This window comes from Pezoporus wallicus, unplaced genomic scaffold (genome assembly GCF_028554395.1).
Source record: "Pezoporus wallicus isolate ANWC-B61680 ecotype Strahan unplaced genomic scaffold, APGP_CSIRO_Pwel_v1 contig_8006, whole genome shotgun sequence".
NCBI lineage: Eukaryota > Metazoa > Chordata > Aves > Psittaciformes > Psittacidae > Pezoporus > Pezoporus wallicus.
The window spans coordinates 758,169-900,350 of NW_026635487.1; the positions used below are offsets into that span (position 1 = coordinate 758,169).

Genomic DNA, 142,182 nt, shown 5'->3' on the forward strand with positions numbered 1-142,182 from the left:
TTCAAGGACATCAGTCCAATAAGTTTTCAGCTGTAACGGAAAACATGTTCTGCCAGGAGCCATTTGTTCCAGTTTTGTTGCTTACCAATAAACTACAAATCAATGGTGGTTTTTTTTTTTTTGTTGGGATTTTTTTGTGCTTGAGAAGCAGGTCAGAGAGTAGGAGGGAGATAAGTGGGAAAAATGAAGGTGCTGAAGTTGGTTCTCTGGGTTTCTCTGCAATAATGGCATGTGGCATTTCATATAAAGCGAGTATCTCTGTCAACCTGTGAAATACAGTTACCTTTGGCAAACAGGATAGCTGTTGTTTAACAGCAAACAGCACTGGTGCATAGCAGGTCTCACACTGGGCTGTTTAAATTAGATTTAGCTTTGTGAAACAAACGGTACTTGAGAGGATGTTGTATTTGCCATACTTTTAGAGTAAATGCCAATGGAGCATCAGTATGATACGGATCAGAACTGCATTTTGATATCTCCACCACAGGTGGAGTACCCATAATATCTGTATCCTCAACTACGAAACTGCCCGTTCAAACCACTTAGTCATCTAACTAAACAAAATCATGCAACTGATCTTAAAATACAGGCTAATTCTTGGCTTTACTGAATCAGTGCCTTAGTCACAACTGAGTCGGAGGAGTTTGCTTAGAAGGTGAAATGCAATCAGTGCTTTTTCCTTCCTTGGAAATTTCTCGGTTTCATCATGACTGATTCAGCTGATTAGTTCATCTGAGCTGGTAGTGTGGTTGTGCAATAAATAAGGTTTACCTGGACCTAGCACTTCTTCATTTAAGAATGTCTCTCCTTCCTGATTCTTCAGATTCAGACTCATTTAAAGGAGTTGTGATGGTATCACTGAAGACCCCTTCTTAATGAGTCGATGGTAGCGTGCTTTCCCCTTCTGCAATGCATGACACAGCCCAAGTGGACTGCAGAGCAGATTTTGCTCTTTAAACTGTCTTTTCAGCAACACTTCATGAACCCAGATTATTCTTCAGTTTAAAGGTAATAATTTATTTTGCAGATAGTGTTTTAGAGTATGCATGAATATATTTGCATGTGAGCTGGCCACTGACTTACAAGCCCTCTTCAGATACTTTTATATTACGTTCAAGCTCTGTACATAGTTATATTCATAATCAAAATCCAGTATTTGGGCAAATAAATTTGTATTGCATCATGTATTCATCAATGGGCAATCTTCTTTCAACTGATGATATATTGCCTTGCAAATCTTTATTAACGGGCTGGTTCTTACTCATGTATTAAGTTAGTTTGAGAGTCATCATGAGCTGGACAGCCCTACTACTCTCCATACAAAAGAAAAATACCTAATGTAGCATACTGTCAGCTGAAGCTAAGTTGGCAGAATGTAAAGACTCAGCTAGCTGGCAACAGATGGGCTACAGGCTTCTTCTGACATGATCTGCCATCCAGCATATGTTAGACAGCCTGAAAAATCAAGGGGGTTTAGGCTGAGGCTTTGTTTAAAAAAAGAAATACGTCTTAGCTTTTGATAGAGGTGGCCTACAGCACAGTCAGAGGAGTAAATGTGGAGTAACTTGGTTAGGGTTACCCACAGCACAGGATAACAACTGCGGTGTTGTTCATTGCGTTGGTTCTCTTCAAATTCCTTCTTTTATTTGCTCTGCAAACACTCGTATTAACAAATGTGCTTAAGAAACAGCAAGTAAAGCTGGTTGGGCTTGAGGATGGGTGGGCAGAACAGCTTGCCTTTGGATATCCAAATGCCATAGACCAGTTTCTGCCAACTGAGACCTCAGTGCCTCATCAAGAGCAGTGAATGGACTGGTTTCTTGCCTTGGGTAGGGGCAAACAGGTAGTGAGCAGGCAAAGTCAGGTAACAGCACTGGGCTTGCCTTGGTCAGGAGGGAGGAGGAGGCTTTACCAGAACAGATCCATCTCAGCATTTAAATTGCATAGTGTTTTAAAATAAAGAAATAACACAGCTCCGGGATCTTGAACATTCTGGACTTTATTTTTGTTTCCCTGTGGGAGGGGAATGGCTAATAGGTACAAAGCATGAGTAGTCATATCTAATTATAAAACAAGTTGGTTGCATTTTAGTTGTCAAAACTCTGATCATCTTCTATCGAAGCATTTTCTAATGGAAGTTTTTGACCAAAGAGCAAGTTAAGTTTTTGTTATAGGATAGGTTCTGCGCAACTTAATTATTCATATGAAACTTATTGATTTAGGTCGGACTTGTGAGATTTTTCCAAGCAGAACTAATAGACTTTTGCCTTGATAAAAGTCAGTAAAACTACACTAAAAAAGGTTTCTCACTGCAGAGTATTTGCCTGAACTGTGAGCACTGCTATTCCTCCTTTTGGGCAGGGTTAATGCTGCATCCCAGGATTTCCTCTGCAGCAAGGAAACCCTTTGGGTCTACAGGCACCAGCTGGGAGGGCCATGAAGGCGCTCTAAGGTGCGTGCATCTTCGAAGCAGACACATCTGCAGAACATTACCGTTTTAGAGCTTTGAAAACACTGCAAGAAAGCGGGGATGTGTTTCATAGCGTGCTGCACGCAGGTGTTGGCAGTTTGACCTGTCCTGGAGGGGGTCAGAGCCCAGCAGATGACCCGGGGCTGCGCGTCCCACTATGGTGGACTTGGCATCAGTGTTGGATGGGGTTAAAAACCAGCCTTTTGCCGGAGAGATCTGTGAATGTTGAGGTGAAAGCACTGAAATAGCTCTGTGAGATCTGAACTTTCTGAAACGTCGGGGGTTCAATCAACCTCTCATTAACCAGCTGGGTCCGGTTCCAGCGGGCAGCACCTCAGCCCTGCTTCCCAAGTGCCCGCAGCTGCAGCGGGAGGTTCAGCTGCTGCAAATAAACCCAGAAACCCATGAAACCACCCCAAAACCGCCGGCCGGAGGCGAAGGCGGCGGGGCCGGACCACGGCCGCCAGTAGGCGGCGCTCTCCGCCGCCCCTCCCCGCCGCGCACATGGGCTCTCCCGCATCCCCCGCGCGCGTTGGTTCGCTCCCTCCCCCGCCTGGGAACGGGCGCGGGGGGACCGGCCGCGCTCGCCGCCGCCGCCGCCATTTTAGGTGCCGCTGGCGGGGGAGGGAGGGAGGGGAGGACCGGTGAGCGGAGCGGGGCAGCGCTTCTCCTCCCTCCTCTTCCTCCTCCTCCTCGTCGGGGCCGAGCCGTGCCCTCCGCCCGGCGCAGAGCGGAGCGCGGACCAGCGGGGGCGCCACAGCCGCCCCGGCAGCCGGGGGTGCGCGCTGCCCTGCACCGCTCCGCGCTGCCATGCCGCCGCGCCGCCCGGGCATGCCGCGCTCGCTGCTGCCGGCCCCTGCCGCCTGCCTGCTGCTCGCCGGGCTGCTCTGCGGGGGAGCGGCGGCCGCTCGAGGTAAACAGAGCCGGGGCGCGGATGTGGGAGGATGCTCGGTACCGGCAGGGGGGAATGGGGGGGGGGGTGGCAGGTCGGGTTCACCCTCGCCGCCTTGCGCCTCCGCTCCCCGGGCGCCCTGTGGGGCTGTGCCGCAGGTGGACCCGGCGGGCGGGGGGCCGGTGCCCTTGGCTCTGTTCGCCCTTTGAGGCTGGGGGGGAGCGCGGAGGAGGACATCGCGGCGGTGCGGTCGGGAAGGAGGGCGCTGGCCGCACCTCCCCGGGGCTCGCTGGGGACCCGCGGCTGTTGCACCTGCAGCGCCGCGGGGAGGGCAGGTGGGATGCGGGCGGTGCTCACCTCTGCCCCCCCCTCTCCCGAAGCCCCTTCCGACCGCGAAGGTCAGGCCTCGGCCGCGGGGCCCGGCCCGGCTGCGGCGGGATGCGCGGCGGCGCTGGGTGCCGGCCGCCTGTTACATAACGGCTCCCTCAGGCGGGGTCCGCACTTGTTGAGGGGGGGGGGGGGGCTCCGCTGGGGAAGGGCACCGGGAGCCGCCGCTGCCCGGTACGGAGCGGCCCGGGCGCTGCAATCCGGGAGGCAGCGCTTGGAAAGGCGCCACAGCAGAGCCGTGACGGACTTGGGCTTGGGGGAGAGCAGCGGTGGCCGGCGGGGTGGGAAGGGGGAATCAAACCCCCTCGGGGAGCCGAGCCTTGGGGCTGAGGTGCAGAGCACCCGGCTGCGGTGAGCGAGAGGAGGGAGCACGGAGCGGTACGGCGGTGCTAAACGTTGGCCTGGTGGCTATTGATTGATCTTGTGGAGTAAAAGTATACGCATTGCAGGTCTCCTCCTGAGCAGATTTCCATGAGAGGCTTGCAAACGTTTCCTTACCTGAAGGTTACCCCTCGAACTGAGAGTGCCGTTTCTGCAAGATTTACTTGATTGTACGGTGGGATTTGAGATCCTGTGTTTAATTTGAACGTAGATTGGAAGTGCGGCTGTAAAATGGCTTGCAAATACGTTGAAGGGATGCTCTTGAGCAGAAACAAGTCATTAAGGGCACATCTTGCTGCAGTTTCCCTACATAGGGCCAAGAAGCTGCTGCTGTAAGTCAGCAGCCTGCTGTTTAGGTAGGAGCTGTGATTTACCTGTGTGAGATCTCTTTAAGTTCAATCTATTCACTAGCATACTTGCAACCGTGACATTTAGTGCTCAACCCACCAATACAGCAGGATGGCTTTTCCATCATTCTAAGTCATGAATAAATCCAAGACCAAAACCCGTTTTCAAAGTAGCTAATGCGTACTTGGAAACAAATGGCAAATTTAGGCAGCTCTCTCGGCTCTTGTGCAGTTTGTGAAAGGCTGTGCTTGTCTCCGATCTAACCTGCAGAGCTGTTGGACTGCAGGTCCTGATCTGTTAAACTTCATCACACATAACTGAGTTACAGATCTGCTTTGGCTCAGTATGTGCATTGGTCCTCAAGGCGCTTTGGCTACTCCAGCTACGCCTGTTAATAGTGTTACATGAGGGTGCATTTAACAAGTAAGCTCTGGAGAGCACCTGGAAAGCTGCTCAGGTAACTCATTTCCCTGTTGTTAGGAGAAACAATTGTTTGGAGGCGTTTATGGTAAACTTCCAGGTTTGGGCTGTGTTTTCAGTGCCGTTCTTCTTTCAGGTTCACCTGAGATATTTTTCACCTGTGACTTTCAGGCTGGTTGGGCTCAGGTTCTAAAGAGGTGAATTCCTGTTCAGCTGATGTACAGCTCTCAATTTCACTGGATTTATCGTGCGATTGGTCAAGTTGACCTCAATATTTCTAAGCTTGCTGGACTAACGTTGCAGAGGAAGAGCAGTAGCTAGTGGTGCATTCACATAGAGCTTGTCAGAGTGAAGCAATTGGATGTTTATCGACAGAGCTGAATGGGGAGTGGAAGGGAATGACTTTTCTGACGAGAAGACAGTGCAGTTAATGGCTGCTGCTTCTGTGGTTAGTGACCAGGTAGAGGGATATACCTCTGTTGCCTTGAGTCCCTTCCAAATTATGGTCATTTAGGGAAGGGTATTGATCAGAATAATGCTATCTTGATGAAGCTTTGCTGATCTGTGATTATTTCAGGAAGTTATCTGGTGCTGTGAATGTATTAAATCTAAACCACAAACCACTTTCTCACTACCACGGTCTTACTGCAGATGTTTCTTTGACACAGGAGCAACCTTCATTATATGGGGCTGGTGGTTAGTTTCCATCTCCTTTCTAGAGGCAAGGCAATTTAAGACTATCTAAAAGATAATTTGGCTATTTCTGGTGGGTTTTTTCCCTTTAAGGATTTATAAAAGTAAGAGAGCACTGAGAAAAGACAGAATTAACCAGTGCTAGACCTTTCTATGATGCATAATGCATGGAAAAGCATAATGCATGGAAAAGCATAATATACAGCCATCTGTTTAGGGAAACTATTTTAATCTCTTTTCCTGTACATATTATATAAAATAATACACTGCTGAGGAAATGGAGGGCAAGCATGGTTTACTTTGTGTGTTTGGAATACTCGTGTGCCAGTTGACTTCTCTCATGTTATTAGACTGCAGGTTGAGCTGCCTGTGCCAAGTTATCAGGGAAATGTATCAACAGAAGCATTTCTAGACTTGCAGATAGATAACGTTTCTGCATATTTCAAATCACCAGTTTCAAATTGCAAAGACAATTGGGGTTTTTTTTTTAGGAGCAGGACAGAAGCTGGGCTCGTGGCTTTCTGTTTCTCATGGCTTGGAGTTAAACCCAGACCAAGCCATAGGACGGCATAATGTCAACACCTCATCTCAAACAGATTGAATTAGAATTCGGTAAAGCAGCATTTTCTGCTGTGAAAATCTGTGTATCTGATAGCTCCGTGGCTATGAAACTGTTCTTCAGAGGAGAAAAAGCTTGTGTAGTCACTGATGTTCTCTGAACAAAAGCGCTTTACCATTTTCCTGAGCCATATCTCATTGTCTGTAGCAGCATTCAGAGAATGTCTCTCAAATTTTGTGATGTTAAGGGGAATAGCCATACCTCAAAACATAGGCGCATTCAGGAAGCCAGAAGCCTTGGTCTTAAATCTTATTTTGCCCTCTCTTTCATTTGGTTCGTACTGATTGACTCACGGTGGCTTCAGCAGGGACTAAACCTCCTTAGGAGCCTTTAGAAAGGATTATTAGAAACCCGAGCGCCTTTGAAGAACTGTCTGTCTGTCTTTTGTTTATAGTGTTAGGTCTCATCTCACTTGCTTTGTATTCAGGCTGAAAACAAGTTGCTGCTGCAGCTCCCAGTTGGTTTCCTTGTTTTTAAATGGGATCAACAAATAGAGGCAGAAGTGCCAGCTAGACTGAGATGATGGTTGCTGTATTCGTAAATAAGATTCCCTTTCAAGGAGTGAAGTTTATAAATATGAGAGCAGTTAGAAAGTGATTTCCATTCTTGCACTACAGTTAGCCACATTTAAAAGGGAATTTATTAAATGTTCAGTTTTCTATTTCAGTGTTCTGGTTTAGCTTAAAACATGTTAAATTTCCCTTAAAAAAAAAAAATAGGGCTTTGATGGCCTAATCCTGCTTAGGCTGTTCTGTGCTGGAATATTTCTGGTTTGCTGTTTTCCCTGCCAGACTTTTATCCCAGTAGAAATTTGGTCAGTAGGTCCTCTATGTGTGATATTTGGTGCTCTGAGCATTTCTTCTGCTGCAGTGGTGGGTGCTAAAAGCTGTGACTAGTTTGTGTGTGGTTTGCATGTAGCTTAGTTTCAGGCTCATTGCAAAGCTTCCATGTATCTCTGTAGAAATAAACTCAGATTTAGGCCACTGGTTCAGTGTACAACGTGAAGCTCTGTAAGTGGTGATAAACCAGAGAGTGTTCCTTAGGCAAACTATAATTTAATAAAACCCGTTAAATTTCTACAGCCATTAGTTTGAATATGGTGGATGGAGAACTACTGTTAACTGTGCCGGCTGACCCTGACAATTTATAAGCATTACCTTGTGCTCCTGGTGTATGACAGTTGAACTTCCAGAGCAGACATTGCAAGTGCTCCTTACCTGTGTCAAAGAATCCAAGACAGAGATCTGAAATTGTGGGATGAATTTCAACCACCTGATTTTCCTTCAACTAGGAACTGTAGAGGTTAATGCTGTGGATGCCTGTGCCCTTACCTAATCCCTTTCCTCGTGCAGATTCATCTCTGTATAATCTATTACTGCCTACCACTTTCGTGTCCCAGTAATGGAAATTACAGTTTGTCTTGGAAGCCCATACTGGAGAAAAGTGCCATGCTATCAAGAAACTCTGCCTTTGAGCAAAACTTGTGTTCAGTTTTAGCCCTTGGTTTGTACCTGGTTGCAAGACAATGGGTTTTGGTAAAATTTGAGGTACGAGAAGAGCCCATTTAATAAACAAATACAATAGATCTTTTCAGAACCACTGAGATAGTTCAAGTTGGTTATATACAAAGTTAATCCTCACCCTTTTCTCACAAGAGGCACAGTTCTGCATTGCAGATTGGCTGAGCCTAGGGCAGGAACAGAACACACATTATAATCAGGCTGTGCTACACCCTTTCTTATTAAACTGTACTTTCAGGGTGGAGGAGGAGGCATTATTTTGTTGTGTAGAACTTTACACCTTGGTTGAGCTATATTTTTCTGCGGTTCTGTATTATACAGACTTGTTGCTTTAATGATATTGTATGGGATTTCATCAGAACAGAACTAAACTATGAATGGTCAGGGTAGGACATACTTTAGAGTTTATTGTCTCTCTGAAAGGCACGCTTGCCTCTTTTACATCAAGAGAAACACAATCAAAAGGATGTACAGTGAACAATTATTGTCAGACCTTCAGGACAGGAGTAAAGAACTGCTCCACTTAGTTTATTGAGCGCAGTTCATTTGGATTGACAGAGAATATAATCTTGGTATGCAATCTCTGGGTTTTTTGTGAAGTCTCAAAGGTGGATTTTACAAATGAGTGTCTTGTCACTGGGTTGAACGCCTAGCTTTCAAACTCTAGTACTTGTTACATCATCTTCATCTGTTTCTAAAGATAGCATGGCTAAACAATGCTGTACATTAAAGTAGTTACCCAGAAGAAGTGTATTCCGTTACAGCCCTTTCTGGTTGAGGTGTGTCCAAATCTTCACTTATGTAGGTGCCAGGTCCCATTTAAGTCAAATTAGTGTTCTGACCACTTGTAAGAAGATAAAGGAAGTCCTTGGAAAGGACTCTGATAAGTACATTTAACTTTAATATGTTCACATTCAAATAATAGAACAGGATTAATTCTGATTTAAGATCATAGCTTTTGATTAACATTTCCATACTATCCCTAAACCCCCCTGCTCTGCCTATATATTCATTTACATTCATTCACTGTTTTAAGCAGCAAGGGAAAGTTGCTGCTGGTTGATCTGATGTGTATTCTTGCATTACTTTGGTGAAGCATCCTTTCCTTGAGGTACTTTCCTTTTTCTGCAGTTCCAGTCATTGTGAGTAAAAGCTGGTCTGTTCATTCATGGGAAACTGAACGCATTTACCTAAAGTAAAGAGTACTTTAAAAAGCTGTGTTCAAGGCGCACATCACATCAGGTACCAGTTTCCTTTCTTCCTATATAGTTTAGCAGCAGTTACCTTTAGATAACCCTGCTTAAGTGGCTTGTGCTCACCTTGCAGATGTGTTCAGCCATTGCTTGGCAGCAGTAAAGGCTCTAGCATGAGCTGTTACAATTCAGGTGGCAACCTGGAAAAAGAGGGATGCTCAGCTGGCTTTAAAGTATTTTTTGGCCACTGAAAGCTAAGTAGAACTCAGTTGGCTGTGTTGAGCCAGGGTAGCTTCCCCCACTTGACTAGATTAAATGCTAGTTGGGATTTACAACAGATTCCAGTTGAGGCGCTTACAAATAGTGTGAATATTGTGTTTCAAGGAAACCAGTGTAGTTTATCCCAGTTAAATGGCAAGAGATTAACAGCTCAGGGCACTTTGTTAGTGTCAAGCTTGGAATGGGCGGACTTTTGGTTTGAAATTAACAGTGTGAACAGTTTATTTGAACGACTTCCTCTAGATTTCAGGAGTTCGGGGACAATTAAAGGGGTAAAAAATGTGAAAGGATGGTTTTCAATCCAACGTTTAGCAATATTTAAGCCAACTGGTTCACTTTCGTGGTAGGTTCAGGGGCAGTGGTAATGTATCGCTCATAAGCTGTGCCTCATATTTCAAATGCTAGCTGGAGAATTTCTTACAGTGTGTAGTTACGCTGGAGTCAGGAGATCCCAATATGGATAACGGGCCTTTCCTGGATATTCAGCAGTAAGTTTGGTGTTCTCAAATCCGGTGATGTTTAGCCTTCATAAACACAAAGGGATTTAAGCTTTATGTTTTAAAATCTGGTGATGTTTTAGCCTTCCTAAACACAAAGGGGTTTAAGCTTTATGATTTTATTGTCTGCAGCACAATAAAAGGACATGACTTTGCTTTTAACTGAGCCTGTTGTTTGAAGGTTCACTAGACTCTGCAGATGCTTAACATACTCATAATTCTGTTCATATGTGGTTGCAGTGCTTCAAGCTTTTATACTACTTCCTTACCCTTCAGTAGTGGGATTTACTGTGGGCTGCTAAATCAGGAGAAGGTTTCTCAATGCTTAAAACCAATTAATTTGTCATCTGCCTTGAGAAGCATTAGAATGGAGATGGAGAGGGGTTTGGCAGAGATCTTTTTTAGGATTTTATACTAGGTCCTTGCAAAGAAGATGAATGGGTGAAGGGGGTCTGAGCTGTTTGATTGAGGTGTAACCACCCCAGATGCACTGACAAAAAAGTACACAACTGTATCCTCCTTATGCTCCTAACAACTGTAGCTGTATTAGTGAAACACTTGTGTTTAGACCAGATTTGAATTGAGAGATGTTGTTTCCATTAGCAACTCAAATGTTAACAGTTATCGGTGCCTTCCTTCCGAGGGAGGAACGCTGCGTTAGACCCTCTGAGCATGACAGAGTTCCTTTTAAAGCACCACGTTCCTTGGAGGGTGCTGCAGCCCTGTACTTCTCTGGGTAAATAGAACCATGTGGTTGACATTGAGCTGGCTGTTTGGTATGCTGGATATTGAAAGCATGCCCATGTGAGGCTATTGAGGCAATAAAGATAGTGTTGCCATACTGAGTAAAACCACACGGTGGTAATTAAGCACTATTTGCATTAAAATAGTTTGTTGTGAGTTCTCTCTTGCTGCATTATTATGTATGAAGATATTATATCCTGTCTAGCAGTTTGTTGCTAGTAACAAGTAAAAAATCGCAGATGAAAGCGTATTGGGGAATATTATGGTTTCCTGTGAGAGTTCTATGATTTTTAATCATTTGCTTAAGTGTCCTTTTGTCACCGTTTAGTTTAACTCCCTGAAGAACAGTCCACCAGCTGCATCCCAGGTTTTCCTTGCTGGAGAGCAGTAAACAAGTCCTTGTGTTTCATGTTGGCCAGTCATTTTTCATCTGGTGCCGAGTATAGGTTTTCCTGGTGTCGCACTTGGCACTGATGGCTGTGGCTCCCCATCACTGTTAGAAGGTTTTTGAGTTGCATTTCAGGGACAACTTAAATCCCAGCATAGTTAAGGGACTAATTTAGAATCTCTGAGTTACTTTTGGGAAGCCTGCAGGACACTGAACTCTTCTGAACATACTTGGCCAGGATTTTGTCTCAAAGTTTTTAATTTAGTAAGATACAAATTCAGATTTAGAAAAATGAAAGAGGAAAATACTGAAATCAGCATTGTAAAACATCTTCTAAAGAAGTTTTCAGACGTTTTGACTTTGTACTTTGTTTTCCTTTCAGTTAACAAGCATAAGCCATGGATTGAAACAACCTATCATGGTATAGTTACAGAAAATGACAACACAGTGCTCCTGGACCCACCTTTGATAGCCCTGGACAAAGATGCACCTCTGCGTTTTGCAGGTAAAGAATTCATCTGCATTTCTTTCCTAAGAACTGGAAATGCTTTCTTGGGGACAAATGCTGTGTGTTACTTCTGTGTTTTCCCTAACAGCAGCCTAATGCCTCAGAGCTTTTAAACCCTAGGAAATGTTTGTGCATGGACCAGAGTTTTGTTTCATATTTACAGCTGTAGCTAAATATCCAAACCAGAGAGCATTCTGTATTGCAGGTGTTCCGTGTTTCTTTCAATGTCATGTGCTTGTGTGACTTCTGCTTTTGGGGGAGTTACATTGTTTTGGGGTTTTGGTTTTCAGGGTTTTTTTGCATTAGTGTCTTTTCCTCCATCGCCTGGATTCCACATTTCACAGCATTCAGTCTAGGAGTTCTGAAACAATTCTTTTCTTACTATTCTGAAGAGAGTTTTTGCTTTTCTTAGTGGTTTTGATTTGTGTCTTAATAGATTGAAGACAATAATGAACAGAATTAAGGTTGCGTTTCTATGGTCAGTTGGCTTAGCAGTTTGGAGTACTTTTACATGTGGGACAGCCTCTTCTACTGAAGAAAAGGGTTTTTTTTTCTCCTCTAGCAAAGAATATAGAGAATGATACATGAGAGATTTGCAAAATGTAGGGCGATTCTTCCGTTTCAACATATGACTGACAAATGAGAGTTTTCTTACAGACTTATGCAGTAGTTTTGTCTTGTGGAAATGCAGTCTTATGGAAGACACTCTTTTGGTTGACCAAGTATTAGAAAACTCTAAAGAATACCATTGGGAATCTGCAGGTATTAGCAGTACTGGACAACACAAGCTTAAGTTAGATACTTGCAGAAGCTTAGTTGTTAAGTAGAGTTTTAGAGTTGAGAATCCCAGTAAAATACTTAGAGGATGTGACAGTAGCTGTTTTGGGGACCATTGCTTAGCCTGGCTTCAAGGAGGAAGTGACAGAACAAGAGGATGATTGGGTGAACAGCCATTTAACATGTTCAGCATGCTGACTGCATGGTGTGCTACACTATTATGGCAGCTCAGTCACAAGTTGTTGAAGTGGTACTTAAAGTAACAGTTTTGAGGCTGTAATTATCTCCAAGGCTGCTTTGCAAATTCAGAAAGCTAATGGTAAAGCTCTGAAAATCAGACTTTCTCAGGTGTTGGGTACACATAGCAGAGGTTAAGTAATTCTAACTAGAAATAAAACTGCTCTCTAGGAAATGTGAAGTTTCAAAATGAAGACGCTTGTGCTGGGAAATGCGTTTGTAAAAAGAGGTCCAAGAAGTTGACTTGTGTCCTTGGAGATTAGGGGAATGTGAATCATCGCTCACAGTTCCCAAGTGCTTTAAATGTAGGCACTGGGAATTTGGCAGCATGGATCAGATTTTGAAAATGGCTGGTTTATACCTCTTGGTGGATAGCAGAGACTTACTGAGTGCTGGATATTGTGAAGCTTTGAGGAAGTACTGGCAGACTATCCCCGAATATACTGAGGAAGTTGGGGCTGTTCAGCCTGGAGAAGAGAAGGCTGCTTGGAGACCTCATAGCAGCCTTCCAGTATCTGAAGGGGGCCTATAGGGATGCTGGGGAAGGACTCTTCATTAGGGACTGTAGTGACAGGACAAGGCATGATGGGTTCAAACTGAAACAGGGGAAGTTTAGATTGGATCTAAGGAGGAAATTCTTTCCTGTGAGGGTGGTGAGGCACTGGAATGGGTTGCCCAGGGAGGTTGTGAATGCTCCATCCCTAGTGGTGTTCAAGGCCAGGTTGGACAAGGCCTTGGGTGATATGGTTTAGTGTGAGGTGTCCCTGCCCATGGCAGGGGGGTTGGAACTAGATGATCTTAAGGTCCTTTCCAATCCTAACTATTCTGTGATTCTATGATACTGTCAAATTTGCAGAGGAAAATCCAATATCAAAACATCCCTTCAAATGAGAGATGCTTTTCCATCATGTTGATGTAAATTATATCAACCTGCTTTATTTAATGATGGACACATATTTAATGATGAACATAAAAATGAGCACTTTTACCAACTGGAAGTTGGTTTTGTTAAACGTTTCTATGAAGATTATGTGGTTTGGCTTTCGGAAAGTAACAATTCTGAGGCAGCAGCAGCAGAACAATGGCTTTAAAATAGTGAAGTTCTAAGTCCAGAACTGTGACTTTGTGAAGAAGTTTTCTCAATATGACTGTTGGATTTGAACTTTGTCAGTTTTGAATGACTGTGCTGTGGGAATCTATAAAAGTGTTTGTCTCCCATTAAATGGAACAATACTTGAATCTGTCTTTAAGGAGACCAGATGTGGGAGAAGCCTTGAATCAGCGTTATCAGTTCTGGCTGGTGGTGCTGTAGTCATGGCCTGGAGCGGAGAATAGCATTGTTCTTGTCCAGCAGCATCTATGTGGGTGTGGAGGTGTGAGAAGCCCATTAGATCAGTGACATGTTTTCACAGCAAAACAAAGCAGGTTGGAGATTAAGTGGCTGTTTCAGCCCTAACTGGTATATTCCTGCTTATAAATCAAATTTATTCAGGCTTCAAAAGGTTGGTATTTAATTAACTGTACCCCCCAGCTGAGCTGTGAAGCTTCTGAGCTGTCTGGAGGTTTCAGATACTTTAAATAGAGCTTTTTGCTTTATTTCAGTTTTGAGATGTTGAAACATCCTGAAACTAGTCCATTTAAATGCTTTGTAGTAGATGAACTGTGGGGCAAGCAAAAGTAGTATTTTATTGCTTTGCTCACTGTGCTATGGGTAGGATCCTAAAATTCAGGCATACAAAAATAAGCAGGGTTATAAAGACATTTCTAGGGTAATATGGATGGGTTTAAATGTGGAATGACACTTCTGAAAAGGGAATTTGAATATAGTCATGGCAGGATGCCTCACCATACTGCCCAACGTGTAGAGACCCTATGGAGCCAGTCTTTTGTACCATCAGCGTTACAGATCTGCTTGAGAAGACAATGACTGTTCTCATTCCTCAGTGAAACTTTTCTACATTCCAAATTGAGTCATGTTTGAATTTGATCCTAAATGGTTTTGCTGAAAACATAAAGGACAGCTACATTTCCTATTGTATATTAGAGTAGTTTATATCTAAAATCAGCTTGATGTCTGAAGCTCTCAGTATGGATTTCCCCTTTACTATGCAAAAAGGAACTGAATTTGTATTGCATTCTGGATGCCTTCACATAAAAGAATGTTACAAGAGCGTAACACAGGGTCTCACTAGTAAGGTGTTTGAAATGTTTCCCTGGTGGTTTGATGTGCCTATAATAGGGTTTGAATTCCTCTTCCCTCAGCTCACCCCTAGAGAAAACCACTTCTCAGCCACAATACTTCATTTTCCACTTACGAATCTGGGATGCAAGAAGTATTTTTGTGGGGGTTAGGAATTTTTTGACTTAGGGCATGAATATGCATAGAGCTTTGCAAGTGATCTTGCAGACTCTCTATTCATTCTTTAAAATGAGCCCCCAAAATCCACCCAGAGGCATGTGGGGCTCACATGTGTAGTGGGCAAGCACTGATGCTGTGTCTCTGCTGTACCCCCAGCCCCTGTTTGCTCAGGGCAGGGACTGTGCTGATGTCCTGTCTGCAGTCAGCCTCTGTGTAACGCAGCGCTCAGCTGGGTGGTGGCTATGAAGAAATGATACGTAGAGAGATGAATGAGACCGTGTCATCAAACGGATACAGATTTTGATCTCATCCCATCCAGTGAGGGATCCAGTTGCGCAGCTGGTTGGCAAAGCTCAGAGGAAATTAGTTGCAATAGTATTTCAGCCGGTTTTGCACCAAATTGAAGGCATGCGTGAAGTGGCATTTTGTTCTGTAGCTGTCGTGGTACGCAGACTGAAATGGAGTTACCACTGACTGTTACCACTGAAATTGCTTTGCTTTTTAACAGTTTTGTACGGTACTAAGAAAAGTAGTTTTTTAGGAGACATTCTACACATAGTGGAATAGGAGGCTTTCCTGAAGGCTCTCCATGACCCTCATGCAGACTGCTGCTTGGTTAGGGCTGGCAGAATACCCTTCCTCTCCTTCTGTGGCGTGGAGATGCAGCGATGTAGCCGACTCCAGAGTTTAAAGAGTATCTAGTCAAACACTGTACATCCAGTTTAATAGCTTATGTACCTTCTTTATATAATACAATTCAGGATTTTACATCATTATATTGTAACAGTACAGAGAAAGATAAAACAGTAAAAGTGACTGAAACCTTAAAATTCTACCAAATCTTCACTGTCATTTGACTGTGCTACACTAGAAAGGAGAAATACTGAATATCTTTAGGAGAGAGGATTACTGTATGTTTTCTGGCTAATGTAAGTTCCACAAACCTGTGTTACCTATAAAATGAAATGTGTTTTTCAACTGCAGTTACAGGTGAGCGAAGCACTGTGAAGTGCTTTCCTAGTCGCAGTATATTCAGCTGAACGGTTCCCAATATATCAAGCATAAAATAATTTATAGATTGATCATTATCCTGCTCTAAGATCAGGACAGATAAAAATTTATTTCAGTAACATATCTCGAGTTCAGAATGAAATGAGGAAAAGCATTAAGCACATATGACGTAGCGTGAAACCTTAGGGAGCATGGTATGGGACTAAGCTTACTTAATGGCAGCAAAAGTTCAGTGCCAAGAATTCTGTAGTCACAGAAGAGCCTTACCTGTACTATATCAAAATCTGCATTTCATAAGTGAGATGAAAATGAATACCCATGTATGGGAATATTAGTCTGTAGATTGTCATCTTTGTCTTGAAGGAGCTCTCTAACAGTCTGTAATGTATTTTTGAGAAAGGAAGGGAGCTTTAATTCTGGAATTATTTTGTACTTCAGAGAATTATTCCATTTTGCTTCTTTTCACTGCAGAGAAACTTTGAAGAAGGGAGCTCAAAAAGCCTGTTAGTTTGGGAGCTCTGCATTTGCTTATTTAGAGCACTTGCAAGTAACACCAAAGTTTTCATGCATGCTAACTTTTCCAGTCACGAGAACCTTGTCAGTGTAGTCCTAAAAGGACTTTTGTTAATCTTGCTTGTGTATGAAGTAGAAAATACGATTGTTGGGTCAGTTATTATTCTGAGAAACATCTGGCAGGAGTTGAGCTGTACAGTACAGGGCAAGCCAAAGCTTTACCCCTTATAAAGCATCTGGAGACAGATCCTTACCAGAGAGCTTCTTTATGTCTTACGCTTAGAAGCCAAAACTGTAATGCCTGAACTTCCTAGCAGCCACATTGGGGTTGATGCCAGAGTTAAAGGTCACTTCAGATGATAAAGAACTGACCAGTTTTTAACAGCCTTCCCTTCTTCAAAGAGGTAATTGCTGCATTCTTCTACTTCTCCCTCTTCCCCCCATTATCAGGCTTTCTGCTTTAATGTTCCCTTACATTATTTTTCTTCTTGCAATCTTCAAGTTCACACACAGTGCTTGACTCCCAGAGTTACTGGAAGGTAGCAGGGAGGTGGGTGTAGAGGAGTCAGAGATGTGCAGTATTTAAAAGCCTGCAGTTGGAATGTCAGTTCTGGCTGATCAGTGGTGTCAGCCGTGAATTTAAACAGTGTAAAACTTACTTGGGTGATCCTGTTGCCAAAACACATTAAAATCTGGGATTATATTTATATCCTGTGTAAGAATAGACTGAAATAAATTATGTGGGTGCCACAAGAGTGCGTTAAAATCAAGGGCTGATTATAAATCTAGGGATTACCTGAAGGGACTTTCGGGGAGAACCTTCTGAGAGCTATTTAGACACTGGCTCCTTTTAAAATGAAGGCCATCGTGCATTGTAAGGTGACTTGCCTTAATTATGTTTCTGCTTCACTTTTAAGCTGTAAATCTGTCTAAGAAAAATGCTTCTCTGTGACTATAGTGCCTCGTCTCTTTCGTAAGGCCACTCTAGAATGGAGACTTGAATTGATTGTGTTACTGCAAGCTGAAAGGTGAAAGAATTACCAGGAGATCTGGGAGAAGAGATTTTAAGGGTACAGGTCTGCTCTCTTGTACTGGAATTCAGGTCAAAGATGTTGATGATACTTGATATGCTGAGTGATACATAAAAGGTGGTAGTTTGGGGGTTTAACATGATTTCCAGGGGAGTGAAGAGCAGGGATAACTGATCATTAAGTCTGTGAAACCATTCCAGGTGCCTGTCAGTCATCTAATACTGTTGTAAAACTCAGTTATATCTGAGATCTCCTCGTAAGTGTGGAAGATCCAGGACACTGCAAGGCTGTACTTTCCTGGAATGGCTGGAAGGGCAAAGCCAGACTACTTTGGGGCATCCTCAGTACTAATAGTTGAATATATTTGAGTACCTGAATCTCTTCTGTCCAGCATTAAATTGTTTCAGCAGTAGACTAAAACTATAAAAGCTTGGGTTGCTTGTTTAACCTGGAAAAGTGATGTGCTGCTAGGAAAATATATAGCTTCCCCCTCTACCTCCCCGTTTCTTACATTAAAGCTTTTATGTTCAGCAGGCTGACAATTTAGTGTGTATATTTTTAAATCATGAATTATGTCAATACTGTCAAGTTTGGTGTTGAATTTACATTTGGCAAATGTGAAGCGTTATACAACCTAAACTGCTAAAAATGTATGTGGAAACCCAAAAATCTCATGACTGCTTAATTTATTAGTGTTTTTCCTGGAGCTCAAAAGGGGGATATGAAGGTTTTATTTGTAGAAACATGGTGGTTTCAGTAGAATAGATAAAAGCTTGTGTAAGTTATTTAGTGTGTCGTCTTTACGTAGAATAGTGTAATACATTCCGATAACTTCTGCTTTCTAGTTCTTCATCAATATGGAATTTGGAAAGTATCTTTAGCAGTTGGTATTTTTTAAAAAAGGGAAAAAGAAAAAAGCCTTTTGATAAATCCTTCAAAATTGCACAAATGGCAACCTGGAGTTAAAAGATTGAATCTTGTTTAACAAAACTAAAACTCTAAAATTGTAACAGTTACAGCAAATCTCCACTGGAATTTGAAAAGACAATTTTTCCAAAGCTTTTCTGTGTAATGTGTGCATCTTTGCCTTTTCCTTATTTGCTCCCTTTCAACTTTTCCTGTGACTGACTTGGGTTTATCTTTTCTCCCTTTAGAGAGTTTTGAGGTGACAGTCACCAAAGAAGGTGATGAAGGGTTCTTTCTATGCCTTTTATGAATATTAACCTACTAACTTTGGTTATGAAATGGGGAATCAGCACTTAAACAGAAGATCCTGTCATGTTCTTTTGTCCCATTTATTCTCCCAGTTTTTTTCTATTTTCAAATATATTGATAAAATCTGTATGTAACCGAACCCTTGGTTAGAAATATCTGTAAATCAGACATCCATTTGAACCACTTGGGATTATTGAACACTATATGGACACTGAAGAAGTTGTTTTGGGGCTAAATAGTGTTTTCTGATATTTCCACTGATAGCTTACTTCTTTGGGACATCTTTTTTCATATGCTTTGGAAAGTAATATATAACTGCTGAAGCGTTGTAACACCTTCCCTGCAGTGTACTTCAGCAGCTTAAAATATGAAATCAAATACATTTTACTGAATACCTCTAGCCATGTTTGCAGCAGGAGTGCATCCTTGGTACTGAGATACCACTGCAACTAGAATAGCAAAATAGTGGTTTATGTTGGTGTAAGAAAATCACCTTCAAGACAGAAGTTACACAGGTAAAAACAAAATACAGGTGATCAAAATGTTTGTTGAGTGCCTTTTGTCAGCACAGCTAGGTGTGCTAAGCTCACTCCCCATAACGGGCTGACAGATGGACCTAGTGGTGCAAGCAAGAGGTTTTGTAGTATCATATTAGGTTTAGATAGGGTTTAAAATGATGTATTAGGGACTTCTCTTGCAAGTTTATTAGGATGAAGAGTCTGAATAGAAGGGAAAGCCTACTAAATCATCCCATGTGAGCGCTTCCTTGACTAACAGATTTTGTCTGTGTTAGCAGATAGCTGTTGAAATGGATGCCTGAGAAGTTGGTATTTCTACCTTTCTCATTCAGTAGTTTATTTTGATTCCCTAATTTTAGCCAGGTACATTGCACAGGAAGACTTTGTTCCTTGATCTGTTGACAGAATTTCTGTAATTACGGTGCTGAACCTGTACTTGAAGCTTTTTCATCCCTTGACTTGTAACTGTGCATTTTAACCTTTTGCTCTGGTCAAAATGAACAAGCTGCCCAGCTATTCCCAGTAGCTTGGCATGGAAGATATTACCAGTGGCCTTGGCTGTATGCTCTCGTAAGATCTCTTACCCTAGAGCTATATCAAGTACTCCTGTGAAATGCCTGTCTACATTTCTCTTTTTCTCTTTTGTATTCCTGCATGAATGGATGCAAAGTAAACCAGTTGCTTGGAAGGCAGACGTATGCTTCTTTTTACTAAAGTTCCCAGATATCACCCATTTTAAAGCACAGTGCTCTTGCTTTGTCCACAGACCCTCACAAACCCTTGGCTGCAAAATATTTGGTCATTTATTTAAGAAACAAAATGAAAGTGTAATGGTTTTGACCAGTTCTAACCTCTCTTACTTTGAATCTGTAGGTGAGATTTGTGGATTTAAAATTCACGGGCAAAATGTTCCCTTTGAAGCAGTGGTAGTGGATAAATCCACTGGGGAGGGAATAATACGCTCTAAGGAAAAGCTTGACTGTGAGCTACAGAAGGACTACACATTCACCATACAGGCCTATGACTGTGGCAAGGGACCAGATGGAGCAAATGCAAAGAAATCCCACAAGTAAGTAAATCTGTGGTAGGCTGAGGGGAAGTTTGGTTTCAAGTGGTCTCCTGCTCATGGTGATTTATGGTCTGTGTATTTAGAGTAAATGTAAACCAAGTGTTACTACTGGAAGGCTTTAAGGGTATTACAAATAGCAGCAAAATGAGCATGAGCTGTTTTGACACCTCTTTAGCTGTGTTCTCAATGATCATACAGAATGGTTAGGGTTGGACCATAAAGCTCATTTGGCTCCTGGTAACTGCTTTATCCTTTGATGTCTCCGAATTTGCATTAGAAAGTAGTGTGGGGATAGAAGCAGGAAAACTCCTGATACAGTTAAAATCCATCTAGAATTGATACAGAGAGTTTGCATGGGATTCCAAGCCATTCATTGTTCCAGAGTTCAGTTTGTAAAACAAAAAACTGGTTTGAGAGGTCAATCTCTATTAAACTTAACCAAAATGGAAATGGAAACATGTTGCTGTCGTTTCCAGACAGCCTTGCTGAAAAAAGCCGGATCAATAGCATAAGTTTCTCTCTGCCTAGATTAAAGAACGAGAACAAAGCAATCTTCAGCTAGTCTTTATCTAAAGAAAAAACCACAATCTAAAATGCTCTTTAGAAAATCCCCTTGACAATAACAGTTTTAACACCCTGGTGTAAACATCTGCAGAGCATGTGGAAGATTACCATCTGTGTGAAGAAAAGGGCATAAATAAGATGAGGAATAGACAGCAGCAGTCATCTTGGTGACAAATATGACCTTGTTACTCTATAGCTGTATGCTTCAAATAGCAGAAAGTTATCTCCTTAAGAATTACACTTACAGAGAACTATGTGATATTCAATTTGACTTTTGAAGAAAGATTTCAAAGAGAAATAAGGCGCCGCGTGTTTTATTGGGTTGGCTGGAATTATATCCTTTGGTTTGAGAGCGTACAGTTCCTTCTCTGCACTGTAGAACTTAACCTGTATTTTTCTGCCTGTGCTGGTTGAGATGGTTATCCAAATTCATGGCTGCGTAATGAAGCAGTGCAGATCTGGCAGCATGCTCTGCAGCTCTTCTTTACCCACAGCAGGAATGTTGGGTTTCTGAGACCTGCACCTACTGTGGAAATTTCCCTTGCCCAGTGCTGTCTGTGTGGTGGTTTTTTTGTGGCTTTTAACCATCTTGGGGTTCATAGGGTCACAGGCTGGTTTGAGTTGGAAGGGACCTTAAAGCTCATCCGGTTCCAAGCCTGGCCTTGAAAGTTCAGCTTGAATTTAGCTTTTAAGTCAGGAGTTTAAAGCTGTTTTATACAGAAGGCTGGGTTTTTTCATGACATTTATTGAGCACACAGGATAAAATAAAACCTTAAAGACTTTTGCTTTAATGGAAGGGCTGTAGCAGTCAAATTGTGTATTAGTTTACATTCCATCATTCACCTTTTCTTCTTGGGCATTGACAGAAACTGCATTATTTTCCTGTTCTATATATACCAGCAATCAATGACAAGTGTGAAATGATGTAATTCAAGCTGCTATGTGTTTAGGATAATCTGGCTTGGCTATATGATGTGTTAAAGTGTTTCTTCCACTTACGTGATTCTTCCATTTAAATTTCATTCCTACATCCAAGAAATAAGCCAGTTTTCACTGTCTTAGCCAGCTCAGTGCTTCATTAGCCAAAGCAAGCTAATTAAATGCACTTGACTGAGCTCTGAGTCTAAGACCAGTCTTAACTGTCATTCTTGTTCACATGAAATAAGAACTGGGTGTTTATATCAAGTACTCTGACAGCAGGAAAGAACTAGAAAGATGTTTTAACAGAAGTAAGAGCCTGTTTTGTCACAGCTGGGGTTTGTTGTATTTCTGTAAGACTGCGACAACTTAATGGTTGCAATACAAAAATTTGGATTTTATTTGCAAATAAACAACAGTAAGCAATAACCTGGAACTACACTGAATTCTGTAGCAGCACACTAGGAAAACATCCACTGCTTTCCTAGTTGGAGTGGTGGAGACTGGTTGTTTTATTAGTCATTGGTCAGTTTGTTCTGGGAACTGAAATCGTGAAGGACAGCTTCATCTGTACAAGAGGGAGCTTGTGCAGGTTGTGAAGGTCTGTCAGATTCCTTGCATGAATAGGAGCTGAGGCTATATAGGAACTGACCTTTCTGTTTTATTTCCAGAGCAACAGTACACATTCAGGTGAACGATGTTAATGAGTACGCCCCTGTGTTCAAGGAGAAGTCATACAAGGCAACGGTTATTGAAGGGAAGAGGTATGACAACATCCTCAGAGTGGAAGCAGTGGATGCAGACTGCTCCCCCCAGTTCAGCCAGATTTGCAGTTATGAAATTGTAACTCCGGATGTACCTTTTGCTATTGACAAAGACGGTAAGAAAATCGTGTGAAATGGAGTGGAAATTACTGTAATTTGCCACTCTAAGAATAGGACTTCAGACAGTTCAGCTTAAAACTACAGCAGGCCTGGTTTAACCCTTTCCTACAACATAGTTAAATGGAGGTGTTCAGCAGTTTGATAATGAGAAATGAGATGTCTTTCAGTGCCAACACCATGTGCTGCTGTCTGCTGATGTCAGGAGCAGATGGTGTGTTGCATGTTTGTTGTTTCTTGGTAAATGCTTTTCAAAATAAAGGTAGCTGTATTATGTTTCAAACCAGCTCCTAATAGGCATTTTTCCCCCCCAGCCCTATAGTTTTCTATTCCATTTTAGTATAGCTTTTAAAAACAGGATTCCCTGTGTGTGCTTTTAACATTTGAGATGCTCATGATGTGGCTCTGGAGATTACAGTTACTGGTTTTGAAGTGCAGTGATTTGTTTAGGTTGTTCCTTTCCACTGGTAATCTGTGGACCCTTCAAGATCTATAGAACTACTTCTAGGTGTTCAAGCAAGCTGATTAATCACAGCAAACCAGTTTTTAGTGGGCTTTAGTTTGAGTTTTTGGGGATCCAATGGATAATTTTGGGGAATTGCCAATGGGTAATTGTCACAGGTGTGCAGATTGGTAATTTATGTATCAGTTACCACCTCTGAACAGTTTCATTTTGGGTAATATGCTATTCAGAGTCTGATAAGTATCTACCTGCTGTTCTATGTATGTGTGCTCATCTCTGGATTTATGTAGTTTTTAAGGATCTGCGCCTGATGTCAGGCATTGAAAACTCAAATAGTGAAGGGCTAATTCACTCCAGTTGTGTCTGTTAAAGTCTTGGGACCTGTATGAAGTACAGAGGTGGTATCTGGGTGTATTTAATGTGGCAGTGACCTTGAGAAATGAATAGAAATTGATGTCTTGATTATTGCTCTTTTTTTTTCTTTTATCAGGTTATATAAAAAACACAGAAAAGTTAAACTATGGTAAAGAACATCAGTATAAACTGACAGTAACAGCATATGACTGTGGGAAGAAGAGAGCTGCTGAGGATGTGTTGGTTAAAATTAGCATTAAGCCTACATGCAAGCCTGGCTGGCAAGGTTAGTTTCATCTTCTCCCTGTCTGCTTTTAGCATTTGCTGGTACATTCAGTTAAACATGAGAGACTGTTAATATTGTTCTTTGTATAAATATGCAGGCTGGAGCAAAAGAATAGAATACGAGCCTGGTACTGGTGCATTAGCTCTATTCCCTGGTATGCATTTGGAGACATGTGATGAGCCAGTAACCTCAATTCAAGCAACGGTTGAACTAGAAACCAACCATATTGGTAAAGGCTGTGACAGAGACACCTACTCTGAGAAATCCATTCACAGACTTTGTGGTAAGAATGCTTTTGTTCAGATCAAGTCACCTCTCTGTCTTAGTAGTTTTTCTTTGACTATTCAGTTTGACCACAAATCAGTTGAGTAGATATGGTCTTCATTGGCATGTAGTTTTCTAGCATGCAGTGAAAAGCATGGAATTGGCTGGAGGTGACAAAGTGATTCTCAAATGCAGTAAAGAATCACTTTCTTCTGCCTCTCCACTAGCTTATATAGACTAATAATTTCTTTCACTTGAGATTCATGTTCCAAGAGCTGAAATACTTTTAAGTATAAGGAAGGGTTTATCCATTAAAACCTCTCTGTTTTTCCTGGAGCATAATGATGGAATCTTACAAGGGTTTGAGTCGGAAGGGACCTTAAAGGTTATCTAGTTCCAGGCCCCCTGGCCTGGCCAGGGACAATGATGGATGTGAATGATGCAGTTAAAAAATACATGGTGAAAAAGCAGATGGAAAACCAGGGAAGTGTGCTTTGGAAAGAAGAGTTTACTTGCATCGGTTACATCCATGCTGTGCTCATCCTGGGAATTAAGGGCACCTTGGTATCCGCATACCCTGCAGTTAAAGATCCTGTGAAAAGTTTATGAATCCTTTTTAGCCAATATGGAAGAATGGAGATGAGATGAATTATCATTAATGATTTGCATCTTCAAATTCATTTGAAGTTAGTTGAAGGTATGAATAGATACCCAGGCTATTCCCTAATGATGTCACTGTGACATTAATGATTTAGGCTTGAAAAAACAGCAGTCTGAGTACCTGCTGGGTATCATTGCTCCTGCCTGTGATATTATTGGACAGTGATCTGGGATGGAATGCTTATACAGCCTTCTTCAACTGGATGGATACTAGTCTTGCCACTGGTGCACTGTTAAGAGAAAGGCATCATGTTCATGGGCCTGAGGGACAAGTGGTATTCATGTAATGGTTCTTGTGAGAGAGTCAAAATAAGGCTCTACAGCTGCAGAGATAGTAAGCAAAACAATTCTAATGAGATGAGTTGTCTACCCAGAGGTTAAATTTATAGAAGTCATTGTGATTATTACATGTTTCTTATTAATGCCACCTTATTTAAAGGGAGAATTGCCTGGTGGGTGGTGGTAGTGCATAATCCTGACGGTGCTCAGCAAACCAGTTTGGTTTGAAAGTAGCAGTGACTACTTTAGTTTCTACCTTTTTTTCATTTGAGTGTTTTTGTTGTAGGTGCTGCTTCTGGCACAGCTGAGCTACTTCCACCTCCAAGTAGTGCTGCTAACTGGACGATAGGACTTCCTACAGATAATGGTCATGACAGTGACCAAGTCTTTGAATTCAATGGCACTCAAGCTGTGAAGATTCCAGATGGCGTTGTCACAATCAATCTAAAAGAGCCCTTCATGATTTCAGTATGGATGAGGCATGGGCCCGGAACCAAAGAGAAAGAAACAATTCTGTGCAATTCAGACAAGACAGGTTTGTCAATACTTCAACTGTAAATGATCTCACTGTTGGGTTTGCTTGGATTTATATGCTGGGGCAGCATCTGTGAGATCCTTTATTTTTTTTCTCTAGTTTAGATTTTTCTTGGAAGTGAAATGAATTGTGAAAGTCACTTTTTCTTGTGCTTACCTGTAGTCATGGCCTTAGATTGTCTAGCTTCAGATTAGGCAGACTTGTTTTTCTAGTTCTATTTCAGTTTACATCATGCATTTCTTTGCTGTGGTAGATGACTTATCCTTGCAGTGCAGTCTTGATTTGCATCTCCAAAAATAGCCTTTTTCTTGATACTGCCTAAAATCATTCAAATACATATTTCAGGTTTAGTGACAGCATTTGTTGCTGTATCTTTCTTTATAAGAGGAGATAATTTCTCTCCCTCCAGTGATGAAATTTTTCACCCTGTGCATAATCTCTGTCTCTGTGAATGCTGCAGACACAATCATTTTAGAGATGCTATTAGTAAGAAGCAAATCTGATAACCCTGTTTCCCTAATTGCTGTCTAATGGGGGTAAAAGAACTCTTGGTTTTGTTAGCTGGCGCAGTGGATTTGTTCAGTGTATTAGAAAGATACTTCATTTAAAATGCTGCTGGGTTTTTCAAAGGAAACTACATTGAATAGATTTTAAGTTTTATTTGAAAATAAGAAAGATCTAACAGTATTTGTAATATCCTAAAAGCATTTCTTTGAACAGGAGAAAAGTGACTGTCATGCAGAAGTAGGTACAGGTATTCTCCTCTTCTGCCTGCCTTCACCTATTCTTGTTAACCAAAACCCATACTTTTGAATTCATGGAAGTGAATGAACGGGAGAAAAAAGGCAAATGTAAATACAGCTTTTCCTGTTTCAAAGTACACGGGAAGCAGACCTTCAAAACAAGTTTTCCTTTCCTATTCCTTGGTTTGCCCTTACCATATAATTTTGGTCACAGGTAGTTTCTGGTAGTACAGATACTTGCCTTCGTTTCAATGGTGTATGATGCCATATTGAAAGACTAGAACTAGGCTTGTTACAGGGAGGCAATTTTGACTAAATTGCACTGAACAGCACAGTCAGATTTAATGCGGTCAGGCTGAAAGATTGACATGATTTTGGTGTGTTTTTCATTCCCTCCTATCTTGACTCCCCCATGCCATGGAATGGATGGTGTAGCCAAAATGTTTCTTTTCCTTTTTCTTACCTGTTTCTCTAGCATTTCACCTTTGTATTCATTTGAAATGATCAATCCTTCCCAGCTACAACTACATAGTTTTCTCTTAGGAAAGCACGTCTACCTGCCATCATGTGTACATGTTTCAAAACAGTAACTAGATATGATAGAAGCTACTCACTTGGAACAAAAAAGCTCTTCTGTTTGCAAACAGAGCTGTTTCTCTTTTCCTCCCGCTGGCAGGCTCATCTGTGACGCGTCTGTTTGTTGTACAGTGGATTACTCATAGGTTCTTTAAAGGTGCTCACCCTAACTACCGTTACAGATGTTTTGTGTTCCTTTTAAAAGGTCTGATTTACTTCCACATTTGTTTCTTCCAATCAGCTACATGGGAATTTACGTATGAAATTGCAGAACAGGTGAATTTTGTGGGGTCCTGAAGCTTTACAGAAAATAATGATGTTTACTTGAACCCCTCATGCAGATATGAACCGGCACCATTACACGCTCTATGTGCACAACTGCCGACTTGTTTTCCTTTTCCGCCAAGATCCTTCAGAGGAAAAAACATACAAACCTGCCGAGTTTCACTGGAAACTGAACCAAGTAAGTTTGGAAGAAGACTTGGTAGGATGTTAGAATGCAGTGAAAGCCATTGGAGACCAAACTACCTGACAGTATAATATTAATAAGTGCTTTTAGCAGCTCCAGACTCCTGGTGTCATGTTTTATAGGACACAACAGTACTTATTTTATTGGTGATCGGGTGTCAGATATGCAGCTTCACCTTTTCATCTTGAACATAAAACGCTACTGTAGTGGTTTTGCTAAACCCAGTGAAACTCACGAATCAAAGTACAAGTCATTGTCTTGAAAGGTAGGGAAATGTGGGTTTGTATGTGAAAATACAATGTTAGTCTCTTAGCTGTGATGGCAGTTCTCTTCGCCAAATACATAAGGTAGTGTGCATGAGAAGGCAGGAAGTATTCCAGTTTATAGCATTAAAATAGGATAACAGAAGAACTTAATCCCTTTACACACTGAAATAAAATTTGTGACTCTTTACACATTGTGAGCAGTAGCTACAAATCAGGCTTCTTAATTAAGTTTTACTCCACAAAGAGTTAATAGGCCTCTAGGGATGCAGGTACTTTCTGCTTCCTGTTCACAAAGAGGTTGTCTGTTTTCTTTCAGTCATATATATACTTAATCATTTTAGATGCGAGTATGAAGGGTTTAATAACTAATCTTCACTTTGGTCCTGTTAAATACTGCAGAACTTAGTTCTATAAACTCATTATGTTTATGATCATGAAGAGTGAGACAGATGGAGCTGTGTGCTTTTCTAGCCCTCTGGATCTGAGTGATAAAATAACACTGTATATCTGTAAATTGATAAAGGCTCTTGTAATTGCTGTAGGTTACTGTTACAGGTCCGTTTTGCAAGTTACCTAAGTGATGAGTTACTTTCTAATGTCTAAGGCTCTTCTATTTTCTGTGCAGGGCAATGTTTCCTGTTTCAATGGTAAAATGCCCATATATGCCCTTATGGGAAGATTGTTACTTTCCAAAACTAGTCGGCTCTCACTGTAATTCTATTATGGAAGGCTTTTTTTCTATTCAAAACAGTCACATTTTTCTCTCAACAGTCCCTCATAGCCGACACAGATCCTTTATCAAATAAAGTTGTATTATAACTATTTCAGAAGGTTCTTGCTTGTAGATACATATTTTTACATTGAAATATGCTGTTATTAAAGGAACAGAACTACACACAGCTTCCAACATTGGCAATAGAAGAAAAGAAATAATTTGTAGATACTTGACAGCTGGTTTGCTTGTCAGATGCATGCCATGTGTGTGAGACAATGTGTGTCTGTACAGGCTTAGAGGTCATTGGTGCGTATGCAAAATGAGTACCAGGTCAGTTCCTCAGGTGTGATTAAAACCCAAAATAAAAGTAGAATGTTTAAAATTGTCTTCACTCAGGTGTGTGACAAGGAGTGGCATCATTATGTTGTCAGCGTGGAATTCCCAGTGGTAACTCTCTACGTGGATGGGGTTTCCTATGATCCTTTCCCAGTGACTGAGGATTACCCACTTCATCCCTCAAAGATAGAGACGCAGCTAGTAGTTGGAGCGTGTTGGCAAGGTAACTCTTCACAACAGTTCATACTTTTAGCTTTGTGAAAATGCAGGCTTTGTGGTCAGCCTGGGAGTACTTGTTTCATCTTTTGCAGATTATTTTTCTGACTAGTTATTGTGACATATTTCCTGTTTTAGTCATTTTTCCTTGAGTGGGTTCTTGCTCGTTGGCCACAGGTGCATGTGAAATAGGAAGCTATTCACCAAGCACATCCCATCAAAGTGATTTTTGTGGTAACCATGGGAATAGAGATGGCTTATTTTTAATAACAGTTGTAAAAGTACATCACAATACTTCAGATTACTAAGCAGAACACTTGATTTCAAGTAGGTTGAAAAACGTACGGTGGAAAGCGTTCTTGTAAATGGAGGCATGACCTGCAGACAATTCAGCCAAGCAGCACAGTGATGCTGTCTCTTGGATATTTTGCCATTTCTGCTTATAAAAACAAACATAGAAAGCATCTGCTTTATTGTATGCAGACTATAGCTTAAAACACAATATTCTGCAGACTGTAGAATGCCGATTCATGTGCCCTGATCCTTGTGAAACCTACTCTTCAAAGCTTGAGAAAAAGGAGGAGAATGCATCTGAACTTGGATGCTGATTATCAGAGATCTTTGTAACAAAGGTCTTGTGTCACAGTCCTGAACCGAAGTGTTTGCTTACTGATTAAATTACACCCTAGCTGGTATAAAGCTGATCTTTTTGGTCAGAGATAAAGCAGTGTTAAATCATTCATGATTTACTGTAGTTCAGAATACAGGCTGTAGTTACAGTCTGCAGTAATTCATAGAAGTAGCTTGTGAATGAATGAGAAATGGAAAGCTTTTGAGATATTTTAATTAAGTCTTCAGTATTATGTCTGTTTTCTCTTTTAAGAGTTTTAAGCCTTTCAAGAGTGAATGAAGCTTAAATTACCAAAATAAGCTCTCCATCAAATTTACTGTTTTGTGACAAGTTCACTGTCTTCCAGTATTAATGTTATCTTGGTGCTAAACTCGTTCTGTTGTCCCTTCCTCTGAGTCAGTTATTTTCCCCATCATTCATCTCATTCTGTTTGTGACTTTCCAACTCTTTCTTCTAACTCAAAGGGAAGCTATAGTGGCTGGTTTTCAAGAAACTGGAGCTTGGACTCTCTGTTCCAGCTAAGTGTGTGGATTGTGTAATGGCTTCCATGTATGTTCTGCGCCCTAACAAAGGCATATACATTTACTTTAAACCCTGTGCTTTCATATTGGCACAATTATATGATTCTTTAATTTCTTCTGACATGAATTTTCTCTTTAATGACAGCAGACTGAAGTAATTCTGGAATACAAGAACTTGAGGTGCTATCTTTTAAAAATTCCACTAAAAACCTGACTTTTAGGGATTAGAACGCAAAGGGGTGGGGAAAAGAAGGCCAAAGGAGTGAAGTTACTGCTTAAGGCCATCGTCTTTGTCTTACCAAGATCTGAAAATAGCTCGGGCTGCTCTAAGTTACAAACACAGCTCACCTCTAAGGAGAGAGATTTTATGCTTTTGAAAAAGTTCTTTTGACATTTCTTTTAAAAGATTAAAAGCTGTTTTCCACTTTGTGTTTCTCCCCTGAGACTCTTCCATCTGACAAATTGACTGCTTAATACCGGTAATACTATTATTATGATAAAAATTCTGTGTTGGTAATGGCTGGTTTTGATCAGCATTTAATACCTTGTGGTGATTTGCTGATTACAGGCAGGATTTCACCTTACATTCCCCTTTAGTAGCTGGGAGAGAAGGAAATCAATTGACCAGTTGATCGGCCTCTGTCTCATCACTGATAGTGGCTTGTGTGAGATTGGGTATCTGTGGGTAAAGTGTTCTCCAATGGGACTGCTTCCCTGCAGCTTGTGTATGGGGCTCTTCAGGTTGTCTTGTCATGAATGTTATGGTCTTGTAACGACATAGCTGCAACGCAGGGAAGAAGCATTACTATTCATGTTGCAAACAGCTTGTAATCCTTGAGAAGCTGGGTCAAGTATGAGCAGGCTTTGGGGAGGGAAGTGCTGCTTTGTATTTCTGTGATAAGAGAGTTTGCCGAATTATAACTACTTGGACTTTTCCCTGTTGTCCTATTCTTTGTCTTGCTTTTCTACAGAATATACAGGAAATGAAAATGACAATGAAACTGTGCCTGAGACCTCTGCAGGTTGCTGGAGTTTTTTCCCTACTGTTTTGTTTCATTTTTAAGCCAAGACATTGCTTCATCTCGCACACAGCATGAAATGCAGGCATTGCATTTGGGCCATTGACCTTCACATAATCCTCTCCTAGGCTTGTTTCTTCATCGTGCTTCTATTTCCAGAGCTTCATCAGCTGATTTTATTTTTTTTTTGCTTTCTTTTTATTGGTTTGGTTGTTTTTTTGGTTGCACCCAAATGCACATCCATGTACAAATCTGCGACCACTGTGATTGCAGTGAAGTGGTGTAAAAAGAAGTCATTGATGTAAAATAGCAGCTATAATGTCTTTCAGGCAGTTCTGTTAAAACATATCTGCACCTCATCCTGTTATAGATATAGATACAGATACATGTAGGTATGTGTGATCATAGAATTATTCAGTAGGTTGGGAAAACCCTGTGGAAGTCAGGTAACTGCTCCCCACTTAGAGCAATACCAATTTCATATTTAGATCAGGTTGCTCCTATATAACTCAAAGACCTAGAATTTAAAGTGGATACTCATTTGATAATAAATTGATACAAAGTTCTAATGACAGTGAATGGGCGTAAAAGCTTTGGCTCCCAGGTGTTTCAGGTTGGCTGCAGAACTGTGTTTTCTTGGAAGGTTTTACTGATAGCTCAGTGGATTTTGTGCCTTGTGTTCAGACACTTAAAATGAGCGTGTGTTTCTCAAAGTGTATTTGAAATCCTACTTGTTCTGTGAAGTTGAATGGTCCAGATGTAGTTGAGAACAGGTTTCTGGCTATGCATCACGTTTTAATTTGACAAGGAGGCAACAGAAGCTGGAGCTCTGTAAATCTAAACTGGAAAATACATCATGTGTAACAGCACAGTTCACTGCTGAAAATTGTATTGAATTGTGCCAGGGATCTTCTATCACTTGGAATCTTAAAAGGAGCTCAGACATCTTTCTGAAACTCTGGTAGCTTAGCAAGTGATGACCTTGAAATCCAGTTCCTGGGTGGTGTTCTGTGGCCCCCGTTGTTTAGCAGGATGGACTCAGTGGCCATTGGGATGTCATCCTCAAAAAGTCTGAGCAGTGAGGAGCTTATTGAGTTGTAGCTCATTTAGACTTAAATACCTAAAAATGAGTTGCCTGAGCTTAGACTGCTTGCTTTAGTCCATAGAGAGAAGGTGGCACCTTTACTGGGGAGCAGACACCTTTTTGAGAATGAGCTGTGTCACTTTGTGAAGTGTGTTTCTATCCTTCGAGTCTAAAGAGAGTCTGTGTTGGTCAGTTTAGATGTAGATAACATCTACAGGAAGGATGCTCTTGTTTTTTATCCCAATGGGATTGCCCTTCTTGTAGAGAACCAAGTAGCAGGAAGCATTACCTCAACGTGAAGATCCAGGTTTCATGGTCCATCTCATTGGTTGTCTGTCCTTTCTGAAGAACACCACCTCGCTGTACGGGCGATGTCGTTTGAAGTGTTTGTTACAGAAATACGAGCCTGAGTTTCACAGTTCGAGATGGCCCCACGTGTTTTGAAGGCCATATGCATGGGGAACTGTTGAATTCTTTCTTTATGCTTGAACATAATCACAAGGTTAACACCCAGTGTGGATAAAAACTAACCTGCATGTGTATAATGCTTCTGTGGTACCAGAAGGCATTTTTGTTGTATTGCAAAAGAAGAAACTGAAAGAATCGAACCATGTAAGGATTTTTCCTTCCTTCCTCCCTCTCTGAAGGTGGTGAACTCCGCATGGCTCAGTTTTTCCGAGGCAACCTGGCAGGTCTGATGATCCGTTCTGGTAAACTGGAGAACAAGAAGGTGATCGATTGCCTGTACACGTGCAAGGAGGGACTGGATTTGCAGATGGCTGATGGTGTTGGCAAAGGCGTGAAGGTAAAATTGCATGTGAATAAGGGAGTGTGTGTGTTGCTTTGCTGGTAATAGTTAGGAGTTTTGCTGGCAGAGCTGGTAGGGGTGTCCCAAAGAAAACAAGCTAATCCGTTGTGACATTCTGCAGTAAAATCACATGAAAACTAGGAAATCTTTCTTGTATACACATGGTCTTAGTGGAGTTTAAAGACGGAAGTTACTGTGTTCTCTTCAAATCTTGAAGAGAAAATCCATATTTGTAAGCCTCTCTGTTTCAGCAGCTATACCAGTTTGACTAATAAAAGATATTCTACTAAGCTGCTTGTTAAGAATGAGACTTACCTTGCATGCCTTTTTTGGTAGCAAGGATGTGTGAACAGAGCTGAATTTCTCCTTTATATTAGCTGTCTCTCTACATATTACTATAATCTCCACGTCAGAACTCTGCTAAGTGTCTAGATATTAAAGAATGAAGCACTAAATATATTCCACTGAAATAAGGAAGTGAATAGGGAGGTTAAACTGTAGTGCAGGGCCAGTAAGTAATGGCCTTACTGCTTTGAATATAGGTGTAATTATCCTAGTGTTTGCCAGGCTAAGCAGTGCTGAACTTTCCACTTTTAATTGTTAGATTGTGCTGCTGTTGGGGCATTCTCTTTGATGCTTTCTCTGTTACTTCAGATCCACATGAATCCGAGTCAGTCAACGCTGACTGTGGAAGGGGAAGACATTGACAGAGTTGACAAGGCCATGCAGCACATTTCCTACCTGAATTCCCGCCAGTTCCCAACACCTGGGATTCGGAGGCTTAAAATCACCAGTGTTGTCAGGTATGTCCTAGTGCTGAAATAACGTGTCACTGTACAGTGATAACTGAAGCCTGAACGATGGTGGTGTATCTCCATTGAGATAAGTAAGGGAGTCTTGTGTGTAACTATCACACATTTGGATACAATAAATGTTTTCTGCACCAGCACCCTTGTTTTCTTCCTGAGAATGTAGTAAGGAGTGTGTAAGAGAAGGAGAAACTTAAGCAATGATATGCTGTGAGTATGCCTCCAGTATCAGAGTCTTCATCAAAGGTATTATCTGTGGCTCTTAGTCACAGCATTAGAAAATGGGCCAAACATTAACTGTAAGTAAAAGGTAATTGAAAGATTGCTCCCTTGGTGGGGAATTCCTGCTTTCCAACACAGTTGATGAATTTATCTCAGACTCTTGGGTGTGAGACAGAGCTCTTCAAAAATTCATAAAGCAATTACCCTGCATAATTGTGCCTCCCTCTGAAATAGCCTCCTTAACTGTGCGAAACTGCTGCTCTGTCTCATAGATGTTTCAATGAAGATGCCTGTGTCTCCATTCCTTCTGTGGAGGGATATGTAATGGTCTTGCAACCAGAGGAACCGAAAATCAGCCTTAGTGGCATCAACCATTTTGCCCGCTCTGCTTCAGAGTTTGAGAGCTCTGAAGGTGTTGCCCTCTTTCCTGAGCTTCGCATAATAAGCACCATTACACGGGAGGTGGAGCCAGAGGGAGATGGAGATGAAGATCCTACAGGTAACATCCTTTTCTGCTTAGGGCTGTTGCCTGCTCTCACCCCATTCAGTGATCATGTTGGGGGATCTTCCACTTGCAAAGAGGCATGGGTTTCTCTTTTCATACAGAGTCTAGTAGGGGAAAAGAAGCTGTAGGTCTCTTGTGAGAAGGTTTAGGTGCTCTGCTCTGGGCTGACAAAAGTCTTTCTGGAAATAGTAGTAAGCCCAGGCCACTATCTTCATGTAAATATCCTGTATTTGTATATGTATCTTTGTATTTGGTATCATTTTTTAAATCACTGTTTAATGAATACGTGCTCTCCTCACTTGAGGCTCAGATCTTAATATTTGTTCTGGAAGGAGGATTGAGTTTTGATAGCCCCTGGGCTCTTCTCTACTTCACCTTTTGTTTCTCTTACCTCTGTCCTTTTCTCTGCTTTTCAGTACAAGAGTCGTTGGTATCTGAAGAGATCATGCATAACCTGGATACGTGTGAGGTGACAGTGCTAGGAGAAGAGCTGAATCAGGAACAGGAAAGCCTGGAGATTGATATGACACGGTTACAGCAGAAGGGCATCGAGATGAGTAGTTCCAACCTGGGCATGATAATCACAGGTAAGGGTTACTGCTTCTGGTCTGTTTCTCTGAAGAGTCTGAAGACAGTGATAATGGGAACAATGTGCTAGAGATGATTTATAACACCTTACTCTTTTATACTTTGGTTTTGACCAGTTTCAAGCTCAGATGTGTTCTAACTATTTTGTGGAAAGCTAGAGTCTAGAAAATACGTCATTCTAGACCCTCCATTGTGTTCTTCTCTCATGTCCCAAACTGCAGGTTATCTCTGGACTGTAGAAATGAAGTGCATTTGGCCCCAGAAAACGCCTTTTCCTTGCACAAGTAGTCCAGCGCTTAGGAGCATGCATTATTCCTTTCTATTTTATATTCAGAATATGCTGATGTACTCAAAAGAAAAGCTCCCAAAATCCCTTCGAAGTCTAAGTAGGTCTAGGATTTTATCCCAGAATCAATCCATAGGATTCCAGTGGAGCTGACATACATGCCAGCCAAGAAAACTTACTTAAAGAAAGGGAGTAATGTTTGTGGAGTGTATGATGTTGTGCTCGTCCTTTGCAAAGTAACTTGTACTTGTTCATCTCTCTCCACAGGGGTTGATACTATGGCTAGTTATGAAGAAGTTTTGCACTTGATACACTACAGAAACTGGCACACTGCTTCCCTCTTCGACAGAAAGTTCAAGTTAGTGTGTTCTGAGCTTAATGGTCGCTACGTCAGCAACGAGTTTAAAGTGGAGGTACGTAAGCTAAGTGATCACCGAGAAGTTGTAGAGTGTGGATGGCTACGAGGGAAGTTGTTGCCTCAACTGGTGGATAATTGATCAGTCATTGACTTGGATTATTGCCCTGTAAATAAATATTAACCAATGATTGCATTTCAGGCTGCATCTTAAATATAACCATGTTCTTAATCCTACATTTCAGCCTTAAATAAGGCTGCCTAAACAGGGGTTTGGCTGGTATGGCTAATGGAAGTGTGAAGGTGAAAAGGAAACACAGGGTATTAATTTAGCAAAGAACTAGTAAACAGAGTAAGGGTGGTGCTATCAGAGACTTGTGTGGCCTTCATGTGTAACTTCTGGGATTCTGCAAATGGAATCGCTAGGCCCTTCACTGTTTAGCCTGTGGGATGCTTAAATTACTGATAGTAAGGGTTTATGTAAGGACACAGGCTAATATTGCATTTCCTGTGCAGTAAAGTACAGGCTAATTGTTACTTAATATGCATATATGAACTGTATTGAAGTCCAGCAGAAGATAACGTAAAGGGCACCAAAATTTCAGATGCTGGAGCATAAAGTTACTTATATGGAGAGGAACTGTCACAGATCTCTGCATCTTTCAGCTCTGACCTTGAATTTCTACACCTTAAGGCTGACCGGAGGGATGGCAGTGAAGCTAATAGTATTTACTGCTAGTTGGGTGGTTGTGGTGTGCTGGGGAGCCTCCTGTGCTGCAGAATGGAAATCTTTGTGTTCAGTAACGTGGGTTTGTTTCCTGAGGAAATTCTGCGAGCTCAAGTTGGGATCTTAGCAAACTGTTGAGCTGCAAATGCTTTCCTTGTCCTGTAGTAAATGCTCTCTTCCTGTTGTGCAGCTGGTCAGGTACCCGGTATCACAGTGTTCCACTGCAGGAGGGTATATTTAGCTCTGCTTGTTTGGAAAGGAAATGTGAAATGTGTGGTGCATAGGATGAGCTTGCAGTTGTTCCTAAAAGCCAGTGTGGGTTAAACTGGAAAGAATGGTTTTATTCTTCTCAGCCCTTTGACTCTAGTAAGGGTATTTTCTTTGCTGTTAGTGGAAGATACACAGCAAATAAGATGGGAGTGAAGAAATCAGCATATTACAGATCTTTCTAGATGCTTGTAGTTCAGGATAAAAATGGCTGGCTATCAAATTTGATTATAAAATGGCTTTATGTGTTTTGTGCTGAAGTACTGGTGTCTGTGCATAAAACAGATTTGAGAGCTGTGAAACTGGAGGGGTTTGTGACAAGGAATTGTAACATGAGGAGCTACTGCTAGGGATGGTTGTCCCCTGAGACAAGGCGTTGTTGTGTTGAAGGAGAATTGGATGCCTGCTCTGGGAAACAGATATTTATTTATATTAAATATATTCTATATATTTGTTCTCTCTTCAGAAGTAACTGCTGCATTTCTGGAGCTTGATGTTTTCTTCCTGTTCCTAGGTGAACGTCATCCACACCGCTAACCCGGTTGAGCACGCCAATCACATAGCTGCACAGCCGCAGTTCGTGCACCCGGTGCACCACACGTTTGTTGATCTCTCTGGTCACAACCTGGCTAATCCTCACCCATTTTCAGGTAAGAATTCTCAGTCTCTGCAGTTCAGCTGTGGTTTTCTGGTGTTAAAATGGTACAGAGGCTTCTGGCTGCAGAGAGGTGTTTAACCCACTGTGCTGCACTAATAGTCTTAAGCAGCTACTCAGTCCTGTTCTGCCCTTGCCCAGGTAGGGAAGGGATTAGTAGAGGTCTGTGAAATACAGTCTCTTCCTTGGCAGATGGGAGGTGTACCAGTCTCGAGGGCACTGTAAGACCTGCAGCAGTATTTGTTCTGCATAGCATGAGCAAAGACATGCAGTGCTATTCCCTTGATGGTATCTGTCCTTTCTGGCTTAATTATGTTAATTTGGCGTGGGTATGGGATATGAGGAAGAAAACCAGGCAGTTTAGAGAGGAGAGTCTGTGTGTGTGTGTGTGGTGGCATCTGCTTTCCATGTGTTGTCAGTCCTTCAGATTGATGTAATTATACTTAAGGAACTAGGTTTTAGTTCTTAAGGCTCCAGCTGCCTTTTTAAGAGGCCTCAGCCAAACTGCCTCTGTGCAGCTACATCTGTCTGTATAATGCCATTTCCCTCTTGCAGGAGCAGAGGACTAGTTACTAGCATTGTGTAAGAGTTACTTATCAACATCAGCTAAGAAACTCCTTTTATTTTCTTGTTGCAGTCGTTCCAAGCACAGCCACTGTTGTGATTGTAGTTTGTGTCAGCTTCCTGGTTTTCATGATTATTCTGGGAGTGTTCCGAATCCGAGCTGCACATCAGAGAACGATGCGTGACCAGGACACTGGAAAGGAGAACGAGATGGACTGGGATGACTCTGCTTTGACCATCACTGTGAACCCCATGGAGGTAACACTGGTGCCTCAGCCCCTAACAAAAAAATGGTCTTTTGCAGCTGTATTGGGAGTGATGGACACAGTGGAGCGAAACCAAGCGCTGAACCCAGAGTAGAGACACGAGCTGTGAGTTTTTAATGAAGTGATAAATGCCAGGAGCAGTGTTTGGGATCTTGCAGGGGTTACAGCTTTAGGATGCCTAATTGGGTTTACAGGCCAGTGTCCAACTCTGGTGTTCATTGTGCTGCATTAACCACACTCTGCTTTTCTTCAGCTGCAAGGCTTTATTGTTGAAACATCCGTGTTTATGATGTTTTGTTGTGGTTGGTATCTGAATTGAGAAGATCAGGAACAAGATGTGCAGCCTCTGCTCAGTGTGTGACCCTACTGGAAGATCTTTTCCATTAGCATTTGAACGACTGGCTTGCACTTCAGAATTAGTTTGTTCAGTGTGACAGTGTTACAAAGCTGTTGTAAAGAGCTCTACTTCCTTTTTCTTTCCTGATTGCCTCTAATTGCTGCTGAACTCTAAACCCAGTAATGAATCTGTAGCAGCTCTTTTCTAATATGGTGCCTTGTGCCTGAGTTCAGAAGAATAAAAAGAATTTTAGCCATGAAATCAACAAGTAATTTCTGTCTTAACAGACTTATGAGGATCAACACAGCAGTGAAGAGGAGGAGGAGGAAGAGGAAGAAGAAAGTGAAGATGGAGAAGAAGATGACATCACTAGTGCAGAGTCTGAAAGCAGCGAGGAGGAAGAGGGAGAGCAGGAGGAGGACCAACAGAATGTTAATAGACAGCAACAGCTGGAATGGGATGACTCTACCCTCAGTTACTGATTCTAGCTGTTCCCTTTGTCTTTATGTTTCTGCTCTAGAAGACTCCACTGTAACACACTCCATTGTTACCAAGGATTCATGGTGTTTAAACAAAACAGAATTCATTCTGGCCAGTAGATTCGAGCCCCACACATCCCCGTGTTTGTGTTCTGTCAGCTAGTTCCTGATGCTGTTCCTAGAGCTGTAGTTAGCCCCTCTCCTCCTTCAGCCATGCCTCAGTGACTGGATTTGTTTTTCCGCTATGTGAGGAACCACCTTGCACTTTTCTCTTCATGTCATCTCAGCTGGCTGACTCGACAGGTCTGTAGCCATTGCACATGAATTTCTGAACTGTCTTTTTTTTGCTCAGTGAAAGGAACTTGGCTTTGTTTCCTTATTTTCTCTTTCTAAACGATGCAAAGATTGCTTGTCGACAAAGGGTAAAGCTGCTCCGTTCAGCCTGTTGATTTGTTTTCTTTCCCCCAAATTAGTGCATGTGTAAAGTGGCAGAATGAGGATAATATGTAGAAGATTAACAGACTTTTTAATATTTTGTAAATATCTTGGAATTATGTAATTATGTCATTTGTGGTAGTGAAAACAGGGATTTGGGGTTTCAAACATGCTCAAGTAAAGCAATCATGCAGCATGAAATATTACAAGTCTTGTACTACTGCAGCAGGAGCACGGGCACTGTGACCTAGTGTAGATGTTTCAGTAACACAGTGTCATTGGCCTTGACTGCCATGTTCGCTCATGCCCCGCTCTGGTCTTTCTTTAGTTCTTCTTTCCTTTTCTTTAATCTCCTTTATTTTTGCAGAGGGAACAGAAGCTGGTGAGGAACTGTAAAGGCTTCAGCATCCTCTGCAGAGGTTCAGCTGCCCTGTGCAATACACTTTGGTTTTTCTTTTCTTTTCTTCTCCAGTTAACTCTTGGCACGAGGGTGTTTAAGTTATTGGGGTAAAAACACTACTTGGATGGTGGGCAAAGCAGCGTGTGGTTGCTGTGGTTACAGTGAGGCTGCCTGCAGTACCGAGATGGTCTGCTTGTACTGTGGGCAGGGAGGTTAGTTGTTTAGTTGTGGATATGTTGGCACCTGAAGGTGGGAAGCGTGAGACCTGTGCACCGTGGCTGTGTCTGCACAGCTCGGCGTGCTGGCTGGCTGCCTGCTCAGCTGCCTGCTTTGGGGCATAGCTGATACCAGTTGATGAAACACAGCTGATACCAGTTGATGAAACACAGCTGATACCAGTTGATGAAACACACTCCTGCTCATTCCCTGTAGGCCCTTGTACAGTAACTGGGACTGTTGGTGTGTTAAGCCTTTGTTTACACTTAGTAATTGTGTTTTCCTGCTGGTGAAAAACTATAGCATAAATTATCCAACCAGAAAACCTTGGGAATCGTGTTAATACTGTTCCAAGTGCAGATGATTTTGGTTATTTCCGATCAAAGTTCGAACTTGGAATTGCAAAGGACTTTTCTGAATAGCTGAAAGGTACGAAAAGGAGGTTGTGGCCCCATGGTGGAGAGTGCTGGTGGCTTTTGCAAGGCAGGGCTTGTTTCTTTAACTTTATTAGGTCTTACGCAGAGCCTTGAATAACAAATATCTGCTTATGTGAGTTTTACATTTGGAGGTGGATTAAAAAGAGTAACTTGTTTTGCTTGTGACAGGGGACTAGGACTCCACTCGCTCCTCAGCACGGTAAGCAACATTCCAGTTCTTGCTCTTGTCTGTAGTCTGCCTTTGTCCATGGTGCACAGCCCGTGTGTGTCTCAGCAGGCCAGGCAGGGCCTTTCATTGTGCTGGAGGAGCAACAAGAAGCCAAGGGGTGGGGTACAGAGGGTTGTAATAACGGATCCAGATCCACAGTTTGGATGTTCAGAGCAGACCTACTCTCACCTAGCGCTGTGCGATGGGATCTACCGGCGGGTTTTAGCTGGGGTAACGCTTGACTGCGGAGTGCCTTTTCCCATAGTAGGTGGACCTGGAAGCAGGGAGGATGAACCCACACCAGGAGCTTACTGGGTTTAGGGGTTGGTTTTGTTTTGTTTGGGTTTTTTTAATGTAAAATTTTAGATTTCTAAAACGGGGAAATGGTTTTGACTCCTTCCGTGGTAAATAACTGCTAGTTTGAAGTAACCTGGGAAACTTTTAACTTATGTCTGACAGTTGTCCTGTGTTAATGTGTAGAAGACTTATCCTTCCATATACTGTTGCTGTAGCTGCTGTATTTTAGACCAAAACTGATCACGACTTAATGGTAATGCTGAAAGGTTGTAAACGTCCTGATGCAGTTTGTAGCCACTGTGGGTATAACTTTTCAGATGTGTATATTGGTAACAGGTCAGTTTGGAAAGTCTATAAGCTACAATAAATTTCTGGTTCTAAAGGTTGTTTGCAGTTATTTCTCGTTGAATGGCACAAAGCTGTATCAAGTCACATCAAGCGTGTGGTAATTTGCTTCCCTGGTGGCAGTAGAAGAGTTTCGTGTTGAGCTCTCAAGCATAGAAAGACTTTGGCCATGTGTGTACAATTTATCAATCATCTCTTTTATTTCTTGACTTACAAAACATGTACCTAAAGCAACTGAAGGCTGAACGTGTAAACTTTCTCTTTGACAGAACCACAGGTTGGCTTAAAAAAATACTTCTTTTTGTCAAAGGCAACAGAATGAGCACAATCATTTCTTACAGAGTTAACAAAAATAACACGGAACCATCTCTAAATAAATAGAACTGGAAAGGGGGTCCTCGGGAGCAGGTTTATAAAACCAGAAGCTACGTATTTATAGTGAAATGTCCTAGTTTGGAAAGTGAGTGAAGTTTTTAATCCTCAGTACAATTCAACTATCAGGGGAGCTGCTGCTTTGTACCTTTGGAGTCAGAGGCTCTCTGCTGACCCAGCGTAGCCATCAGCTGCTCCAGTGGAGGATGAGGAAGGGCCTCCTGACAGCTCACCCTGTGGTCACTTCTTGCAGGTAAGTCCGTTTTCTAGACTGAGTACCCTCTGTAAAACTGTGCTGGATTGAGAAACACCTTTGGAATTGCTCAGGTTTTGCCATTTACACTGCTAGAACGTTGGTTTATTGCACTTCTAAACTGGAAGGATGGATGCCAAGAGCCACTGCTGCTTTGTACCGCTGTAGAACTATGCAAGGGCCTGAGGTGGCTGGAAACAGGACCAAAACAGCAGCTGTACCAAGCATAACCAAGGAGCCTGCTGGCTGGGACTGCCTCGCTGCACTGCCACAGGCAGGAGCCTTGTACTCATTTGTAGAAGCAATTCTCTTAGGTTGCTACATTCATGCAATTGTGTCTTCCCTTCCACAAGCATCTACCAACCACGGATGAGGTGGTTGTGGTTTCAGTGCATCCCAGCTTGCATGGGGCCTGGTATTGGTGCATGCTACTTGCTCTGTAAATCAGGTTAGTAAGGAAGGAAATGGCAGTACTTACTTAAATATTCTCTAAGATGGAGCAAAGCTGTGTGGTGACAGAAGTCTGCAAGCAGAGAGTCTGGGCACACCCCCCCCCACGGGGGAACACGAGGAGGAGGTCACCTCCCTGCTGAGGCAGCAGTGATTCAGGCAGGTGCTGTGCTGTTCTCTCGCTGCTCAGGATGGCAACAGCTCTAAACACTGCAGTATTTTCTAGTATCCAAACTCCTGTTAGGGCCTGAGTGTTTGAGCTTGTTTTTTCCTTTTTCCATTTCCTATTTAGTATTTCAGGAGGGTCCCACAAACCTGCCTTTACTCCATAATTGTGGCAAATTGTAATTTTCTATCTATTCCGTTAAGTTTGGGTCTCCACAAATCTGGCTTTTAAAAAGCCCAGTGTGCACAACAGCACCAGCCTCTCTGTTGGATGGATGAAAACTTCTGCATTTGATAATGGATTGTCTTTAAGAGGTAGAAGCATCTTCCTACTCCTAATTCAATTTCTATCACCTAGCACCCTCTGAGCCTATATAATCTGGCACAGATTATATAAGAAAATGATACTACTTGAAAACAGCTACAAACAAATAGTAGATCTGATAGTTTCCTCTCATAATTTGTTGCCAGTTCAGTTTCGTACAATGTACTTGTATGTAAATGCTGTGTTTCCTGCCAGACAGTTGGTACACATTTACCCACTGCTGTTTCCCTAGTGTTAGGCTCAAATGTATAGTCACAGGGAGATGTGAAGCTACCTCAGTTCTAGCTAACAAAGTGGGATCTGAAACACAAGTGCAGCAAACCCAATTACTTACTGCAGCCATACCTCAGTACTTACTGTTAAACAGTATGCTAAGAACTGTTACAGAATGTGGCTGTAAGTAACTTGGATCACTTGGAAGGGTTTGTGATGTCCTGGCCACATCCCTGTGACAAATGGCATCATTTGAAAGGTGTAGAAAAACAGGAGCTCCAAGGGTTAGAGAGTTAAAATGAGCTGTGTGTAAGGGGTGCTTTGAGGTGCAGCCTGGTTTATACTACTATATACAAACCAGTACAGAATGGACTGTGTAGCATTAGTTTGTTATGGAAAGAAACTGTAAGCAATTGAAATCAGGATTTAAATAGCACTGTGGGAATCTGCTGGTACCTGTACATAAAGGTAATGAGGGCAGGGTTTGTTAAAGGTGTTTCATATTCCATTCACTGACCAAATCTAGCATTACTACTATTTGTTTCCACTTAAGGTAGAAGTTACTTTAAGGCAGTGTTCACTTGCTCTTCATCAGCTGCACAGCTCAGGTACTTGACCTTGTATTTTACAGTACAGGGGTACCTAATTTGAAGTATTATAAAGAGCTGAAAGTCAGGAATGAGATACAGCTGTGTGCTGGATGCAGAAACACCATCAAATCAGATTTCTTCTAGAGCAGGGAACAGACCTGTTCAGTCTCTGTCCTAAACCTGCTGGTATTATGGGACTTTAAGCCAGACATGAAGCTAGATTTACAGGAGGGAGTAGTCAGTCCATCATTAGACAGTACGTGCACCTCTTGGCACTTGAGAAACAGGCTCTGAGGTGCCTGGTGGTTTTTTTTCCCTATATAAGAGTTAAACAGTTGTGTGAGTAATAGGCAATTGCTCAGCCTGGTTAAGGGAGTACAAATAAAACAGAGGCTTCAGCTTTCCCTGAAAATGAGACTGTTCCTTAAAAGAGAGCAATGGAGCACCTCCGTTGGAACCTGATGTTGGGGAAATTGGGGAAGGGAAGGAAGGAAGGAAGCCCCCCCAGGTGCTGCTGAAGGAAGCAGGTACTAACCAGCTACTCCACCTGTCTTCCACCATGACCTGTAGGCTGCAGCCTGCTTGATGCCCCTTGCTGTACCCATGTGAGGCAGCAGTGGCTCCTTTCATCTGTCCCTGTGTAACACCAGCGCTCAGAACTGCTCAGGTGAGGACAGTAGCTGGAGACAAACATGACACACGAGTAGAAATGCATGATTGATTACAGCACCTTGTGGGAAATGGGACAGACTGCTTGGGAAGGAGGCAGAGGCAGTGGTGAGAACAGGAGGTGGCCTGTCCTGATTTAGGTACCAGCACAGGATGGTCTCTGGATGAGCCCAGAGCCAGTCTAATAAAAGGAGTTGTGAACTGTGGTTGAAAGGAGGAAGAGTGTGGAAAGAGTAGGGAATACATTTGCGAGAAGATGAGAACATTTGTTGCAATGGAACTTTCTGTAAGTGTTCAGTGTTAAACCCACTCATCTGGCACCCTCTGTCCTGACACACGAGGGCAGACTGGCCAAGTAACTTGGGAAGAGAGTGGTAGCATCTGGTCCAGCTGACACTGGAATGACAGCATTACATCCCAGGGATCCTAGAGGTGTAGGTCGGTGCCTGCATGCCTGTATTACTGGGAAAGCAGATGGCAAACTGGCTCTAGCATACCCCAACAGGAGGTGCGTGCGGCAACCAATACTACATTCCAATTTGATAATTCAATCTTAACCAGAATCGGTGCAGAAACCCTGGAACTGAGGCTCAAGATAGGAAAGCAAACAAAAATACCTAACCCCTGGGCCAGCACAAGCCTATGCTGGTGGCATCAGCTTTTTGACAGCAATAGGTGAGTTCCAGTTCAGTTTCAGAACACTTTGGCCTCTGTAGCAGAGAGAAGGTAATACAACAACGTGGACATTTTTACGCTGTCACAACTCAGAATAAATCGATTGCTCCCAGTCAGCATCAGAGATGAGTTAAGCTGACCTACCTTGGTGTACACTGAAAGTTAATGCCTCTGAGAAGAGGGGCTATAGAATAAGAGCTACAGGGATAGTAGATTCTCAGTGCTCGGCTAATTTTTTTTAGGAAACAAATATACACATTAACACGGTGGAAGGATGTTACAAGTGCCTGAACTCTTCCATTAGAAGATGTATTTGAAGCTTAATGAGTTCTGAAGTGTACAGTACCTCTACCTACCTTTCACTGTATGCAGTGATTTTATTGCCTCATGTTTCTCCCTTCTCCCCAAAGACCTACAGCAGACACGATGATGTGGCTGGTGAAAGTCCAACACGTTTTCAGTCATGCAGCAATGGCTGATGTTGGGGAGCACAGGTCTGGGATCTTCAACATCCATCAGTCTTTAAGAAACCTGCCTGCAGTTGCTGGCCTCAGTGCAGGGATTACATTCTCTTGGAGCAGGGGTGCAGGCTGACGCTGCTGCTCTACTGTCTGTTGTTTTTGGACACGTTGTGTGCCAGCCAGTTCACTTTGGTTTTCCAGCTCTCCCGTAGGGCTTCGTTAAACTTTAGTCTGAAGTGCTTCAGTGCCTCCTCGTCTGTTTTCCCAAGAGCTAGGGAATCCTGAAGGGAAGAGGCAGAAATCAGCGTGGCCTCGCTGGAAGTGCAGCTGAACAGTTAACTACTAAAACGCTTACTCACTAAGAAATTACTCCATTGAAAGGAGCACTGTGTAGGACATGAGTAGCTGTTAATTGTTTTTAATAGTTACTGTAGTAACATGGTAAATAAATACATGCATCCTACACTTAGCACATTGTACAGAGCTCCTGTCTCAGCTGGCCAGAGCTAGGATGTTATCATTTTAAGAGGCAAGCTGGGAGCAGAAAATGGTACACAACCAACCAAAGAGCTCTGCCTCCTTCCCTGCAAGCTGGTTCTACAAGGTACCCGCTGCCTTTGTGCTGTAGGATCTGAGGTTATGTCCTCAGCGCCAGTATCTGGCATTTCTGATGTGCTGCACAGGGATGGTGGATGTCTACTCACCATTTTTGGAGCTCATTTGCTTCTCAGAGTGTTTCCTTTCACACTGAGCTCCTCACTGAGCTACAGCATCAGGTATTCAGTTTTAACTGAACCGGGGCTCTGCTTCTCTTACCTTTAGATACTGAATGTCTTTAGAGCAGCTGAGTTCTGGCAGGCCAGCAGCTTTCATCAGTGCAAACAAGTGCAGGAAGAGAAGCCCATGGCGCCTCAGAATCATGTAGGCTTTTTCACAATAACCCCTGAACCTGTTCAGAAAGGAAGGTGAGGGAAAGGGATGAACACTGCAAGCTCTCCCATTTCATAAAGCAAAGACTGTGTTAGAATGAGCCCTGCTGTCTGCACTGATGGCTGCCAAGCCCTTCCACCCTCTCTAATGGGTAAATAATTTATGTCCTTTCATGTGTACAGACAGCTATGGGGTACACAGAATGGGTGGAATTAAATTCCTGAAAACTGAGGGCTTTAAAAGCTGAAGTTTAACTGCTACCACTTACCTCTCAAACTTCTCATTGTTGTTAGTTTTGCCTTGCTGGATGACATGCACGAAGTCGTAGGTTAAGATGAAAGGAACTCGTTCTCTGTTAATACCAAATTTAGTCTTGAAGTTCCCCAAAAAGTGACCAAAATCAATGTGGAACAGCTATAAGTAGGGAAGAAAAGAACTGGTTTCAGAATAGCATCTGGTTTAGCTGATCAGTGTTGAGATCTCTTCAGTTACTGTAGTCAAGAGATACCACAGGATTTGAGGAGGCAGAAAAACGACCTCTCCCATGGCACTCCTTTGGGAAAAGACGCAGTATTTACTTGCCAAGCTGTTTTCTAGTGTAATTAGATGTTGGATAGGACAGGAAAGCTACTCATTTCTTCAATACTTTGGTATATGTGAAGAGATGGCTGGGTTTTCTAAAGCCTTAGCATGGCACGAGTAGAAGCAAAATAAGAACTGAAATGGGCAGCACAGCATGCTGGAAAAGATGTCCAGTTTCAAACTTACTACAGAATAGCACTTGCTCACCTAAGGCTTCTTCCCCTCTTGTCATCCTTTAAATACTAAGCACAGTGAAGCCATTGCAGCACCAGTGCAGTGATGGGAAGGAGGATCCTCTGCAGAACGCTGCACATTAAGGCAATTTGGGGGAGCAGCTGTAAGCTCCAGGTAACAAAACCCAAAGCTGAGCACTGCAGGGCATCAGCTCCCCCAAGTGGATAATAAGTGAGTCTGAACTGCCCTGCCGAGCACGTTTGAATGGGGAGAAGAGGCAGTCCTTTAGGCTTTGTGTAATTCCCAGTTAAGCAAGAAAGATGGCTTACACTTCCCCCTTTACCAAGCTATCAGTGATGCAGTTTAGTACATGTCCCTTTAACAATAGGCGTTCTCCTTTTCTTTTTCCTGGTTTTGCCCTTTGTTTTCCAAACTACAAGAAGATCCAAGCTGGTGGCTCTTCTTGTGGAACAGAGAAGGAATCAGTGCAGGGGTCAGTGGGAAATTGAAACCATGCTGATCACTTGCATTCATTTAAAAAACAAAGTAGTATTTTCCTAGGAGGAAGACTACAACTATATCAGCTCAGGTAAGTAACTGAGGATCTTACCTAGCAGCTACAAGCAATTTGTGACTCAGCTGAAGCCGAGTCTTCAGACTGGAAAGTGCAGTGCTTGAGCCTGCATCTGCACACAGGTCTCAGTGTAGTTTCAGAGTGGGTGTTAACAGCAGCAGGTGATGGCAGCAGTGCTTACAGAACTGGAATCCAAACTATAAAGCTGTATTTACCCTCTACTGGGAACATTTGTCCAGTCTGCCTCTCGACTGGGAGGTGAGGTATTCCCTTAGCATTAGGATTGCACTGGGATCTATCTGTCCATTACTAAGTAGCATCCCTGCCCCTCTTCCAGTACTTCCACAGCAGCATCCAGCCCCCATACCTGTCCCGTCTCCCGGATCATGATGTTGTCGCTGTGCCGATCACCGATCCCCAGCACGTAGGTTGCCACGCAGTACCCAGCGCAGGACAGAGTGAACTCCTCTATGGCTTGTTCCAGTGCATCGCTAAAGAGGACAGAAAGGCTGAATAGGAGCTGTACTTTGAGCCTCAGTGCTTCAGCCCTGGGAATGCTGTTTTTGCAGCTTCCCCCATGCAAACCTGCCCTGGGAATCATGTTTGAATTTGCAGAGGGCTCTCAGAGGCGGAGCTCCCATCCCTGCTTTACAAAAGCTGCAGTAGCAATGTCTAATTGGAGGGGTCCAGATAAGGTTGTATCCAAATCCTCAACAGAAAATGGGTTTGTTTCATTCAACCCAGTTAACTCATTTCTAGATCTCTACAGATCCAAAAGACAAAGTGGGCTCCCAGAATGATTCCTGTTGGTGCCTTGTTACCTGGGAATAGCACTGAGGTATCGCTACTGCCTATTTCTGTCTGTAGTAAACCCCCAAGCTACACAGCTCTTGTGCTGCTTGCTTTTTTCACCTCCCAGTTTTGGCATTATTCCTGCCCCTTTTCCAGCTGCCACCACATTGATCCTGTGACTTTATCCAGAAATAGTCAATGCCATGCTCAACATTTGGATTTGGATCAGCCTCTGGACAGTTCTACCTTAAGTTAGCAAAGAAAGACCAAAACAGCTTGCAAACAGTAACCCAATTGCCTCCATATCTGCTCATACAGATGTGCCAGGCAGTGCAGCAGCTGGATAGTGTAGGGCAGCTTGGAAATATGCATAACTGAAGGAGAAAACTGAGCAAAGCAGGAAGTGTCTCAAGCTGGAAGGAAGCAGTGCAAGGTAAGCCCACCTACCCCGGGTTCTTGGATTTCAGCCAGTTCAGCAGTGCATCCTTGTTGAAGGCTGCCGTGGCCACCATATTGCTCTTGTTCAGCTGGATGTTGGCGATGGTGTCTGACTGCATGACTACTTCTATCAGCCCAGTCTTGTCTCCTGTGGAGAGGCAGCCATAAGGGGTCATCCTGCAGAGATGAAAGAAACCCTTCCACTGAAATCTTGCCCAGAAGGGGGTTGTGCTGTCTTGTATAAGCTTTCCCTTGTCTGCCCTACATCTCTACCCCTCACACAAAACCTGACTAGCTACTCCCAGAACACTAAACGGACTCATCAGGGACAAAAGAGTTTGCAGACCAAATGGCCTTACCACTATGACATATAATTGCAGTAGGACAACTGCGTGCACATCACTCACCTCAGATCCAGGCCCTCCTGCTTCCACAGGATGTCCATCAACTGGATCATCTGCAGAGTCAGCATGTCCTGTCGAAGATCTGTGCAGCATTACAAGGGATAAAAGGGTCATGAGCACCTCCTGTTATCCCCTCCTCTTGTGCTCTTGCAAGGGGCACTTGTTCTGCCCCTGAAGCAGGCTGCTGGAGGTGTGATTGCTGCATGTGCCACTTGCTAGGTCTGGCTGTGAAAGAACAGCAGCAGCCAGCAATGTCTACTACTGCAGTAATAGCATAAAGGCACTGTTCTAGATGTCGTAACTCAGACATGATTCTACTAATGCAGGTAAACACTACTTCACTTTGCCAAAGCTCTTCCCATAGTCAGCGTACCACTTCAGAAAACATCTGTCTGGACACAACAGTGAGCAGCAGATGCTCCAGCCCTACGCAGCTTGCAATGCAGCAGCTCTTTCAGATCCCACATCAGGTTTCCTTTTACTGTGCAAAGGTGTCCAGCTACAGCTGGGCTAAAATCTCCAAGAGAAGGGCAGCAAATGAACTGTACAGGGGAGTTTTTATCTCCCCAGCTTACTGCCGACATTCAACCACGTTGATGGTCCTCATTTACACAACATCGGAACGGCCCACAGCTAGGCCCACTCACCCCAATAAATAGTTGGGACTATGAGGAACACAGACTCACCATCTCCATTTTTGAAAATAATTCCCACTCCACCTCCACCTGTCTCTTCATTATTAAACACAATCCATAAAGGCTTCATTTTGGAGTCCATAAAGGTGCACTGATCCACACTAGAGCAAACAGAAACATCGCCACTGGAGCTGCTATCTATTAAACAAGCAGCCATCTAAGCTGCAAATGCAACAGCAAATGCTCACAGACTGGGGCCTTCCATGACAGAAGGGGACCTTGGGGTGAGAAGAAGCCCAGCCCTGGTGCTGAACAAAGCCTGCAGCGCAAGCGGAGGGATGCAGTAACTTCCTTACCACACTTCAGCGAGGATAATGTTGGGGTTCAGGGGGGACTGGAGGTGGGAAAGTGCTTCAAGGTAAGTTTCCTGCTTCATGCACACGTGCATCATCTCCTTGGTTTGAGGCTTGGTGGCCTTCAGAGAACTCGCTTTAACAAAGTCATTCAGAGCTTTCATCTTGTTGAGGGCTTCTCCCTGAAACAGGGGAGGGAAGGAACAGGGGTAACAAAGAGCTTAAAACCTATTAAAGTCTATTGTGAAATCCAAGCCTTGGGTCTATCTCTTGCCTCCTCTTCAACTTGGGGCAATTTCACACATTGCAACAAAACAGATTTAGTAGCATCTGCTTGATAGTCCATAATCAATAATGGATTGATTAGTACTCTGCTGGGCATAAATGCATTGCAAGGCAATGACTGCACCAGGGAAAATGGACATTATCAAGCACCAAAGGACTAGCACTGGCTAGAAAAGGGAGGATGAGTCCCTGCCCTTCAGTGCTTTGGGGTAGTTCCGGTTATGCAAAAGTGCCTTTCAAACCATTCTAGACACATAGTGTAGTTTGGGACACATGCAGCCAAGAGCTGAGTAAAGTCACATGTGATGGGGAGCACCAGGCTCTTAATAGGATGCGGCCAACCCAATATAGCAGTTGTAAGGCTTTCTTTGTATTGCCGATACCATTAAACTGGAAAAGGGAAGTCAGCCTCGTGGCTAAAAGCAGGTTTTACCTGTTTCATCAGGATTTTCATGTGGTGGGTGCTGCCTCTGCAGTATGCTTCCAGGATCAGGCCAAACCTCAAGGCAACTGCAGGAACGTGCATTTCTGACCTAGAGAAAGAAAGGAGAGTAGAGCAGTTCTGACTCACTGCAGTGAGTGACTAATTCTTCCATTCATGTCAGCACAAAGAGCAGGGGGAGAGAAGGGTGCAGAACATTGGCTGCTGTTTAGATTCTGTGTACTGCGGAGAGAAAATAATGCACCCACCCCAGTAGAAAAACCATTGCTCGAAGTGATGAGACATCGTTCTGGATGGCTACATTGCTAACCCCTCCTTTGAGGGCATTACTCAAGGACAGTTCAGAGCATATGGCTCAGAACTGGCAGGTGGCCACAGATGTCCACAGTAGATTTCACCACAGAGGTGCCTGTATGCACATATATATGTATGTGTGTATATATATATATATATATATACACACACACACACACATAAATACATATACACAAACATATATACATATATATTTTGGTAATGACAGTAAGGAGCTCCCACTAATGCTTTGGTGAAAGACCACAGCTGAAGGATAGCCAACAGCCTTTAAACAAGTATGTTTTCATCTATACATCCAGCCCTGCTTGCTGTCCCGCTTCCCAGAGCCGTGAGCAAACCAGTAAATGCTGGTTTCACTTGATTGATTCCCGAGGAAAAGCCTTTACCTCAGATGCCAGAAGAGGAAGTGGCCGATCTTGCGGTTGGATAACGCCCTGTCCAGCAGGAACTTGGTTAATTCACAGTCTAGGTAGGATTCATACTTGAGCACCTGGACAAGCTGTAGCAGGTATTGGAACACGTCGTGATCTCTGGGGAGAGAAAGGAAAAAGAGAACCTTATCAACACGTGTGCTTGCAGGAACTGTAAAGACAAGGCTGTCAGCCTTGTTCACAGTCCCCCTCAGCAGCCCTGCACAGAAATAGAAAGGGCTCTGCATATCCCTTGTGGATAACGCTTACGTCAGCTTCTTTAATGAGTTGACAGCAAAGGAGCCAACATAACGGTCAGGAAAGCTGAAATCCAGCAGCTCCAAGGCATTCAGGACAGGCAGCTCTGGCCAGGTCTGAAGCAGGGATATCATCTGCAAGGGGAAAAACAGCGAAAAAGGATCAAGGGTTTTATGGCAATAGACAGAAATCTAGAATTCTACTGCTGAAGAGCAGCGCCTTTGCAGGGGAGGGCACTATTTATAGATGCCTCAGAGCAAGTTTGCAGACACCAGGTCAAAACCCTCCAAACTTCCTAGCAAGGCAGACAGGAAGAGCCATCAAAGTCCACAGCAGGGTTACATTTGCTGTACCAGTTGGATTAAGCTCTTCAGGAAAAGGCACTGCTCTGCAGCATAATAATGTAGACTAGAAAGGGATCTTTAGACGGCCCTGTGAAAGCAAGGAGGGATGAGCAGCACAGACACCATCCCCAACTGATGTCTGATGTTCTCAGTGGAAGAGATTCACAGACCCCCTGAGGCAGCCAGTGCTGATCTCTCATGATCAGTTAAGAATGTCTCATCCAGATCCTATTTCTGCTCTGAATTAAGCAGATGTTTTCTTGCCTCCGGTTTCTAGAGGGGACAGCACAGAGCCAAGCAGAGCCAACCCTCAACTCAGCTGGGTACCACAGCATGCGTTCACAGTGGTTGAGAACAGAAAATCTTCCTCATCCTCAGTGATGCCAAACCTACCTGCACAGGGCACTGCAAAACATCCCCTGCTAAGGTGGCCTCCCAAACACAACAGAGCACTGCAGACACTGAAAGATGGACCAAAAAGGCTGCCAAGCCCAGCATCCTCACCTGGGCAACATCTTCATGCTTGTTCCACTTGGTGATGATGAGCAGCTTTGCCAAAGCTTGGGGGTACTGGTCGCGGATATCGTACCTCATCTTCCACACCAGGTCTTTCTCATGCTCATATAGCTCAGTGTGGCTTCTCCGCTCCAGGATCTCCTTCAGCTGCAGCTTCTGTTCATGAGAATCATAGGAAAGAGCTTACATGGGGCTCAGTCTCAACCCATAGGGCTTGCTCAGCCTAGAGACCCATATAGGGCTGGGGCATGACCCAGTTTGGTGAAAAAAACCCTGGTTGGGGGTAAGGTGGAAAGGTATAACTTGATCTGTGAAACCAGACTTGCACATAACCTGCACATGGCTGAAAAACTGGTGCCAGAAGACTCACCTCCTCGGGATCTTCTGCTGCAGCACCACGGGGTTGTTCTCCATTCTTCCCCAACTCCAGCAGCTGGGACACAAACAAAGAGTCTGAGAAAGGCTCCTCATTTCCTCTGTACTTTTAGCTCCCCATCACTTCAAGCATTTATGGTGTATTAGAGGTCAGCCACTTGCCACCTCTGGAGAAGGGAACTGCACCTCACAGCCCAAGTGCAGGTGATGTACTCAGCAGGACCCCGCTGCTCTGATGTGTAACCTAGCTGCCCACAGACCCCCCTTCCATGGTAGTAACGAGGAGGAAGGGATGAGTCCTCTTCCCAAAGGGGACAGACCTGCACACCCATAGAGTTTGTGCACAGGGGCTCTGGGTCACTGAGCTCCCAGCTAACAGGAGTTGTTCCACATTCCTAGAACAGGCATGTGTTTGCCAAGCAGCCAGCACAGCCCAAGCCACCCTGCACATGGGCACAATCTATTAAAGCATCTGAGCCAGAACTTGCATCACAGGGGAGCATCTACGTCCTTGGCACAGCAAATCTCCTTCCTTTCCTGTAACAAGCAAGTTTCTTCTTCCACTTTAAGTGTCTGGCCAGAGGCAGTGACAGATGGAAAATCCCCATAGCCACACAGCATGTTATCACCCTGTGCTGAAAGGGAGGGAGCTCTCTACTTTCACTCATTTCCCCTTTATTCCTCTTCCTTCCTGCAGAGCCTAGTGCCGTCTGCAGCGTAAAGGCAGCTCAGTTAAGGGCATTTTATGAAGAAATGCTCATCTGTGATGAGGAATTCACAGCAAAGCTGGTGGATTTCTGTGCCTCCCAAAAAACCATGTCCCTTACCTGCTCAAACGATGGGTAATACACAGGATGCGATGCAACGCTGGGGAAGCAGATGACCAAGGCTGCTGCGCTTTCCGTGTTGGGGTTGCATTGTACCGTGCCCATGGGGTTTAGAAGTTCTCCTTTCTCATCTGAAAAGCAAAGTGCATAAACACATGAACCCAAATCTTCTGAAGCTCTGGTGCAGAAAGTAGAGCACAGACTGCTCCTCCCAGCTCTGTCATGGGCACTGCCCGGCCCTGAGCAGCTCACTTGACCTCCCACAAGTGAGGTGTATGTGACATCTTTAGGACAGGAGCAACCTCTTATACATGCAATACCAGGCAAACAAGGCCTTCAACTTGGTGGGGTTCTAGATGTCATCACAATATAGAGCAGCAATTGTACTGGGTCTGGTAGTGCAAACTGTTACGGGCCCTCCTACAACTGGACAGCAATACAGGATACAGGGCATCTGATCTTGTGATGGAAGCTAAAGACATAAAACAACAGTAGCTCTAGCTCTTGACATACCTGGAAAAGAGGACCACATGTGCAAGCAGCACTCCCCTGTTTTCAGCTGGTCCTTATAGTCAAAGAGCATGACATTCACCCAGGCGATAGGGCAGTCCTGCACAGCAAAGAAAGAAGCTCATTTGGGTGCTGTAGTTGCAAAAGCTGCATGAAGGGAATAGTTTTTAACAACAAAGTGAGATATCCCCATGTAAAGCAAAGCCAGGGATAAGAAGTTATATATTCTTGATCTTTTCCAAGTCTGCAGGATGCTACACAGAATGCTACAAGCAGGTAACTTCCCACTCAAGAGGTACCCCTTCACAAAAGGCCTCCTGCAACAAATAGACCACCCCAGGTAGCCATGCCTGTATGCTTTCCTTTTAAGTTCTCCTAAAATCAGAGTACGAGAGGTCATCAGATTCAGATATTTGTCTTTTGTGTAGTGCTAAATGGCACCAAACACTCCTCTCAAATATGTCTAAAACTTCTTCATTTTCCAAGGCTGAAGAGTATCAAAGTTGCCTGTAAGGCATTGCAGCTCTACACTCCATATTTGAAGGAGCTATGGCATATACTTCATATATTTCACAGTCTGAAAGGAGACCAACCTTAACTTTGAAGCAGGGAACACAGTGTTAGCATGACTTCAGAACACTAGGCAAGGAACACCAGATACATCTGATAATGGGAAGAACAGCCTTGGCTACTCTGTACAGTAATAAACACCATCTATACAACCCAAAGACTCCAGCAAGTGACTAGGACATGGCTGAGAAGAGCCTGTCTCCCTGCCATCAGGGCAGACAGATGTGTTCCACAAATGACCTAAGGTTTCCTGCAGCCAGGCTCCCCAAATGGAACAGTTTACTTCATATAAGGGTTTACTTCAAGGAGGTTTCAACAACACCAGCAATTCACTCAGTTGCTCAGAAAACACCAAGGCTTAAGCAGACCTCAGCACAGAAACTGGCTTGCAAAGAGCTTGTGAGGCAAAACAGTAGCGAGAGGCACCCCCAAAGAGGGGAATATTTGACAGGAACCCCAGTGACACATCCTTTTGTTCCACTGAGACATTCCACATCGTTCTCGCCCCAAAGGACGTGGTGGAGGTAGCAAAGTCAGCATTTCCCTCTAATGCAACAGAACTAATCCCTTTCCCAGCAGCCTCTCACAAACCTCTGAGCTGATGCGATAGTGAAATCCCATTTGACATATCAGCCTCTAGATCATAGGGAAAAGCCAAACAAAACACCACCAGCAATAACCTTTTCTCACAGAGCAAGTGACATCAAACCACAGCACAGAGCCTGCCAAAACACAAGGCAAGATTTCTGGTGGATTAAGTCCAGCAAAGCAACGCTTCAGCACTGTAAGGACAGAAATATCTCCTGCATGACTTACAGAAACACTGAGCCAACCCTCTGGGTGACATTAACCCTCTGACTCATCCCAGTCAGCCGGCAAGAGGGCCTGTTGTTGTGGTAGTGAATGATTTAGTCCCACCTATCTGCTCCACACACACACAAACAACGGGCACGTAACGAACCCTGGGTTCTGTAAGCAAAGCAAGCAAACAGATTATTCATCAAACACAAAAATCAGGGTGTGCTCTGGCTGCAACCTCCTCTCACCAACCATTTCAAATGGGATCTGGCACCTCACTCATTGCTGCGGCTGCCCATGTGGAAAAATCACAGCAAACACTGTGAGTTTATATGAAGAGCTCACCAGAATTCATCCATCTCTCCCCAGTACCAGACCCCACGTGAACAAAACCCTCATCACAACCCCGCTAACCAGGCTGTGTTTTGTCAATCAGAACAGCAAGATTTCCTTCTGGCTGCTTCAAACCTGGAAATGGTTCCAGTGTGACCACAGAAACGCAGGCTCTGGATGAATCAGATATTCTGCTCAACAAAAGCCGCCAGCAGGAGCCGGGGCTCTGCTATTCTGAAGGGAGAAAACAACAGTAAAAGGGTTGATCCTGGTGCTGGCCTCAGAATGTTTCCCAGTCTGAAGTCTCCAACCCAGCAATCGGTTCACTCAAGCAGGACCCGTGGGTTGCCTGTTGCTCCCCAGACATTAATGCACCGTAACCCTGAGAACCCTATTGATGTGAGCACAACAAAGCTCAGTGAACCCTTCAGCAGAGAAAAGGAGCTAGCAGAACTGAGACTTGAAAAGCTGTGTTTGCATTTGTCAGCGCCTCCTTTCTCTGCGCTCTAGTAAGGATGGCATGACTAACCCCCTCTTTAAAGCATGGAAACAGTGGTTTTGTGGCTGCAAAACCAATAATATTCAGAGGGACAAATGGATTTATTGCTCTTGGAGAAAACTCTTCAAGGCATCATGCTTAACACTGGGAAACCAGTGACTCAGTTACAGGCTACGCTTAGATCTACTTTTCGTTACTGAATTATTAATGAACTACAAGTTTTGGAAGAGAGATGAGGAAAGTGAGAAATATCGCTACATCTCTGATTCAGAAGCTCAAAACAAGAGCTTCCAAAGAGATTTAACACTTTCTGGCCTCAGTTTGCAGCATCTTGCTGCTGTAACCTTGAAAATTCAAGGTTAGATGCACTGCCATTCTATCTCTCCTAAAAGCTGTGCTGTAACCAGTTTCTACATTCCTCATTTTCTTCCCCTTTCTTAACTGTTAACTTACCCCATGGGGGATGTGGATGAAAGACCTTCCTAGAAAGAAGATGCAACACAGACGATGGTTTAAGCTAACTACAAAACAAGGAAGTTGTGGAACAGCAACAGAGACACTGACACAAACGATTCCTCTTTATGTGCATTCAGATGCTGGGTATGTTTCTTAATGGTCTTTCTGGACAAGAAACTACATTTAAACAACCCTTCCTACAAGCAGCCACTCCTCAGTTTCCTGCTCCTGTTGAAGAAGTTACTGGCAATAACTGTGTAAGGCCTTTTATTAATGAAGTCTTATTCTGAAAGCAGAAGGCATCTGGTTCAGAATGGTGCCCTCCAGCACCGGCAAACCTGGCTCAGCACCACGCTGGCTTCTACTTACAGCTTTCTTGGACTTCTTCTTGGTGGAACGCGCCTTCTTTGCCTTCTCAATGACAGCATAGAGGGCAAAGCAGAGCCGCGCCATGCGGGGAAGGTCACAGATGTTGATGTCAAAATCCAGCCTCTGCTGCCACACGGGCTCCGAGCACACGTTCACTTCCGAGCTTGACACCGTCTTGCACAGCATCTCATTGCCATGAAAGAGCCCTGCTTGCACCACCAGCTGAGGGAAGGAGAAAGAGGAGAACGCCATGAACCCGCAGGGACTTGATTTGTTTGCTGAAGATACATGATCAGAAGAGCTGCAAAACGGTGGGGCACCGGGCAGAAGAGATGACTGTCTGATTGCCTGTTTCGTTATAAAGCCTTGCCCTGCATGTGAGATATTCTTGCCCCGTTTCCTTCCTTTCCCTAGGGGCAGCCATTCCCTTCCCCTTCTCCTCATTCACCTGCTTCCCCTTCATGGCAGACATCCTGCAAATCCCAGGGCTTTACTGCCTCTTGCCTTCTGCCTTAATGTCCCCTGCCAGAACCTCTCCCATCACTCTCTCAGAGCTCAACTTCCCCTCCCCTGCTCTTTGCAGACCTCCCTGCCCCTCCATGCCACTGTCAAGCAACGCTCCCACAGGGCAGCAGCTCTGTTTGCTGCTCCCCTTTTGGCAGGGGAGTGTTCCTAAGAACACACTGCTGGGCTGCTGGCTCCCAACTTCCCTTCCCCTTCCTGTTGTGCTGCAGTTCAGAAACTGCCCAAAGGCTGAAGGAAGCATAAGGGAGGATCACATGAGACCAAGCTGTGGGCCCCTGCTTTCCTCACCACACAAACAAGGGATGTGGCTGGGAAAGCCAGGACACAAAACCAAAACTCCAAGGTGAGCAGGTACCTACCTTCATCCCCTCATCTGCATTGACCTTGCTGCCTTGCACCAGCTGGATGTAGAACGACTGCTCCAAGGACCACAGAGAACCATAGTTTGGCTGGGAAGAGAAAAGGGTTCCTCCAATCAGGAATAAGTGCAATAAAGGCTTCTCAAGCCAGCACCAGACCTCATCTCCCACCCCATGCTCTTTGCTCCGACAGAAAAGAGCACTGCATTGCAGGCGGGCAGCATGAGGTCTGTGGCACCCAGGGAAGCTGCAGAGGGAGGTGGAAGGGTGATTGGGAATCCCTGGCTCTTAGACCCTAGTCAGGAACCTGTCCTGAGGAGGGCAGGGAGAACCAGCTGCTGTTCCCACACAAGATCAGCATCTCCATCAGGGGATGAGTTGAGGATGCCCCCTGTTACCTTCTTCTTGGGGAGCGGGGGGGGCTTGGCAGCAGTCTTGGGGGGGCTGGTGATACAGTTGGTTTGCTCATCTCTCATGGCAATGATAGTGGAGGAGTGTACCATGGTCAGATGGGGCGTCAGGCCTCGGTGCAGGCAGCTGCGAATGTACTGCAAAGAGAGGGCAGAGTCAGCAGGGATGAAACGGAGCCAGGCGAGAGCAGGCAGCAAATCAGAACTGGCTGGAGCACAAAGCAGGTGGAAGGAGCAAGGAAAGGACACAGCAATAACCAAAAATCAGTTTTAATTTATCCCCTCTTGGCTTCATAAACCTCACTGGACTCATGTTGCCAGAACTGAGAATATGAAGTGCCTTTTATAGCTGGCATTTCATCAACTGACTCAAATGGCTGCATTAAGGGAAAACACTGAGGAGGATCCAGCACTCCCAACAGCAGTTTGCCTTGCCAGGGGAACACAGCATACAGCATTACTTGCCCAGCTTTCAGAAAGAGAACCCCAGCTCACCAAGCAAGCAAGCAGACATTTCTAGAACCACAGTCTGTAAATGCATTTACACAGCACTTGGTACCCAGGGACAGGATTAGATCATTAGCCCCCAAAAGCATATGGGTCTGTTAGGCTGTTCGAAGCATCCCTTGCCTTAAGTAGCATCCAAGTCCTGCCATTGTTGTGCTGCATTCCTGTAAACAGCACTGCCTCCTTGGGTTGGAGGATACCCTCCCAGCAATAGGAACAGGCTCCTTGACAAAGCAAGACACGAGGCTCACCTGGAACTGGTACAGGGGGTAGTTCCCATAGAGGTATTCACATTTCCCATTCACCTGCAGGGTGTAGTCCTCTGGCTTCTCCACTGTCTCATGGCGGAAGACAGTAGCCTGCTTCTTGATAGCATAGCTCATTAACGTGATGGGGAACTCATTTGGGGAGATCTGGAAAGTGAAGCTCTCCTGCAATACCAACAGCACAGCACACACTGTCAAACACCAGCAAAGGGCTGAAACCAGCTCAAGGAGCAGCAGTAGCTCGGCAGGTAGGTGACAACATTCCTGTTACCGACAATAAAGAGAAGGGTAGGAAGGCAGAATCACACACACACAATCAGCAAACAAGCAGGGATATTTGTCTAACTGGGCAGGAGCATCTTTCAGCAGCACAACCACAAGACTGGAAATCAGGAGCTTTGAGTCCAGTTTAAGCGGCATCACTGGTTCATGTGGTTGCCAGTCATTAAAAATCATCCCACTGCCACTCCACCAGCAAAGGCAGAGGGTGGCTGAGGTCACCACGCTCAAACACACTGCTCTGGAAAGCCCTTCTCCCATAGGGGTGACTCCTGCTTCACACCCAGGCACAACATGCAGGAACAACGCTAACCCAAGGGTAGCAGGCAAGAACAGGGACTGATGCCTGCAAGCAGTATATGCTGAGCATGAGCTGAGCAGACTCTTGGGTTCAAAAGGAAAGGCATCTATTGGGTTCTATGCTCCCTTCCTACCCTAAAAGCTTTCCACCACATGGACATGCAGCAACCTCAGCTACCAGCTCACCAGTACACCCAATGAAGGGGAACAGCTCTTTCATCTGTAGGCTCAGAGTCTCCCTCCCAGCCATCTCCACAGGAGAATGAAGATGAACACTGACCACATGGAAGCAATGTCCATGCACGCATTATTCTGCCTCCAAATGCTCAAAAGGAAGGCACAACCCAGTTAAACATGGCCATAGAAAAGACCGTGCTTTACCCCTCCAGACTGGAACTTGACATTGACAAAAATGTTCTTGGTGGGGATATGGAGAGGGCCAGTGCCAGGGCCTTTGGCCATGGGCTCCAGCTGCAAGGGGAAGTTGTACTCCATCCAAGCTGCCCAGCTGAGCTGCTGCCGCTTCGCTGCTCTCTCCTCGCAGAACTGGCACATTTTGGCACGGAAATCATTCACCTCTGGATCCTGCACCGAGTCAAACTCATGCAAACCTACGTGGAGAGTAGAGAGAAAGGCAAAATAAGCATCTGCACCCAACGGTGATCAAGTGTCTGTGACAGTCTTCCTGAGCACATGCTCAAAGTCTGGCCAAAAGAAGTCAGCCAAGCTATGAGCAATTGCTTATTTACTGTGTGCAAATGTACCCAATTGCCATAGCCCTCTGCCAGCAGGACACACCACAGAATCACTATGGCTGGAAGGGACCTCTGGAGATCATCCAGGCCAACCCTCTGCCAAGGCAGGATCACCCAGAGCAAGTTACACAGGAACGTGTCCAGGTGGGTTTGGGATGTCTCCAGAGAGGGAGACTACAGCCTCCCTGGGCAGCCTGTGCCAGGGCTCTGCACACACACGCTGTTCTCCTCCATCAGTATTCCACACATAGCAAGGGTTTCTGGGGTAGAACTGTGTTCCAACACCCCCGCCACGCTCCTGGTGATGGGGAACTGACCTTTCCCAATGAGCAGGCTGATCTGGGAGTTAATAACCTTCTTGACTCTGTCTCCTTCCCGAGCCACGAGCCGCAGCACCGGCAGGAAGGGTTGGATGTCACAAAGCCGCCGCTGCTCGTCCTCCAGCTCCTGCTGCTCTGCTGTCTGGTTGATGCACGTGAAGACATAGGCCTCAGGATCACTGAGCATATGGTACAGCGGCTCATACTGAGCATGCTTCCACACCACCTGGGCCAGAGCAACAGCAGGGTGAAACTACCGCTGCACTGCCAGGACATCACCCTCCTCCTCCTCATCCTAAGGGTCTTTTCCAACCTCAATGACTCTGATCGCCCCACAACCTCATTCCCTCGAGGTACGCCCTTTGGTGAAGGCAATGAACAGCCAAACCTTCCCACAGCATTCCTGGAGCTGCAATCACAGGCTGCTTTTCAGCCAAGTCTGGTGACTTCAACTCATGCTGAAGCGCTGGATAGATTTATCTGCAAGTGCCTTTAACTGACTTCTTTTCATGCTTGCCATTTGTTTCAGGCAAAGTAAATCCTTCAACCCCAGGATTTCAGTATCCTCCACCTGAATATCTCACTGTAAGTACTGGCTGACTGCTGGCCTTGTGAACTAGAGGTACTGCTCCCACTGGAAGCAAAACTCAGTTAAATAACTTGCCCCCAGTAACATGAAATCAATGACAAGACCCAAGAACCCTTCCTTCACTCCCAGGGGATGGCACTTCTACACCACACACTCCATTTCTTCACTCTCATCCTAAATGCCTGCTATAGGAGACAGGACTCCTGAGTAGACAGCCTCTGTTCTGGCCCAGTGCCTATTCTGGCTGTGAAACACAGACCTGTAACTTAACAGCTAGAACCAGTCAGCTCCAGTTATGGGGTTTTAGGCTGGTTTGGGTTTGTTGTTTTTTTTTTTTACCTGAAAACTGCAGCACAAGAAAACCTGGAATAATCTGGCACTGTGCTTCTGTCCCTTGTGATCTGTGACTCATCCAGGCCAGCCTGCTGCTGCTGCTGCTGCAGAGAAAACCTTTCCCACTGTTTTCCTTCACTCTCCCCTAACACAGCCCATGGAAACAAGGAGGCAGCTACATTTCATTTACACATGCTTTCACTACGGCTTTTTATTCCTCAAAGAACACTAAGTAAAATCCCCCCTATGATTCCCATTCCCAATTTTCAGTATTCATTTTCTGTGAGCTGGCATCCTGAATACTTTGAGTCAGTCCAGCATCTGTATTTGACTACTTGGAGACTACTGCAGATAAGACTGTGAAACAAGGCTGTTACCTGCTTGATGGTGCCCAAGCTGGCATTGCAGGACACAGAGAGGTTTAAATATATGCCTGTGGGCAGCAGAAAATCCACCTGGATGTTTTGGTTCTCCCCCTTGGACCAGAATTCCATAGGGCAGTAAATGCCTGGGGGCATCCTGCTCACTTCTTAGCTACCACCTGCAAGAAAAGGGAACAAGGTCTGTAACTGTTGACCACATAATAACTCTGGGATTAACACCTACATCTGACAGAGAAATTAAAGAAGTATTTTCAGTTGAGAACAAAGCACTTGTCCCAATAAGCTCATCTACAACCCGTCAGCCAACACAAACAGTAAGTCCCTACCCCTGGCTTGGTAGGGCAGTCCTCAGGCCACATGCTCCAAGCTCCACTTTGTTTTTCCAGAGCTCAGTTCCAGTCTGCAAGAGGGAGAAAGAGAGGTTGCTGGTTCCGAGTGTGCATTTTTATACACACAGATAATATTCCACTGTACGTCCCCCCCTCTACAAGTACAGGAAAAATACGTGAGGCTGAGGCAATCAAAATAGGTTTGTTAATTCCTTTTGCACCCTTTCACTTGCCAGGGCTCTACAATTTAACCTTAGACCATCCAAAGAACTCACAGAAGAGAAAAAGAACCTGAATGCTATCAGGTATAGACTTGGTTTCAAAGACAGGATAAGTGCAATGTGTGCACAGCTGAAACAAAAGGCACTGAACAGAAACCCATCGTACATTTGCTTTCTTAAAGACGTGTAGCACCGCAGTCAAAGAAACCCTCACACTTCATCCATCTGCCCACTACAGCTGTATAAAACTCCTCTACCTGATAACAAGCAGCAGTGTGGTGTCCCCATACGCAGGAAGAGCTTGGACCTGTTAGCATTAGCCCCTAGCAAGAGACAGGTAAATGCTGTAACTAATCCCCTTCAACCACCCCAGCGGAGGAGCCAGCTCACCCAAATTCCCTCTCACTTACCAGCTTTTCCCCCAGGTCAGCAGAGAAACACAGCCTGGAGGGTTCTCACAGAGCCATGGTGGTAGCTGCTGTGGAAAGCAAGGCTTCAGCCTCCTGCCAGCCTGACTCTGCTGGGTCTAAATGCACCCCTGCACGTGCCCCGAGCAATTCCGTGTCACTGCTCCTCACCCTGTGAACCAGGACTGAATTTGCCCATTCCCAATTCAAAACACGGCTTTGCAGCTGCCCGTGTACAAACAGACAGCAATAAAGCAAGATGCTGCTGAAGGTTTGGGTCTCCCAAATCATGAAGCCCTGCTGGCAGCCCCGATGCTTCGGTACGACAAGAAGCCCAGCATCTTATCTGCTAGCCCCTGGGAGCACAGCACTTCCCCATCAGCACTGAGGTGAGGATTCCCAGAACTCTGAGCTGGGTTTTATCTGTCCCTCTTCCTCAGCGCACACGCTGTATCACACAGAGACCGGATACAGGGACCACAAAACCACCCATGTGCCTTAAGAAGGAGGGAAGTAAAAGGGGGAGGAGGCAGGGTTTACAAGTTTGAATAAAGCAAAACAAGCTGCTTCTGCTCAATAACAAACCCAGCAAGTTTCTAGAGATAGAATCATAGAATTATAGAATAGTTAGGGGTGGAAAGGACCTTAAGATCATCCAGTTCCAATCCCCTGCCACGGGAAGGGACACCTCACACTAAACCATCTCACCCAAGGCTCTGTCCAACCTGGCCTTAAACACTGCCAGGGATGGAGCATTCACAACCTCCCTGGGCAACCCATTCCAGTGCCTCACCACCCTCACAGGAAAGAATTTCCTCCTTAGATCCAATCTAAACTTCCCCTGTTTAAGTTTGAACCCATCATGCCTTGTCCTGTCACTACAGTCCCTAATGAAGAGTCCCTCCCCAGCATCCCTATAGCCCCCCTTCAGATACTGGAGGCTGCTATGAGGTCTCCACGCAGCCTTCTCTTATCCAGGCTGAACAGCCCCAACTTTCTCAGCCTGTCTTCATACAGGAGGTGCTCCAGCCCCTGATCATCTGCTCCCTCTGCCTTGCCCAATGGCATAAAAGCAGCAAACTACCATGACTCTGCTGAGCAGCAGAGATGGACACATGACAGTGACTGAACTGCTTCCTTCTGCTGAGGACTTCTACCTGGTGTCACACCCCATCAGATATAAAGTACCTATCTAAGCTATTAGCACTACAATGTCGAGGTCAGGTTGTCCAATACCTTATTTTCCCAAACTCACCGATTATCTCTCGAGGGATTTTTCCAACAGAACCTGGAGGGAATATGCCACAGGAAGGACAACTCGGCGCTCTGATGCTTTGTTTACCACGCTTTCCCCCTTCCCATTACTGAATTCAGGATGCTGCCAATTTTTAAAGGCCCCAGCATCCTCTCAGCCTTTCATCCTGGTGAGTAGATAGATTAACACTGGAAGTCCCACATTGTGGTAGGTACCTGTAGGGCTGGCAGCCTGAGGTCCAAGTTAATCAATCCCAAATTAACAGAAATCAGTTTACTGCACAACCTGCAGATCCCTCAGAGCAAGGGAGAGACAGAAGCTTTGGTTTCAGTAGGATGCAAACCCACAGAGCCAGCCTCAAGCAGGTACACAGGCTACCAAAGGCCCCTGCTTATCAACACCAGGCCACCCATTCTCTACAAGACCCCCCCAGTCCTCACTCATCTGCAATATACTACAAAGTATTCTTGCTGGAATACTTCCACATCCCCCCACCTATGACTTCCTATAATACTTCTTCCTCGCCCACAAGCCTCAGCTACTCATTCCCAGTGCTAGGCAGGAATACTGCTGAGGTCCAGTTCCAAGGATACCAGGCAGGGTAGTAGGGGCTGAGCATCAGAACAGACAACGAGAACACGCAAAGCTCTTGCTCTACAGCACATCCATACACGCCATACAAGAGAGATGGACCTCAAGACTGGGTGGCCCAAGTCACAACAATGAATACAGCCAAGCTAAAGACCTGGCCCTTGTGAAGGCCAAGTATGTTGTGAACTTCATTTAGCCCTAAACTGGAGGTATGCACAGCACATTTGGGGAAACCACAGGGCCTCAAACAGCTTCTTATTCATCTCATGCAGCAGTTTTCCTCTGCGTCTGCTTGTATACAAGCCTGACCCCAAAACTGCCCCGTGGTACATGCTTGCTTGGGCAGGACACTCAAGATCATGTGCTGTAAGGGCTGTCTACAAGGCATGCAATCGTGCTGACTCCAGGACAGGGAATTAGCAGGCAGGAGTTGCAGGGGCAGTGTCTTGTGGGCAGTGCTGCTGCCATAGCTGAGCACTTGAACACAAGGTGCAGGTTCCTCTATCTCTCTGGATAGGCAGGGCCCCAGCTGCCCTAAAGAGAGAACCCACTCTTCCCATCCCAGAGGGAGGCAGTAATGGAAGCTCTGTTCCCAAAAGCAGCGAGCACATGTGATGGGAACCTCAGATCCTGCTAAGGAAATGTGAGGAGTGACCAGCCCCAACCCAGTGGGAGAGCCCAGCAGCAGGACAAGCAGCGTGTGGACTGGCTGATGCACAGCATGGGCTGTGACTGAGGTCTGTGTGGGGCCACTACAGCTGCTGCTTTCAGCCTGCAGATAAACAAGCCCTCCAACTGCAGAGCACAGTGTTGCTTTGGACTTCTCTAAGCACATGAGAAGAGAAATCATGCTGTCACATCACACAGGTCCCAAAGCACCAAGCACGCACCCAACAACAGATTTCCATGGGTCCAAACACAAAGCTGTTCCCCACAATTCCCAGAGAATCCAAGTGTACTCTCCTTTCCACATGTATTTCTGTTCTGTGGGGTGTTTTTGTGAGGGGAAAGTGAAAATCTGGGTACTACAGACTTTCTCAGGGAACTAGGAATAAAATGCACACGGACCCATTCCACACTGACCCTGCCTCTGCTACAGCAGCAGAACCTCATGGTAGTGGGTGACTGTTCCCTCAGTAATTTTGGGATATGGAGTCATATCCTAGAGGGACCATCAGGAAAGACGAGTCCGTTGGTACTAATCACTTCCTTACTGAGAGCTGTATGGACAATGAACCCACCTTACAATGCCCAGACCTGTTCATCACAGGGCAGCAAAAGAGGTGGAAGAAAATGACCATGAGGCAAAATTCCAGCTTTCAGATGAAGGCAAATCCTCAACTTCCTCTCCCTCCTTTGCCTCAATACATTATTCTGCAGGAAAGCTACAGACTGCTTTGCTTTCCCTAAGGTTTCCCCTGGCATTAATTAATGTGAAGTTATTAAACGTGCATCTTTAGTAAAGGGAAGAGATGGCCAAGGCAGAGTTGATATACACATGGGACTAGTCCCGGCACCAGCCTGCCAGGAGAGCACGCAAACTGTTCCTGGATGCCATATAACAAATACAGGCACACCACCAGTAATAGGATGTACCATATGCTTTGAGTTCACACACCCCGAGGAATAAATAATTGCACAGAAAGGCAAATCTATGCAGAGTGTAAGAGACACGTTTGAAATTACCCAGTCAGTATTTATCAAGCCAGCAGTCGACATAAACCACACTAACACAATTCTCCCCTTACAGAGTTATCAACCACAGCTCTGGTGTTTACAACACGCAACTTCTTGAGGGGAACAAGGACAGAGCTAAGCAGCAAGGTAGCACGATCACACGCGGAGCTCTGCGAGGCTGCAGCATCAGGCAGACACGGAAGCTCCAACACCCACAAGCACATTACACAATTACTAAACCCAGCACTACAAAAACACCTTTCAAGCCGCTAAGAACGGAGTGATGTGTGCTGTGTGGGAGACAGCAGGAAGTCACCTTCATTCCAGGCATCAACTTAGCTGGAGGAGGAGAGCACAGGAATTCTGCTGCACACGTGCCTGACTTGTCTGAAGCACACAGCTGATACACATTTAGATCTGGATCAGCCCTCAGCTTTTGTAGGTGCAGTCCTACCTCAGTGAGTGTTCTAAAAGGGTTTTAAACTTGCTCACAGCACAAAAGAGGTCTGCTGTATGCTAGGGCATTGGAGCACTCACAGGCTGTAAAACTGACCTCCGAGAACAGACTGGAAAGCCTTCTGTAAAATACAGACCAGTGTCTCAGCTGTGCTGCTGGGCCATCACTGCTCTCGTCCAGTTCCTGTGACAGCGCTGCACCTCCAGCATAGGCCGAGTTGCAGCAGAGCTCTGATTGTCTCTGGTTCCTCCTTCAATGCATACACGACAAGCATAACAGTTGGTAGGAAAAGAGGAAGACCTCTTGAAAAGGTGTGGAGAAGCATTCAAGTACTGAACAACCCCCAAAATCGATATGTTGGGTGACATGGTTTAGTGTGAGGTGTCCCTGCCATGGCAGGGGGGTTGGAACAGGATGAACTTAAGGTCCCTTCCAACCCAAACCATTCTATGATTCTATAGCTTGTATCTTCAGGCTTCATTTCCTCAAGCCCTAGTTTAGAATACCCTAATCTCCTTTGCTTGGTTTAGCATAATAAGACTTCTACCAAATACAACAACCAAATAAAGGCTTTTGCATATTAACAGCTTCTATTCTGTACGTTGATCTCTCATATCCTGCCGCACTGCTTCATTCAGTCACTCACAGTAGTTTGATGTTTATCCAACTCTACATAATAGACACAGTCACATTGCTTTGATAATACCTTTTAGTAGAGATTTCCAAGCCCTCCATTAGTCACCTTTACTCCCTACTTTGCTTACACAAACCATTAGACTGAAGTAGACATACAATGGAATGTGCCCAGGATAACTGGGCAAGGGATGAAAACACACACAGCCAACTGCAGGCCTCTAAAGCACTAGAGAGCATCCTCTGCCCTACCAGAGGCGCTGATACAAACCAGCATTTACACACCAAAATGAGCATCTTCCCTGCATCAAGATATCAGTGGGGAACCATGGATTTTTCCACCTCCTAAGGAATTGCTCTAGCTATATGGAGACTACAAGGATCAGGCTTTGAAGAACCACTGGATCCAAATAATCCCTTGGCTTGTGCTTTTCCCTTTATGAAATAAAGGTTCCTTTACTTTGAGCATTTATGCTGCTCAATGCCTGCCTTACACATGCAGGCCCCATAAAACAGGCTCACAGAAAAGTAATGGGAAGCAGAAGTACGCTAATGTAATCTGAACTGGAGCTAACCTTGTTTGTGTGCAGTGCTGATGATGAAAGGGGTTGTCAGCAAGGGAAGAGATAGGAAAGCAGGACATAGACATTGTGATAAAACCAGGCTGTGGGGCTCCTGGCTCCAGAACGACTAGAGAAAGAGCATCAGAGTGATACAACATCATCCAAGCTCAGCAGCAACCACAAGTAATAGCCAGAGAGAGGGAAAGAGGAGCTCAGGCAAAAGCAGCTCAAGAGAAATGGAAATGCAAAGCCATACCTCATTCTGGAAGCACAACAGTATCACTAGAGAGGGGCGGAGGAACCTCAGGGAGTAAGAAAAGCATCCGACAGGAGGGAGGCATAAAGAACCTTGCTTGGTAGAAACTTTCAAGCAGGCTTTTAGGCGAGTTTAACAGTCAATCAACTGCTTTCAGTATTGGCTGAGGAAGCATCTAGTGGAAAACAGCGTACTTAGTGGTTAAAGCAAGAGCTTGAAACTGACAACTTGCAAGGTTCCATTGCTAACACTGACAACTGTTGGATGCACGACTTCAAACAACAACTGCGGTTCTGTTTTCTCATATGCACAAGTATATTTCACAAAGGATGCTGCAAGGCTTCAGTTCTGGCAAGGTGACTTGGGATCTCTGCGCTTTTGCTGTTACTGCTAGGACAGGCAGGGGCTGGGAGTTGGAGGGAGTTGTGATAAATGAAAGCTTCTAGCTGAAGAGGTCACTGAAATTTGTCTCTTTCAACTGCTCCCATGCGCGGACAAGACCAGAAACCCAAGTGCATCTTGCTGAGGAAAACAGAAAATAAACTGTTTCTAACGACCTTCCACTGCCACATTCAACTTCACTTCCAGGTTCCCGCCTCAAGCACATACAACACACCACACTTAGAGACTCTCTTTGGAGAAGTCTTCCTCAGGCCCTGCCAAAACAGACAATCCGAACCTAACCCACAGCAGTTACACACCCCTCTGTTAGCGACCGACCCAGGCAGCACAACTGCAATGTCAGCGCAGGTACGATGATGGCCAGATGTGGCCAGGCAAGCCAAACCCCTCATTGCAGTACCAAGGTGCCAAGCGCCAAACCCTTCAGGTAAACACCAGGCAGGAAGCCCAGCAGGACACGATCCCCCCTCCAGCAGCCCATGGGGCCGGTCAGCAGGATGACACGAGTGGCTACCATCCAATTCCTGGCCAAACCCAGACACATCACCGCCATCCACCCACCTTGGAAACGGAGAGGAGCGCTGCTGCAAGCATCTGTTCCTGCGGGGAGGGGGGGACACGGCTTCAAGGACTGACCCCCAAGGCAGCTAACCCCCCCCCCGAGCCTCCAAGCGCGCCGCACTCACACAGCAGCGCTGCTCCCCCCGAGGCACGCAGTTTGTTAAAGGAGCCGGGGCACTCACCGGGGCACACAGCACAGACACACACGTAGCGGGGGGACCGGGAGCACAGCGCGAACCGCGGGGACCCCGCCGGGGCCGGGCAGCGGCTCCCGGGGCCGCGGCAATGGGTGCGATGCGCCCCGGCCCGGTGTGGGGACCGGCGGCCGCTCCTGCCGGGCCCCGCTCCTCCTCCTCCTCCTCCCCGCAGCTGAGAGCTCCCCCCCCCGGTCCCAGCCACCACCCCCCCCGCCCCGGCGCTCACCTCCCTCCTCGCCCTCGGCGTCTCCCCCTCTCCGGCCCGGCCCCGCTGCCGCTGGTGCGGGCGGCACCGCCCCGGCATCGCCTGCAATGGGCCGCGGGAGCGCGCACCACCGCCCGGCCCCCCGGTACCCGCGCCCCGGGTACCCCGCGCCGCGCACATGGAGCCCCGCACTGCTCGCAGGGAGCCCCTGCACCGACCGCGCACCACTGACCCCGCGCTGCCTCTGCTGGCCCCGCACCGGTCCTTTCTGTCCCGAGCCCCGGTAACCGAACAGTAACACGCAGTAACCGTGCGGCAGGGACGCGGCACCGTGCTCCAGCACTGCAGCACCGCAGAGCAGTGACCCTCTGTCATCGTCACGCACAGGTCACCCCAGCTATGCGCTGCACACCAGCGACCTGTGCAGCACTGGTTTAAGCAGCCCAGGGCAATGCAACAGCCCCAGGAGAATTTGCCTGGCAGGAAAGCACAGAAAATGGCCAAAGCTGCCACCATCCTGATGCAGCTGACATGGTGGATGTACCAGGGACACTCTGCTGGCAACACCAGACAACGGCTCCATTATTACCACAGTCGCAGGTCTAGCTATAGGACACGGTGCTGAAGACAGGCCCTAAATACATACATATGTATAAACCTAAACACAGAGGGGATTTAAAAGGGTTTGAGATTCACTCCATCCCTGGAAAGGGCTCCTTTGACAGCCTTGACCATGCACTTGTTTTTAATTCATCTGGGAAGTTTTGTGGAATAAATACCCTCTTTAACCTGCCAGAGGGGAGACTGAGATGAGCTCTTAGGCAGAAGCTCTTCCCTGTGAGGGTGCTGAGGTGCTGGCACAGGGTGCCCAGAGAAGCTATGGCTGCCCCATCCCTGGCAGTGCTCAAGGCCAGGTTGGACACAGGGGCTTGGAGCAAGCTGCTCTAGTGGAAGGTGTCGGTGCCCATGGCAGGGGGTTGGGAATGGGTAAGCTTTAAAGTCCCTTCTTTCCAAACCATTCTATGAGAGGGAAGATCCCAAGTCAAGGAGAGTCAAGTGATCTGGGGACGAGGAGAAACACCTCCAAGGCAGGCGAGGTGCCCACAGGGCCCAAGGTAGAAGCACTAGGTTGTAACACTCCTGGTGTTCTCACTAGCACTATAGGAGAGGGGAACCCAGCACAGCTTCATCTGCTGGCAGACGCACAGGCAATTGAACCTTACCTTTTTCTCCTCCAACCTGATGTACAGGCTCCTTGGCTGCAGGGAACCCCCAAACCCAGCACCCATGGCAGAGGGGTCCATCCCACCAGTGCCCCAAGGGTCGGCGACTTCTCAGTGTGTCACCCTTCTGCACAGAGCATCCCTCTGACTTGTCACGGGCAATCAGCGGCGATTCCCCAAAGCAGCAGCAGATGGGGATAAGAAACGTTTCCAGGGTTCAAAGACAGCCTCTCCTCCGTCTCATTAAATTTGCAGCAGCAATTACGTACCCAAAGAGCATCTGAAAGCTCACTTGAAAAGATCTCTCTTTTCACACATCTCCTCTTGCACTTGAGAAGTGCCCGCTGTACTTTGGGTCTCAAGTAATTAGAGACTGTGAACCTGGGTTTATGCTTTTAAGTATTTCACTTCTTCACATGGAAACAACCGACCTTGGTACAGGACACAGTTAATGTTAGCACATTGCCTCCACTGGTACCCCCCCAAATCATCATTTTCCCTAAAGTTTCTCCTGCTGAAGGCAAGTGATTAAGGTATAAACTCCATTTTTTTCCATGTTAGAATCCAAATAAAAGCTCATTATTCTTGCAATCTGACTCACTTTTATGTCCCTGAACATTACTACTTGGCAACACAGACATCTTGCCTTCAGTACAAAGTGTGACTATTGAAACATTCATTCTTCATCTCCATTTGATTCTACTATCATGTCTTAATGTGACCTTTTAAAGCTCAAACTGTCTATTTTAAACCATCAGCCCTGACATGTGCTGCTGATATTTTTAAACAGACTGTTTACAGGAATTCTGGTTTCTGTTCTGCTAGGGTTTTTTTTCTCCTTTTCAACAGCTTTTCTACTCATCTCCACGTTCCACATACAGGGCTGTACCGAACCCTGACAGGACATTTGCCCACCCGGCCTCTGAGAAGCTGGACAGCAGAAACCATAAGGAAGGGAAAAAGGAACTAGAAGTCAGGAAAAATAGTTGCTACCTGCTAGGTTAAAGATCCGAGACCTCCATGGAGGAACAGAAGGAGAGCTCAGTCACTTGCTTTTCCTCTCTTATTGAGAACAGAACAGTGCCAATACGTTTGAAGAAAACACTGCTAAGGCGGCCAGTGTCATCCATGTGGTGTTTTAACAAGTGCATCCAATATGAGGCTGGGCATGCCAGTTCAAAGAGACCACCACCGCACCATGCCAATCAGGTATACGTTTACCCACAGTTGTTCATAAAACACTCTGTAAGGTTAATTTGCACTCGCAGCTCAAGTTCTCCTACTTGTCCCAGGGAATTTGCCAGAAATGCGGATCCGTGCTCCTGCTGAGCCAGGGATCAGGCTTGTCCTGCTAGGCAAATGATGCAGAGCCCAGTGTAGCGCTCCCAGCTGCTGTGCCATGATCCGAGTTTTACAGAACTCGGTTATTAGGACATTGCAAAGGAGCAAAGAATGGCCGCTGTTTGCATAATTGATGGGCAATAGGGACTGCCTCTAAGCTCTGCCACAGGGACATGGCAGCTCTGTCCCCAGTTCAGAGCCCTCCAATAACAAAAGATAAGGCAAAGCGCAACAACGACGGCTTGACTCCAAGTAAGCACCAGGCAAAGACAACTGAGTACCTAAAACAGATATGGACGTAGCTGCTGGATAACACAAACTGCCTTTCATTTAAAAAGTTAGCATTTGCCATGCATAAATGAATGCACTTGGAAGCAAGAAGGGATGTTCTCTCAGGCTGCGTTACTACCCTGTGTAGTGCATTACTGCGCTGTGGACTGCCCAGGGTTAACATGAAGCTGCAGAGAGCACAAAGACAAATGGACAGGAGGAAAGGGAGGATGAGTTTTCAAACATCCTGCATCACACAACTCCCTGCTCAGGGTATGAGTCTTTGCAGGATAAGGAGTGCCCAGAGCTCGCGGGAAAGAGGGAGAAATCCCTGTGGATGGGGATACATACCCTGCAGGGCTTGGCTGGGGCTAAGGGCTGCTGTCCATTATATATTTCTTAAAGCCAAATCTAAAGTGCAATTTTCTTCCTATCTTATGGCTGCGCCCAGTTTCAATGACTACTCACATTAAACCTTCTTTTTATACCCTTTTTCTTCAACAAAAGCCACTTTTGAGCCCTTTCTCTTAATTACGAGTCTTTCATAGCTCCGCCCCTTGGCATTTATCCTCACCTCTTTTTTTCAGGTTGTTTCCTCTCTTCACTGCTCCAGGTACACCGTTCTGGTACATCCGCTCACCACCTCAGCATCTGTGTGTGCAGTGGGCACGGCTGGAAACACTGGCAGTACAGCTCCTAACCGTCTCCCAAAGCCCTTCTCTACACCAGTTTGCTGCATGAGAAACACAGCTAACGTTCGTAGCCTAGATGAGACATCTGGCCAGCTTTTGGAGGAGAAAGGAACAGGGGGAGAAAGAGGAGGATGACAACAAGCAAGCGTAACCACAGTATTTACAGGACTGCCCAGCAAGAACGTTTTCAACTGCCAGTGGAGCACCTGGAGAGCAAACCACCACACCTCAGGACCACTGGGTCCTAAGCCACAAAGATGTTGGCAACCTTAGTAAATAGTAACGCTTACGAAGCTGTATCCATCGCTTCTACAGACAAGGCTAGAAGCAGCCTCTCTTACCCTGCACTTACAGGGGTATGGTGTAAACAAACAAAAACCCCACCAAACTCACCGCGTCGAATTGCACCACAAAACAAACAGGAAGCCAGAGCAGTCTTGGGAGAGCTGAAACTATTTGCTCCATGTGGTTAACACTCCCCAACAGGTGGGAAACCACGTTTCTGCTTCAGCTATGCAGTTACAGCTGGTAACTTGCTCTTATTTTAAAGTCAAAAGAGGTTTTTTTTTGGCAACAAGCTCTGAAATAGCTGCATGAAGTGTACAACACTGATCTGCACTGGCTACCACAGAGGTGAGCAGCAGAGCTCACCCATGCAAGTGCAGCCACAGGATACATCCCTTGACGAGAAATGCCTGTGGCCAAACCAAACACTGCTTCAAGATTTGAAGATCACAGTTGCTTTTTGCATCTTACACAAAGGGTCTTTGTGCTACAGCATAATGCTGCACTGCTACAGGCTTTTCATTCTCTGTTGGGGTTGCTTTAAACACGCACACACACATATATATACACACACTTGGGGAACCTAAGCTCTCTTGCAAAGCAAGTGTGCACACCGAAGGGAAGTTAGGATGTCAGGATAAACCGTATGAAGTGTTTTAACTGCACCTTACAGCCTCCGACTGCTGCCCACGTTCATTTTCCTGTTTTGAACTTTCTAATTCTCCATCTTCAAATAGGCAGAGCTACCGCAGCCTTATCAATTACAATGAACTTCATAAACGGGTGAATACTGCTCTATTTTATAGATGTTTATTCAAGTAGGACACAACATAAAAGATGAGGGGAAGAGCTTCATCACTTTGAAGATCAGTGCTAGTGCTCTAAGGAAAGTACTGATTAACCTAAACCAGCTGCAGATCCAAAACCTCCTCAATTTTCCTGGGGAAATTCAGATATGAATTCCAATTTTAATGTCAAGCCCCATATGAGTATTCACACTATGTCAGCAGTGTGGTAGGATGTTAGAGAACACATAAACTTCTCAACTAGCCAGACTTACATAGTGTATGAGCTGGATAGGAGGTGATGGTGAATTATTTGATGGTGAATTATTAGGGGGTGGGATTCAAGGATCCAAGCAGCCTGTTTGTTCAGATTAATTGGCCAAAAGTTGAATGGGGGAATAATGGAAAAATCAGGTTAAATCTCTGGTGTCTTTGTTAGAGGAGTTGTTTTATAGGATAATATGAATTTACTTGTTGAACGTCTAAACATTTAGTGAGGAGAAGGAGAAAGAAGAAAAGTAGAGGAAATAGAGACTTAAAAAAGCAATTAGGTTCACAAGAACTGGAGCAGTTTGAGAGGTGACTGAGCAAAGGCCATCAAGTACAGTGGGACCCATGTCTGGTGGAAATGTAAAGAGATGATGGACAATGACCTTACAGGGAAGAGCTGCAAGGAAGCCGATCCCACAGTTCCTATGGTAACGCTGCCTCCTGCGAGGGTTGAGGAAGGGAATCCCATCTCCATGCACTGCTAACTTGTCACATCCTGAAGCACACATCTGCAACCAACTCTGAAACAGATGTTGGTTTTCTCCCGTTTTCACCTATGCTCAAGCAACCTTCCCAGGGGAAGGACCTTTCTCCATAGAAAAATGCAGCAGTAATTCCATAGCTTGGACCTGGGGACAGCTGAATGCTCAGTGCTGAGAACGTAATGGTTTTTCTGTCAAGAACAAGGCCACAGTTTGCTTGGCGACACTGCCACAAGAGAGATTCCAGAGAAGAAAACCATGATAAAACCCCAGCATGTTTTCTCTTTCTTTGATGGACACGCATTCAAACAAAAGACTCCCCAAGTGAAACCCCATGAACCGTACAGGAGGTGATGGTGAATTATTCATCACCTGATGATTCAGGTGGGGTTCAAGGACCCGAGTACCCTGTTTGTTCAAACAGCCTCTGAAATAGTTTCAAGCCTGGGCACCCTGAATGACAGAGAGAAGGAAAAATGATGACAAAGGTACTCTGCTGTCTTGCTGAAGGCCAGAATGGCACCATTTGGTGTCCTTGCCCAGACAAAAATACCTGTTTGTTTGCGCGAGTACACGTTTGAAGGAAGAATATTGCAGACTTGAGAACAAAGAATTCATCTATGACTTCCCCATCAGTGTTTGCAGAGGGAAAACAAGCGACAAGAACTGACCTGAGTTAGCTGGAGCAAGCAGCTCAGATTCCTGTCTTGATCGGCAGCAATACCATGGGATTTCTGAAGGAGAAGAATCCCTGGAGGCAGCTCTCTTTCGGAGGTTATCAAAATGAGCAAGGAGCCTTCGTTTGATACCTCCTTGGCTGTTTCTCCATTGGAATCTCAATGTTACAACCTCTGCCTGTGCCGAAGTATCGTGTTAAGGAAAAAGCAAGTTCTCTTACTTGTTGGTGTTGCATGCAGCACCACTTCCCATAGAACAGAGTCAAATGCTTGATAGGAGGAGATGCTACTGACCCAGTTCTGTGAGATACGTGAGCCCACAGCTATATCAGGGATACAGCTTGAGTTACTGACTGCAAAAATGCAAGATAAAATGGTTTGGGGAAAACCACACAAAACCAAACCAACACCAACAAAAATCCCCACCAAAATTACACATCCTGCTTTGAAAACCAGATGTTTTCAAGGACGGGACCTGGAGTAAGGTACTCATGTTAAACTGCTCATACTGGCACTGATGCCACAGCTTTTAGTAAGCTGTTTCACCTGCTTTTCTCTGTGTTCTACAGGGCATTTTGTGAAGTCTTTGGTGGTGCTACATGGGTTCAAAGCATCCATGTCTCAACACAGGATACCATTGACTTATCACTCCAAAACAGAATTGCACACATACGCACAGCATTTGTACACACACACAAGGAACGCCTCTCAGAACCTCACTTCTGTTGGGGATGGGTTTTGGATGCAAAACCAAAGAATGTCAAACACAAATGGACACAAGCTGCATCCCTTTCCTATTGGTCCTTCAGAGGGACAAACAACTTTCCTCTGTTGTGTCACAAAACCATTTCTTGGGAGTCCTTTCTGCAGAAACTGAGCAATCTATAAACCCACAGACTCCCATTATGAGCTGTAACTGCCTGTTCAACCAAAACACCCTGTTTCAGCTTGAAATTACTATTAGGGGATTCTGGACCCTTTCCTTTGCTACCAGCAGAAGAGCAGCACCAGTTTTCCCACACCAAGAAGCACTGTTCAAGTTCATGAGTGTTGGGTTCCCAAGGAATATAACCCCAGAGCTCAAAGTCAGAGCAGTACAACAAAGCCCTGCATCCAGGCTGGGAATTCTGGGGGTCCCTATTGACCATTTCCAGTAAGCCCGGATCTCACCAACTGCAGCGTGGGTGGCTGTCTGCACCCTGAAGACACAGCCAGATGCAGGTGCCTTCCTCCACTAAGTATTTAGCTCAGCCTCATGGGTTTGTTATATTTGGGTGGGTTTTGTTTGTTTTGCTGTGTTTGATGTTTAAAATGGATATTCCAATCTAAACAACATTGGGAACCCAAACAAATACACATACACATCCCCCTCCCCGAATGTGTCACGTTACAAAATGAGGCAGATGCCAGTGACAAATGCCTGAAGAATTTTTTAGCAGCCACCTGAAAAATCACTTAAGAGTCAGAAATAAGCAGCGAAGGCCCTGGCCTGAGTCATCAGTGACAACAAGGAGAAAAGGAATGTGAAGAGTTTGTTTCTTCTGTGCTCAAATGAGAGAGGGCTTTGGGCTGAAAATGATTGGGTTTATTGTTAGCAGAGTAAAATTTCCATCCGTGACCAGGGGAATTTCCACCTGAGGCAGAGCAATGAAGATTCATTTACATAGCAGGAGGTAAAGCTACAGCTTCTACCCTGGGAACAGCGCTGAAGGAAAAACAAACTCTTTTTGGTAGCAGCAAAGTGCAAAGTTTTTGTCCTCAAATTTGGGGCCAGAAATAGATAATGTTTGTTTTCATTGAGCCTTGGACAGTTCTTACAAAGAAGAGCAAGATGTATTTCACAGAAGCAAACAGTCCAGCCAGCCTAAACAGAACTAGGACTGGGAAACTGTACCAGACAAGTATGAACTCTGCTAAGCACTTACACTACATGCTGCAAGGGTGAGTGTGCCTCTCAAAATAAAACAAAAGGCTTCACTGTTTATTATTGCAGTATCATCATTTCAAATGTGGCACCAACCAGGATTCGAGCAAGGTCAGGTCTCCCCTCACATCAGCAGGATGCACTTAAGCAGGTCTCCCCCTGCCTCTTTCCATGCTACAAACTCACTGCCTTAGATTCCCTTTCAGGACACTGGAACAGTAATGTTTAGTATTGGGTCACTTCAGAGAAGAGTTTTGTTCCTCCCTGTCTTCATTGCTGTTTTTTCTCCTATCGAAAAGGGGAAAACCAGAGTACCACAAACTAGTAAAGTCTTCAAAGTCAGTCACCTAAAACCAGAGATATAGGGGACTCTGGTGGGGAAGAGCCTTCAGGAAAGTTCTCCACCAGCCCAAAACAATCCCAGTGTGGATATTGGCAGTAAATCACAGCCCGAGGGATAATTTCAAGGCAGTCCTTGGGATAGGTCCCCTAGCACATGGTTTGGTTGGGAAGAGCTGCTCAGAGCCAGGCTGGGGTCCAGTACCCAGGTAGGTTTTACAAGGGCAGGAATGGACATCTCCAGCAAAGCACAGGAGTTCTGCAAACCCAGCTGAGTGTGGATACACCCCTAGGAATAAACCTTCTTCCTATTAGGATGCTTAGCAGCGGCATCACCCTCCACATCCACTGTGTTACTTGGGTGAATGGGACACTTCCTATGGTAGCCAGCCATCAGCCTGACACTGTCGCACATGGTGGAGAGGAGCTGCCTATGAGCACACACAACACCTTACATGCACATACAAAACAAGAGGTGAACTACATGCAAAACAGCAAAGTAAGACACACAGAAGGCACATTAAAGATATTATATGTCTATATATATAACATGTATAACATATACATATAAAGATATAAATATGATATTATAATGAGCTATTGACAGAAATCCCAGCTTACTCCCACGTTTGCATCTTGTACCATGTCCTTTTGGGTCATCTGGAATCTTTATCCATAGTTGCAGAGTTTGCTGCTTTCCTTCTGCACAGGTTGGATGTCATGATTGCAGCCTGGAGTCTGCACATACAGGACATGCCGCTTTTCGCTGAGCAGACCCAGGTCTTCATCCCAATGGCTGCCTTTCAAAGCCAAAGCACAGCGTTCCTGGTAACTCACTTTCCCTCAACACCCATGGAAAAGTGAAACATCTTTTTTCCTTCAAGTTTCCAGGAACACCACTCTGCTCATTTCTCAGGCTTATTTCAAGGAAAACACTTGAATGCTTGAAAATTAAGGGGGGAAAAGGGGTCCCACTCATATAACTGGTGGTTTACCCGAGTCTAGCACCTGCTGCTGCACAGATAAAACTGTCCATACTGGTAAACACCACCGAATATCAATTCAATTATTACATCAAATGACAGCAGTTTCCATGTGCAGACTCCGAGTTGCTGACCAGAAGAGCCTGCACTCTATCTTCACATTTGTACGTTTTACAGCCCTGAGTGATGAGGCTTCACCCAAGTGATTTTTCCATTTTAACAGAAGGAGAGCGACAGGACATGAATTACCCCTCACACACCTCTGCGTGTACAACTGCTCAGTCACTCGCATGGAGAACTGCGAGGATTTTAGCCTGAATTTGATGCAACTTTATTTCCACTCGGTCCTCAATAGCCAGCTTCTGTATTAACGAAAAGCACACAGCAACTCACACCCCTCTCTCTTCTACATCAGAAACGTTTCACTCTTCCCCAGACTGCCTGGAGCCCCTTTTCTAAATGCTATAGGCCTGTTCTGCACCATCACAAAGACCTTAAGTCCAGCCTTAACCTGGCACTAACAGGAATAAACCATCAAAAGCAGCCCTGAGGCGCCTGCTGCCTGTGGTGCTGCTGGGGGCTCAGCAAGATAACTTTGCATTGAATTTCCTATTTTATCTCCATGCTACCTGCAACAGGAAAAAAACTCAACCACTCATTTCCTTCCTCCTACCCACTTTCTGTTTAGTGTTTTGAGTGACTTGATCTAAATTAGCTACAGTCGGGAGCCAGATTTTCAACCTGGTCTTCCAAAGGCCATGGGCAGAAAGACACAGAGCAAAGACAAAATGACAGGGGTGAGGAGAGGACAGTAACAGACACACAGAGCTAGCAGAGCTCGCCGGCAGCAAGAAGCATGATTCTTGGATGCCTACAGGAAGAAACCAAGTACACACTGCTGTCAGAAGGAGACTGACTGTGCCACACAGCTCATGCACAGCTTTGGCAAGGTGATGCTTTCAGAATGAGGCTTGGAAATGTAATGGAAAAACTGAGTGAAATCTGTGCAGCCTCCTTCCATAAGCACCAGCTTCACTGGACGTGCTGTGATGTACAGTAATATTGCCAAAGCACGTTGCCAAGCCATGCTGCTTTGCACAAGTTAGAGAACAAAATGATCTGGAGTTCCCACTGGAGATACCAGGAAACACAGAAACCAGTTGAAAACATAAACTGAATACAGCCATTTGCTAAAGCACCACATGAGGGCATGTAGCTTGTTTCCAATGACCTGATCATAAACCCCTGCTTTTAGAAAGAGAAGGTTTGAAAGAAATGGCAACAAGAAACAAGGGACCAGAAAAGGGAACTATTCCATTAGTGTCAGCACTCTTTACCACCCCATTTCAAACCGGGAGCCACAGAGCCGCTCTCCCATGACAGAGAGCAGCAGGAACCATTGCTTGCTTTGCTCTGAGAGCTCAGAGATGCCAAGTCTTGTGGTAGATGTTTTGCTGGGAAGCACTGACTTCAACACTGTCCAAATAGCTTACAGCACGGAGCTGTCTGCAGCTGGGCAATCCCAGCACTGTCACCGGGGTGCAGATGCACACAACTGCAGACTGCATCAGCAACTGTTCTGAGCTGTGCAGGCTGGAGAAACGGGGAGCAAAAGCACAACAGGACTGACAGTGCCTTTGTTGTGGTTATCTGCTTGCTAGATGTGTGGCTCACTAGCGAGGTGCCCAACAGGTTCACCCCAGTGAGCATTTCCTGCCTGCTTCTATGGCCACCACACACCACCCACCTGCTCGTGTCAGGCTCCTTTGGGACCCTCTGGGGAGCAGAGATGCTCACTCAACTCTCTGAAGGAAAGGGGCCTCTAAAGACATTTCCTCCCCAATCCTAGCAGCCCCCAACAAAAACATACCTATCTACTGCACATGCGATCCCTTCAGTGGCAAAAGCAATTCACAAGCCCTTTGGCACTAAAAATATATCCTTCTTCCTCAGACTTCTCCTTTAACAGAAGCATTTCTCTTTCTGTGCCATTTCCCAGCCTGTCACACTGGTCTCTTTTACTAACTCACACGCTGGAACCAGACGAATGCCCTCTCACAACACAGAGCTCCTGATGATGCCATATGGGCTTTTAATGTCATGCCATTACAACCCCAGCCACAGCACCCACTTACAGGCCATTCAGTGCTAGCAGGTCATGCCCTGACTATTCCTCCATGCACATTATTTATTTACCATTCTTCTCTTCCTTCAATGCTTTATTGATTGCTGCTGCTTACTCTCTTGAACCCTGCTTGCGCATTCCCTGTGTCGGGAGGTCAGATGCAGCAGCAGGGGAATGGAGGTTACCAACTGCTTCCTGAAACACCAGAGTCTTTTCCCTGTGGCCACATAAAGACCCACACAGCAAGCTTGAGGATTGGAGTTGCTCCCTCATTAGCAAACGATAAAGACCCAAACCAACCCACCCCTCATCTTTCTTCACCAGCAAGAGCCCACTGAGATTTGAAAGGTATTTTGCCAAGGGAGATGCACAAGTACATACATCTGATCTCATTCCCAAAATGAGGAGCTCCTGTCCCCTATGGCTCTTACATCTACTGAACCTTTATCTCTGATAAGGACCCCACAGCATGCTTGGTGATAACAGTTCACCTGGCTCACAGAACAAAGTCATCCCCTCCAGGAACTTCACATAGCAAATGACCAGCCACAGCACAATCAAGCCTTGATTAATTTTGTATCACCTTCTTATGACCAGTGTTCCCACCTCATGGCCAGATGGTTGTGCCTGCTACTTGGCTGTACTTCAGAGACCTTGTAGCTACAAGCTGGCATGTCCTGGACTGAACAAGCCCAGCGAACAATGCGCCCACCATCTAGGTCCAGGGAAAAGTCATCTTCCTCCATACTGGCAGCACCAAGTGTGAATTACCCAGTGGTACTCCCCACTTGCTCCCTCGGGATCAGGCTTGTGGCAGAAAATTGAAACCAGTGGCACTGCTTCTCTTATGTTGCGAAAAATAGAGGAAGAGGCCATAAAAAGAAGCAGCAATAAGTGATGCTGAAAACAGCGTTTTCCTTTGCTCTGAATGAGGAGTCAGCAGCCCTGATTGCATGCGTGCAAATTCCCCCAAAGTTTCCCTGAAACTTTCCACTACACGGAGGCGACTGAGCTCTAGTAAAGACACCCATTAAAGGCTTATGCTGATACTTGTTTATTTACTTCAATTCAGATCTGTTGGATCTTATCACGGGTGACTGAATCACCCTCTACTACACATGTGTAGCTGACTCTCCCTGAAGGAAAGGAGCACATCAGCAGTTCTACAGCTTGCAAGTGCTCAGAAGTCATCCGGCTCCTCCCTGCAGTGCTTTCCTCCCCTTTTCAGCTGGCTGCCGAAAGTGAGGAGAGAGCATCTGCTATATTGTAGACAGAGGAGCCTGCAGACTTGTCATGGGAAACAAATCCAGGAGAATAATGACCCTAGGAATTAATCCAGAAGTCGGGAACAGGCATCGCTGTGAAATCACCAATGACAAAGTTGCACTGGGCACGCAGCAGAGCCTCACTGTTCAATCTTATTCACTACATCCTTGTATGGCAGCAGACAGCTCTGCCCACAGATCAGAGACCACAGCATTACAGCGCAAAAATCATTCATGTGCTTGCTGGTGGCTCTGGATGGGAACTGTAAAATGAAGGAGAAAATTGAATCCTAATGGAAGCCTGTTCCTGCCATTTGGGAACCTGGACTGAGCAGCATTCCAGCCAGCTCCTTTACAGCCCTGGTACCAATTCATATACTGGAAAAAAAACCCAGGCAATCCTTCTCCATAAACATTTGCACAGGCTGTTCTTGCCTCCTCTTGTACCACTGGTCATACCCGGTACCACTGGGAACATCTGTGGAAAAGCCACAAAAATGGCATTTAAACTGTAGGAGCCTTTGGTGGGAGCCAAGAGTGGGCAGCTTCAATGAGGAGATGTCCCCTCCCTCCTTGCCCTAATGTGCATATGCAAAGCTCATACATTAATTTTTCATCTCTCTCCCCAGCTACTGAATAAAGGGGTGCTTTACCCAATTCCCCTTCCTTTCCTGTCTCTAGCGAAGCCCTATCCCTCCATGCCTTGGCAGCTGTTTTTCTTCTCCTCCTTGCCCATTTGCCTGCTGTTGTCTTGCTAATTATTTTTACAAGGCTTAATAATTGATGCAATCTTTCCCATTTTTCATCTCCTTCCTACAGCACTGTCTGGCAAGAAGGAGCTCCAGGAGCAGCTGTGCTCAGTTGGCTGCCCATCCGCCTCCTGCGGAGAGGGATCATTGCCAGAACAAGACTTTGCAACCTAATCCTCTATCTACCTTCCTCTGGACCCTGCAACTGTTATCCAGAGGAGCAGCTTTTGAAGTTATTCAGCAAACCAAGGCGCTGATGTCACCAATAAAAACAGCATCTCAGAAACACCCATTTGTCTCGTGCCTTGAACCAGAGTTATCTGCATCCACCCAGCTCCATTCCTCAAATATTTGCTTGGAGAGAACGTATCTTACTGGCAGAGAAGGCAGCAAGAGTGATTTCCGATTAAAAATCATCTCCCATTCTGCAGCAGTCGTGCTGACTGGAGCACGGGACTTCTGCCTCTTTCTAAAGCACATGTTGTTGAACGAGAACACAGAACAGACACTAAAGCGAACACAATACTGGTCCTATATGGCAGGACAGCTTCCTCAACCCTGCAAGTTATTGATCTACCAAAGGGGAGTTACGGATTTAACCTGTGTAGACTCACTCATGGTAAGTCTGTGGGAGACTGGAAAAATGTCTTCGAACAGCAGCATTAACAAGTCCTGCTCAGGAGAGGGCTCTGCTACAGGCTTGACTCAAGCAGGACGCCTCATGGTGCAGTTTCCTCATCCCAGTGATATCCCAGACATCACTTTCTTCACATTTTGCCTTTTACTGATGAGCAAACAGACCATTTCCCCCTCTCAAAACAGAAAGGAGAAAACCAGCAGTAAACACAGGAATTACGCTGACAGCAGAGCTCCTAATGCAGTTTCTTTGTTTTGTATGACTGCCGTCAGGCATCTGAAAAAGAGAAGTTGCATCTCAAGATTCCTCAGTTCTTTGCAAGCTGTTAGCTCTTGGCTGAGACTTTGGGAATCACATCCCTGAGCAGTTCAGCCTTCTGCAGCAGTCAGCACTGGTGCTTCATCCTTGAGCATCATCCTGGCGCTGACTACATCTGACTGATTATCACAAGATATCTAAGGATAGGAGAAACTCTTGTGTGTGTTCAAGAGCAGCTGGGGGAGACAACTGCCAAACAGGAAAACTGAAGGACAGCCCTGCTGCAATCCTGCAGCAAGGAGCACACGCACACCACAGCACCGCCTCCTCAGAGCCACTTCTGTAGTACACAAAGGCAGGATCACAAGGCAGGAATAGACAAGCATCTTTCCCAGAGCCTGCACCCGGACCCGTAGCAAGTGTTGGCAGAGGCTTCTTCCAGCCCACTACCCTCTGCCCTCCTTGCTGCTTGCAGCTTGCTGTTTCAAAGAGCAGCGGGCTATAAAAACAGGAAGCCATGCAGAGGAGAGAGAGAATACAGATTGAGGCACGGAGCTGCAGCACCAGCAGCTCCCCCAGCACGCACCCCACGCTCCCGTCCCTTCCCACCCCCTTACCACAGGCCACCTCCTCGGTGAGAAACGCTCTGAGTGCTCTGATGGGAAACGGCTTACGGCCAGAGAGCCACCGAGGGAGGGGAAACCCAGCAGCATGAAGGGAAATGCATCTCACTCGACTCCGCTGGGCTTGGAGGCGGAGGGGGAAGAGGTGGGAGCGCGGTTGATGTTACGAGAGCCAGACTGAACCCACAGGTACTAGCGGTTCCTGGAGTGCCTGCTATACTCTGCTACCAGCACAGGTCCTAGCACACGCTGCCTGCTTGCGCGGGGTGGAAAAGGCAGGACTGACCGTGAAGAGCTCCCATTATTGCCATCTCTGCTTTAGGAGGCTGGGCTGGTGGGGACCACGCAGTGGCAAAGGGCCTGCTCCAGATCCGTGTGGGGTCTGCAGCCTCCCTGCCGCGCTCACAAAGATGCCAAACTGCAGCCAGGATCTGCCTTCCAATGCAGAGAATGACAACCAAGGGACGTCAGGGAGGGGAAAACACACTGGAAAGGGTGCAGCGCACATCTGGGGCAGTGGGACCTGTTCCTTACCTCCCTCCAGACAATGCCTGAAGCATCATTTCCCATACATTCCCCTCGTAGAGCCTTGCTCCTCTTCTGAGCCTCCTTCTCCAGAGTTACTAACCCTTTGCTGGCCCTTCCACCACCACCACTGTTAGCCACCACTTTGAGTTCAGATTTGCAGCTTCAAATACCTACTGAGGACCATTATACAAACCATCTGAGCTTCACCTGTGACCTCCTGCATCAAAACAGCTCTTAGCATCATTTTTACACCCATATATAACCCGGTTAAGGAATAAGGATTCTGAGTCACATCTCTATTGAAGAGCTTGCCTACAGCTCTCAACATTCACAGCTCTCCCAATTCACAGTCTGTTGGCAACTTCTGACAGAAAGGTTTCTATTTTACAGGAGTCTTCACTGCTCTCACCCTTATCTTTGCAGTCTTCTACATCAGGCTGAGACATTAAAAGGCTGGAGATAAGGAAACAACAGTTAAGGGCAAAAACACTAGCAGGGGACAGAAAGTCCCAGCAAACCACTGACAAACAGGAAAAGACCCTGGCTTCCATCTCATATAAAGTAATTCCAACTTTGTATCTGCAGGTAACCACATCCGTGTTTATGTCAACCAAGTAACTGGATAAAACAAAAGGAAAAGAGGCAATGTCACAGGAATCCTGGTGATGCTGAAAACAAGGGGAAAAGCCCAACACAAAACACAGCCTGGTTAGTGCTTCTGGAGACCAGTGCTCAAGGTTTAAAGTGAATGCAGGTGGGATAAGCATGCATAGCCTGAGCCATAGTGGGTAACTATCCACTACATGAAGCTGCAAAATGACCTAGCACATCCCATTGTAACAGCTCAGGATCAATTATAGGCCATCTCCCTACACTGTTCTTAGCTTAGATGTAAAGGACTTTTGACAAAATCCAGCTCCACACCATGCACAGGCAAATTGGCCTTTTCTACTGTTAACAACACATAAACCCATTATTTTACTTGCTAAAACCAAAGGGGGAAGGAGTGAAGACAGATGTGAGGCAACAGCGGAAAAGAATTAAACAGTCTGATATCTACTGGTGGGAAAGGGGAATTCAGTATTTTCTTAGGCATTTTCAAAGCCTCTGCCCTGCTTGCAGAGGGATATGCTGCGCTGAGGTTTATTTATAAATCCTATAAGAATGTTGACCTAGGGCTATAACTTGAAGAAAAATAAGCAGAGGTCAAGTTTGCTGAATGCAGTCACAAACCCAAAAGAGGCTTACAGTAAACCCCTCTGCTGTGAGAGGGATGCAAAACACAGGAGAGGTCCCAGTGCTTCCAAGCTGCTAAAAAAGCCACAGAGACCATGAGCAATCCCCCTGGTTTAAATGGAGCCAACACTGCAGTTTTCTATTCCAGCCACAGAAGATGGAGAGCAGGGGACGTGTGTGAGGGTGCATGGATGAGACTGAGAGGTATTCACAGCACCTCCCTTTGCTGGCAGAGCTGGCCAGTGAGGCTTCCCAGGCTTTTAGGTTACTTGGTTTGTCTTTTTAAACACCTGATGAAGATAAATGCTCCTACAAGCAATGATTCAGAGCAGAACCTTCATCTAAATGCTCTGAATCATTCTTTGGAAGAGACAATTGTAAGAGCCTCTGGAGAAGGCAGACAGCTAGAAGAGATGATTAACTTCTGTGGCGGTCACATCAAGATACCCATGTCAGAGACATTAACTGTTTGCTATTGGCACTGTGGTTCATTAGCCAAACCTGCTCAGGAAAAGGACAGAGCAGTTGCAATAAGGAGCATAAGAGGAAGAACAAGACCCCTTACAACGTGGTCTTGCAATCCAATCATTTCAACCACAGATAATCCAACCATTCAGCCATGTGCATCCTCTTACTATTCTTACAAGGACTACAGTAAATTCCACCTGTGTTTTACTGGACCTGCCTATAGGTCCCCATCACCTTAAGAAGAATTAACCAAGCCCAGCACAATGCTGGGAAGGGGCACGCAGGAGAAATCCCAGCAGCTGAAAAGGCAATTGAACTCATATTCCCAACTCCCAGTGCTGAGGTGCTGGCACAGGGTGCTCAGAGAAGCTGTGGCTGCCCCATCCCTGGCAGTGCTCAAGGCCAGGTTGGACACAGGGGCTTGGAGCAGCCTGCTCTAGTGGAAGGGGTCCCTGCCCATGGCAGGGGTTGGAACTGGATGAGCCTTAAGGTCCCTTCCAACACAAAGCACTCTGTGAATCTATGATCTCCATTTCCAGACCTTTAGAATTCCCCTTTGACATTGCTCTAGCACGTATTAATTGTTTCATTTTCCCAGGAGAGGAAGATGCCAAGGTCTTTCACTCGAGATCCATTTCAGCCTCGTTAATAACGGTCCCTACCGCTGGTACAAACACACCATCTAGTGGCAATCACAAAGGGAAAAGCTGTGGAACCAAAAAAGTGCTGGCAAATAAATCCCTCATACCAATTTCAATAGGCTGCTAACATGACACATGAACCCACAGGAGAGAAGACAAAGCTCTTGACTCTTTCATGTGTCCTCAAAAGCTTGATGCACCTGTACATTTAAGAGATGAACAAAAAGCAAGAGCTGAACCAACATAAAACTCCTGCATCTGTAGTTACCTTGTGTAATTTAACATTATTAGTATTTTTTGATGCACAGAACTCCTGGGCCCATTAATTCACAATGTTCCTCTTAAAATAGGATTTAACTGGAAACTTGAGACTCCTTCCTTATGCCTTGCCATAAACACTGCATTGTTTCACAATCTCAACTGCCTACAAGACATTCACCATTCATGCATAACACAGAGCTTGCTATCCATTGCACAAAGGCACTAGCACACTACTGAGTTTAGTTCTGCCTGCCTTATCCCTTATCCCACAGCACAGCTACTCTACCACCAGAGTAGCTTTACCCTTATGAAAGGGATAGTTTAATTGACTCTATTTGTTTCTCTGTGAAGTTGCAGGAGCAACTTGTATGTATAAGCAGCCACATATACATTTTCCTGCTACTTGGGTAAACACACACGAGGCTTTGGACCAGGATAGCCTTTTCTTTAGCACTGCTGCTATCCCTTCACACCTTTGCTGCTTAATCCCAAGAAACCTCTTTTCAACAAGAAACCGTGCTCAAAGCTGAGGAAAGCAAATTAACGTTAGGACTTGGAATTCCAGCTTCTAATACACAGTGCTGTTCTTCAGGATTTTGCCCCATCCACATCCCATTCTTCAGCAACCTGGCACATAAACAGAGCTCACGCCATGTATTTGCAATTCCATAAAGCTTGAAATGCAATCCCTACAGTCTGTAGTGCAGTTGTTGAATAAAGCAAAGGTTTAGGTCACAATCTCCTTTCCTAAGCAGTAAAGGTTGCTTGGGATGGGAATGCCACTGCATGAATGCTGTAGGTGCAGACAGTTACACAGGAGCCTGCTGGTAAACTGCAGTTATAGCTAAATACAACCATAATAATAAACCACTAGAACTGCTTCAGGCACTACTGAAGCATTAAAAAAGCCCCAAACCAAACAGAGCAAACACTGAGAACACCTCCTTTCCCCGAACCCTCGAAAGGCCAGATTTAATGGGGAAGATCATTTATTCGCTCACACAAAGATGGAGGCTAAGCCGGCCATTGAAGGACTTCAGACACACAGAACACTTCCAGCTACTAAAGCAGCAAAACCAGGGGATTAATAACAAATCAGCTGTCCTCGCATTCAAGTGCAGCTGTAAAAGTCCAAACTGAAACACTTTTAGATCCAAAAATCATGCCTCCAGGACCCAAACTGTTAGCTTTGAAAGCCTTGGACCACATGGAGCGAAAGGGCTCATCTTGTGAGCGGTGCCTCGGACACCAGGGTCATCTGAGAGTTAAACCAGGACAGAACAACCAAAGCAAGCCACAAAACCCCAGCGGCAAGGGCCACTCGTAAGTACACCAGGCCTGTTTCTGGCTCCATGCAGCATTATATGAGCTGCACATCGCACACAGTGGAGGCCTTGCTGGGTTGTTTTAAACAGCTGTAAATATAAATAAATATAAACCTTTTCTTGTCCCGTCTCAGCTGGGTCCTGGATCAGTCCTGAGGCCACCACAACGCACACCAAGGAGAAACCAGCAACAAATTCCTCCCTTTACACCCCCAAAGCCAACACTGCGAGCACCTCACGAGGCACCGCCTCCCCTGGGCCACTCTCTTCAGCCTATAGCATTCACTTTATACACTCATAATGCCTTCATTTCAAGGATAACGACAGGGACAGGAGCAGCCTTCACTTAAATTCACATAGAAGTAGCTTTACCCACGCATTTGGTGTGGGTACAAGCAAGAGAACACCCACAAGGGGCAAGGCAGAAGCGCCCCTCACACAACCCAGCTTGAGCCGTACCACCAGCCATTATGGAGGCAAAACCTGCCATCACTTACCTCAGCCATCCCTGCCAGGCACCTCCGGGGGTCGCAGGCGGCTTTGTCCCCAAAGCAGTCCCTGTTTTCGGCCCGTTTTCCACACCAAGGGCTGCATCTCGCAGAGCCAGGAGCCAGCAGCACCCACACTGCCCTCAGAGAAGGTTCTGGGTCCATCAGCACAGAGCGGCCCCAGCTGTGAGCGCTCCGCGGTGCTGAGGGGAGGGCGCTGCACCCCCGGTGGTAACGGCAGGTTAGCGGACAGACACCGGCCCCTTAGGAGCTATTGACTTGGCAGCTCCTCACTGGAGCTGCCGCCCCTCTCCAGCAGATGCTTTTCAACATAAAACCAACCAAAAAAGCTCCCTTTTGGGTCTCGCTTTGCAGCATGAGCTGCATTTGCACAGGAGGGCACAATTAGCTCAATGAAGGTGAGCACCTGCAGGCCAACGAGGCATCAAGCCGGTAAGAAGCATCCAGAAATCCCTATGCACGTAACCAGCCTCCTGCACCTCTTGTTCCTTCCTCGAAGGAACTGGGATGGGTTGAGCACAACTCTTAGCAACAAGGGAAACTCGGTTTAAACCGAGCTTGGGGAGGAAAGGCATTTCCCTAAGACTCCCTGGGCTTCTTTCCCCAGTACCCAAATCAGGGAGCACAAGTTGTAGTTACTGGCTATAAGTTCCCCAAGTCAAGACTGGTTTGCCTGCAGCAGGGCTGCCTGGCACCCAGTGCCATGGCTCACCACAGGGTTCTGAGGAGAATCCATGCACTGGACCTTTACCTGGGAAATAGGAAATCCCATTTTCCATAGGGATGGGATGTGATGGAGCCATCGAGAAAACCCTGAGCAAGTCTCCCCCAAGACTTGGTTTCTTTCTACTTTTAGAGATCCATGTATGAAAGCACACACATGCAAAAAGCAGACGCTTTCCCCCTTCACAAGGTATCTACACAACAGAGCAGAAGGTCAGGGTCCAGGTCCATCTAAGACCAACTACACCACGCTCTGAAAACGGGATGGCACCATTACTTTATACCTGAGGGCATATTGAGTCCAACATGAGCCAAACGCTCATGCACAGCCACACAACTGGTTCACGCATGAGGGCAAAGTCACTTTATGCATGTGCAAAACATCATTTAATACCTGGGCACACAGGTTAATGCACGGGTACACAATGAGTGCACGTGTGACTGTGGAGGTTCTTACTCTTCACACATCACCTATAATGGAGTAGGATAAAGAAATAGCACAAGGAGAAAATCTGGGTCTATTTGTACTAGTCCTGAAGGCAGTTCTATTTGAACCACAGCAGTTATCCAAGAAACTGATTTGATCTTCCTATTATTTTAGATTAAAACGGGAGTCCTTTAGAAGAAAACAGTTAATGCTCTTCCAAGCTCCAAAGAGCAAGGTCTGTTCTACAGACACCAGCTGAAACACCATCACATTCAATAACCTGCACTCGGCACTCAGCTGATGGAACAACCTGGGCAGCACACAGAAAGACCTTCCGAAACAATTCCTGATTCCCCAATTCTGCACACAGTGGAATTAATGGGAGCGCAGAGGTCAAACCTAATACCCCAGATCCAGCAGCTGCAGTTTCACTCATGCGCTATTCATCCACGCTCGAAATTGCAGCCAAAACACAACAGAAATATGTTTTATTTGTAACAAAAACCAGGGAAGAATTTGTTTCAGTTACACGCTCACCACCAGCTACAAAATGCAACAGTTCTTATGGGCTAATGTTCCACTCTGGGGACTGAACTGATTTGACAACCAGAGTCCAAGGAGAGCTTTTCAAAGCACAGAAAGTGGTTTGGTGTTCAACATTGTCAGGAGCTACATCAAAAATGGCATAAAAAGAGAACAAAAAGCAACCTGAAAAATCATAAAACCACAGGATCTTTAATACATTAGCATCCCACCATAAAGTTGTTGTCCCAGCTAAATCTAACAGCATTTCCAGCACTGTTTACATCATATCACTAGAGCTCAAAGATGACGTTCAGAACCACTTTGTGAGTATAAAATAACAACTGGAAAACTGGCTTTAAGTCACACCTTCTGTCAGGAATAATCAAGAAAGCATCAAAATAGTCTGCATACTTTCTGAAGCCACAGCTCTTAGGGAGTTCTATTTAATAAACAAGTCATAAAACAGAACACAGGGCAAGTGCTGCTCTTCGCATAACAGTATTTGGACTCTTCTCTCAAACTTAGAACATGGTTAGAAAACTATTTTGCCTCTGAACCCTTGAGGAAAAAGCATAGAAACTACTCCCTCTGAAATGAGAAGGGGAGAAGACCCTTACATAGTAATTATAACATCGTTTATAAGAAACATGTTAACAGTGAATACATATGTAAATGTATATAACAAGCAACAATACAAAATACCCCTTTACTGCATGAAAAATACCGGAGAGATTCACTTCAAACACAAACCCACAAGATTCCCAGTATTACTCCAATGATGTTTGGGGTTTGGTGGTGTTTGTCCCGTGTGTCCATCGTGTCCCCCCCCCCCCAAAAAAAAAAAAAAAACAACATCCAGAGATTGTTTTTTCACAACCTTTTAAAGAAAAAACCCAAAATGAGTGGAAGGGCACTTGAAAAGATAACTCCCCTGCACGACCCGTTTGAGGCTGAGCATCTGTGGGACCCTTCAGGTACTCGCAGGTTCGAGAACAGCCAAGACACTGCTGAAGCGTCCTGCCCAAGTTCTGCAGCTGCCTTTCGGGCTCGCCTCAAAGCTCAAACAACACAATCATAATACACCCCCCAAATCCAACCTGACAGCGCCATTCACCCTCCTCAGGGCAGAGAGGAGCGGAACAAGGCGGCACAGCTCAGTCATTGCAGCCGCCAACCTTCTTCGTGCATTTCCAGCAGCGGAGCGGTTTCAGGGCTCAACCACAGCCGCGATGCGGGCTCCAGCTCTGCCGGGCCGGGGCGGAGGGAGGGGGGGGGTCTCACTTGAAGGCGCTGTGCGGCTTCGCGCCCCGCTCGCAGATGACCCCGCACTGTGGCTCCGCGGGGCCGGGCATGGCCCAGGCGGGCAGCCCCGGGAAGCCGGGCGGGCTCCAGGCGGGCGGCTCGGGGCAGCGGCAGCCGCGGGGCAGCGCCAGCGCCGCGCAGGGACCGTGCGGGCAGGCGGGGAGCGGCGGCAGCACCGGCGGCGGCGGCGGCCAGGACGGGGCAGCGGGAGCGGGCGGCGGCAGCGGCGGGGCCGGGGGGCTCGGCTGCAGGGGGCGGCGGCGGCGGCGGTAGTCGCCCTCCGGGAACATGTCGTGGAAAGCCGGGTCCAGCGCCCAGTCGCCGCCGCGGCCGGGGCCGTTGGGGCCGGGGCAGCGGGGCAGGCGGCGGAAGCAGGGGTTGAGGCTGAGGTTGTGCCGGACGCTGTTCTTCCAGCCCTTGGCACAGCAGCGGTAGTACGGGAAGCGCCCCGCGATGTAGGCGTAGATGCCGCTGAGGGGCAGGCGCTGCTCGGGGCTGGCACGGATGGCCATGGCGATCAGCGCCACGTACGTGTACGGCGGCTTCTGCGGGCTCTCCCCTAAGTCCTGGCCGGCCGCCTCCCCGCGGTCCGCTTCCCCCATGGCCGGTGCTCCCCGGCCCCGCCGCTGCCCCAATAAACCCTCCGCCGCCAGCCACCCCCCGGCCCGCTCGGGGTCGCGGCCGGGTCACGACGTCGCTTCGGCTCCGCGAACCCAAACACGGCGGAGGAGGGGGGGGACACACACGGATAGAGGCCCCGGCCGCTCCTGGGGCAGGGAGAGGGCATCCCCGCGCTGCCGGGATGCACCTGCAGCAAAGCCGGCCGAGGGGATCGCTGCTTACCCTTCCCGCGGGGTGAGGAGCTCTGCTGCGACCTACACGGGATGCTCCTGCCCCATGGGCACCGCGCTGCATCCCAGCAGGTACCGAGGGGAAGGCGGAGGAGCGGAGCAGAGCACTGCCATTCCCCAAATGGAATCAGAATCCCAGACCGGTTTGGGTTGAAGGGACCTTAAAGCTCATCCAGATCCAACCCCAACACCTTCCACTAGAGCAGCCTGCTCCAAGCCCCTGTGTCCAACCTGGCCTTCAACACTGCCGGGGATGGGGCAGCCACAGTTTCCCTGTGGCTTCTTCCTAATTCCTTCTTCCTAATCTCAATCTTTCCCCTGCCAGTTTAAAGCCATTCCCCCTTGTCCTGTCATTACGTGCCCTTGTGCCTGTACCAGGATAGTTAACAGGTCAGTAAATACCCCTGGTAAAGACATTCGTGGCAAGACATATGTGAACTCACGGAAGAAAAACCTTGTCTCCAGACAGTTCAAAGGACTATCCCAAACTGCCCCAAAATAGTTCAAAATACATCCTTGTGGAAAGAACCGTTAGTGGGATGATGCCAGTGATGTCATTAAAACACAGGTCCTCCTTGGAAAAGAGTTTCTTTGATCACCCTTAATGAATTAAGAAAAACCAACCCCTACCATCAACCCTTAATGAAAAGAAATGATGACTCACTGGGCTGGAAGGAATCAGCTCCTCTTTTCCAAAGGCTGTACAGAAGACCATCCGTGACTATCAGGCTGCTGCTCTCAGATTACCAAAGCTACCAACAGTAGCTCAGTGCTGGGTCAAACAACGCTGCCAGGTCTCCTGGTTTAAATTAAAATACTTTGGATAGAAAACTTCCACTCTAGATGGAAACGATTAAGAATGAAACATCCCTACTGGTTGTTACAGCAGGAGAAGGGAGCTCTTTGCTGGAGCACAGGAAGGCTCACCTGTATGACCACAGTGGGTTTCTGCTAGCCCTGTGTACTGGAAAAGGAATTACATACAACACCAGTGTTGAAAATAAAAACAGATCCAAGCCTAAACTGGTTTCTAACACTAAAGGAACAGGGGGAGAAAGGAGGAGCGAAGTGTATCCCCTCCTGCACAGCAATACACAGAACTCCAGGTATTTAAGGAGAAGACTGAACACTGTGCCAGGTTCTAAAACAAACTAGCAGCACATTTTAACAAAGTAAAGCCTAAGTCATAAAAGCAGAAATGGAGGCAAACAGCCTTTGAAGCCTGTGTCTAAAAGCTTATGCCACCCATCTTAATTTACATTACAAAATAAACCCATAAATTAGAGACCGTAAAACAACATAAAAGCAAAATCTTGGAAAGACTTTCCATTTCCCAGAGGAAAAACATCCCTGAAGTGCCAAATGAGCACAAATCCTACAGTCTGAAGTTCAGAACATCAGTTAATGGCAGTAGCTGATTTCCCTTTTCATTGATGGAAAGCTCTCAAAGCATAACCATGTACTTCCCCTTCCATCTCTGAATCATGGTCATGAGCTCCTCCAAAGTTCACCAAGCTTTGTGCTTTCTCTTAGTTCGTGCCAGCTTTAAAAGAGTGACAAGATCAAAGTCAGTTTGACCAGACACACACACAAATCATGCCTCACTTTCCCCCCCTCCCAAACATTCAGCTCCCCAGAAACAGAATCACACCGAGGTGAAAACTCATCTGGTTTTATTTTCTAAAGAAAAATATTCCTCTTTGAACACAAAGCATCAACTAAAAACCTCCGAGGAACAGTTCCGCCCCCCCTGGAGCGCATTGAACTAAACTGTACAGTGTCAGAGCTCCCCAGACAAGCAGACACACATTGACACACAGTCTGTCTTTCACAGGAAATCAGGTTTAGGACTCAAGAGCTGACCTCCTCACCCTCTCTAGCTACCCAATCCATCCCCAAGTACTCTGTCCCTTTGTCCCACCACAGGTCACAGTGATGGCAATTTCTGGAATCAAAGTCTATTAAAGAAAAGTAGGATTGGCCAAATTGTCCCTTTCTAATCTAACACGTGTCTGTGAGAGAGGTTAAGACCATAGTTGTTTCCAGGAATGGTGCTTGGAAGAAAAAAATATAGCAGCATCCACAGGCAACGCAAGCCCTTCATTCCAGCTGCCCTGTTTAAGGAACCCAGTCAAGTTCAGCAGTGTTTTACAGGTGTTCCCAGCACCCACGAGGAGGGAGTGGGAATAAAACATTCACAGGCCAAATCACAGCCAAAAGTCAGTGAATCTGGCCTACATATGCTAGCAATGAGAGATTTCCACATTGCCACAGTGACCAATGGCATGTTAAAGATTAATGTAAAAACATATGATAACCTTCAGAAATCAGCAACTTGTTCTGCCAATCCTCTCTATCCCATCAAAGGGATGCGTGCATTGTATTTGTTGCATCTGCCAAACTGCTCCCATTGCGGCACTGGAATCAGACTCTAGAATCCAAATTCTTCCTACTCCAAAGAGCAAAATCATCAACAGTCTCTGCAAGGTCTCAGAACGTGCCCAACAAGCTCATATGCAAAGTACCTGGATGTTTTCAAGGGCAGGTAAGTAATGGAAAAGGTCTGGAAATGGAGCATATTTATATCCCACACAATCATTAGTTGTTGGTATGAAGTAATGCTCAAATCTATCAGACCGTTTTGTCAGGATCTTTCCCATTCCATACACTCCAGTAGTTTTTACAGTAGGAAAGACATTAGAAAAATAAAATCTCACCCCTGACCAATCCTGTCTGAAGATCAGCATCATCAGGCACAGACTTTTACAGGGGGGCCACATAAACTTCAGTTTCCTCCAAACCAGCTTCATATAGAAAACAGCAGCAAGATAGACACAGTATCTAAGAGCTAGATTAAGGCCAACAATATAAGACAAACATGGGCTCAGATCTTCTGAAATGATGAAACCCTCCAAATGTTTCCATACACATGCATGCACACGTGCACATACACACACACACACACACATACACACGTGTACTCGTGTGTGCTGCTCAAGCAAAGGCTTCACAACCGTGAAAGCACCACTGGAGAGTGTTCTAGCACCAGAATGAAATATAGTTGGTTGTCTTCCCTCTTCAGCAATAAAATCCAAAGTCTTTATATTGCTTTGGACAAAGTCACCCTTCCGAGAACAGTTTCAGCGAGCAGATCCAGAAGTGCAGTGACAGGTTGAAGTGTTCCTGTTGTGGAATACAAGCAAGAAGAGGTGTGTTGCGAGGCTGCAGCTCCTTGGTTGCTGGAAAGGAGGAGAACATTTGCATTGCAATCCCGTAGAGACAGAGACCAACGTGGACTCCAGGCGAGTGCGATGGTGAGGCTCAGCGCAGACTGGGAGGTGAAGGTGGGAAGTTTGCATACACAAAGTCACAGTGCACTTCTGTTGGCATAATAAAGACAAGCAAACCCACAGCATTTTCTGGCAGGCTTGTCTCTGCATAGGAGGCCCCTGGTATGCTGGAAGTCAGGAGAGGGATCCATGAATGGGATGTTGCACACTGCACCAGGGCATCATGAAACTCAAACAGCAGAAGTCTAAATAGCTTCTAAGTTGGTTGCTAGCATCTTGCCTATACACATGCTCAAATGAGCCTGCAGAAGTCTATAAAGGGGACAAAAATCTCTAAACTGCAAGGTTATGGGTCCAGTTCAGCTACAACAGTTCATGCAGGTTACAAAAGAATTCATCATCAACCTGCAGCACATCTTCCTGCTGCAGGTCTCTATCCTGGATCTAGGCCTTTGTACAGAAGGTGGTGGCTGCATGGCCCTTTACCAACACTCTAAAGAGGCCAAGAGAAAGGTGCAGGGTCAGAATTGACACCTCCACAGTGTCTCAGATCAGCATGTGTGGGCAGAGGTCTGTTCTCTGCCTGTAAGATGCAGAGCAGGAGATAAGCAGGCCTCACTAGGAAAAGGGAGGATGGGGAGCAGCAGCTGGAAGTGGCTGCTAAAAGAAAGCAGGAAGAAATGGAAGAGACATGGAGATTTAATTTGTCAGTGCTTGACCTACCAGCAGTAAAGCCCCATTTAATGTGTCATACAGTGTGCTGAGCAGAGTCTGGCTATCACTCCAATGATGTACTGTGTTAGGAACTCAAAACATGCAAGAGAAACAATGAAGTGAAAGAAAGGGTGATCATCACTCTGAGGTGTGAGTTTCGGGTTCAAACAGAGAATTACCAGCAGATACACTCTGCTTCTGTGCACATGCAAGAGTACAACAGAGGGAACAGCAGCAGTACTGAAAGGGAGGAAAACACACAGTAAGTGTAACACTGTAATTCAGGATGCAAACACAGGACAGTGAGGGAGAGGAAACAGGAGTTTGAGGTAAACAAGCCCAAAGGAAAGGACAATAAAACCCCATCTTAATAGAGTCAGCCCTGCTTCAGGAAACATACAGCTAATGGCAGTTGGCTTTCCCTCTTCACCACGTGTCCTTGACACATTGGTGGATCTGCTCTCTGCACTTGGGATTTAAGAATCAAAACACCAAGACTTTCTTTGTTCCTAAGTTGTACTATATGATTGAGTACTCTGCACTATACTCTAAATGGCCCCTGAATCCTAAGCAATGCTGAAGTCTCACCCAAAAGCAGAAGTGCCCAAATGCCAAATTTGGGCTGGATTGTCCAGGAGCAGGTTTGGCATTCCCAGCTGAGAGCACCTTGGCATTTAACTAAGTAAGCAATATCTTCAATGGTTACTTAGCAAATCCCAATATCAGATTGAAGGTTTCCAGATAAATGTCTACAATCAGACAGCTCCTCATGTATCTTCTAATAGAATAGACTTGTGCGGTGTACAGCAACAACAAGCTGCTCCAGTGACAGCACCAGCAGAGCTGTGAGCTGAAGCTCTCTGACCACGGTGCAAATCACAGAGGGATCCTTCCTCACTACAGAATTCACTGTAACAGAATTAATGCCTCCTGGGTAAAGCAAAGCACAGGCTTCCTCCTCCTAATGCAAATCACAAACGGATGCCTGCCTGGGGTTTGTGCACTCCTGCAGCGACGGTGCTGGCTGGAGGGATGCACAGTCTGTGAGAACCAGCACGACCAGAATGGCAACCGGTGAAAGCGGCCTCAGGACACAGCCCAGGTGGAAGCACATGAACAGAGAAGATGCTAGAATATGCCACAGCAGCCAAGGTCACCCATGTGCGTAGGCAAGCTTAAGGCAACTAAAGAAAATTCACTGATAATTTAGAGGAGAGCGCCAAGAGGAAGAGAGAAGAGGAACCATTGGGCGTAGAAGCTGGGAATGCTGCTACAGTAGCCAAAGCCCAGCACCAGCTACTAAGCAAGCCCTCTTCTCCAGGTCGTTTGTTCCAATTCTCCTCATTTTACCAGCACCATCAGCATGAGGTTCGTGTGTCAGAAAGAAGAGCTGGGGATAGGTTCCTATAAACACAGCTTACACATTTTCAGGCTTGTCTCTCAGGTGAGTTCCTTTGAAAGAAAGCACAAGGGCCATTTGACTGGCTGCTCACTTTGAACTGGAGCTCTCTGGGAATCCTGCCACCTCCAGGGACAATCCTGGGATATGTTCTACCTGGAAGTGATGGCAGCAGCAACTGGGTTCCTTGTCATGACAGTCGAGTAGACAGTAGTTCATTAAAAACCAGCATGCACCAGTGGCATGGCCATTAGACATGAAGCCATGGTTGAATCCTTCTTGTCTCCTCCGAAGCAGGTGGAACCAGAAAGAAGGGGAAGGTTGGCACAAATCAACGCAGGCTCCGGTAGACGTAGGCTGACGTGAAGATAGCATTGAGAGTCAGACTCAGGGCTAGCAGGCCTCGGAGAGCAGAGTTACCAAAATGACCTTAGTAGAAGAGGACAACACAAAGAAAAGGAATAGCAGAAAGAGATATTAAAGAACTGATGAGACAAATAACAGCAAACATTGCTTGTGCTCTTTTTCTCTCTTTGCCCAGCATTTTCACCTTAAACAGAAACTGCTGAAGCACTTCTGTCAGGACAGATTCCACTGCCCTCTTTGGTTCCATTTTCATCTCATTGCTCTTCTCAACACCCACATCCCCACCCCTCTCCTTCTGTCTCAGTTCAGTACTCTGCCAGTATTCTTCAGACAGTCCAAAGAGCAGGAATAGCCTTATTAAGGCCTTAGAATAGCAGTCAGAACATCCATTTTGCTGCTACTTGTTTATTTGATCTGAAGATCAGATCACTACTGCAGCATAGGAAATAGCTCAGTTACCCCTCCCAGAAATGTATATGAAGCACTCAAATGACTTGCACCTACCTCTCCAGCCTGCCAAATCTTCCCCTTTGGTCGTTGTGTCGACAACACACGTAGATGAGTGTGATGAATGATCCTCCTTTTTGATGGAATTATCACTGCAAATGCTCCCTCCTTCCATAGCAGATCTCACATCTGCAAGACAAAAAAGGTGAAAATTCAGAAGGCACCACTGGAAGCCAAAAAAGCAGAAGTTACCAGAATAAAGCTAGAACATCAGTAATGAATGGCTGCTTGGTAAGCGTCATGAAAGGATTGAGGACAAGGGCTGGAAACAAAAGGCTGATTTCACTGCTGTGCAGCAGAAGCTGCCTGCATGCTTGCCTCATACACTGCCCATATCAGTATCACCACATCTATGGTTAAAGGAGTTATCCAAACAAGGGTGAAAACAGTGGCAGTAGTACCCCCGGGGCACCACTAAGTGAGCAAAGGACATCTGAGGCTCTCCAGGCCAGTGGATTTTTAAGGGAGCTTTGGTAGCCCAGCAGTCATCACCATCTAGGTTTTTCCTGAAGGTTTCCCACCTATTGTGTCACCTAGATGATGCGTGGCTCTGCTTGCAAGCCAGCTCCTTCCTACAGATGCATTTCTGAGTCAGCAGGAAGCTGCCAGCATACCATGAATTCCCCGCTCGTTGAGGTTCTTCTTTGGAAAGGAGGCCAGCTCGGTGGCAAAGATGTTGTTGTCTGAGTGGGTGTGCTCCTCTGAGCTAGATGGAGTGAGCTGAGCTTCATTCTGAGATGGGAAGAGCAGCAGCTTCTGGCCTTTCAGGTTGAGGCGGGCAGGGCTGATGAGCGGGCGGCGGTACCGCAGGGAACCCGAGCTGGAGGTCACAGAGCCAGCCACTGATGGTGCTGGGGAAGGGATGCGGGAGGGAGCACAGCTGCCTGACAGCAGGGAGAAGTGCTCTGGAACGGAAACAGCCCGAAGAGAAGATGATGAGATGGTAATGCCACACAACAGGCACTGTTTCCTTTAACAATTCTACAAGATGCCCCAAACCTCGCAGTGTTCAAAGCACATTGGATGGGGCTTGGAGCAGCCTGCTCTAGTGGAAGGTGTCCCTGCCCGTGGCAGGGGGTTGGAACTGGATGAGCTTTAAGGTCCCTTCCAACACAAACCAGTCTGGGATTCTATGATTCTATAAGAAAAGGGAATGGGAGTTGCAAATGTCCAACATATCTTGCACTAAAATTCTTTATTCATTTGAATTCCCACACAGCAAAACATGGAGAAATTCCACATGCACTTTGGTAACTCAAGAATGACTTAGACTAGAGAAGGGTTTACCAGGACCTGAGTGACCTTTCTCTCTGTTCAGTTGTGTCCGCTCAGTAGAGCCTGTTTTGCAGGTAAATGAACTGTTCTGGCATGTCCTTTAAAGGCTGTTAGGAAAGAGCATCAGGATGTGAGAAGGTTTGCATTAGCTCAGGCTGTGCCTGTTTTTCCAGCAGCAAATGCTTAGGCAGCACAAACAGCCAAAGGATCCACCTGGGGTCAGGAGGGCAACAGACAGGTCACTGGAGGACACGGGAGCAAAAGGGCAGAGCAGACAGGGCAGCAGCTCCTCTGGCTGGGAAAGTGCAACAGAAGAGCTGCCCTAGGAACAGTTTAGTCTCCTGCCAAAGCAGTCTCAACTCAGCCGTAGAGCAGGGAAGGGATCCTGCCTTTGTCTCACTGGGTTCAGCGTGAGCTCTCCCAGGACTTCCAACACATCCAGCACCTTATTTTAATGCAATCCCACTCTTAGCTGGAGCCCCCTCTGCAGCATTTCTAACAGCAAACCTGACATTTGCACTGGGATGTGAGCAGGGAGGAAAGAATTAAACTTGGATCATGTATTTCAACCCACTCCCTGCAAGTCCTGCAAAGAGTTGCTCTGGAAGGCGTCGTGCATTACCTGATGTAGGAGATTCCTTGGACTGAGATGACTGCGAGGCTGGGCGACTTCCACTGAACAAGTAGCCAGAATCTAAAGTGCAAAATGAAACAGTTTGAACCCAGCTGGCTCAGTTTGAACCCCCAAAATGTAACTGCATCAGCTTGTCTCAGAAAGGGATGGGTGGTGAATGCAGGCAGGAAAAACGTCCCTGTTTTCCTGGCTAAGCTACATGCCAGCACCAGGATAATCCACTTTTCCCAGCTGCCACAGAACTGGCTGATAATAATTTACCTAATGTTGCACGGGAGTAGATGACAAATACACACACAATTTAGTTGCTGTGAAAGCAGCAACAGAAGGACGGGGCAGCTTCCAAAGGTGGTACCTTCTTCACCTGCTCCTAGACAAGCTGCTAGATGACTCCTGAACACCACATCAGATTCACATTATCTACCCTGTGACTGTATCACAGCTGGGGTGCGTCTGCTTCGAAAGGAAGAAGGTGAAGATATGGTTGTATCCTTTTATACTCAGCCCCAGCAGCTCTCTCCAGTCTGTCTGGTTTTGCAGTAAGCAAAAGCAAGCACAGACCTCACAAGGGTGGCTCTGCAGGCAGGGGGGATCCCAGCCGTCTGGTGCATTCACACCTGCCCTTCCCATGCCAGTTTGGGAACTAGGAGGATGCAGGCTGTGCCCAAAGCTGCTGTGCTGCCTGGCTGGTCTTTCTCTTGCTCTTTCAGAGGAGCTGGCAAAACTGTCAGCAGCAGGAGCTAGAGAAATGTTGGATGAAGTAAAAAGTCCCTGCAAGACTGCTGTCTGCTGCAGTGCTATCCTAGAAACCTCCCCATTTTGGCCTCTGACCTTTTGGTAAGCAGTTACCTGCTTTATAACTCTCCTTGAGTTGCAGAGTTTGATTCCATGCACCAGTTAGAGACACAGGAAAGCTTAGCTTTCCTTGGATGGAGAATAGCACTTGAATGCTATTTTCCATTTGTTAGCTTCTAACACAGCAAAACTGAGGGCTTACTGAGATACTGAGTCTTTCCTTAGGCCTAGAAATCTTTCCTAGATCAGAGAGCCCTTAAAAACAGGAGGAAACAAGGTCTCTACAGCAGTGTCCATAGTTGTGCTAATGCATGTCAAACACAGACTTTATGAAGAGCCTGCCTTTAGCTCTGCTCCCTTCAGCCGTAGCAAGAAAAGCAAGCTACACAAAGCAGGTAGGGGAGGAGCAATCGCTCTTGCCGGATCAGTTATCCTCATGTTCCCAATCACCTCCTAACACTGCTCTTTTCCATTCCCACTTCTAACTGCTCCTTCTGCCTCTCCCCACACACTATAGCTTGTGCTGCACCACCACAAATGCCCAGAGAAGCCTCTGGATTTCAGTAAGCACACAACAGGCAAACGCTCGCCGAGACTTTGTTTCACCAGGGTGGCAAGAGTAGGCTGCATAATTTCTTAATGCCAAAACCCAGATTACAGCAGCAATCCCTGAACAGGGCTGTAACATCATGTCCCTGCTCATGGCAGAGGGGTTGGACTAGACCTTTGTAGGTCCCTTCCAACCCAAACTATTCTATGACTCTATATGGATACCTCCCAGCCTGTTTCCTTCTGAAGCATTGCACCACTGGCACACACTTACCTGTTCTGGCCAAGGAGGGGATGGTTCCCAGTGAGAGTGCCCTGTTGAGACGCCCAGGAAGAGAGGAAGGAGAAGATCTGCGTGGGGACCTGAAGAGCTGCTGGTTTGTCAGCTGGAGAATACTGGGTGGTGTTGGGACAAAGAGAGATGTAGCAGGGGAAGTGAAGCCAGTCCCAGTGCCGCTGGGGAAGAGAGTAATGGAATCCCCAGAGAGGTACCTGCAAATGACACGCATGACAGACATTCAGCAACAAGAACCTTTCAGTAACCCCTCTCTCAGTTGTACTTTTTGTGTTAACAGGTCTGGACTCATTTTGCAGTGCAGGAGTGCAAGATGCAGAATGCTCAGGAGTTTATGGGAATGTTCCTACACTTCTGAAGCCAGGGAAGGAAGAACTGCTCAGCCTTACTGAAGTTACTGTGCACCAGCCTGCCCCACAAGAGAGGCTGTGAAAAATGGTGGAAGAGTTTAAGAACTCAGGTGCAAACAGACATAGGACCTTGGATCTCTCCCTGCATGAGGAAATTACCCAGAGCCCACCAGAATGCTTTACAAAGTCCAGATCCACACAGGACTAACGATGGAGTACACCTTTTGCTGTGTGCACATGCAAACAACATGCTTAGAAATGTCATGACTGGGAAGCAAGTGGTTATCTACAAGCCTTTTTGTCTTTAGAAACCAGAATCAACATCTTACCTCTGATGCCAGTCTAGAGAAAAGTATGTTTATGGGTACCTAGATAAAGCTGTAGACACAAGAGCTCTGTTTTAAAACTAACATTCAAGCCTCTTCAATACATTTGCTTTTATTATACTACTGTGAGGTCATGAAGACTCACTGCCCTCATTTTAGATAGGAAAGACAAGCAAAAGGAAGCTAAGTGACTTGTTGAGAGTCACATAAAACTCCTAGGGTAGAAGACAGACACAAACCTGGGTTTTTCAACCCTAAATTGATACCTAAAGCATCACATTTTCCTTTCTCATATCATAATTAGCCACAGGTATGTACTAGCATAGCCATTCAGAGGGAACTGTGCTCCTGTATCATATGCTACAGGAATTGTCTTGCTTTTAGTGAGTAAAAACCAATCTCTATTACAGTAACTGGAGAAAATGTCAATTGGCAATAATAATGGCCATTGTATTTCTAGGTCTGTGAGTTGTTTTCAATGGGCTCTTTCCAAGTGCCAGAGTGGAGCTGTAGAACAGCACATCCAACTGGAGAACATACTACCTGAGAGAACAGACAGAACGTGCTCAGGGTACCTGTACCAGCGAGCTTGATTTTGAAGTGCTACAGATACAAACTGGTTTCTGTTCCACTGTGTGAAAGGACTTTGTATTTGAAAGTCCTCACAGTATTTCACATTCAGTTACTATATGTAAATAAACTCTGCAATTGGTGTCTGATACCCCATTTCCTCACCGACCTTTGCAATGGTTTAAGATTTAAAGATCAACCTAAGATGAACAATCTGTCAAACACTCCTATTTTTACCTTCTTTATATTCCACCTTGCAATCATGTACTGATCTTAGTCTGTATGTAAGGTTTAGCTGACTACATTGCATCAGAAATGAGGGGTCAGCTTTGCAGTCTCACTTGTGTCCATATACCATCAAAATGAGCATTCAAAGAGGGTTGAAAACATAGGAATTTTGTATTATTTTGCATAAAGTACAGGAAGGAAAGTCTAGAATATGAACAAGATCTCTCAGGGATCTCCTGTAAGCTTTTGTTTAGTTAGAAATAGGTAAGACACTTGCCAAATAAGTCATGATGAAGTACTAACCGAGTATGAAGCATATATAATTTACAATAGATCAGGCTTTGCAGCATACAATCAAGCTGCAGCATTTGGAGGGTTAATCTCACTTCTGATGAAAACAGAGACAGATGAGAGCAGCAATGTGGCTTCTCTTCTGTCAGAGGAAAGCCAGCAGTAAATGAGAGCGTGAAGGAATATATATATATCTCAACCTTGAGCTGTGAGGTGATTTATGCACATGCCATTCTCTCTGGGAGATTAAAGAGGTGATGCAGTAAGATTATGCAGTGCTAGCACGTCCAGAAGCAGCAGTCTAGAGTTAAAATTACATTTAAAGTATCTTATGGAACTACTTATCTGCTAGTATGAGGCAGACATCAACAATCCCGACCAGCTTAATCAGGCTGAGCAACATCTGAGCCAACCAGCTTCCTGGTGCTTGCAAACAGGACATGCCTTTAACAGCAGCAAGGAACTCCTCAGTCTTGCAGCAGAAACTGCCCAACCTCTTCAGGTTCCAGAGGACCTGGGAAGGGTGTCATGCTTCGCAAACGTGCAGAGGTCTTTAGTGCACAGACATAGACACATTTGCCCCACCACACATACAGATGTAAACAGCAGAGGTACATGTGCATCTCAGCTTTGTAAGAGGAAATGAATGGGAAAGGAAATGAGAAGTGCAGCTCAGGACTATGATGTGCATGGTATCAGAAAGAGTGATACCTACCACTCACTGGGGCATGCCAGCGAAGGGCAAAGCAGAGCATGGCCTGGGGACAACACAGCTCTTTTTTCCTAGCTTTGCACTCTTTGTGTCCTTGGGCTAAGGGACAAACCTCACACAGCTCCTGGCTGCAGTGGAAAATACCTTCTCTGGCTCATTGACAGTTTTCATTTACTGGCCTGGAAGACATTACAGTCATTTAGCACTCATAACCACTATCTTCTTCCTGGGATTTTAACTGTTTAGGATCAGAGTTCCATGGGCTCTGCTGCTCACCAGCCCCACTTCACAACGTGCAGCCAGATCCTCTGGGCAGCTGATGGCACCATCCAGAAAAGGCCTACTTCTGGTTAGAAAGAATAGCTGAAGAGTTTTAAGCATAACATATTAATGACTTAGGGATTGAGTGCTGACCAGAGAATGGCTTATATATTGATCTGCTCTGAACAGAGTAAATTCCTGCAACACGTGAAAAGTCCTGTGTACTCTACTCTTTCGTGTCCACTGCTGTCATGTCAAGAGGGGTGGATGCTGCTAAGAAGCAGGGTGCTCTCATGGGAATGCACTTCATGCCCAAGAATGGTGAGCTCAACCAAAACTTCTTTGAGAAGCAGATGAAAAAGGTGAAGAGATCAAGAGGACCATAAAGCAGGATGCAGCCACATCACACTGGAATGGAGCAGTGCAGCTGTGTCTTTGCTCTCACACTACTGCCTTGCTCCAAGCCGTTTGTGCACGTGATGATAATAATGGGTCTGGTAACAGAGGGGGGAAAAAGTCACAAAAAAAGGAAGGGGTAAAAAAAAAAAAAAGGCTCTGGAGTCACAGTTTGTGGAAATAGGGCCCGGAAGCCGTTTATTTCAGAACTTGGTATTGTGAACATCAAAACTGGGGTATCTCAGTCAGTGGTTACAATGGTCACAGCGTTACTACAGTTGGGCACAACTCTGCTACACAGATACTTCAAAAATAAAGTTAAAGAAGAGTATTACATGGTATGGGACCGTACACTGTCCTGAAGAAAAGCCTCCTCCCAGCAGAGCCTCCCCTCCTCTTGTCCCAATACCTCCCTCTTATCCACAGACACCACCACACGTGTGTGCCTTCTGAATTCACATTTTAACCAGAGATGCTGCATCATCTATGGGATAGAGACATGGGAGAGAGCCTTTTGAATTCACATTGCAATAAGAGATGCTGCATTACCGCTGGGCTACAGATATGGGAGAGCACGGTTCAGGTCAGACTACAGGGCTGTAGCTGGACCCACTACGGGATAATTCAGCACATGAAGTAAGAAGGTAAGACAGTCACAGCCAGGCAGCTTGCTGTATGTGCTGAGGTTCATCTGCCTGGAGGCAGCTAGGGAGCTATGGGTCAGTCATGGGTTATAATATTTGCTCTGGACTTAAGGTCCCATCCTAATTTAGCTATGAGTAACCCATGTATGACTGCACCGCTTTCTCCAAGCAGCACGGGTGCTGCTGCCCTGCCTGCAGAAGCAGCTCACTTAGGGCTGGCAGAGATAAGCACATTTGTGTGAGCTGACCTGCAGTCACTTCTCTGGTGTGCTGCATCACATCTGCCAGGGCCATAAGCTGTGCCTCCATATCCTGACATAATCAGGGGTGAAGAGCAATATAGTGAATAAAAAACAGGGAGAGGGATGGATCATGCTAAAAAAGGGGCACAGGTCTCAGACACATTAAAGTGACTTAGCTATAAACTTTAGCTGCCAAGACTAAGAGTTCTTTTCTCCTACACACTGTCCAGCTTTGGATGCAAAAGGAGGGGTGAATTAAAGATGAAAATGCTCCAGATGCCAGGTCCTGCACTAATACCTTCTAGAGTAGACAGAGATGGTTGTCATCAGCAGCCTTTGCTGCTAGCTGGTGGCACACAGATAGAGGGGGGTGTTTGTGTGTATGCACATCCCGTGTCTACAACGCTTCAGACTTGCTGGCATGACAAAAGCGTTCGGAAGATCTCTTCCCTGCCTGGGCACTGGATAGCTTTGGTCCCAAATGAGGCTTTACAGGGGATGACTTCAGGACTGAGTACTGCCCCTTTCATATGAGAGCATCTGCTATGGTTCGGAGGCCCCAAGGTACTCGCAGGTGACAACACACCAGGAATGAACCAGTAGGGTATATGTGACAGCACACAAGTTCAAAAGCATCTCTTTAAAAACCAAAGCAAAGCCAAACACCACAGCTCCCTGCTTTCAGGAGTGGAGTCAATCTCAAGCAATCATTTGGCTATTAATTATATTAATTTTCATAAGAGTATAAATAATTTATCCACAATACATGAATACATACTTTCTATAGTATCTAAGCATGATTATTAGCTTCACATCATCTCAGCGTACTGGAAAAATAAGTCATAAAGGCAAAATAAAACACCACTACACCAGTTTTATAGTCCCATCTTGCCCTCAGCTTTTGACACACCCAAGCTCAGCTCACCAGGGCATGCAAAGCACAGACGCAGGCAAGGAGGAGTTAATACAAAGGAAAGACTGGGATATAAATATCGAGTATTTAGAGTTTAGAGTTGTAAAGGGCCACAAAGGCGTCAGTTTGCATGCAGTGATGTCAGTGAGGGCTTCAGGAAGACCAGAAGCAGCAGCAGCAGAGATGCTTGCTTGGTTGCTCTGGGTTCTCCCTCAACCCCTCTGTAGTCTGCAGAGCTGCTCAGAAACTGAAGAGTGCAGCCCAAGTGTCCTGTTCACTGCCACACTCACTGGTGGCACTTGAAGGACAAAAGCACCAGCCTGGCAGACATACAGGCACTGCTGTCCCGAGCTGCAGCTCCATCAGCCCCACTGAAGCAGAGCCACACAGTGTTGTCAAAGACCATGTCCAGGGAAAGGCACTTAATGAACTCCCATCGGCCCTTTTATATATCCAGCTCTGCTGGGCAGGGTACAAGATGCTTCCGAGTTGGCAGATCAGCCACAGCCACTCTGGGCTGGAGCACATCTGATCTGGTGACACACAAACCCTCCCCACCTCAGCTCCATTCTGCAGTACCAACCTCTGCTCCAAACACCCAGCCTGTGGCCAGTGCGAAAAAGTAGCACCTGAAATTAGAGGCTTTTGGGCTAAAACCCTCTAATCATGTTAAGATGTTTGCATGTTCTGGCCTGCATGGCTGGGAGGATCCTCAGGCAACAAAGCCGTATCTGGTGACCAAAGGTTATACATTCCTTTATGGCCTGAAATAAGAGTCCAACTAAGTGAAGACAAGAAGCTCAAAGCACTGAGCTCACAGCATATCGGTTCTGGATGAGTTTTGTATCAGCCACGTTAGAAAGTTACAGGCTCTTTTTAGCTACTACCCCCTCAGCAGCAGGAAATGTGTACTCATGTGTCATACAAAATAGCACCTCAGCTGCAGGAGGCTGGGAGCACTGTGCTCAGGTGCTGGACTGGCACTGAAATACCTGAGCTGGAAGCATACATTTTCTTCTGCTGGACTCACTGGGGGAAGCAACCAGGCAGGGTTAGATGACAGAGCTCACCACGGAGTTATTTGCTACCTGAACCTCAAGTAAAAAATGCAGCTAGTAGAGCACCTTCCATATAGACCCTACAGACTGGCATAGGGTTTAGAACAGTCTATTTGGCATTGCAATAGTGCACTGCAGGAACAGGACTTGGGTGATCTTTAAGGCCCCTTCCAACCCAAATCATTCCAAGATTCGAGGGTGCTTTAACCTTTTTTCCCCCCAGAAACAGTTAACAGTGCAATACTGCCAACTTGTAACTGACCTTCAGGGCTAACTGTCTAAGGAGATGCAATGGGTACAGATGGAATGCTAGCAGGTTATAGAAAGAAAACGCCTTTCTGTTCCTCCCAAAGATCAATCATTCTCTTCCATCAGCAAAAGCATGTGAGACAAAGCATGTGAGAACAGCAGAAAGAGAGGAGACTGTCAGAGGAGACTGTCAGCATTAGAGCCTCTAAAAGACCATAAATCCAATCACTGCAAGTTTGCTTTTGCAGCTCTGAGGTTTTTAGTTGCTTTCAGAAGCAGCAGCACAGACATGAGGCACCAAGAAGTGGGAAAATAAGCTGACACCTGAGCAAAGACAAAAGCTTCTTTGGCATTAGAATTGAATCACATTTCAATGCACTTTGTTATTTTGTTAGCAGTCTTTCCAATTATGAGTCCAAAAGTTGTGGACAAAGCACCACAGAGACCAGGGCATCAGTTGTACAGGTTGGCCACGAAACAAGGTCCTTTTCTGATGTTCTGACATATAAAATTAGGTTAACGTGTACAAATACATCATTTGTATTAATCCGCATGAAGACTTTTGTTTGAAGACAAATGCATTTCTTGCTTGCATGCCACAAGTAACAGATCTCCCAGAGGAAAAGATTTTAAAGTGGGCAGAGATTAGCACTTGCTGTGTAAACAGAGCTAAACCATTTCTTAACAGTATCAGTCAGGTTTCACAGTGTAAATCCCACAGTTCTATCAGCTGCCTGTTCCCGCTGCCTAGTGTCCATCCTCCCCATCCCAGTACTGCACAGGAAAAAAAAGAGAAGAGATGAGGCACAGGAAAACAAGGTAGCACTTAACAGCAAAAGAGGGTAAAAGGCACCAAACCCCAGAGAGCTCAAAGATGAGGCAGGTTGAAATTGAAAGGAAAATAACCCAAAACGTGCTGCTAAAATGAAGGCAGGAAAATAGCTGCTCAGAAGAGACAGGAGGCCACATGAAACAGGATAAAGTGAAACTTAATACTGAAAGCCTTGACTTTCAGCTCCTGAAAGCAAAACGTGCAGAGGCTGAGGAACATCTTTAGAGGAAGAGCGTTTCCTTTGCTACTGGGTGAGAAAATTTGGACAGATTCATTTTATTCTCCTCAAAAAGAGGGTATTGCTGTGAAAAATCAGGCATGACATTACCATGACCATCCACACACTGTAATAGTTTGTCAGCTGCTCATCCCCCTCCTCCTTCTAGCAGTCTCAATATATCCTTCTAAACATGAGTCCTTCCATCACTTGGACATACCTGACAGCAGCAAGAGGGACCGCTCACCTCTGCCATACCAGGTATGTTCATGTGCTAGAAGCTAGCAGGAACTTCCAGTCCAGCCTGCAGTGCCCAAGGCAATCCCAGCTAAATAGAAACATCAGTCTTTTCCTATGTTTATGAGAACAACTTGAAAGCACTGAAGAAAGAAGGGAGAAAGGGGAAAAAAAAAGGGCTAGATGTCTTATTTCACTTAATGGACAAGGTTTCCTGGCTCTTCTGTGCAGCTTGTTTAGAGAGCAGCAGAACTGGCACTGGATTTAGTTCCAGTGCCCATTACATTGGGTGGCTTTGTCCACTAATTGGGCTACAGAACAATGGTGTTGGAAGGGCTGCTGCAAAGAGTTCTCCAGGGTGAACACATTAGAGGCATCACTGCACTGAAAGGAACGCTGAGTAGACAGCGATAGCACATCCATACACAAGATTGTATGCACCTTCCTGTCCTTTCCCCAGCTTACTGCTGTCTTAGCATTGCTCCCTGCTCCAATAGGCTGACAGGCATAGAAAAAAGACTGGATTTTTAAGGAATGCATCCTATTAAGTCTCCTAATGGGGTGCAGGAAAGAGGCACCAGAGTGACTGTGAAGGTCTAACCTGGCATTGAGGACCCTGCATGCTTCTGCTGGCTTTTCCTGTTTTAGTAAAGTCATATGGCTTCTTAAAGTATTTACTTTGAAGCACTTCTCTGAATTCAAGTATCCTAGTGGAAAATGGGACATAATGGTTCTAATTTAGCATTTTGGAAGTCTAAGACTGGAACAAGAAACAATGTGTGACTGTGAGCTGGAAGACAAGCCTTTTGGGTCAGGATTCATACACAGAAGATTGGAACCAGACTTTGCAGATGCTGGATTCCTGTTGTGGATAAGTAAGTAAACAACACACAGAGCAGCACCATTGACAAGCACCAGAATGGAGAAAGGTATTCTCTTTGCTTGGAGGTGGGTATTGCAGTTATCTGAAGGCACTGGAAAGAAGTTCCAAAGGAGAGCACAGGTGGGAAGGAGGATTGTGTGCCCCCTTCCCATGCCAGTTGTTAAGTTAGAGGCACATGGACCCTCACCTGGGAGCTGAACCTTCCCATGACACCCTCAACTTGGCTGATTGTTAAGGAGACACTACAGAGCTTTGGGGCAGTGCTACCTTTCTGCTTTCACAATGATACCGGTTTGAAGAACATGAACAATGAAGAGCTGTAAAATCTCTTCTGTTTCCTTTAAAAAAGGTTCTGGAATTTTACCAGCATCTGCAGCATCCAGTAGTGTCTGAACTGTTCAGCAGGAGTTGCTTTTTCAGAGTGAGAATTCCTACTTTAGAGTTTATACATAGAAAGATCAAGCCACCTGATTAACTTCTGTCAGACTGTTAGCATGGCAAGTTCCACTGTGCTGTTCTGACCAGAAGAAAATAGCACATCTCCTGTAACAATGCTGTTTCCTCTTGAAAGACCTAAACCTGCATGAGAAACTCATGAGTGCCTTGCAGAAACCACTGCAGGGTAATCAGACTGCTTAACCTAAGAGACCCCAAGAAGTTAATCCTACAAAAACCCAAGCAGCTGAAAGCTCCTTCCTCCCCACATGGTAACAACAACTAATCCCAGCTTTCAGTGGAGCAGGCACTCAACTCCAAGTGCCAATTTCCAGACCCCTTTGCTCAGCAGCATTAGCACCAATGCCAGTCTTCAAGTAAAAACCCCTCCAAGTAACAAGAAAACTCCATCTCTATTGCCATGTAGCCCTGCAGCAGAGGCTCCCACCCCTTCCCATATAGCACATCCTCCTGATCTGTGTTCTCAACTAAGCAGTGATGTACAATGAAAGCTGACCGCATACCATGAGGTTGTTAGTCCCATATTTCTTCTCCTTCTAAGGCTACAGGAGTGGAGGAACATTCTCATTTTTATCCAGTTGTGCTTTTACACAGATGCTCCTCAGGGGGTGGGTTAAAATCCCAAAGAAAACCAGCACTGAAAGCAACAGCCACTGAATTTGAAATGCAAATCAACAGCCACTGATTTGAAATTGTAGCCTAAACCACCTGAACGCCCTCAGATATTGAATCAAGACACCCTGAGCTACAGAACCTTTTAAAGCACCCTTTTACATAAGTCATTGAAATTCCAGTTAAAAGCACTTAAGGATGCCTCTCCACTTAAAACAGGAGTCACAGGAGAATGGCAGAGAGAAAGCATGCAGTTAAGTGATGCTACACAGTAGAAGGCAAGAACCACCAGGTTATGGACTCCCTCCCCTCGCATGCCTGCACACCATGCAGTGTTGCTACAGCACACATTACAAGGACTTGGAATCCAGAGGCAAGTTCCCATCAGTTCAATATTAAAATGACCAGCACCATTAGAAAGCCGAAGGTGGCCTGGGCCCCATGGTGGATCAAGGCAGAGGATTCCTCTGTGACTGGCTAAGGATGGACAGGCAGTGAGAAGAACCAGAAGGAGAGGAGAAGCCAGAATCTCTTTGGCTGGAGGAGCAGAATGGGAAGGAGGCTGCATTTATGGAGCAGTTTGTGAAGCAGCTGTTGGAAGAACTGGCTTTGGGGAAGTTGGATATTTGCACTGCTGACGTAGGATTCAGGAAGAAGGGAGAATGGAGGCAGCAGGAGTAGCTTCCATGGCTAGCACCAGCAGTGGAAGTGCTCCAAGCAGCCAGCACAGTGGGAAGCAAGGATGGGAAACAAAATCATTATCTAAAAAGGAAGAAAAGATCTTCACTGCTTATCTAAGTAAAAAAAAAAAAAAAAACAACAGCAAAAAGAAGAAACAGAGGAAGGGGAAATCAAAAGAGGAGAGAGAAGCACCAGTCGCAAAGAGTTCACAAGGCTTTTTTCCTCCTTCCCCCAGCGTCACTGCTCTGGCTCTGACCTTCGGGGCCGGTATCTCCGATGGCCCGTTGACTTCCGCGTGGCCACTGCTGCAGTGAAGCCCACCAAGCAGCACAAGGATGTGGTGCCAAATTTGGCTGTGTCCAGCCAGCTGGGTGTTTCTGTCTTCAGGTATCTCTCAGCTAAATGCAGACTCATCACTACGAACCACAAGACTGAAGCAAATGCATCAATTCTCCGGAGCCTGCAATGCCAGAAAGAAACCAAACAAGACACAAGGTAAGCGTTTAAACACCAATGAATCCTGAAGAAGGGAAGATGGGGAAAAGATGGGGAGGTACTCAGATTGAGGAGGTTGTGTACTATCTCTTACTATGGTTTTGCCACCTGAATAGGTCAGCTCCATTTTCTACAGATTAGAGCTGCACTGGGAGTTTTTCATTCATGGTAATTCAAGATTAAATTGAACAAACCACAGCACAGATCCAAAACAAGCTCTGCTGTTGCCATCCAGCAGGCCAGCAACCCAAAGAATAACAAGGAGAACGGTGCCACCCAGTACTACATGTCCCATTCTGGCAACATTCACACCCTGGCTCACTGGGTCAAGACAAGGCAAAAGACCTCCAACGTAATGCAGTTGTGCCAGCAGAGAAGAGCCCACGCACCTGATCCGCCCAGCTAAGAACATGGCCAGCAGGCAGGTGAAGAGCCCAAGGACAGCAACTGCAACCTGGTGGTTCTTCCCGTAAGCCCATGCTGCACTCAGGTTCTCCACCATCTGCTCTGGGAGCAGACGGAGCAGCTCCCGCCAGCGGGCCACCGCCATGGAAGTGTCGTTTTCCAAGTCTGCATGTGAGCTTGTGCCAGTCCTGTTTGGAGTGGATGTGGGACCAGAGGAGACAGGAGCAGGGATTGCCGTGCTGGGTGAGAAGGGGTCGCCTGACCCGTACAAGGCCATCAGAACCAGGAATGCACAGCTGAGGAAGGCCAAGAACCGCAGAAGTATCACCTGAGCTGGTGTGGTTATGGAAGCAGAAGAGGTGGATGAACATAAATTCTGCAAAGAAAGGAAGAAACAGCTCATCAGAAGCTGAATGAACTCTGGTAAGGGTCTGAAATGGTGCTTTATGAAACACTTCCAGACTATAGGGTTTACCAGACAGTTTTGCTCAAGTCTTTTTAAGTCTCTGTACTGACACCACAAGGTATGTTGTAGACCAGCAAAGAGGAACAACAGAGCTATGAGCAGAAGCCAAGCTCAGGCAGAGCAGTCAGGGTAGGAGGTGGTCATAATTCACTTCCCATTGTTCTTACTTGTCTTGTAATCTATAGTTTCCTGCACTGTACTCACAGATTGGCTTTCCTACCTCCCCTTTTCTGTCAGTCCCACTATTCTCCTTCCAGTTCTCCTCACTACCCCCTAAATTCATCCATCTCTCCCATATGTACCTGACTATAGGTCTTGTCTGTCTCACGGCGTTTGAAGTGGTGGCTGAGCAGCAGCGCCCGGAGCTGCCGGTTCTGATGTTTGATGTAATACTCCACAGCAGCCTGGCACGGTCGGCACAGCTTGTAGGTCTGCTCCAGGTGGTGCTTGTAGACCTCAATCTCCTCATCGTATTTGTTCTGGTGAGAGAACAGGAGAGGAAAAGTAGGTGAGAACTGCAGGTCCCTTAATCACTATGCTTGCTACTGGCATGCGAGCAGGGAATGATTCCAGTTTCCAGTTCCAGAGGAAGTCCCCTGAAACCAGGCCTGAACAGTGACCAAGCTGCAAGCCAGCATAAAACCAACTCTGCATACAGCTTCATGTCCCAGAAGAGAAAACAGCCGTTGAAGAAGTCTGCTCTGACCCAGTTTCAGGATGCTGAATTTCTGTGGCCTGGGTTCAAGACCTTATGAACTCAAAACAGAAGGTGAGAGCAAATACTAGCATCGCTTCCCCTCCTCAAATGAGAGGATACAAAAGACACGTTGCCCCTTTACAGCACTGTGCTGGAGAAAGGACCAAGTGCCTTCCAAAACTCAGCCCCAGGCTCAAAGGCTGTCACTGTCCGAAGGCCTTGGTGAGATGAGCTGCATAAATCATTAACAGCACTTGTAAAAACAGTGAGTTGGGTCAAAGGTACATTTTTCAGTGTCACTATAGTGGACCCATCTCTTTATCACAGATGCTTGTAAGGCTTTCCCATCTCGACCCCAGCCTCTCTGAAGATCCTTGTACCAAAAGCATACAGCTGAAAGCATGCAGCTTCTTTGGGAGAGGGAAGTAATAAAGATGCATTGCAAAGGGCCTTTGGACTTGCTGCAGCAGCTTCACAGGCTCCATCTGCTGGAACCGAGCAGGAATCACAGGGGTGAGACCAGTAGCAGCAGACTTACCCCTTACTGGACAGGCCAGCAATGCTGAGGGGCCACTGCTGTCACCGACAAACCTATCTAACCACGCTGGACAATACAGTCCTATGTTTCTGAGCTGGCACAGACACTGCAGCTCACTGAACGACTAAAAAGGGGCCAACGGCTGGTGTTACCTGAGCAAGTGAATAGGTCTGGCATGGGGCAGGGACTAGAAATAAAGCTGAGAAAAGGCAATCAGCCAATGGTGTTCTCATCAGGCATGATCAAATTTGAATCTGTTCCCTGAGTCACGCTGATGAAACTCATTCCAATTACACAAAGCACACTGGATTAGGCAAGCCAGAGGATGAATGCATCCCACTATTGCACAGTCTTATAACCCCAAGGCTTTACCATAGTTGAAAGTGAAGGAGCGCAGCAGTGAATTCAGCGCATGAAACCCTGCGAGGCATGAAACTGTGAAGGATAAACCCCAGTATCCTCCACACATATTAAGTAGTGGGAAGGCCAAGAAGTTGCTCAGCAGGAAATCCTGCTGTGTAACTGTGAAATCCCTTTGACCTCCTAGGCACAAATGCCTAACCAGGGGCACGATGTGGCTCCACAGGATTCCTCTCTCACTCCACTAGTAAAAGCAGAGCAGCACAGCCAAGGCCTCAGGAAAAATCTACTAAATCTATTAAGGCTTCAAAGTGATTAGCAGGCTGTTGTGCCTCCCAGATCCTGCAAGCTCAGCTAGGTAAGTAGTGGAGGTGTAAGCTGATCTCAGCAATGTGAGGGTTCAGTTTTGGGCTCAAGCTTCAACTTCCTGCATCTATCTAGAACAGGTCATTACATTCTGGCTTTAGAGCAGGATTAGTAAGTCTGCAACACCAATCAGTAACCTCTGCACTGGAGTGCCACATAAGGCTTCTGAAGACTCCTGAAGCATCATTCCACAGCACACTGAAAAGTTCCTGTCTCTCCTGCTTACTAGGCTGAAGCATGGAATTAAACAGAGCAGGAATAGCAGATAAACGCATTGGAATGCCTTGGACACACATTCTCCTGTGCCACCAGCCCCTAAGGAACACTTACCTCTTCCCTTGGTGAGAATGAAGCCAGTTGTTTGATCTTTGTGGTTTGATGGTTGTTGCATTTCTTGCAAAGCAGAATTTGGCTGCTCACCCACTGCTGTGGTTTGGTAGGATCACAGAAAGTCATAGCACCTGACACAACATGGTTAAGGTGTTCCATGTACTGAGCAGGGATGGGCTTGTTGTAGTCTCCATTCTGGCAAAAAAGCAAAGGGGGAGGCAGGAGGGAAAGCAAACATGAGATCACAAAATCAAAGCTCGGTATCCTCTGGTTGATAACAAGAATACTTAAGCTCTGTCAGGAGCTTTACACTCCATGCATTCACCTCTGTAACAAAAGAAGTAAGTTAAAGAGACAAAATGCTTCAAATCTTCTCCCTCCTCCAGTGTTCTGTACGCTTACTGCAAGCAGCTGGTGGGGGTGGATTTTGGCTTAAGACCAGCTTTGTTATTTAATACCCTAAATACAGCAATTCAGCTGTTCTAACTGCAAACCCAGGGAATAATTGTTCCATGCATTAAAAGAAAAATTCTTCAGGCACTTTTTGCTCTTTGAAGCAAGACAGAAAAATTTGTCTCTCATTCTACATCAGCACATCCCAGTACAGAGGATTCCTCTGTAAATTTTATCAAGTGATCAGTTCACAAATGCTCTGCACAGATCTACCACTGTCAAAACCCTGGATATTCACCTGTACTGGGCCTGGATCACCTTAAATGAGGAACAGAGTTTTCTCTGCAAGGCCCATTCTACAGGGCATGCACCTTCCTAGCCATCCATCATTCAATCTGTCCCCATACCTCTTGGAACCCGTTGTACTGCTCACAGTTGGGGCAATCCCAGCAGTTGCGATTCCCATATGGCACTACCGTGTCCTGATTGCAGAACCAGCAGTTCACTGTCACGTGTGTGGGCTTCTTCCTGTTAGGAAAGGAAACATGTCAGGAACCAACACTGATTTCAGCTGATGTAAGGGAAAGTGATGGCTTTTAAACAGGGAAATGCAAGAGAGGCTGGAATAACAATCAATCTTCCCATTCAGCATGTTTGATGCTATGACTCAGAGTAGTCACTTAGCAATGAAAAGATGGGCTTTGAAAGTAGAAATCAATTCTGCCTGATGCTCATCTCTTTGTGCCAGCACCATGGACACGCCAGACCTTTAACAACCTTGTGAATAACCCACTTCACTGTTTTCCAGAGGCATATTTGGGGGTGCAAGACCTCTCCATAATCAGCACTGTTCATATATGCAAAGGGTGCAGTAGAGTTGCTGCTTAATACACAGGATTCTGGGAAGTGGAAGTTAGGATCCACAAGAACTGTGTATGATGCAGAAACCTAGGAAATGGGCTCATGGTTACAGTTCTATCCATCCTGCCTGTTACAAATAAGGATGCCAAATTATCTTAAGATTCAGGCACTGTAAATAGCTGTTTCTTCAGCTCTTTAGATATACAAGGAATTGAGTAATCAACACATCTAACCCAGTTTTTATGCACTGGAAGAAATGAAAATCTAATGACCTGGATCTATAAGTAAGCCCCTTGTTTTTGAAAAGAATCCTATTAAAGTAACAGTCACAAGAGAACCAGCTGTGACTTGGCCCCATTGCAACAGATGTTTGAGCACAGAACTTCAGTGGCCTGACCCTTGAGCTCACCTGCTAAAGGAGGTCTGAACTGTCTTGAAACTCAGTGCAACATCACAGAGGAAGCTTCCTGGCAGGTTAAGGCAACACAGCCCAGTTGTCTGGGTTTATCAGAGCAAACCCAATCAACAACTCCAGCTGCTCAGGCAAAGCCCAGGCAGGGATTTGCTATGGTGGCTATGCAGACAGATGGACCCAGCTGCTACCACCCTTTGCTGCCCAACTCCACCAAGCTTCTGAAGTGGCAGGGAAAGGAAAGAGTAGGCTCACCGAGGGCCTGGAAAGCAAGTCACAGTAGCCAAAGTGCTTCCTGCTCTAGGAAATGTGCTCTGCTGCTATACTGTTCTCTAGAGAAACATCTCAATGCTGCAGAAATCCTGTCAGCACCCTGCAACTAAATGGGCACACGGGTCTCCCCTTAACTTAAGCTGGTTTCTCTCTCAGCCACCACCTCTGTAGCTGGATGCCTACAACCCCACTCCCATTTCCATAGACCATGTCTTGAAACCTGGTTCATAAACCACCAAACCCTCAGGTGATGCTTAGGCCTCCTGTTTCAGTACTAGGGATGAGGATAAGCTTGAACTGAAACCTAAGAAGCCAGAGTGCAGGGTGGATTCCCTGCCAGATGCTGAGAGAAAATGGCTGGAGCTACTAGGGTGACAGATTCTCATCTCAAAATAGATGCACACACCCACATCCCCTCTTAAAATGAATATTCACTGCTCAACTTTCTTCATTGCCAAGAGGGCTCAAACCAGTAAGTGATCCGAGTTAAAAATACCAGTACTGAAGCTGACAGGCAAAGAAAGAGGAAGTTTAAAGCAGACAAATCAAGGCTGCTAGTCCAAGTTATCCAGGAGCTACTCCTGTCCACAGCCGTATGAAACACGGACACCTGTAATACCTGTTGGTATTGCTTTTATCTCACTATCATAGGTGTGAAAGCTATGAAAATACAATACAGGTTTCAGTATGTTGACCACCAAAGTACAAACCCTACTGCACTGTGAGCACAGACGGTGATAGCAAACACAACCTAAACTCCATCCTCTGGTGTAGGTTATTGCACAGGTCCTTGAAGGTGTCACCTTCATGTGACACCATCCTCTGGTGCCCATGAAAATAAGACTGACAATACTTCAGTCCCTACCTACCACGAGACTCTGACTTCCATGTAGAGTATGTAGAAGCACTGATTTCAAGGGTAACACAGAAGATGAAAGCACACATCAAAAAACATAGCAAAGCATGCATGCTGTAAAGCAAAGAAAGAACCAATGTCAGACACAGTCTGAGAACTTGCTAATATCAGAGCCCAAAGCCTCGGTATACTTGAGACCTTTCCATCTTTTCCAAAGAGGATTCCATTTCTCTCCTGCTGCTGATGAAGTGCTACCGAGGGTTAAACAGCAGTCCTTCATTCTCACAATGTATGCAAAAGAAACTGCTAAGTCCTGGATTATTTAGGATAAAAAGCAATAAGCCTTTCCTTTTGTGAACTTATAATCTGTTGCCATAGAAATAGATGCAAAAAAATCAGAAGTTCCCAACCTGTTGTGTGCATCAAGATGGGAAAAAACCAACAAAGGTCATTTCAGGCAAGAACATGTAGGTAGGGTGCTAATTTTACAGTAACTGGGCATGACTTTAAAAACAAAAACCAAGTTGGAAAGACTCTCAAACACAGATTTAATGACTATGGAACTGTATATACCTTGACTGAATTCGGGCAGCGGTTGAACATGGTAAGTTAGAGCACACACTGCTGCTGAAGTCAGATAGACAATGCAAAACTAAGCATTTACCCCTGCAAACCACGAGGCAAACCATCCCAAAGGAGTTTAACAGTGTATAAACCTGAACCAGCCTCCCTGGGCAAAGAACCACCCCTCAAAACAAAACCTGAGCAACAAGAAGTGATTGAATTCCCATGTAGAAAGATTCCACTAAGGGCTGACTTGCTGCACTAGCTCAGGACGTGGCCTGCACACCCAAAGAAGTGAGAAAACATTCCCAAGTTTGGGAACACTGTTTTGCAGGTAGATCTTTGCTCAAGACAACACTGGAGGGAAATACCTGGAGTGAATTGAGTTACGAGATCAATACTTAAATGTCTGATATAAAACACTCCTTTGTGAGAGACTATCAGACTCCTTTAGCTTGGTAACAAAAATCAGGCTGCAGGTACAGCCATTGACAAACACTGTTTAGCAACTAGTCTGTGCCTCTCTTGGAAGGAAGATAAGTTCCTTCTTACGTTACAACTCCCAACACTCTCCACTATTGCCACTTAGTCATGCTTAAGTCCACACTTTTAATGGATTGCCAGAACAACACTCTCCCTGGTAAGTGCAAGTCTATTATTTATTATTAATCTGGATCACCAAATAGTTTTATTTACATCTATTTCCCCCCTTATTCTGATTCTCTTAATCATTAGATTAAGATGTTTGGGTTTCCATATTCTCAAGTGGATGTGCAGCTCTTCACTGGGTTACCCTCATCCTCTGCCAAGGATCAAAAGAAAAAACAATTCTCCACTAAAAGCATCTAGAGCAACACACAACTGCATTAAAAGCAATTATCCAAACAGCTATGCCAGCAAATCTGAAGTAAAAAAACCCACACTAGGAAAAGAAGCTCTTTTGCACAGATCAGTTTTGATCAGAACATCATCTGATGGTGGTTTCACATAACCAAGGTACAGACCCAGCCCGTGGCACAGTACTGTCAGCATGGCTGAGTTAAGAAGCTCATACACAGGGAAGCTCCTGGGACGCAGCTCCCTGAGCTGCTGTAATTCGAGGTTGTGCCCATATCCATCACCTGTCAATAAAGGGGTTTGCCAGCAGAGCCCCGATGCTAAACCCCATTTTCCAACAGGAGAAAAACACGCCACAGCTGTCCAGATACCAGCAGGCAAAGGGTATCAGAGATGCGTTAGCTCAGAACTAGCAGTTGCGGACAGGGTTGAAGATTCAACCACAGGACCAGATTCCCAGCAAGTATTTAACAGGTTATAATGCAGCCCAAGAAGCAGACTTTGTGTCTTCTAACAGGGAAAAAGGTGCCCAGTGGACTGAAGCAGGGACACAGACCCACAGTCATAAGCACCTCCTGTGCTGTCTCTCCCAAAAACTGTCTTCATGAAACTGCAGCTTTAGCATCTTTTAATATCTGGAGAATACAGTCCATCGAGACAGGATCCTCCAGAAAGGTGCCTCTTTTTGCTGTCTCTGCATCCATGAGAGGCTCTCAACTAAATGAACAGCTCCTACTGGCCTCTTAGTGTGAGAAATGGCTTATCCTGATTTGTAGAAGGAGCATCTTTTGGCATCACTGACCCAAAGAGCCCTAAGAATGAGATGCTCTTGGGTTACTCTATACTGGTTCTGACAGGTCAGTAGCTAAGAATCAGAAGGGGCACAAAAGATGAAGGAAAGGTGGCTACAGCTGCTAGTCTGAACTCAGCAACCTGACTCCCAACTATAGATAACAAGTAATCAAGCTGTGATCTTGAAGACAGATCACAAAACACATCGATTTTCCTATCTGGTCCAAACTCACGAGGTTTAAGGAGCTCCCATGCACACCTGGACATCAAATCTTGATTTCCCTGATACAAAAGCACAGTCTCGGGTGCAGGCAGTTACTGAAGTGTAACTTCACACATTGACAGTTATCCCAGAACCACTTCTCTCTAGGCTGCTCTGATATATTTTGTTCCCCCTTCTCCAGGGGGTGGCAAAGGCATCTTGCTAGATCTGTAAGTGCACTCATGCTGAAAATGGGGCAGATGGAAGGTTCATTTAAGTGAGGCAAAGTAAGAAATCAGGTAATATCAGAACACTGAGAAACACAAATATGCAGCCCCAAAGAATTATCAAGGTCATCTCCTGAAAACATTTGCAGCTCACTAGCAGCCTTCAAGGACTTAGGAAGAAATGCTTTCCATTCCAGAGACCTTTTGATGAACCTAAGCAAAACAAATCCAATCTCTTCCCTCAAAAGGCATCTTAGCCTCATCTGGGTCAAAGAAACACTGCCTGCTTCACTGAGGATTGCTTTAGGCCACTAGTATTTCCTAGCTGCCCTAAATATGCCATAGAAATGCCAAGTTGGGCTAATGCAGCACTGACCATTTAGATGCTTACACGAACAGCGAATGCTTTACAGCAAGCCTTAAGTATTTTATTGTGGATGTAGAAACACACCTCTACCTCAGCGTGTAAACTTGAAGTGAACCTTAACGCAATGAGCCCTTGGGACTGCCTTTTTCTTCTACATCATGAAATGAACTGATTGCTCAGGTCTGTTGTTATAAAGGCTGCAGTGCCTCCGATTCCATATATTCCTAAAACACCTTTCAAGCTATGCTGGATTAAAGCCGTTCAAATTAAGCTTTACTCCTTTAACGAAATCTGTATGCTGACTCCTCTCCTAATGCTTCTCAAACCTCAAGTCTCAACTGGTCTGATTAAATTTGTTCTAAGGTCGGAAACTTGCTGTGCAACTAACAAATAACCCAAGGTCTCTGGTCACTGATAACCGACTCCTGTCATCTCTGGCTCTATCATCTTCCCGAGTTTTGCTGCTGAACCGCAGTAACTGTCACCTCTACGGCCCTCTCCCACTGTCCCCACCGCACTCACGCTTTCACCTCCACACCAAGCACCAAAGCGTTCTCCTTTCCTGCCTCCAACACGCCGGAAAACCAGAGGCAAACCCGCACACCGCGGACGGCGAGGGGAAGCGCTCCGGAGAACGACCAGCCCTTCGTGCCCAGCTCCGGCACACAAAGGCCCGCATCCATCCCAAGGGGACACGTTAAAACGCGCCCAGCCGTTCCCCTACGCGTTTCTGTTGCCGCGGGAGGGTCGCTCCCCGAACACGCGGCTCAGCAGCCCCGCGCACGGGCACAGGGGCAAACCCGCGCGGAGCCTCCCCGCCGGCGCGGCCCGCATCCGCCCGGCCATCGCCCGCCTCCCGCCCTTCGCGGCCCTACCTCCGCGCCATGCGGTACAGCAGCAGCCCGGCAGCGGCGGCGCAGACGGTGACGCCCAGCCCGGTGGCGGGGCCGCGGGCCAGCAGCGCCCCGGCTCCCTCCATGCCGCTCCCCCCCGCACACACACACACGGGGGCCACCGCTGTGACCTCGACGGCGGCGGCGCCGCTTTGTACGCGGCGAGGCCGGCCCGCTCCGCCCCTCCGGTGGTGCCGCGGCGGGGGCGGGCGCCGTGAGTCACGGCGAAGGACGGGAGGGGCCGCGGCGTGAAAGGCCGGAGTCGTGCGGCGGCGCCGTGAGTCAGCGCCGCAAAGGCCGAGATCGTGGCCGCGGGGGCGGGCGGCGGGCCCGGAGCCGTTCCGGGGGGCGGTGAGGGGGGAGCCCCGGCGTGCCTGGCCCCGCTCCCCGCGTGCTGCTATATTTAGACGTGATGCGTGACCGGAGCGGCTCCAGCGCCTCCGGGTGCCGGCCCTGCCGGGGACGGAGCCAAGAACCCAGGCCAGGGGCGGCTGCAGCGGCCGGACTGGGGCTGGCACAGGCCTAAGCCTGGGGAAAGGGGGTTAAACCCACAGCCGCACCGAGGGGATTTGCCCCCCCCCCCCCCCCCCTTGCACAAATGAAACCAAAAACAACGGGGTCTGCAGCAAGGTAATTGAACCTAACTTAGGTTATATGTAACCACACCATCACCAAAGGATAGCTGGGCAGAGAACTGTGGAAACAGAACGGGCAGAGGAAGACGAGGCACTTCCAAGAGAAGAGCTGCTCTGGCAGGAGCTGCTTGGGGAGAATGGCCAATCCCTCCAGTTACACCACTGTACCCTCCCCACTGATTTATAAAGCACCCTTGTGTAGTCCCTGATCAAATTACCCAGTAAATCACTGCAATAACAGCTCACATTAGCCAGGGGACAGTATGGCAAGAGGAGCTGGAACTAAAGCACAGGGCTCTGTGGGCAGGCTGTTACCTGTGAGCCAGAAGCTGGAGCCTGCAGCTCTGCACTGTCCCTCTCTAGATAAACACAGCTCTGCAGGAAGCCCTCAGGTCTCTGTGGAGAGTAGTTCCCAGGTCAGACTGTTCAGAAGGTCTCTGGAAAGCAAAGTAACACCCATGCATGCTCTGCCCCTCTCAGCACGCAGGGGTGGGATTTACTGGTTCTGCAGAACTGCACGCAGTTGGTGGTTTGACAGCCATGCCCTGGGAAGGTAAAAGGTAAAACCCCGCCAAAATACGTGACTGACCCTGCCTCCAATTGCACGGCTCTTTTCCTGGTTAAAACCAGCAGTTTCTCAGCATAATAGCCAGAACTGCTTAAAATTCAGGAGAACCAAGTTGTGCCATCATCACGTTTTTAAAAAGCCACAAATGGAAAAGCTCTTCATGGACAAATACTTGGACTGAAAGTGAGCTGTACATCTAAGTTTGTCTTAACTGTGGTTGGGGTCTTAACAGTTCCATTTCTCTCTCAACAGATTTAACCATGGAAATGAATTCTGTGTAATAACAGTGACTATTTCCTCTTGATAAATGCAAGCGGACAGATTTTGTCGATCTCTCTTCCATTGCTTAACTTGATTATTTAGGGATTGTTTTATGAGACTAAAAGATATGGAAAGGAGGAAGAACAACTCATTTAGCCCTTCTGCAAGTCCTCTGAGACCTGCTGTACTTGTGAGCTTGTCTGTTTTTCCTACAGAAGTCCCTCCTTCCTATCTGTAGTATCAGTCTATCCACAGATGCATTGTTTACTAGAAGTTTCCTCCTTAAAGGAGCTAATGAGGAACTTGAGCAAAACAGCTATAAATCATGGTGAGGGGCACAATCACAATGCAAGTGTGTATGACAACCATCAGTAAATGCAAATAATGTTGAGAGAAATCAAGGGAACCAGGGATACCTAAAGGGAGGCTGTAAATCTTGTAGTGACAAGACATAGACCTGAGCCATCTTTAAATGCCCATGAAATACAGCTTCCAAAGCTAAACTAACCAACATGAGTAGCTCATACTATTGCAGCAACAGTGTGTTGGTAATTTCAATTTAACTGTTAAATTATGAATGGGAATAGACTCAGTCCTGACAGTGGAAACTTTGGGGTCACTTCAGATACAACCATAGTTTCATCACCTTACTGATAATGAAGCTACAACAGGTCTAGTAATGAACCCTAAATCTGGAGAGAAACAGCCCAGGAAATGCTAACGTGTAACAAATGGTTACCTACCTTCCATGAAACTGGCCTGCTGTGGGAGTTGGAGTGGAATGAACAGGGGAAAAAGCTTTTGGTTTCTCTTTCGCGACCAGAGAAAGGTTGGTTATTTTTAAATCCAGCTATCCCTTTGGAAAAAAAACCAACTTCAAATTCTTCCCTCTGGTAATAGGCTTAATTCCATGCTCAGTGACATCAATGGGATTGCTCACAGAGCATCACCTAAAAATGTTAACTCTTTATGGAGTTACGGAAGCAAGGGTTAGTGAACTCTTAAACATCTCAGAGGAAGGAAGGAACGAGGATTCAATTATACTCATTCAGAAATTAGCTCCCAATAGAGCTTATTAACCTCCAGTCAAATTAAGACTGTCAGGGCTGGTAGCAAAGCTTAAAGAAGAAAACAAAAAACCCAGCAGAATTCCTGATTTTCCATCACATTGAAGCAGAACAGAAATTTGTTCGCTTTCTCTTTTGATTCCTCTCTTCCCAAGTCCCAAACTCCCCAGAATGGTTTGAGTTCCCTCCCCTCATTCTCAAAAGAGATCAGCAGCCTACACATTTGACAGAGGTTTTAGGAGTGAGCTCCTGTATGGTAACTACAGAGGAATGCTAATTTAAGAAAGCAAATCTCAGAAAATGTTTCAAAGTAGCAACACAAGTGCCCCAGTTCTCAAAAATAGAAGCAGCTCTGTAGGACAGTTTTGCCTCCTCCAAAGATACAGCTTCTGCTGCTCACCGTCGCCAGAAAAAAAAGCCATGCCAGTTTTTAGTTACTCAACTGTTTCCTATTTTAGCTCAGGGGTAATGTGATATGTTCTTTTCAGTAAGACATAATAGAAATCGGTTATTTTTGCAGTTTTGCCTCATAATGAGGTATACAGGCATTGTACCCTGTTTGGTCTGTGCTCTTCCAGCACACTGATGTCAAATGTGACCTCAAGTACCAGTCATCAGCTAGGTCCGAAACAGAAGAGTCGTGAGGGTTTGAATCCAATTACGGAACCCATTATATTCCTGCAACAAAATACTAGCCTGAAAACTTGATCTTATAAAAGACTCACTACCAGGCTGTCTCTTATTGGGTTGCATGGTCCTTCCAAGTCCAAAGTCTGCTGGATGTGGTCCTTGAAGTCAAAGATGTCTGTAAACTCTGGTTTATGCTCAAGAACTCAACACCTGCTCAGATCATGAGAAGCTCATTGTTCAGTTGAACAGGAGGGAAGGCTGAAGCTGGGCTCAAATGCTGCAGTGTTTGTCTCAGCTGCCAAAGCAAATGACAGTAATGAACAGGGGAGCATAGTATGGTCAAAGCAAAACACAAATCTACATCTGAGTTCTCAGACAGTTTGTCCTGCACTTTCAGTAGTTATTCATATACAATACTTTAATCACAAGGTACTCCTGCAGTACGAGTGGTAAAGAGAGTACTGGAGTTAAAAGCATACTCCAATATTTATGAAATGACTATGCAGGATATTTGATTTATAACTGATAGTTAGGACTGCACCATGAGTACTGTTGAAGAATACCCCTTGGATATGGTGTCTTTGAAGGGGAAGGCAGATATCTTATCTATATGAAACATGAGAACTGTGAACAAGATGGACTGAGCTGGCAAATCCTTGTTTCCTTCACTAAGTAAATCAAGTAATGACATAAAGAAACTGTTCACATGTGGATTTTTTTGGTGTTAACTCCAGTGACCTGTCCATGAGATAACGCAGCATCTCGTGCCCATCAGAAGCACTGCTCTACAAAGACACCAGATCAAGAGGGACATATTTATCGTACTGTAAAGCAGAATCCAGAACTGCATTTATAATGTAGAGTATTTGGGACCTAACTTACCCTCTCTTCCAATCTCCAGAGCCCTAGTATTTAAATATAAAGAAAATGTCACACAAAAAAGCCCCATAGTACTAAAAAGCTGAGGTCACGGTACAGGACCAAATTACTGAATCTCATGGACTTGCCTTCCGCAGGGCAGCCAGGCCACAGCCACGGACTGTCCTTACACAAAGCAAGGTCTGCAAGCCAAGTCATGACAGATCCATTCCCACACACTAACATAAGCATGTATCCCAAATGCAGTGGTGCACACAGCACTGTAATTTCTTTTTTGCTAGAAGCCTCCCACAATCATATTCCAGCAGTATTGCTAGTACACATGGTTTTCCTAAGACATTCTGGTGTGCGTATCTCACACCCTCAAAGCAGATAAACATACTATGAATGTCCTGCTTGAACACTCCAGGATGCTCACACAGCAACAAATGATGCACCTTGAATATCCCAGAAGAACTCTCAAACTTGTTTGGGCATTAGGCTATTACAGTGCTAAAGTGACATGACTCCAGTGGGAAGACAACAGAGTTGCACATTTCCAAACCAGTTCTTCTCCTGTTTTAACACAGTTTTAATGAACCAAGAGATCACTTGATGAGGTACATTCCTTGACCACATATGGCTGTGCTTAAGGAAAAAGACAAACATATACTTAAATTAAATAGTGTAATTTAATTTAGTAACAGTTTAACTATCATTAAGTTAAAAAAAGTTATAATTAACTGTTAACATTAATGACTCAAGACCTTTCAGAAGGCATGAATCCAAAAGGAAGTATCCAGCAGGTGGTCACAGACTTGCTCTTCCACCAGCACTGCCACCTGCATCAGTCTCTATTTGTTCAATGAAGAAATTGGTCTACAGTCTGTAATAGCAGTCTTGGCTCTGCTACTTTGCACTGTCTTCTAACAGATACACAATTAACTCATAGGTGGACAACACAATGGCTGTGTTTGGTATCTGCCGGATGAGCTGGGCAAACAGTCCTCTATAGAAGGCAGAATAGCCTTCTTCACGTGCTACCAGACGTGCTGTCTGAATGAAGGTCTTGTACTTAGTGCCTTCTTCTCGCAGCCGTGTCCGTATGACCTCTGCAGGAAAAGTAAAACAGAGCCCAAAGTTAACAAGACTTCAACCTTCCCACTGAGAAACATCCCATCACCACGAAAGCATATGCAAAACCCAGGGACATGAAAACCTCCCTGTACCAACTGCCTGCCAGTACTTTCAGCCATGGAATCCTGTACGCATTTGGAAGAAGCAAAGTTAAAGATGGGTTCCCTTTCATGTGGAGTAAACAGATTATTTTATTTGCTCATTCAAGCTACTACTAAACTAAATGCTTCACTGATACTCATCATCAATATTGCTCTTTCTAGGTAACCATGATTACATTCACATCTATCCAAAAAGAACAGCACTGCTCAGCCCACAAGTGTTTCTCACCACTTGATCACAGAATCACAGAGGCTGTGAGTACTCAGCTAGATGAGTACTGCTACGAGTGAGAACAGAAGCATCAGGCATTCAGTTTCTTTTTGGCATTTTTTGGTGCTGCTTTTAAAACAGGAATTCCCAACCACCACCTAATGGTGGGCCCAGTGCTGAACATGCCAATGTATATGCACACGCCACTGTAACATGCATTTGGCCATTCAAACGACTAAGAATTTTACAGCCCTAAGCCCCATCATTTGTCTTGGATTACAGGCAACAGCTGCTCTACTGGATTCATAAATGGAAAAGTTAACATACCATGTGGATAAGCAATACAAGAAGCACAGCCCTTGGAAACAGCAGCAGCAAACATCAGTCCAAAGAAGTTGGTTGAGTTCCTTTCGGTCCCGTTAGGAGGAGAAGGGGGCAGTTGCACTTCCTTTAAGTGCTTTTTTAAACTTTCATAAATAGCAAAGCAGATAATGGTCTCAGAAATCCCAGCATAGGAAGCAGTCAGGCCCCTATAAAAGCCGCGGACACCTTCTGTCTGGTAAACATATCTAGCACACTGCAAAGCATTCATTGGTTTTGAACCCCTGACTCTAAAAAACAAAACAGAACAAAGCATATCATGAGCCCAGGAAAAGAATTAATGTTATAGTTAAAAGCCCATAGCTTTTAATAGGTTTTATAACTATAGAAACGCTTCTCTACTAAGTTTGACTCCAAAAATCTTCTAGGAAAGCTGCACAGAGCAGGACTATCATGTTAACAGTGCACACTTCGCTCTGCTTATTCACCAGTACATGTAATAATTCTTTCAGCTCAGTTCTATCGAGTTTGTCACACTTCACACCAATGTTTTAAAAGACAATAAGCACTGAAGAGACACTGCTTTGTGTTAAACTGAGAATTCCATTTAAAGCCACCTTCAGCAGGCCAAGCCACAGAGGCCTCCTACATGAGAAATAATCCTTTACTTTAAGAGGCAGCATTCAGTTCAGAGGTGCCACCCTGTGAAGTTCTGGAATTAAGTCTTATAAGTTATTTGTAAATTGTGGCCTTAAAGGATCCTTCTCATTTAACCTAAATGTGTCCTTGCAGGAACTTCCATTCTAAGCAGTCACGTTATTGGCAGAGTCCCTCATTGTTTCAATATCCACCAGTGACTGTGAATCACTCAGCTAAAAGATTACTGTCAAATCCCCTCTGTCCCCAGGAGGTACTGTTAACGGCAATGCAGTGCTGAAGGAAGAACAGTAAACCACTGCAACGGATTCTTATTGCCTCTAGAATGTTTTATGTAACTTATGTGGCTTCATTACAGTTTAAAAATGTCACCTTTCTGTTTACAGCCATGTACCATGAACCTCGGGTTGCTGCAGTAACACACAGTCTGTGTGATCTAGGATCAGTACAACTGAGGTTGCCAAATGGGACAGCCTGCAACCTCACACTCAGCCTCCCACATGAGCTCTTCTGACCTTTCCATAGGCTCTATTATTGCTGTATCAAAACCTTTCAACCCTTGATATATTTATCCTTAACATCAACCCCTGAAGCACATAAGACTCTGTAAGCAGGAATCTGAGAGAAAAAGTAATGTTGTGCCCAACTTTACTTAAGATTTACAGTGAAACCAGAAACTGAACCTAACTCAGCACTCAAGGCAACTTCCACAGCCTTCTCAATAGTAACAGTGCATCGATCTGAAGCAGGACACACGGAACCTTAACCTTTAGTTTCACCAGGCAGAAGCATGGTGGCTTGAAAGGTGGAATTGCAAGTCAGGGAAACCACCAGGCAAGATCTATCAAAGGGCCACAAATAAAACCATGGAAGTGCAGTTTTCCAGAGGCTCCCTTAGCCACTCAGTGGTATCCAATCTCCCTCCATCAGTTACTTACTTCCTTTCAAGTTGCATTCTGGTTTTCACCATCCATATAGGATTCATGAGGGAATTTGTGATAAAGGCTGAAAAAGAGACAAGAACACCAGAAGTACAGTTAAATCCAGGCCAGTGTATTGCCATGGCAAATATGAACTTCACACACTGTGTAGTGTGACAGTTCTAGTTACCAGCTCTATCTAGACATTTCAAAAGACACGCAGGTAAGTAGCTTACAACCTCTCCCTTGCCAAAGAACCATCTCATGTTAAACGTCAGGAGGCAAGGACTAATACCCTTGGAATTTCTCAAAGGATCCTTCCTTTTTGCTCCTACTTTAGTATGTACTTCGTGCTCTAAAGACTGCTGCAGACATGATCCCTTACTTACTGACTGGGTTTTAGAATGATACATAAAGGAAACCTGTGGGGAACACAAGCATGTTATTAGCATTTTGTTCTCCCCATGGCTCTAGATGGTGCCATTGAGCCACCTCATTAACAGGACCCAATCCTAATGAACTGGGAAAGATTGTTTTTAATGGTCACTTGGGTGACTGACCCTTGAACTAGTGGAGCTTTTCTGCAGTGTTTTTCCAACAGGAACAAACTATTTTCCCATCCTGGTAGGAAAAATACAATGTCCTAAAACAGACTCAAAGTTCAATCCTCACCTTATACTTCATTCTATTTGTTTCCTGACTATTGAGAGGGATATAAGAAGTCTTGTAGCAACACCAGCTTGCAATAAATACTTTAAAGAATTAAGGTGCATCTCGGAGGCAATGCAGATATTGCCCCTCCCGGACAGCGGGGTATTGCTGCAGACCGTATGGAGAGGGATTACAAATACATACCTGCAGAACCTGCAGAACAGATGTGCACAACATTGCTGTTGGGCACAAAAATGCCATTAAATTGTTCTTTAGCTTTGGAGTAGCACGCAAAATAGACAGCTCTGTGGGAAAGCAGAAAAAGAAGCAAATGAAAGAGAGAAGAAAAAGGCATGTAATGCACACAATGTCCAAGCAAACACATTACTATTCTTTCCCCCACAGTACAAGGTTTTCTCTCCAGAGAGAACTCCACATGACTGGTTCCTACGAGGACTCGGGGCTGTTGTTGGTTTGGGTGTTTTTCTCTTACATTACAGTGCCACCACCTTGACACCCATAGGGTAGCAATATTTTACTTTCACACCAACTCTGAGATGAGTCTATCCTGCACCAGCTCTAGCATTAAACACACTTTGTAAACTTGGGAATGTTCCTTTCCCACCTGGAGCCTATGTTTTCCATAAATCTGTACAGCACTGTGTTAGCAACACTTCGTGTTTTAAACACTTAACCCTGGACTGAAAAAGTTTTAGACCTCTCAAATCCCTACATAATGCTGAGGAACAGAGGGAGCTCAGCTGAAAGGCAGCGGTCTATGTGAGTAAGAAGCTGTCTGAACCAAGCGTGTTCAGATCACACCTCCCTGAACTGCTAGAAAAAGGTAGATAATGATGACTCCAGTTTGAGAATTTCCATATAGCACCTTATTCCAATCTTATGGAAGAATATGAAGGAACACAAACAACAGCATGAGCTGCATAAAGAAGCAGGCAGACCTGATTTCAGATCCCTGTGTAGAAACAGGATTCCCACTTCCGGGGGGGAACATCCTACCTATTAGGCAGAAGGCCAAACAGAGAGTACACCACTCTTCAAGTTCCTTTTTAACTGGTTCAACCTCAAGCAGAAAGAGCTGCCAATTTCCTGACTGCTAACCAGTTCTAACATTTGCTAGGCACAAAGATCTTCACCCTGCCAAGATGCTCAGTGTTTGGCAACTCCTTTATGTATTTGCACAGACGTAGCAGATCACATTAGAAAAAGGCAAATATTAATCCCACAGATTTTTCTGCTCTGCTTCCTCTTTTCTCATGCATATCATATGTGGCTCTTGCACTGACTAGGTATTGAAGTGCCTTGTTCAATCTGCACCTTTCAGTGTTACACAACTGTAAAGCAGATGTATGCTTTTGGTAGCACAGTGCACAGATAGAGGCACAGATCTCAGTTTACAGATGGGATAACTTCATGACCTTGTATTCTGAAATGCACAGCAACATTTGGGTTGGTATCTTAAAGGTGGCTTTTAGCAACAGTTTAACTATTTACCTTGATGGTGCAACCCCGACCAAGTTTGGACCCAGCCCTCGGAAGAGTGACTTTGGTCCTTCTTTTTCCAGAATTGACCTTAAAATAAAAACAAACAGAGAAAACCAAAAGTATTTGGGTTAAAAATTATACTTCTTGTTCTGTTCAGACAGTCAAAAGAACTGTACAGAAGCAATGAGTATTAACTGTGAAGCTATTAGCTTTTAAGCTATATACTTGAAAATCAGCACAATTATACACTGCTGAATAAAAGACACTGTACCATAAAACTTCAGCATTACAGGCAAAAGGTTGTCATATGGCACCAGGTTACAATTTCCTTTCTTTGGAAGCTGTCAGGAATTGGTTTCATGGAGAACCCAGTAAGAGTTGACTGATGAACAAGGAGTATTTTTAGCATTCTCTGTATCTAAGCAATTCAACAGTTTGCTTCCTGTCTAAAGACACACAAAAAGATAAAACCTTTTCCCCCTTCACAATTACCTAGTGATGAGTCTCTAACCCAGAGTGAAAGTTGAATGTGGCAGCTCTACTACAAGCTGTGATTCCCCAGGTAGCTCAGGGTATCTAGTTTTGAGGGCATTCAAAAGAGTTTACATCATCTTTCCAAAGTAAACTCCAGGTACAGAGGTACTGCTGTCAATCACTGTCAGGACTGGACCTCACAGAATCATAGAATGGTTTGGAAAGAGCCTTAAGATCATCCAGTTCAATCCCCTGCCATGGACAGGGACGCCTCACCCTAGACCATGTTGCCCAAGGCTCTGCCCAACCTGGCCTTGAACACTGCCAGGGATAGAGCGTTTACCACTTCTCTGGGCAACCTGTTCCAGTGCCTCACCACTCTCACAGGAAAGAACTTCTTCCTTGTATCTAACCTGAACTTCCTCTGTTTTAGTTTAAACCCGTCACCCTTGTTCTATCACTACAGTCCCTGATGAAGAGTCCCTCTCCAGCATCCTCATGCTCAGGTCTAAAGCAAGACTGTGATCAAAAGATGCTTTCCTGCAGCTCTGCAAAAGCCATTTCCACCCATGTCCCCTCACATCTTGGAAGGCACACTGGGCTAGGACTTCTATGAAGAAGATAAACTGACTGGACAGCTTCCCCAGCAGCTGCCAACTTCTCTACAACACCTTGCTGGAGTGCCTCATTAAAAAAGACTTATCTTACCAATTCCTTGTACTACTACCAGCAGGCATATTTACAAGGACTAAACCAATAGCTCAACACTAGTCAACAGCTAAGTATTACCCAGTGAAAGCCAAGCACAGTCCAACAGTCACCAGGATTTCAGTGCACAATCTGCTGGACAGCACCTCTTTTAGCTGAACTCACCATATGAAACCCATGCAAGGAAATCCAGGTAACACCAGGCTCCAGGGGAATTTCACATACATCTGCTGGAACTTTCTAGATCATTAGTACTGTTGAGAACATTCCCCATGAGATTCCAGCACCAAGCTCATAAGACAGCTGATGACACAGGAGCCTCTGAAACCCTTTTTCTGCAGCACAGTTGAACTTGCTGTGTAAACTTCAGGGCTGAGTGTCTCCACGGAAACAGATCCACCAACTACTTGTTCTTTGTCACTTAACAGTCACGACTGCAGATTCCAGCTGGGGTAACTCATCAGAATCTTAAATGGATTAGACAAAAACAGCGTGTCCTTGTGGAGTGCTTTCTGCTCAGCAGCAGGCTTAACCTGCCCTCCTGAGTACCTACTTACTTGCTATTTACAGCAGTTAAGGGGCTTTCATACTCAACACCTTTGACTCTTACAGAGCAATTTTTTATGTAGGGCTCTAATTGCTGCTTCTTTTAGCCACATAATTTTCCCAAACCAGAAGGACCAAGTCATATCCAGTTTGGCAATGCATGCATACCCAGGATTAAGAAAGGGATAGAAAAGTAAAAGCAAGGGATCTAATGTCCCTTTTTTCTTCATACATTTATATTTTAGTAGAAAGATCATGATCAATAGCATTATCTGTTCTTCATAGATGCTGCCTGCAAGGGAATGAAAGCATCACTATTTTGTTCTCATTTCTTAATCCTCTGAATTAAGCAGGTGGAAAACTTGGTGGTACAGACAGCTGAGTAATTCCTGAAGTTAAATGAAGTCAAGATCATAGTAATCAAATTTAATGAGCTTATTAATAACTATATTAAAAGGCTGCTCCAATTTTACACCATTTCCTCTCTCCCTTAAAAAGGCAACCCCAGAAAAAGATGGGCTCAGGGATGAATTAAGAGCTTTGTGCCTTGAAGTTTTCACTTCCTTTAGTTACAGCTGCCTACAGTCCAATGCTGCAAGGTGAAATAATAGCAAGGGAAAGGAGATGAAAAATCAAAGGCAACTGGCACTATTTTCAGTCACGAATTGTTCTAGACTCACCTCTGAACAGACAAAGCAATGTTTGGCAGGGGAAAGCAGCACTATTTACAATATAGAAACTCAAGTCCCTGAATGACTCTAGCCAGATAGCTCTGCAGAGAATGTGAATTAGCACTCTGCTGTTATATAACTGTGCAGCTTCTCCCCAGGCAGCCTGCCAAGCTGCTGGCCTTACGTAAAACCATTCAGCTTGCTCTGCTAGTCATTATTTTCCTTGGCATTTCAGCTACCTGATCTAAACAGGACCTCTCAGCATCACCCTGGGGTGCCCAGTGACTCAAATCAACTTAGTCCATTTGCATGAGACCTGAAAAGTGAGTTCACGGTGCTTTGATATGAAATGCAGCACTGGGGATGTGGACTTCAGAGTTGCTGGTAAAAACTCTTCAGCAGTTTTAAGCTAGAAGATTGCTCATTTCCTCTTCTTTATGAATGCACATCTGAAAATTGAAGAGCTGGAGCATCAACTGCTGCAGTCTGAACCACACAGAAGGCTTTTAACAGAGATCATATGTAATCATATGTAATACAGGTGAGAAAGGACTGATAATTGGCAAAGACAATATCTAATAGCAGAGGAGAGCTCAATAAGGCAGCTATTGCTGAGGAAATGACCCAAGCTTCCAAGACCCCATTAGCCATTCTGTTTCAGTGAGACTGCTTTTGCCGTGTCCTTCCGCTACTCCCATAAATCTCAGTTACAGATCATCCACACCAGAGTGCAGACAAGCGTAACTCAAAATGTATGGGAACACTGAATTCTGGAGGTCATCTCATTCAGACTCACGCTCAAAGCAGGGCCAGATGTAGAGAGAGATAAGGGGCTGACATGCATCACTACGTGCAGAGAATCAAAACCCTTGGTACAATGCTGGTGAAGGATACAGCTTTTATATGATGCTCCACAGAGAGAACACTTCAAGACGGGAATTAAAGCTTTCCTCCATCAAACAGGTAAACAGCACGGGCAGCAACAGCACAAGTATCTCTACTACCTACTTAAAGCAGACTGGGAATGGCTCCAGGAAAAACAAAACATACAGCATATATGGCTTATTCAGGCCTTCAACCATTTGCAAAGAACTGGCCCTAGCTAGTAAGGATTACATGTTCCAGTGCTAAAAGGAGAGTGCAAACATGATTATTCCCAATAAGAGACAAAGACAACACTTCCCAGTGTTGAAAAAGAGAAAACCCTTTCCTCCAGAATATTTTCTGTGATAGTTCCCTCAAGCAAGGGCTTATCAAGAGTTCCCAGCATGTCCTGTGTATTGATCCCTACAAACTCCTACCTGCCCAAAAGCCTCAATGTGAGCAGACAACTTAAACCCAAACCCCTCCAGGCACTTATTCAAATCAATTTCTTTTGGAAAGTTTCAAAGTGGTGAAAGCAAATTTCTGTGGAAGTTCAAAGGAACACTCAGGAGCCCTGAATATGTATGTGTTTTTATAAGAGTAATTCATCTTTCTACTGCTGAAGGCAGAAATCCAACTGACATAAATCCTTCCAGTGCAAGTCGGGAGCAAAATTTGCATCCAGTGTCTGCATACAGGAATTGGAACTCAGCTCACTGGTGTCAAGCAGCACTGAAGGAGAGGAGGAGCGGTACTCACTTGAGAACACTAAAGAGCCCAGGTGATACAGATGTTGGCCTGACCATTCCTTCACCACTGATGGTCCCCAGCTGGACTTGTGGGTAGTAGACAGCCCGGAAAGCTAGCTTTGAAGATTGGAGCCGGGTCTTTATTACCTCTAAGGGACAGGTAAAGATGGCACCAACTGTTCCTCCGCATCTGGAAAACACAATTTAAACAGAAGACAAAGTCAGGAAAACAGCTGCACAGATGTGTCAAAACACAGCATGGAGTATGAATAAAACCTCAAGAGTTGTCTCCAGTTGCTCTGCATTGTGGATGAATTATTAGGAAGCAGGGCAGTAGGCAAAGGTGACTGTTCCCAAGCCCTGAGGGAGGGGAGAGAAGGTTGAGAAACTGGTACAACGATCATGTGCAGTGATGAGGTTGGTAAACACAAAGAGGATACCCAGATGATGCTAACAAAGAATCCTCGACTGACCATCTGCTGGTTGCATGTTCTGCCAGGTCTTGGAATTCTACCTGTAAAAACTTCAGAGGCATCCATGTTTCACAAGTTGTCCTAAAACAGACTTGCCCTTAGATGGACTCTTTTTTTATGGGAAGCAGGAAGCTGGCACATGAGAACAAGTCACTGGGGAGTAGGACACTATACACTGAAAACACAGCAATACAATTCTTCCCCATTTCAGTGCTTATGATTTAAACAGCTGCCTAGAGAAATATTATAACTACACTAAGCTAAGCTCTCTGAAAAACAATGGACATCAACTTTTTGGGGGTGGTGAGGGAAGGAAGCTGCAAGGATGGTGGGAAAACAGAATCACAGGACAGAAAGGCTACTAAAGAACAGAATTCCCATAGTCTGATAACAGAAATATTATACATACTCATACATATAAAAAATGATATGAGAAATAAATGAGTCTACAATCAGCATGTATTCGTCTTAATATATCAGTTCATCATCTGACTAAGCCTCACAAAAAGCACACTGGACCAAGAACAGAAGGTGCACGAGTCCTGATTGTCATTTTCATCAGTGATCTGGAAAGTGACTGGTCAAAGTATTCCTCATTCTGCTGCTGTTCCTCTCTGCTGACTGTCCCTTCTGTCCAACTTCACAATTAAATATGACGCTGAGGCTGTCTAAAAGGTACAGTTCTAAACATTATTAATCAAACAGCTTGGGCTTTAGGAAGACAACTAAAGATTTCAGCTACTAGAACTGAACCCATTGATTAGGAAATAGTTTCTTTGCTTGCACAGGTATCAAAGCATGTGATTCCTTTAAAAACCTGTGTTTGCAATATTCCTTCTAAACCACCATGAGTCAACAACTGAACTCACTTGAAATATGAGTGTGAAATTGTAATTTAAGTAGTTTCTCATGAAAAGGAGACTTAATTAAAAGCAAAATCCTATCATTTGTCTTGCACATAAAAAAGCAGCATTGCTTGCTAGAGCCAGGAGAGGCCTGCATGCACTAATTTAGGAGCAGAGATCCATAAAAGGCTATTAATAAAGGTACTAATGCATGTTTTAAAGCCCCATATATACATGAACTATTTTACTAGGAGGATCTTTTTTTAACCACAAGGAAAAGGACAATTAAAAGAATAGCAGAAAAACCCAGGCTGTGAATACATCCTAGTTTATAAATGCTTTATCTGGTACAGCTTATTTTGCTTGTTGAAACAGTCTGTCTTACATCAGACAGTAACCATTCCTTGCCAAACCCCTGAAGCCTGCCCACCCTGGCTGTACAACCACAAACACTGAGGTTCTTTGTAAGGTTCAAAAGGACACCCAGGCCACATGGCTAGGGAATACAACCTCCTCACTATGGTTTTCATGTTCTACAAGAGTCTGTCCAAGGACATGATCCCAAACACTGTGTTTCTCTGATGCAAACACATGCAACAGAAGAAAGAGTTTTCACGAGACCAGCAATATGATTTAACAGCATGCTGCAATGAGTTTCTCCTGTAAGTTTTTGCTTCTTACTCTTCCCTGCTGAAAGGGGAAAAAGCCTAAGCTAAGGACCATCCATACATCCAACCGTAAGAAAGAGCTTTGTCTTCATCCCTTTTGAACCACTTATATATGATGAATTAAATCACAAAGTTGTTCATGGAACTAGGTACACAGCAGCTGAAGTTGTGTCATTTGGCTCAAAAATGACAGTGTTCACAGAGACCTTACCAGGCCTCTGATTAGTCTGTATAGAACTCGGATTATCTTATGTACCAAACCAGGGCTTGGACACCAGCCTTCTGCTGTGTCAGTACTACTCAGGACATTGCTTCAGTTTCTCCTTTGTTTTGTCAGATGCATCTCATGTTGCTCCCACTTCTCCGAAATTAGATCCTGGGGGAAAAGAGACAGGTCAGGAACCTCTCCTGTTCCCACAGCTCAGGGCAGGGAGTGTTTTGAGGAACCCTCTTGCAGATCCCACTGCCACACTTCTTGCTATGTATATCCAATAGAGACACAAGTCTGTACAATTAACCCCTGACAAATCAGCATACTCAAGAGAAATTGTAAGTCTGTGGCAACTCCATGAAAAGAATTTGATTGCCTACATTCCCAATACATTTCTCTGCCAATGCTCCACTACTGTGTACTGTCTTCAGCCCTTATTTATTTCACATTTATGAACACTGAAACAGGAACAATTCATACATTCAGGACACTAAAACTCCATCTGCCTCCCTAGCCCACTCCTTCCCTTTCATCCTTTTAGTCTGATAATCCAGTTCATTTATGCAGCCTTTACTATTTAAGTACTTCTGGTGATGCATATGCAATCCTCTGCTATTCAACACAATCAGTTAATATCTGCATCACGAGTTTTGACAACTCAGAGTTCATGTTGTCAGTGTGACATTTCATAACAAAGCACTCTCTAACAGAGCAATAGGCAGAATATCAGCAGGGTTCATACATTATGTCCCAAACACAAACACGCAGCAGATAGTTCAAGTAAGGACTTTGATGTACTGGGCAGTTTTTTCAGATGAGCTGATCTTCCTCCAGATGGGAATTCTATGCATCATACCCTGGTGTTGCTCTATTCCCTGTAAAGACAGATGAAAAGCAACACACTGTGCATAAAAGAAACACTTTGTAGGGTGTTCCAGATACCTGCCTCTGGGAAGCAAGGAGAAACAAGCAGTTTTCTTCAGCTACATAAATAGCCATGAACCCTGAAAGGTTCAGGCCATGGATATGTAGCAGATAAATTTGATTTGGGAAAACCTTATGCTGCAACAAAGGCAAAACCTCCAAGCCTTCATAATGGTTTGAGTCTGTTGGGTTTTTCTGATGCATCAGTGCAGAACTCCAGTTCCAGAGCTGTTTAAGCAGTGCTCACTGCATTATCCTCTTACAAAAACCCCAAACGATGTCTAAATCTGTCCTTAGTCAAAGGACAGAAGCCTGCCTAGAAACAAAACACTAAGGCAAAGTATCTTCAGTAGGGCACAAGAGGTTCCCAGCTATGCTCTGCATTGTAGATACAAAGATCTCTTCAATGTGAGACCCCCAACAATTCATCTGCTTTGGCCTGTCAATGCCAGAAACACAGTATTTGTACTTCTGGCTTTGAATGCCCCCTCTAACTACATGATGGGCCAGGCATGTATCACCAAAGCAGGAAAATACACTTCTCTGCTTTGTGATGTCCAAAGGAACTAAGGAAACTCTAGGTCTGAGACTAATGAAACATATTTTGTGTCTATGGAGATACACAACATACTGTAATTTAACAGCTGCAGGAAAAATATTTACTTCCATAAAAAGAAACACTTTAAAAGACATGCCAAGGATGAAAATGTTAGAATCCAATTCCCATTTTCCTCTTGCTGCCAGCTTTCTATCTTGACAAAGTCTACCCCAATATACCAATGACTGGCATTTGAAATAAACTCTCAGCACCCATTAGCACAATTAATATAGATGGCAAGAATCTTAATTAAGATTCTTAATGACTTCATCTGTCCTGGATTTCGTCACCTGTGATATCCTTAAACCAAGTAACAATACACTGCTGAATGTAAAAGGAAGTTCTGCAGAGCAACAAAACCAGATCTTTCAGTAGACCACCACTGACCTGACCAAGGCCATAAGCAACAGTGATGAGCTGCTTGGTGAGAGCAACCATGACTTAGCCTAGCACATTTGGCTCTGTGAGCATCTGAAATTGCCTGTTTCTTCCCAAAGGAAGCAACTACACTCAACATTCAACAGTGAATTTTTGACAGGATTCAAGCAAAACACTGAAAGAGAAGCATTAGTGCAAACAGTCTGACAACTGTTTTTAATGAGCTGCTTTAAGAACCACACTGGGAAGTATGTGTTAGTTCACTCTTCATGGATGGCACCACATACTGCTTTAAATGTGAAAATACACCTTGGGA

General features: G+C 45.4%; 5 protein-coding genes and 1 long non-coding RNA gene across 16 annotated transcripts in view; 1 reads left to right on the top strand and 5 right to left on the bottom strand.

The window, feature by feature from the left end:
- The first annotated feature begins 3,084 nt into the window (after positions 1-3,084).
- CLSTN1 (calsyntenin 1) lies at positions 3,085-39,355 on the top strand. Of its 4 annotated transcripts, XM_057431882.1 has the most exons (19): positions 3,085-3,383; positions 11,214-11,336; positions 18,422-18,451; positions 19,874-20,069; positions 22,223-22,431; positions 23,386-23,535; positions 23,633-23,818; positions 25,025-25,273; positions 26,934-27,055; positions 28,439-28,601; positions 30,718-30,768; positions 32,497-32,654; positions 33,312-33,460; positions 33,961-34,187; positions 34,610-34,780; positions 35,335-35,480; positions 36,931-37,066; positions 37,709-37,893; positions 38,526-39,355. In XM_057431882.1, the coding sequence occupies exons 1-19, from the start codon at positions 3,281-3,283 to the stop codon at positions 38,718-38,720; spliced, it is 2,949 nt and encodes a 982-aa protein (XP_057287865.1). In that variant the 5' UTR covers positions 3,085-3,280; the 3' UTR covers positions 38,721-39,355. The 4 variants fall into 4 exon arrangements, with proteins under 4 accessions (XP_057287865.1, XP_057287882.1, XP_057287888.1 ...); XM_057431899.1 differs by lacking the exon at positions 30,718-30,768; XM_057431891.1 differs by lacking the exon at positions 18,422-18,451 and having other exon boundaries at positions 3,086-3,383.
- Positions 39,356-39,486: 131 nt separating this feature from the next.
- On the bottom strand, positions 39,487-40,121 carry LOC130611296 (uncharacterized). The gene is made up of 2 exons (XR_008975222.1): positions 39,966-40,121; positions 39,487-39,917 (listed from the first exon to the last, which is right to left on the bottom strand). It is a non-coding gene; the product is annotated as an uncharacterized LOC130611296 (long non-coding RNA).
- A 4,923-nt stretch (positions 40,122-45,044) lies between these two features.
- On the bottom strand, positions 45,045-85,140 carry PIK3CD (phosphatidylinositol-4,5-bisphosphate 3-kinase catalytic subunit delta). Of its 6 annotated transcripts, none has more exons than XM_057431931.1 (24): positions 85,120-85,140; positions 62,770-62,843; positions 62,438-62,601; positions 61,136-61,364; positions 60,445-60,674; positions 59,470-59,649; positions 58,700-58,849; positions 58,302-58,391; positions 57,418-57,639; positions 54,396-54,492; positions 53,883-54,013; positions 53,051-53,113; positions 52,669-52,836; positions 51,833-51,954; positions 51,539-51,682; positions 50,829-50,928; positions 50,114-50,292; positions 49,809-49,918; positions 49,126-49,204; positions 48,728-48,895; positions 47,856-47,979; positions 46,427-46,572; positions 46,045-46,177; positions 45,045-45,509 (listed from the first exon to the last, which is right to left on the bottom strand). In XM_057431931.1, exons 3-24 carry the CDS (start codon positions 62,576-62,578, stop codon positions 45,372-45,374), a joined length of 3,144 nt encoding a protein of 1,047 aa, XP_057287914.1. In that variant the 5' UTR covers positions 62,579-62,601; positions 62,770-62,843; positions 85,120-85,140; the 3' UTR covers positions 45,045-45,371. The 6 variants fall into 6 exon arrangements, with proteins under 6 accessions (XP_057287914.1, XP_057287940.1, XP_057287906.1 ...); XM_057431957.1 differs by lacking the exon at positions 85,120-85,140 and adding an exon at positions 70,219-70,343 and having other exon boundaries at positions 61,136-61,280; XM_057431923.1 differs by lacking the exon at positions 85,120-85,140 and adding an exon at positions 70,219-70,343.
- Positions 85,141-93,045: 7,905 nt separating this feature from the next.
- LOC130611037 (forkhead box protein E3-like) lies at positions 93,046-93,672 on the bottom strand. Its single transcript, XM_057431373.1, has one exon. It carries the CDS (start codon positions 93,670-93,672, stop codon positions 93,046-93,048), a length of 627 nt encoding a protein of 208 aa, XP_057287356.1.
- Positions 93,673-99,507: 5,835 nt separating this feature from the next.
- Positions 99,508-127,585, bottom strand: TMEM201 (transmembrane protein 201). 3 transcript variants are annotated; one of them, XM_057431987.1, is made up of 11 exons: positions 127,497-127,585; positions 118,361-118,481; positions 117,561-117,755; positions 115,572-115,748; positions 114,788-115,179; positions 114,160-114,363; positions 103,725-103,942; positions 102,095-102,166; positions 100,812-101,102; positions 100,195-100,326; positions 99,508-99,753 (listed from the first exon to the last, which is right to left on the bottom strand). In XM_057431987.1, exons 3-11 carry the CDS (start codon positions 117,717-117,719, stop codon positions 99,656-99,658), a joined length of 1,743 nt encoding a protein of 580 aa, XP_057287970.1. In that variant the 5' UTR covers positions 117,720-117,755; positions 118,361-118,481; positions 127,497-127,585; the 3' UTR covers positions 99,508-99,655. The 3 variants fall into 3 exon arrangements, with proteins under 3 accessions (XP_057287970.1, XP_057287979.1, XP_057287959.1); XM_057431996.1 differs by lacking the exon at positions 127,497-127,585 and adding an exon at positions 125,188-125,292; XM_057431976.1 differs by lacking the exon at positions 127,497-127,585 and adding an exon at positions 124,220-124,449.
- A 1,344-nt stretch (positions 127,586-128,929) lies between these two features.
- Positions 128,930-142,182, bottom strand: part of SLC25A33 (solute carrier family 25 member 33) — a 17,830-nt gene continuing 4,577 nt past the window's right edge. The window contains exons 2-7 of the mRNA XM_057432006.1: positions 137,780-137,959; positions 133,767-133,844; positions 132,459-132,559; positions 131,622-131,688; positions 130,033-130,316; positions 128,930-129,368 (exon numbers count right to left, since the gene is read on the bottom strand). Coding sequence (XP_057287989.1) covers positions 129,166-129,368; positions 130,033-130,316; positions 131,622-131,688; positions 132,459-132,559; positions 133,767-133,844; positions 137,780-137,959 — 913 coding nt within the window. The 3' untranslated portion in view covers positions 128,930-129,165. The remainder of the gene's footprint in view (positions 129,369-130,032; positions 130,317-131,621; positions 131,689-132,458; positions 132,560-133,766; positions 133,845-137,779; positions 137,960-142,182) is intronic.

Coding starts and splice junctions, on each gene's coding strand:
- CLSTN1 (XM_057431882.1), top strand. CDS start 3,281: ATGCCGCCGCGCCGCCCGGGCATGCCGCGCTCGCTGCTGCCGGCCCCT. Junction 11,337..18,421: donor TGCACCTCTGCGTTTTGCAG/GTAAAGAATTCA, acceptor TTCTCCCTTTAG/AGAGTTTTGAGGTGACAGTC. Junction 35,481..36,930: donor GCAACGAGTTTAAAGTGGAG/GTACGTAAGCTA, acceptor TCCTGTTCCTAG/GTGAACGTCATCCACACCGC.
- PIK3CD (XM_057431931.1), bottom strand. CDS start 62,578: ATGCCCCCAGGCATTTACTGCCCTATGGAATTCTGGTCCAAGGGGGAG. Junction 60,675..61,135: donor CAGCCTGCTCATTGGGAAAG/GTCAGTTCCCCA, acceptor CTCTCCACGTAG/GTTTGCATGAGTTTGACTCG. Junction 58,850..59,469: donor ACCCCCTGTACCAGTTCCAG/GTGAGCCTCGTG, acceptor CTCTCTTTGCAG/TACATTCGCAGCTGCCTGCA.
- LOC130611037 (XM_057431373.1), bottom strand. CDS start 93,672: ATGGGGGAAGCGGACCGCGGGGAGGCGGCCGGCCAGGACTTAGGGGAG.
- TMEM201 (XM_057431976.1), bottom strand. CDS start 124,323: ATGGAGGGAGCCGGGGCGCTGCTGGCCCGCGGCCCCGCCACCGGGCTG. Junction 118,482..124,219: donor CTGTACCGCATGGCGCGGAG/GTAGGGCCGCGA, acceptor CTTTCCTAACAG/GAAGAAGCCCACACACGTGA. Junction 100,327..100,811: donor CAACGAGCGGGGAATTCATG/GTATGCTGGCAG, acceptor TTTGTCTTGCAG/ATGTGAGATCTGCTATGGAA.